At 38.6% G+C, this 144,179-nt stretch overlaps 1 protein-coding gene and 1 long non-coding RNA gene across 3 annotated transcripts; one reads left to right on the top strand and one right to left on the bottom strand.

The window, feature by feature from the left end:
- Positions 1 to 61,129: 61,129 nt before the first annotated feature.
- LOC150061395 (uncharacterized) lies at positions 61,130 to 107,737 on the bottom strand. 2 transcript variants are annotated; one of them, XR_016535815.1, is made up of 3 exons: positions 107,686 to 107,737; positions 63,111 to 63,287; positions 61,130 to 61,225 (listed from the first exon to the last, which is right to left on the bottom strand). It is a non-coding gene; the product is annotated as an uncharacterized LOC150061395 (long non-coding RNA). The 2 variants fall into 2 exon arrangements; XR_016535816.1 differs by lacking the exon at positions 107,686 to 107,737 and adding an exon at positions 65,736 to 66,215.
- A 127-nt stretch (positions 107,738 to 107,864) lies between these two features.
- Dph5 (diphthamide biosynthesis 5) lies at positions 107,865 to 143,877 on the top strand. The gene is made up of 8 exons (XM_090334280.1): positions 107,865 to 108,011; positions 108,204 to 108,371; positions 114,694 to 114,818; positions 124,419 to 124,527; positions 132,453 to 132,573; positions 138,875 to 138,914; positions 140,413 to 140,516; positions 142,471 to 143,877. The coding sequence occupies exons 2-8, from the start codon at positions 108,237 to 108,239 to the stop codon at positions 142,674 to 142,676; spliced, it is 840 nt and encodes a 279-aa protein (XP_090190406.1). The 5' UTR covers positions 107,865 to 108,011; positions 108,204 to 108,236; the 3' UTR covers positions 142,677 to 143,877.
- Positions 143,878 to 144,179: the final 302 nt, after the last annotated feature.

The following is a 144,179-nucleotide window of genomic DNA, read 5'->3' as shown; positions in this document are numbered from 1 at the left end:
ATCAATGAGTATCTTTATGTCATATTTCCGGAATTAGGGTACAAGTTGTGTAAATAATTATTACCACGAATTAATTGTAGGAAGCGATTTCATTGTGATATCTACATGTGTGCATACATTTGAGTGAATTTGATGAAGTACACCTCTCTTTTACTCTTTTATAATTTTTCTTTCTTCTCTCTTCCACCACATTTTTTTAACAGTTTTTGGTAGGTTTCATTATGCTCTGGAGTACAAACTTTAAGAACACAAGAGAATGAACAGGCCTGTAATCCTAGCTACTCAGGAGGCTGAGATCTGAAAATCTTGGTTCTAAGCAGCTTGGGCACTGCAAAGCCAAGAAATTCTTCTCTCCAATTAATCACTAGAAGATGGGAAGTGGGGCTGTGGCCCAAGGGTAGGGCAGTAGCCTTGAGCAGGAGAGAGCTCAGGGACAGCCGCCAGGCCCAGAATTCAAGCCCACTGATCTCCCCTCCCCAACCAAAACAACAAAAAAAATACAAGAGAACGATGTATTTCTTGCCCCCACAGAAATGAACACAAAATTCCCAAAGATATGACTCTTACAAAGTAATAATACATGCCAGAAAGTGGTGCTGTGGCTCAAATGGTAGAGCGCCAGCCTTGAGGAAAGCCCAAGGACAGTGCCCAGTCCCTGAGTTCAAGCCATAGGACTGGCAAAAATAAAACATAAAAGTGAACCAAAATGACAGTGATACTCACCAGACACTATGTTGGAAAGGAACTATACACCTTGGGAGGAAGGAGTTTGGCCCAGTGGTAGAGTGTTTGCTTAGCATGAACAAAGACCCGGGTTCGATTCCTTGGTACCACATACATAGAAAAAAGCCGAAAGTCATGCTGAGGCTCAAGTGGTAGAGCTCTAGCCTTGAGAAAGTCCAAGGACAGTGCTCAGGTCCTGAGCTCAAGCCCAGGACTGGCAAAAAAAAAAAAAAAAAGAATTTGGAACATCACACTGGATATTCTTTGTCTCCAATATTTCCGAATTGTCCTCACCATTGAGGTATTATACAATAAAATTGCTACTACTGTAAAATTGCAGAGACTTTAAGCTTAAGACACAAAGCACAAAATTAAAATATGAAGTCTTAGAATTGAATTTTAACTAAAAAGAAGTAACAGTAAATGAGGGAGCTTTGTTTCATGACCTGACAAAAACGGGGCAAGCATCAGGGAAACTGCCTCAGGAAGCCAGAACACAATGTAACTCAGTCAGACTTTCCACACCTTCCCAGGCACAGGAAATCTTAAAATATCAGTCCATTCTGCCTGCCTGTGAGTGCAGCAAAAGCCACTTTTCCAAAACCTGAAAAATACAGTGGAAGACAGGCACTATATGGTCTGTCAGATTAAAGAAAAAACTAGCATATGAGTCCTATTTACAAATGCCATTTCAAAGGAGAAGACCCTATAAATGACATTAAAAGTTTTACTAAACCTGAATGAGACAAACAAAACACCAGTGGTTCAAGCCTATAATTCTAGCTATGCAAGAGGCTTTAATATGAACACCTCAGATCAAAGCCAGTCCTGACAGAAAAAGCCCTTGAGAGTCTTATCTCTAATTAACCAGCAAAACCAGGAATGTGGCTCATATGGTTGAGCACCAAGCTTGAGCAAAAACAAAAACAAAAAACTAAGGGACAGATCCCCAACTGTGAGTTCAAGTCCTACTGCAGACAGACAGACAGACAGACAGACAGACACACACACACAGACACACACACACACACACATGCACACACACAAACATGAACACACAAATCGTAGCCAAGCCAAACAAAACTCTGAATGAAAGAAGGAAACTAGGAGAAATGGAAATGACTTAAAAAATAGATCATTTGTCAGTTTATCATAATTGTGTGTCATAAGGCCCTATGCTGTTGAAATGATAATTGCAGAATGGGAGTTACATCCAGGAATAAACTCACAAGTGCACAGCTGGAGCAGAAGCCAGTGGAGTCCTTGGCTGTTGGGAGAGAGGAAGAGGAAATTCCTGACCAGCCCCCAGCTGGGCTAACTGTCCAGTCCAGCAGCAGACATGGGAATACCATTTTCAGATAACCTAGCCTCACTATCATTTTTCTGCCACCATTTGAAGGACAAACAACTTCCCGAAAAATGAACTCTAACTAACAAATTACTGTTTTAAGCTAAGTTCTCTCATGATACTGCCTATCTTAAAAATTATATATCTGTGTCTACCTCCTGTATATTTCCTTACAAACATAAATGCTACTAAAATACTAGAAATAAAAATATAGGATCTTAGACCAAGAATGAGACAGAAATTTGCTTATATAGAAAAATTATGCCTAAAATTATATGACTATATCTATTTATATTCTCACATATATACTGCATGCGTGTTTCTATCTATCTAATTTAATCTAATCTTATTTATTTCTCCCTAGTGCAAAGAAATGGGAAATGAAAATGTGAAGCCATTTCTATTTCCATAGAAATATCACACACGGACGCTTATTAGGACTTCCGACTTGGTAGTGATGGGCAGGGGAGGCGACCAGGCAAAGGCCAGAACTCAGGAAAGGAGTAATAGAACATCAGTCAGACTGTCAAGAGTTTATGCTGCAGATGCCCCTTGGAACTGAAATGTCCACGAAGTGGATCTAACATTAGAATCCCACAATACCTAAACAGGGCAAATATTTAAGTACTTGCATTTAAGTCACCACTAAACCACTAAAAGTTTTTATTTGTTCGTTTTTTTCTTTTTGGTGGTTGTGGGGCTTAACCTAAGGGCCTGAGTGCTGTCTCTGAGCTCTTTTCATTCAAGGCTAGCACTCTACCACTTTGAGCCACAGCACTACTTCTGGTTTTCTGGTGGTTAATTGGAGATAAGAATCTCATGCACTTTTCTGCCAGGGCTAGCTGTGTACTGTGATGCTCAGATCTTTTCTGCCCAAGTAACTAGGATTACAGTTGTGAGCCATCATCTCCTGGCTAAAGTTTGTTTTGTTTAATTGTTTTAAATTGCTTTTTTTGTGATTTCACTTCTTTTTTCATATAATTTTTATTGTAGTTAATAGAAGGCTTACATTATATTCACCAGACAGAAGGTGCATTACTTCAAAAGCATTGATACACTTTCTCATGTTTTGGTCCCCATTTCTCTTTGTTTTCACTTCTTACTTTCACTTAATCAGTGAAAACTCAGAGGCGTTGAGATGTTTCAAATAGTATAGTATCTACCATAAGCGGGAAAATGTGAACAAAAGTTCAAAGTCCTTAGTTTGAGTCCCAGGGAAAAACTACAGTGAAACCTAATTCTGTTACGTTATCTCCATTGCTTCCTATCTCTAGGTCAGATGTTGGCTTCATTGAATATTTTGTTTACATGACGATTAAAAAATATCAGTTCACATAGAATGAATTTGCTTTTCCAAAGTTGAGAGAGAGCAAAGGAAAAGGTGACATGGTCCAAAAAGAAATATACCCAGGTTGGGCCCCAGTTGTTCATGCCTGTAATCCTACCTACTCAGGAGGCTGAGATCTGAGGATTGTGGTTAAAAGACAGCCTGGACATTGAAGTCTATGAGACTCCTATCTCCAATTAACTACCAGAAAATTGGAAGTGGCACTGTGACTCAAGTGGCAGCTAGCCTTGAGCTGAAGAGCTCAGGGGCAGTGGCCAGGCCTGGAGTTCAAGCCTCACAACCGACAAAAAAAATGTACTCTAACCTAATTTATGTAACAATAACTCCTCTGCACATCACCGTTAGAATAACAATAACAGAGAATTTGCCTTTCCTGAGTTAATGCTTACACATGTCACATGACATTCACTTCCTTTTTCATTCAGGGATTGGATTGCACATCTTGAAACAACCCTTATTTAAACCTCTACTTCCCTGCAAGGTAGGACTTAAAGATTAGGAAAACAGGGATCAGAGATGTGAGATGACTTTTCCATATAACCCTATTCATGGGAGCCTTAGTCAAATCTAGAATCTACATTCAAAATTAGAATCTGGATTTCCTATTCCTACATAGTGTACTGTACATTCCAGTACAGTGTATGATAGGAAATGCAGTCATTTATTCATAGAAATAAATATCTCAATGGCAGACACAGACATAGAGCAAACAAGAGTGAATAAATGAGACAATAATAGTATAATTTGTGGGCTGTATTCAAATGGGAAAGATAGAAAATAAACAAAAAACCCCAGCAAAACAAAAAACCCCAAAGCATAGCAAAGTACATTCTAAAAGTCTGATATGGTGATTTGAAAAGAAAAATGAAGTATATAGGTAGTCACTCAAGAGGCCAGGAAAACCCTCATTGGGGAGGTACCAATGGGGGAAAAAAACCAATAGGAGAATATATACGATGTTCATGGACAAACAAGTTGAGCAACATGGCAGAGCAGAGTAAACTAGGAGGAGAGTACAAGATTAGATGAGTTATAGAGGGCCTGTCTGAGTTCTACTCCAAATTAGGTAGGAAGCCTCTGGAGGCTATTGAGTAAAATGTAACAGGATCTCATATTAGAACTGAACCATGTTGCTGCTGTTTGAACATCATGTAAAAGTGCTTTAAGAATTGAAATGAATGGAAGAGCCAGCATAATGGAGTAGAGAAGGGTGATTCAGTGGATCAGTCCTCATTGGAGTTCAAAGGATGGGATAGCACGCTTTCTTTTTCACTTTATCAGAGTGATGTATAGAGGGGTTACAGTTACATTCATGAGTTAGTGAGTACATTACTTCTTGATCATTGTTACCCCTTCCCATGTTTTTCTCCCATTCTCCCTCTTCCCACCCCCTCCCAAGTTGTAGAGTGCATACCTAATATATTGTCTTGTGAATATTGCTGTGACACTTTTGTCTTTTGTCTCATCCTCTTGTTTGTTCCCTCCCCTTCCCTGGTTCAAATAAATAAGTGTTTACCAGGTCCCAGAGTCAAATACATCATCAACAGAAGATAAACACTAAGGGAAAGAAAAAAGTAAAAGAGAAAAAAAAAACAAGAGTAAAGAGGTAACTTCACACAGTACATTAAAAACAACAACCACAAGGATAAATCTCTTGTTTCCATATCCTGGAACTCATTTAGCTTAGTCTCTTCCGATATGGCCATAGCTTTTGAACGATTGCACTCCTCTGCTAGGAAAATCCTAAATGCGTACTAATTATTACAAGTGAGGGAAACCATGGAGCCTATGTTTCTTTGGGTGTGGCTTAATTCACTTAATATGATCCATTCATCTACTAAAGGACATCTGGGTTGGTTCCATATCTTAGCTATGGTGAATAATGCTGCAAGAAACATGGTTGGGCTGGTAGGCTTAGTGTGCCCTTGTTTCTGGACATTTGGGTAAATGCCAAGGAGTGGGATTGCTAGACCATAGGGAGCTCTGTGTTTAGTCTTTTGAGAAATGACCATACACTGCTTTCCAGAATGGTTGAACAGGTTTATATTCCCACCCTATAGTAGCGATTCCTTCTGGCCACATCCCCGCCAGCATCTGTTGTCATTAGATTTCTTGATCCTGGCCATTGTAACTGAGTGAGGTGGAATCTTAGAGTTGTATTGATTTGTATTTCTGCTATGGTCAGAGATGTGGAGCATTTCTCATTCTTACTTCCTCTTCAGAGAAGTCTCTAAGTCGTTAGCCCACCTTTTAATGGGATGGTTGTTTCTTTGAGGGTTTGTTTATGGAAGATTTAATTGCTTGAGCTGTAGTTATATATTAGATATAAGACCCTTGTCTGTTATGTGGCAAGTGAAGATCTTCCCCCACTCTCTTTCTATCTTGCTAGCTATGTCCTTTGCCATACAGAAGCTCTGCAGTTTAATGCAGTCCCATTTGTCCAACCTTTCTCTGATTTGTTGTGTTTTGGGCCTTTATTAAGAAAGTTTTGACCCATGCTGAGGAGCCCAATTGTATCTCCTATTCCTTCTTGTAAAGTTTTCAGTGTATCTGCTTTTACCTCTAGGTCTTTGATCCATTTGGAGTTAATCCTGGTGCAGGGTGACAAATAAGGGTCCAACTTTAGTTTTCTGCAGGTGCTTAACCAACTTTGCCAGCACCACTTGTTGAAGAGGCTGTCTTTCTTCCATGTTATTTTTTTTTGACTCCCTTATTGAATATTAGGTAGCCACAGTTCTGCGGGATGATTTCTGGGTCAGTCTTCAGTTCTATTCCATTGGTCCTCAGGCCTGTTCTTGTGCCCGTATCAAGCTGTTTCTATTATTATTATTATTATTATTATTATTATTATTATTATTATTATTATTACTGTGGCTTTGTAGTAGAGTTTGAAATTTGGTATTGATAGTCCTCCAGTTCTGTTCTTTCTGCTAAGGATTGTTTTTGCTATATGGGGTCTTTTATTATTCCATATGAATTTTTGGATTGCTTCCTCTATTCATAAAGAATGATGATGGGCATTGCATTGAATCACTAGATAGCCCTGGCAGGATTGCAATTTCACAATGTTAATTCTTCCAATCCAGAAGCATGGGAGGTTTTTCTACTTCCTTAGATATGCTTTAATTTCTTTCTTCAGGTTTTTGAAGTTTTCATCATAGAGTTCCTTTATTTCTTTGGTTAAATTAATTCCTAAGTATTTTTAGGCTATTGCAAAAGGAGTTGCTTTCCTGATTTCTTTTCGTTGTTGGCATACAAGAAAGCCATTGATTGTTTTGGGAGTTAATTTATACCCCACTACTTTGCCAAAGTTTTGTTATTAGCTCAAGTAACTTAGGAGTGGAGTTCATAGGGTTCTTTACATACAGAATCATGTTATCTGCAAAGAGGGAAACTTTTGCTTTTCTTTCCCTATTTGGATCCCCTTTATGGTTGCTTCTTGCCTTCTTGCTCTGGCTAGGAATACTAATACTATGTTAAAGAGGAGTGGAGAGAGCAGACATCCTTATCTTGTTCCTGATTTTAGGAGAAATGGCTTTAACTTTTCATAATTAAGTATAATACTAGCTGTAGGTTTGGCATATACAGCTTTTGTTATACAGAGGAATGTTCCATGTATTCCTAGTTTCTCTAGAGCTTTTATCATAAAGGGGTGTTTGATTTTTATCAAATGCTTTTTCTGCAACAATTGAGATGGCGATGAGATTCTTGTCCTTGCTCCTGTTGGTGTGATGAATTATATTAATTTACTTGCATATATTGAATCAGCTTTGCATCCCTGTGATGAATCCTGTTTGCTCATGGCTTTTTTGAAGAGTTGTTGAAGTTGATTGACAGCATAGTTTCTTGATGGTTTAGATAGACATGTTAGTCATCAAAGATGACTTCAGAGTTCCTAGCTGACCACTTTAAGGATGGAAAGATCCCTTACTGGGATGAAAAACACTGCTGGAGCCACAAGTTTATGAGAAGACCAAGGGGTTCCATTTATTCATGACATGCTGAGTTTGAGACTGTATGCATGACATTCAAGTAGAGATCAAAGCAGACCTGGGGCAGGGGAGGGAGGGGAGGCTGGTTGGCCATTTGGACTAGAAATATGTATTTTAAGAGTCTATAGCACAAATAGGATAGCAAAAAATCCAAGGCAGGATGAGGCCACCAAAGCTCTGATGATGGAGTGAGAAGAATCCAGAAGTCTGCATCCTACTGCATGCCAGTGTTTCAAGATAAGGAATGTGAGAAGGAGCAGGCAGCCAAATATAAGATAATTTCATCCACTGCTGATTGTGCCTTAGAACTGGGCCCTGAATGTGTCACTGTGAATGTCACTGGGACCTTGGCCTGTGTGTCAGGGGAACCATCTGAAAGGAGTGAGCTCGGGGGTGAAGTTTTGATGATGATTGCAAGTCAGTGGGATATCTGTGTTCACCAGCAGTTTCTTTTAGGCAGTTGTTACATATTTTTAAATGTTAATAGTAACTTTTCATTGAATGTTGCTTGTATGATTGATCCTGTGCCATGTAGTTGATAAACTATTCAGCCAGGTGTGATAGCACACAAATTATGTTCCCAGCACTCAAAAGGCTGAGACATAAGGATCACATGTTTGAGCCCAGTGTCAGCAACTTTGCTTTGAATTTTAAAAGGTATTTTGATATTTCTGGCTCAGGTCACGAATTTCCTAATCTTCTGATGGGTGCATTATGGGATAAGAAAAGGAAACATCGAACAGGAAATATACAGGCATCAGGACAAAGACAAGAGAGTCAGGATTGCTTCTGGTATAAAAGCTTAGAATTTTAATTCTGTTCCAGTGTGGTCCAATGTTCTGATAGAGCCTGATTTTCTTGTTATATCTAATGGAATTTGTGTTGTGTAAATTTTGTTTTTGATTCTTAAGTGTGTCATTCTTAGTGTAGTCTTGAAATTTTTTGTGAATACATAGATTGTTTCAATTTACAATGGAAACAAGCATCAAGGAACGAGAAGACAAACCAAACCCTACATCCTTGGATTGTGAAGTCACAGCTTGAGTCACAGGAGTATATTGCTTTATAATTCTCCCATTGTTCATTGCTTTATAGTGTTCCTGTTCACTTCTGCATTGAGTGCTCTTATTATTCAGGTATCCATGCATAACTAGACAAGAATTTTGCCATATTTCTTCATCAGAAAACTCCTTTCTGGATTTCTCTGTTAGAACTAACTTAATAGCTTGTCAAACCTCATTTTAAACAATAAGATTTGATCTGTTGTTGGAATAGGAATGGCAATTGGAAAGGAATCCTGAGAAACAAGGAACTGTCATATTTATATATTGTTGATTTTATAGTTGAAGGAGGGAAAAGGGGCAAAATACAATTCTTATGGCTGATTAAAACAACAGATTGCACAGAAGCATAACCCAGGCACTCCAGGAAAGTGTGCACAGAGCCCTCTGACATAGGACTTCCGTTCTGTTCTGTATTCACCTCCCCCTTCCTACCACAAGATTCCCACCAACCTTATTCATTTCTAAAATGGCAGCCCTTAAAAAAAGTTAAAGCCCACCTCGCCCAGAAAGCATCTTAACTATTAAAATGCGTAATAAACTTTCAACTATACATCTGCAATGAATGTAGAAAAAATCCAACATATACTTGTAGGTTGTTTGGGGCCAGGCAGACTAAACAATAGACTAATTAATTTTTTCCCTTTTCACCTGATTAATTTTGGTCATGGAAAGACATCAGCAAAACTTGGCTGGATACCAATCATTCACTCTAGGCACCACTTAAGAATTCACTCTGCACAGGATGAGCTAGAATTTCGGTAAATAAAATCAAATTGAGGTTAGACATACTATTTGTACTTTACTAGAAAAAAGAATTTCTGGGAGTATGTAAAACCAGAGTGAAATGGGGAAATTGGGAAATGGAACAAAAACAGTCTCTCAAACTTTCAGCATATACAATTTAAAAAAAAAATCAGGCAATCACTGGTGACTCATGCCTATAATCTTAAATACTCAGGAGGCTGAGATGTGAAGATTGTGGTTCAAAGCCAGCTCGGACAGGAAAGTTTGTGAGGCTCTTATCTCCAAGAAACTACTAAACAACAATAAAAAGAGTGGGGCTGTGACTCGGGTAGTAAAGCACTAGCCTTGAGCAAAAGAAGCTCAGGGACAGCACCCAGACCCCAAGTTCAAATCCCAGGACTGACTCCCATTTCTCAACAAAAGGATCATGTTCAAATGTAATACAAGGCTATGAAGTTACAGGAGGAGGAAGAGGAGGATAAGGAGGAGGAGGGGGATGAGGAAGAAGAGGAGGAGGAGGGGAGAGGGGGGGAAAGGACAAAGAAGAGAAAGAAGCATGGAGGAGAGGAGGGGAGGGAGGGAGGGAAAGGGAAAGGAGAGGTGGAGCTATGAAGCTACCTAGCTTAAATAAAAGATACTCATTCAGCCCTAAATTATACCTGAATATGTAGCTCTTTATGCTTATTGGATCACTATCCTGTTTACACATACTAAGAAACTAAATACATGGCTTCTTCTTTGCCCTGGCACACAGAAGAATAGGGTGGCTGAGGACTATGGCTGGGGTCAGCCCTGTTTCCTTTCTTTCCTGGAGCTCAGCTGGATACTCTTCACTTGCCAGGGAGGAAAAAGCCTCCAGTCTCTATGTGTTTTCTTCTTCAGCTCACTCCTAGCCCTGCTTTACACTTTCTCTCTCATCCCTTCAGTGATCACAGGGCAGCCATTCATTTCAATGTATTAGAATAGCCCTGAGAAGAATAGGAACAAAACAGAAAATGGACAATCGCTATGCTTCCAAGTACCACTGTGAGTACTGCAGGCAGACGTGCCAACACAAGTGTCACTGCTATGGTTTGCTGAGTGTACAGGGATCTTACAGAGTGCTACACACACACACACACACACATACACACACCCCTAGCAAATGAAACAGACTCCCCTCAAGCCCAATCACAACTCTACTCTGTCCATGTACTGTGTTGGAATCCTCCGACAGAGAGCTAAGAAGAAAGAGACTATGCCTAAAATGGTAAAGACATTTGATCCCAGAGTCTAAAGACTTTAAGGGGTGGGAGAAGAAATTCTTAAAATAATTACATCAGCATATGGACTCTGGAAATTTCTTCTGCGGTAATAAGGTCAGATGGACATTTCCTGTTTCACATTTCTAGTACACGTTGTCTTTTAGACAATAACAGTGTGAGACAATCATTTGGCAGGGGTTCAATGCACACTAAGAAATGTTCAGGGTCTTGAAGGTTGAAGTGAGTCACTCTCCAGTGACTGAGACTTCAGTGACCACAAGAAAGGCACAGACAAGTCTGGTGCACGGTGGTCCTGGAGATTATGGGGCAGGAAACAGACACATCCCTGTCTGCAGGCTCTCAATTAGACATTGAGAAATTTCTAATTTCTCAACCATTGATTGTCCACATATACACAGACATTTACACTTGGTGCCTGACAAAAGTGATATACAGAGGGGCACAGTTGCATAAGTCAGGTAATGAGTACCTTTCTTTTTGGACCCTTCCCTCGCTCTTTCCCAGTTTTTCCCTCTCATCCCCACCCACAAGTGGCATAGTTCATTCTCCACATAGTCTCCAGTGAGCAGCACAACTGCATTTGTTCACCCTTTATCCCTCAGTTTCTGTGCCCCTCTCACCCTCCCAAACACAGATAAACAGACAAGACAAAAAGAAAAGGAAACAACAGAGGAGGAAAATCCCTCTTGTTTCCATTTCCTGAAGTTCATTTTAATCAAGATTATTTTACAGGACCGTATGTATACATAGGCAGTGACCCTTGTGTTCCTCTCCTAAGAGTCTCCTTTGGTCTCACTGCATGTGAATGCCTAGAGTCCTGTATAATTTATCATGCCCTGGTGTATATTAGATGTAGCTTCCCCATATGAGAGAAAGTATGTGTTGTTCGTCTCTCTGAGTTTGGCTTATCTCACTTAACATGATTTGTTCTAGATCCATCCATTTCCCTGCAAATGACATAAATCTTCTCTCTAATGGATGAGTAAAATCCATTGTGTATTTGCACCTCGTTTTTGGATCCACTCGTCTAGTGTAGGGCATGTGGGCTGTTTCCATGACATGGCAGGGTGAATGATGCGGTAATGAACAAGGGTGTGCAAGTGGCTTTACGGTAGCTTGGTTTTTGTTGGTGGTGGTTTTTTATTTTTGAGGGTGATAACAACCTTCCCATCTTTTCTATCAGCCCCATGGGTCACAATGTTTTTCCAGTCTGCCTCTTGCTTTTCAAACTCAATGTTAGGGTATTTTTTGCTGAAACAAATCCAATTGAACTGTATCAATAATTTCCTTTTGCTTTTGCCCTTTTGCTGTAATGTCCTAACCTTCTGCCTATCTGTTACTAACTTAAATTGGGTTCTTTAAGATTTTTTTTTATGGAGATAACCCTAACAGTCTAGATTGGCTCCTTCTATCCCTCCCCCCAAACACACAGCCTTTAGTCTCTGCTTCCTGCATTTATAGTCCACACAGCAGACAGAATGTTTTATTTAAATGCATATCTAAAAGATACATAATGTATCTTCACATAGAAAAATCAAGTAAAACTGAAAACAATACCTGGCAAATATATAATTTCTGAAGCAGCACTATTAGGTGATTTGTGGATATTTTTGAAGAACAAAATGCATTATGTTAATAGAAATGCCAACATATTATGAGGCAAAATGTAAAATGACTAAAATTAAACTGAGAAGCCTCAAAAGACATATCTAGACATGAAATATTTTGATATTTCTGTTGGTTTTCTGTATCTGTGGGTTCTATATCCACAGACTCAACTGATCAGGCACCAAAAATTTTTAGAACACTATTGCTTCTATATAGAATATGTATATACATGAGTTTTGGTTATTATTCCCTAAGGTATACAGAACAGCAATTATTTGCATGACATCTGTACCATATTAAATATTCTAAGTCTTCTAGAGATAGTTTACTGTATTTAAGAGGTCACAGAGAGGTTATGCCATTTTATGTAAGGATCCTTCACACACCAAGGGAGCACTTTACTTGTTTGTCCATTTCTCACACTATTTAAGGAGCTCTTCAATGGTAAAAATTATCCTCGTTAACTTTAGGGCATTTTCTACCTGGAATAAAATAGATTTCATTAATGTCTGTTACATGGTGAATTATTTAAGCCAAGGGAAAAGTCAACTCTCCCAACAATGGCTATTTTATGCCCAGAACTAAAATTTTTAATAAGTACCAGAACTGTACATCACAAATAAGAATTTATACCTAGAGATATATATTCAAATCATGATCTGGGGGCAGTGGGTGAGCACATAATTTAGTAGTTCTAAAATGCAAACACCAAAGGTTCTTCTTCTTAATCTCCAGTGTTCCCTTTGCTTCATCTCCTTCTTACCTAATTTGCAAGCACACATGCATTTGTTCACTTCCTGAGGGAATATCTGACTTAATTAACAATAGTAGAATAAGTTTGAAAGAAAATTAGAGAATTAAGATTTGACATTCAGATCCAAATGCTGCCCAATAATCCCTCTATGATGGGCTTTGACCCCTCTCCGACTTGCCAAAGTGATTAGGAGTTGCTGTGTAATTGACAATGATGTACCCTGGCACATGTTATCAACTCCAGAAAGGGGCTTTGCCGGCATGATTTGCATTAGCACAAGTGGTAGTTAAGCTACACACCCACACCCACACACACATACATGGCACAATGTCATCTTTATGAAAAGGGAGGGAGCTTTCATTATGAGACATTGTTTAATTCCTGTATGTTCCAACATCCATGTAAACAGGGTCATTCAGTCTGTCACTTCTCTCCCTTGCACCAAGACCCACATAGACTGCCAATCCTGAGGGGAATAAGAGGAGTGATGTTGAGCTGGAAATTTGGAAGAAGGGAGGGAGCAAAGAAAGAAAAAGGCAGCAAATGAAATGTGACTAACCCCAAAATCAGTCATGACAGCCTTGCACAAACACACACACACACACACACACACACACACACCACAACATCCCTTCTATTAATTAATGCAGTTTTGCTTTCATCCACATATTAGGGAAACATTAATTAGAGATAAATCTTGTTAATCCCTTTCCCAGTTCATTAATTATGCATCCATGCCAACTTTTTGTTGGCCTGCTATAAGACAATTCCATTCTAATAAAGACCCAGTGTTACACACAGCACAATTCTTACGGGATTTCCCTGACTTTAGAGGGACGATGGTTCTTGTGCAACCTGTATTTGTGTGCAGTGGCAAGGATTCTGGGATTCTGAAATCTCCTTTGAGTTGGCTACAGTTGTTTCCTAGCTAATGCTGCTTCCATCTGGGTCACAGGCACTTTCTATTCAGCTAGAGTACTGAAACACTGAGACTCTACACAATACTAACTTATGAACTTAGAGGTGACTAAAATGGCAAAATTCATACGATATAGATTTATCATAGTAAAAAGAAAAGCCACCAAACTGCTTTTTAAAGCAGAGGAAACCATCCATACATCATAACAAAGTTAAATTAGTCACAACTGCTGGGTGCTGGTGGCTCACACTTACAATCCTAACTATGCACGAGGCTCGTGAAGATCATAGTTCAGAGCCAGCCCAGGCAAGATAGTCCATGAGATTTTTTTTTTGCCAGTCCTGGGCTTGGGCTCAGGGCCTGAGCACTGTCCTTGGACTTTCTCAAGGCTAGAGCTCTACCACTTGAGCCTCAGCACTACTCTGGCTTTTTTCTATGTATGTGGTACCCAGGAATGGAACCCGGGCCTTTGTGCATGCTAGGCAAGCACTCTACCAATAGGACAAACTCCCGGCCAGTCCATGAGGTTTTTATCTCCAGTTAACCAGCAAAAAGCCAGAAGTGGAGCTGTGGCTGAAATGGTATAGCACCAGCCTTGAGCAGAAGAAGCCAAGAGAGAATTCCAAACCTTGAGTTCAAATGCCAGCACTAGTACACAGACACAGACACAGACACACACACACACACACACACACACACACACACACACTTTCATAGGGACTATAAAAGTGAAAAAAAGGTTTAAAAGTGCTCAAATGGGCTCAAGAGATCTCAGGGTGTATTTTCTTTTGCTTAGAGAAAATATGTGATAAACATGGTATTTGCTAACTTATTTAAAAAGCCTCTTCCAAAAGTATTGACTTAGCCTCTAAACCATCTCTAGGTAATTCTTCCATAACCTGGAGCGTCCTGCCTATGACATCACCACTGCCTTGAAGTCAGCTTCCTGCAACCCAAGCATCCGGTCAAAAGATTCACTTGAGTTTGAATAGGAGGCAAATAAAACTTAGAATCTGCTTGCCTTGGGGGGTAAGGGCAGGTTTTCTCTGTTGTTTGGGTCTCCCTGTTGGTTAGAGGCAAGAGGCTCCTCATGCCTAACTCCACAATGATCTACTTGCCTCAGCACACAGTAAATGTCCATGGACTTGCATGGGCAAACTTTGCCCAACCTTTGCAGTCCTTTACTGACATCTTAAAAATCTTAACATGGAAATCTTAAAAGTGCAAATCTCAGGAAGTGGCGTTGTAGCTCAAGTGGTAGAGCGGTAGCCTTGAGCTGAAGAGCTCAGAGACAGTGCCCAGATTCAGAGTTCAAGCCCCATGACAAAAAGGAGAAGGAGAAGAAGGGGAAGGGGGAGGGGGAGGGGGAGGGGGAGGAGGAGGAGGAAGAGGAGGAGGAGGAGGAGGAGGAGGAGGAGGAGGAGGAGGAGGAGGAGGAGGAGGAGGAAAGGAAATCTCAGGAGGCTGAGATCTGAGGATCTGGTTTGAAGCCAGTCCAGGCAGAAAAGTCTGTGAGACTCTTCTCTCCAATAAACTACTCAGAAAAAGCCAAATGTGGAGCTATGGTTCAAGCAGAGTGCTAGCCTTGAGCACAAAGAGGCTCAGGGACAGCATCTAGGCCCTGAGTTCAAGTCCCAGGACCAGCAAAAGAGAAAAATGTAATTGATTGACCCTGAACTTAGAAGAATTTTCACTTAGGATTACCTAACTAAAATTACTTCAACAGTAGCATAGCATTGATATGAGACAAAATTCTGGTTTGTCAACTAAAATTAAATTGGAAATTAACCAAAAATAGTTAGAAAAATGTAGAGTAAAGGCCTTTAAAAAGAAAAGACATTTCTCTTGGTTTAATCTTTCTCCATGTAAATGTTGTTAATTGATATTCTATTGAAATCAAAATGAATCATTAATACATCAAGGGAAGGAATTTAAGTGATTTCTTATTTCAATCTCCTTGATTGAAAACACTAAATAACAACATGGGTGCCCTATGTTCCAACCCCAGCACCAGCATACACACACACACACACACACACACACACACACACCATAACCAAACAAAAACCTCATTTTGCCTCATGCCAGTAGCTCATACTTGTAAACCTAATAATTCAGAAGACTCAGATGTGAGCATTGTAGTTCCAAGCCTGTCCAAACTGGAAAGGTCTGTGAGACTCTTATCTCCAACTAACCACCAAAAGCCTACAAGTGGCTCTAAGTATGGCTCAAGTGATAGAGGGCCAGCCTTGAGTGAAAAAGCCTAGGGTCAATGCCCAAACTCAGTTCAGGCCTTAATACTGACACAAGCATGCATGTGCATGTTCACACACACACACACACACACACACACACACACACGCACACACATACACACACACACACGCACAGAATCCTGATCTAGATTTAAGTAGTAAATAAGCTGATTCTTATACTTTCTTCTTTCTTGTAGTTTCAACTGTCCGTATTTCTCCAGTTTCCATTTTTGCCTGAAACATGTGACACCCACAAGATAATGAAGAAAATGTTATGTAAGGGTGGAGGGCAACCCTCTTATAGGGGAGGAAAAAACACCCAAATTTGCCTTTGCCACTTACTCCCAACAGCGAGGGCCTTGTGACTCCTGTGGTACTCTTTTCAGAAACAAGTGCAGCAGAGAGCACATGATTATTTTTTGCATGTCTTCTTTTTTAATATCACCTTGGTGAGCAGACTGAAGGCATCTCATGAATGCTAGGAAAGATCATGTTCAAATGCCCCCAACATAAACCAACTAATATTGGGGGGGAGGAGGGGAGTGCGTGCGCACACGCCAGTACTGGGGCTTGAACTCAGTGCCTGGGTATTATCCTTGAGCCTTTTCCATCAAGTCTGGAGTTCTACCATTTGATCTACAACTCACTTTCAGCTTTTTGGTGATTAATCAGAGATAAGAGTCTCATGCACTTTTCTGCCCAGATGAGCTTTGAATCTCAGTTCTCTGATCTCAGCCTAATGAGTAGCAAGGATTATAGGCATGAGCCACTAGCTCATGGCTTTACCTGAATATTCTAAAGCTTCACACACAATATCTCAACAGACACTTGATTCAACACAGTGTAGGATAGGGTAATTGTATCCACACTGAGCAGAAAAAATTAGGGCCAAAGAGTATGATGCCACCATAGAAACAATACCTGGACTGGCCTTGTTCATTCAGAAGTAGCCATGGCTCCATCTTCATGGGGGATCACATCTTAAGCTGGGGGAGACCTGCCTGTGGGGGCCCTAAACTCAGAGGAGGATGAGATACAGGAGAGCTCCCTTGATGTTTTTGAGATGCTTCTCTCTGGAAATGTCCCAGAAGAACAACAGTAAGAAACCGTGGCTAAGTGTGACAAGCAATTAAGCTGTCACATCTCCAAGTACATGTCCAAGTTAGTTTTCACCAAAGCTTCCTGAGTAATTTGAAATATGGGAAGAAATACAAAGCATTTATAAGGCATTTTCATGGTAAAACAAAGCCGAAGGTTAACTCTGTGATACAGAGTACAAGTCTCTGGTTTTGATACCCAGAACCACAAGGAAGAAGAAGAGAGAGGAAGATGAAGAGAGAGAGGAAGAAGGAAGGAAGAAGAGAGGACCCTTTTCAGTACAGCTACATACATAGATGAACAAGATTTCTCAGGACATAAAACTGAAAACTGGGGCTGGGAATGGTGGTTCAAACTTGTGATCCTAGCACTCAGGTAGTGGAGGCAGGAGGATCAAAAGTTCAAAGCCAGCCTAAACTATATAGCACGAACTTGTCTCAAAAAACCCAAAACAAAGTATTGTACTGATGCCAAACCCATCTTATTCTATCAATAAGCGGTAACTATTTATGAATAGATATGCAAAATAATATAAAAGGGAAAAGGATACACTTTTAAAAAGCCCAACTCTCTTCATATTTATTTCCTTGAAAGATTCTTTCATAGACAAAATCACATTTGCTTATCACATTTGATGATTGGCAAGTCATATTTTTTCTTTTGGACCAACTCTAAAAATAATTGTTAATGGTGACTCGTTCCAGAAGTCTGGGTAACACGATTACCAAACATCTTAATTTTAATTTAGATAAATGTTTTTGTTAAAGTGAAACGCGTTAGGGTTGTGGATAGACTCGAGCATAAACCCAGAATAAAGTCTACACTAAAGTGAAGTGGAAACATGAATATAAGTGATGACATGGTCCTTGACTTCTGATATAACTCACCTGCATAGTAACAAGCACAGCTTGAGAAGATTTTGTGACTACATACGAAGTCACCTTCATAGAGTAGTTAAGTAAATGCTTAAAATTTTTTTAAAAAAGATTGACCTGGCAAACAACAGCAGCACACCAAATGGGAAATATCAGTCTCTCTGTCTCAGTTTATCTATGGGGAAAATAAACAATAAACCATCAAAATTAAAATGGAACTAAAGTTTAACTAAAAGTCAAGGGGAAAGAATTTAAAATAATCTTTCTGAATGAATTAGAATGTGGAGGTCTAGGTATATGTGGAGAAAGCTCTGCAATCTAAATACACTGCAACTCCCTAGTGTAAAACACTCTAAGCTAAACTATGGGAAAAGCCAAAGTCCTATCAGTCCCAAACAATCAACCTGTACCTGTATTGGAAAGAAACAAGTGGTATTCTGAGTCGCTTGCCAAGGTGAAGGAGAAGCAGAACACTTGCTACAGACACAATTGGTTGAGTAACAGAGGCCAGGAGGCATTTGTACTTGCAGCTTAAGTTTTGCAATAGGTCATCATCTTCAATAGAGACTAAATAGTGTCATGGTAGAGAAAGGAAGATAGGAAAGAAAAGAAAGATGAAAAAGGAAGAAAGGAAGGAAGGAAGCAAAAGAGGGAGGGAGGGAGGGAAGGACCCAATGGAGGAAAGAGGGGAGGGAAAGTAGGGAGGAAGAAAGGAGAAAGACGAGTAAATGTGCTTATCAGCACGTATGTATAAGTACATAAGTACTTCTACCTCTTTATTGATGAGCAGATGAAGAAAGGCATAACAGTATTAGAATTCTCAACCCGATTTTTTTCTCTATCCGCAAAGTGAGAGTTTCCCCCAGGGTGTGGAATAAAGAGATAACCCAGGCCTCTGCATGCTACAAGCTGTTACTCCCTCACAGCGATGTGGAGAGCTCTGGAGCCCTGACACTAACTGTGCATAAAGTCCACATCTGGGCCGGAGCTCTGCAGAGTACAGCTGGATAGCCACCAGGATAGGTAGCCACTGCCCTTAAGAAGCTGAAGGACAGATAAGAAAAGATGGTGTCCACCCACCAGGAAAAGCAACTGCCCCTATCCCCACCCCTGCAGCACATTACCTGTCAGGCCAGGCTTCTTTTCAGTATGAAATGTCTTTTGGTAGAAAGAGACAAAAAGGAAATGCATCTTCCTATGAGACTGGTTATGTCTTTGATTATTCTTGATTAGGTGAATTAAAAAAGAAATCCCAATGTCTTCTGCCCATCATGCTCATTAATGGTGATGGATTTGCATATTTAACTAAGAACTCTCTGAGTCTCTGGATAATAAACATCATTCAGAAAGTTTGTGGTTGGAAACCATTACTATGCATTTAATCACAGTCAGTTTTCAACCCTTAAATCTTTATTATTTGTAAGAGTACAGAACTATCTCCTTTAAATCATATTTGACACTACCTGTAGTTTCATGAACAAAAAATTACATTGAAAATATGTTTTATTAGAGAAAAAGCAATTATTTTTGCATGAAACTTTTTTCTAGTTTCATAGAATATTCTCTCCAATAATTATACATTTCTGGAAAGAAACAATATCATTTGAAAATTTCAATTCTAGCTTTTATTTCTGAACATTTCTATTTGGATTTAAACAAGCAAAATATAAGGCAATGAAATTTTATTTACATAGTGTGACTTTTTCTAAACCACAGATTAAACATGAAATAAGACAATCCAGTTATCCACCAGGGAAATTATTATCTGCTTCATATGTACCATATTAATTAGATTAAGCCCAAATCCTAGTAGTTTGCATAATTGTATTTAATTTGCCAGAAGGGGTCAAACTGTAGCATTGGGCCTCTACTGAGAGATAAGGCACATTGCAGTCAAAGAAAAGGGAAAAAGCTTCTCCCCCCCCCCCCCCCCCCCCGTCTCTCTCATGCTGATACTGGGGCTAGAACTTGGGCCCTTGGGGCAGGGGGTGGGGGGATATTATGCCTTAGCTTTTTCACTCCAGGCTAGCACTCTATCACTTGAGCCATGCCTCCACTTTTGGCTTTGAATATGTGTGTGTATGCATGCTTGGTTAAGTGGAGATAAGAGTCTCATTCCTGCCTAGGCTGGCTTTGAACTGTGGTTCTTATAGCTAATCACTTCACTCTTCCTAGACATGAGCCATGACACCCAGCTAGACATTGGTGATAGTAGAATAAAATGTAGAATTCTCTTCAGTGGCATAGGTTGTTTTAATTGAATACCAAAACCTTAAGAAATACTCCTGAATATTTGCCATCAAAACTATCATCATCAGTTTATCAACATTAGTTACAAGATTATCTGTTTTATCCCATTCCACCTTACAGTCATTTCCTGAAATATTAAGTTATTAAGTAACCTGGTGTTAAAATATAAAATTTCAGATGCTGAACCTTTACCTGCCATTTCTTGGGGTTAATATGCTCTCCTTATACTAAATAGAATGTTTTACTTCTTACCTCCTTCCCTCACAGACAAAATAATATATGAAAGAAAATTCACTTTTTATTTGGGGACACAGATAATTGCTTCTGGTTGATTATAGATTGTTCTGTTTTGGCAGGGCGGGGTTAGGGTAGGAGATGGGATGGTTTCTCATTCTGTAACCCAGGCTGGCCTAGAACTTATGATCCTCCTACCTGGATCTCCTAAATGCTGGGATTACAAGCATGTGCTACCACACCCACCTATATATATTCTGTTTGTGCTTACTCTTCTGAAATGTCTTCTCATAAATGTATGTAGTATGTGTACATGCACGTATACACATAGTTAACCCTTAGTAGACTATTTTATACCTACATTGTAGGCAATGTACTTTATGTGCATTCGTATAGTCCATTCCTTTTAATATAGTTCCACAATAGGCTAAGACTGAAGTACACAGTAGTTAAGAATTTTGCTCTGGGTCTCACAACAAATGAATAGGATCCTTTCCACACATGTGTACAATTTCCTCTTCATAATATGAACCCAGACCACGGGAAGAGTATTGTGCATGAATTACAGAATGGTACTTCTAAAGCTTGAAGGAGCCTTTTAGCAATCTTCAGTGCAACTCTCGTAATTTAACAGAAGCAAACATGACATGAGCAGGGCACTCCCCTTGCCAGGGTCTCCAGACTTCCAGTCTGGTCTTTCTCCACCACACTGTTTTTTCTAGGCACCAAGGGTCCAGGTTGGTGCTATAAGAATAGCACACCAGGTGCTTTGCAGTCCATTTTCTAATCAACTAGCACATCTTTGCATTTATTTATTTAGTTGATTTCCAAGTCTCTTTAGTATATTTTTGGTCAGTCATGGGGTTTGAACTCTGGGCCTGGCCACTCCCTGAGCTCTTCAGCTCAAGTGTAGTGTTCTACCACTTGAGCCACAGCACCTCCTCCTCTTTGGTATATTATTCTTCTAGATCCTTTTCCTCTTCCTCCTCCTCCTCCCTCTCTCCTCCTCCTCCTCCTCCTCTTCCTCCTCCTCCTCTTCCTCCTCCTCCTCCTCCTCCTCCTCCTCCTCCTCCTCTTTCCTATTCTTATTATATTTTATGTAGTCTAGGCTGGCTTCAAACTCCTCTTCCTACCTCAGCCTCCAGAGTGCCAGGATTATTGGCATGCATGAACCACCACTTTTGACTGTTTTTTTTTTAACAAGGAAGAACATTTAGGGGGGAAAAAAACAGAGTACAAGCCCCAAACTGACCAAAAACAAAACAAAACAAAAACCATCAGTATCATGGAAAGATAAACATTGGTTACAGGCTAGAGTAGGAATCCCAATTAGTCTAAAAGGGGCAAAATGAAATGTATATGATTATATAATGCCTGATACATAAATTCTGGTTAATTTAACTTTCTATTTATCAAAGTCATATCTATAGGGTCTTTATGCTAGTCTATGGGGTTTTCAAGTCCTTTCTGCCTAGCACAGAACCAAATATCAAAGTGTGCTCACTGAATTGCAAATGTGATTGTATACTACCATAGAATCTGTTTTGAGGTTAGAAATATGGGGCTGAGAGTTTGGCTTAGTGGTAGAGTGCTTGCCTTGCATGCACAAAGCCCAAAGTCCGATTCCTTGATACCACATATACAGAAAAAAAACAGAGGTGGTGCTATAGCTTGCCTTGAGAAATTTCAGGGACAGTGCTCAGGCCCTGAGTTCAAGCCCCAGGATTGTCAAAAAGAAGAAGAGAAAGAGGAAGAAGAAGGAGAAGGAGAAGAAGAAGGAGGAGGAGGAGGAGGAGGAGGAGGAGGAGGAGGGGGAGGAGGAGGAGGGGGAGGAGGAGGAGGAGGAGGAGGAGGAGGAGGAAGAGGAAGAAATATGATAGTTTTAGGTGCTAAGTTACATTTTAAACTGAACATTTTGTTCAGGGAGTCATGGTACTATGGATGCTTTGGCAAATAGATGTGGGTTTCTTTTTTGTTTATTTATTGGCTTCTTCTCTTTTGCTTTTGAGACACTATCTCACTAGATATTCCTTGCACCAGAAATCCTCCTGCCTCAGTCTCCCTAAGTTCCGGTATACATCATTGTAATTGTCTAATCTTTCTAGATTCTTAACACAAGGTGCTGGTGTAGACTTTGGCTTGGTGATTGGAATATTTAACCTTAAGTTTATATTATAGTTTTGTCACTTATTAGCTGTATGAACAGACCGATAGACTGCATTTCTCTCTTCAGATTAATGACCTAATAACAGCATTTGCACATATTAAGTTAACACACATAAGATATCTAGAAGACTAGCTGGTGCGTAACGTATGAGGTTTTCATTTATTCATTTATTTATTTTGTGGGTTATGGGGCTTGAACTCGGCCTGAGCGTTGTCCCTGAGCTCCTCAGCTCAAGGCTACCAACCTACCCTTGAGCCAAGTCCCACTTCTCATTTTCTAGAAGTTAATTGAAGATAAGAGTCTCAGGTCCTTTTGTGCCCAGGCTGGCTTTGAACCTTGATCCTCAGATCTCAGCCTCCTGAGTAACTAGGATTACAGGTTTGAGCCTACGTGCCCAGTTCCAGATGAATCCTAGGATTTGCTCCCAGTAATATTGGGTACAACAAAATCAGAACTGTAAGGTCTATTGAGCTTCTTAATCCTCAGTTTCTGAATACGATTCTGCCTGCTTTTCAATAAATATTCTATTATGCATTAGATCTCTGCTTAAGCTTATTATCTGATTCCTAGTTTCCATTATGCACAGTCCCACAGGACTGCTGTGCCATGCTTGCACTTGCTAGCTCTCAGTGAACAATGAGCAGGGCACTGTGTGTGCATGCTGTCTAATGGGAAAGGTCATTGCGCCCACATCCAGAAGGCTCTGCCTCCTTCCTAGGACCCGATACTTCCTAGTCCTCTAACTTTCTTTGCCCATCAAAACAGGAAGAGTTTGAAATTACCATGGGTTCCTAAACTGGGCTCACATATTTGTACTCTTAAGCTCCTTATCTCGAAATTATTGAATAAAAGTATTTCTTGACCAAGTGTTTTGTTGACAAAGTAGAGTTCGTGGGTAGGAGTGGTTAAATCCTAGCCTTGAGTACAAAACTATTTTAGTTATAGTACCTTGCTGTGTGGTGGGGATGGGAAAGTTGTCTTCCCTCATTGCCTTTGTCATAAAATCATTCAGAGACGTCAAAGTAAGAGCATTGGCATTATGGTAGGACTGGAATCCTGGATCCTCAGCTAGTAGACTGTGTGACCATCACTGAGTTTTTTTTAATTTAATTTAATTTTTTATTATCGGGGTAATGTGTAGAGGGGTTACAGTTACATTCGCCAGATAGTAGGTGCATTACTTCTCATACATTGATACTCCTTCTCATGTTTTTGTCCCCATTGCCCCCACCCCTTCCCAATCATCTTGTTTTCCTACCTTCAAATAAATAAATGTATATAAAATATACCAGGTAACAAAGTCAGATACAGTAACAACTGAGACTGACCAAAGGGCAACAAAAGAAAAGAGAAATAACATAGTACATTAAGAACAACTATCACACAAGAAAAAGCTCTTGTTTCCATATCCTAGAGATCCTTTCATTTAGCCTCCTCCTGTATGGCCTTATGTATCTAGGTTTTGCTCTATTGCAAATCTCTGCTAGGAGAGTACTAGCTGTGTACTAATTATTACAAATGAGAGAAACCATTGAGCCTATGTTTCTTTGGGTCTGGCTTACTTCACTTAATATGATTTTTTCTAAGTCTTTCCATTTCCTTACAAATGGGGCGATGTCATTCTTTCTGACAGCAGCATAGAATTAATTCCATTGTGAATAAATACCACATCTTGTTGATCCAATCATCTACTGAGGGGCATCTAGGTTGGTTCCATATCTTTGCTATGGTAAATAGTGCTGCAATGAACATCATTGTGCTAGTGGCTTTAGTATGTCCTTGTTTCTGGATGTTTTGGTAAATCCCAGTGAGTGGGATTGCTGGGTCAGAGGAGAGCTCTATGTTTACTCTTTTGAGGAACTGTCATACTGCTTTCCATAGTGGTTGAGTGAGTTTCACTCCCACCAACAGTGTAGTAGTGATCTTTCCTGGCCACATTCCCACCAACATCTTTTGTTGTTAGATTTCTTGATCATGAATGGCCCTTCTGACTGGAATGAGGTGGAATCTCAAGAGTTGCTTTGATTTGCATTTGTTTTATGGCCAGAGATGTCGAGCATTTCTTCATGTGTCTATAGGCCATTCTTATTTCTTCTTCAGAGAAGTCTCTCTTTAAGTCTTAAGCCCATCTTTTAATGGAATGGTTGTTTCTTTGAAGATTTGTTTTGGAGTGATTCAATTTTTTGAGCTGTAGATATATTTTAGATATGAGGACCTTCTCTGTTATATGGTTAATGAAGAGCTTCTCCCAGTCTGTGGACTTTCTATTTAACTTGCTAGCTATGTCCTTTGCCATACAGAAGCTCTGCAGTTTAATGCAGTTCCATTTTTCCAAACTTTCTTTAATTTGTTGTGTTTCTGGATCTTTATTAAGAAAGTTTCAGAAGCAAGATGGTGCCAAAACAATAGGGACCCAGCCTAGCTCTCTACCACAAAAAAGAAAGAATCAGGGAATCCTATGAGCCAACTATCTCAAGAAATCAACAACCACAAATTCAAAAGGCAATGGAGAAATATACAAACTGGAAAAGAAACACAGATAAAACTTACAAACCTACAACCAGTATTATACTAAATGGAGAAAGATTGGAACCATTTACCTTAAAATAGGAACTAGGCAGGGATGCCCACTCTCTCCACTTCTCTTCAATATAGTGCTGGAACCCTTAGACAGAGCAATAAGGCAAGAGAAGAACATCAAAGGGATCTGCATAGGGAAAGAAGAAATTAAACTATTCCTATTCGCAGATGACATGATCCTCTACCTGAGTGACCCAGTAAGCTCCACTCCCAAACTCCTAGCTAAGTGGCAGGATACAAAATTAACCTGCAAAAGTCAGTGGCCTTCTTATATGCCAACAATACACAAACAGAAGGCCAAATCAAGAAAATGATCCCATTTGTTATAGCCCTCCCCCAAAATCAAATACTTAGGAATTAACCAAAGATGTAAAGGAATTATTTAATGAAAACTATAAAAGCCTAATGAAAGAAATTAAAGAGTTCACCAGGAAATGGAAAGACATCCCATGCTCATGGCTAGGGAGAACCAATATAGTGAAAATGGCCAAAATTGATATAAAAATTCAATGCAATCCCCATCAAAATCCCAAAGACATTCTTTACTGAAATAGAAGATATAATCCAAAGGTTCATATGCAACAAGAAAAGACCTAGAATAGCCAAAACAATTCTAGGCAAAAAGAGCAATGCAGGTGGTATTACAATACTATAGAGCCATAATAACAAAAACATTATAGTATTGACACAAAAACAGACCAGAAGATCAATGGAACAGAATAGAAGATCCAGAAATAGAACCACATACCTATTGTCAACCTGTATTTGACAAAGGAGCCAAAGATATACAGTGGAACAAACACAGCCTATTCAATTATTAGTGCTGGCAAAACTGGGCAGCCACATACAGAAAACTAAAAATTGATCCTAGCCTTTCACCATGCACAAGCATTAACTCAAAATGGATCAAAGACCTCAATGTCAGACCAAAAACCTTGAAACTGCTACAGGATAGAGTTGGAGAGACACTGGAACTCATAGGCACTCATAGGCAAAAACTTCCTGAACAGAATCCCAGAGTCACAACAGATTGGAAAGAGACTCAATAAATGGGACTACCTAAAAATAAAAGGCACATGGTATCCTTAATATGTGGCTATTAGATCCAAACAGTACAAGAGAGAGGACTCAATCTTTACATACCCAATGCTATGGACATGATATTGGAAATATAAACATAACTACATAGACATAAAAACCTATAACTCTATAGACATAATGTTTTATTTCATAAATTAATATGTATCTATGATATACAAACCCTTAGCCTAATTTTGATTATGTTCTAAAAACTAAGTACCAGTGATTGTATATAGATTCCCTTCTTGAATACTTGTTTATTAAACATGTCATTTGAAATATGATGTAAAAATCATTGTTAATAAATTTTTTAATAAAAAATTCAAAAAAAGTCTCTGTACAGTAAAAGTATCGCTACTAAAGTAGAAAGACAGCCAACCAACTGGGAAAAGATATTTTCTAATAATACATCAGACAAATGCTTAATATCCAGTATCTACAGGGAACTCAAGAAACTAATCCCCCCAAACCCAACAAACCAATCAGTATATAGGCAAGGGAACTAAAGAGAGACTTATCAAAAGAAGAGGTTAAAATGGCAGAAAAGCATATGAGAAAACGCTCACCATCCATGGTCATAAAGGAAGTGCAAATAAAAGCAACCCCAAGATACCACCTTACCCCAACAAGAATGGCCAAAATTGTGAACTCAGACAATGATAGATGCTGGCGGGGTTGTAGAGAAAAAGGAACCCTGCTGCACTGCTGGTGGGATTGTAAGCAAGTTCAGCCACTCTGGAAAACAGTGTGGAGGTTTCTTAAAGAACTGAAAATTGACCTTTCCTACGATCCCACCATACTCCTGGGCATCCATCCTGAACATCGTAATCCAGGATATGATAAGGACACCTGCTCAGCTATGTTCATCTCTGCACTATTCACAATAGCCAGGCAATGGAAACAATCCAGATGCCCTACTGCAGATGAATGGATACAAAATAATGTGGTATATATATATACATATATACATATATATACGTATATATACATATATATGTATATATATGTATACACACACACATACACACACAATGGAATTCTACATATCCAACAGACAAGATAAAATAATGGCATTCACAGGGAAGTGGATAAATCTAGAGTGAATCATGTTGAATGAGACAAGTCAAGACCAAAAGAACAAAAGGCGCATGGTATCCTTAATATGTGGCTATTAGATCAAACAGTACAAGAGAGAGGACTCAATATTTGCATACCCAATGCTATGGACATGATATTGGAAATATAAGCACAACTACATAGACATAAAAATCTATGACACTATAGACATGATGTTTTATTACATAGATTAATATGTATCTACGACATACAAACCCTCAGCCTAATTTTAATTATGTTCTAAAATCTAAGTGCCAGTGATTGTATATAGAGATTCCCTTCTTGAATTCTTGTTTGTTAAATATGTCATTTGAAATATGATGTAAAAATCAATGTTAATAAATTCTTTAATAAAAAAGTTTCGATCAGTGCCAAGGAGGCCTATTGAATCTCCTATTCCTTCTTATTAAGTTTTCAGGGTATCTGCTTTTACCCCAAGGTCTTTGGTCCATTTGGAATTAATCCGGGTGCAGCGCGACATAGAAGAATCCAAGTTTAGTTTTCTGCAGGTGCTTAACCAGTTCTGCCAGCACCACTTGTTGAAGAGGCTGTCTTTCTTCCATTCTATTTTTTGGCTCCTTTATCAAAGATTAGGTGGCCATAGGTCTGTGGGTTGATTTCTGGATCTTCTATCACTGAGTTATTTAACTTTATCATACTTTAGTTTGCTCACATATAAAATTTTCTGGATGTCATAGGGAGTGCTTGTAATCTGGGAAGTTTAAAGGCTGAGGCAAGAGGATTAAGAGTTCAGAGCCAGCCTATGCTATAAAACAAGATCCTTTCTTGAGGAAAACAAACACCTACCAGAAAGAAAAGGCAAGCACTTAGTAAGTAGTTCATAGATATTAACCAGTCTTGACATTGCTTGAGATCCAGATAAATAAATCTTTCCTTCCTTGTTGAGATTTCCAAAGTACTACTGATAATTACTCTTCATAAGAAGCTGGTCAGGGGCTGAGAATGTGGCCTAGTGGTAGAGTGCTTGCCTAGCATGCCTTGGATTTGATTCCTTGGTATCACACACACACAGAAAAAAAGCCAGAAGTGGTATTGTGGCTCAAGTGGTAGAGCTGTAGCCTTGAGAAAGCCCAAGGACAGTGCTCGGGCCCTGTGCTCAAGCCCTGGGACTGACAAAAACAGAAGAAGGAAGCAGAAAAAAGAAAAAGAAGAAGAAGAAGAAGAAGAAGAAGAAGAAGAAGAAGAAGAAGAAGAAGAAGAAGAAGAAGAGGAGGAGGAGGAGGAGGAGGAGGAGGAGGAGGAGGAGGAGGAGGAGGAGGAGGAGGAGGAGGAGGAGGAGAGGTGGTCAATCCATTCCACGGAGTGGAGCTTCTTTGTCTACTGGTATTGGCCGCCTCCTTCATTGTAGGCAGAACCACAGCACATCTGAAGAGAACAGTGCCCCCTTCCTGACCCTCCAGCAGTAGCCATGTGGGATCTGACGTGATCTTGATTTCACAAGGATGAGAAGACCTTTTGGAAAGAGTGATCATCCCTTCTCTGCTCCCACATAAGACCGATTTAAAAGGAAAAGTTCTCCTTTAACTATGCGGTCATTATGTATGAACACAATGCAGCTGTGCATGGTTCTGAAGACAGAAAGATCAGATCATGACTGCCACCTCTCGCTCACTTCTCTAGAAGTAAGAAAACATCGAGGAAACCTGCCTGACACCTGATCACCAAAGGTTCATGCAGACACTCTAACCCTTGTTTTTACTTTCATGACCTTTAGTAATTCTCAGAGCAGACAGACCAACTTTGACTGCCTTTGGGTCCTGTGAAAAGCACACAGATAAGCAGTTTTGACATGGCCTGCTATATTTACTTTGGCACTTTACAGTGATCCCATATTTCCCTGATCAGAGCTCCCAAAGGCTTTGTTTTCATCCGCAGTTGCTTTTCTTTTATACAGATTTTGGATTGCTTCACAGCTACTTTGCAAATGCATGTCTTTTAAAGCTCCTTTGTAATTATTGTTGCTTACATAGAGTTCTATTGTTCTGCGGAGTGCATATGCTTGTATTTTCTTTCCTGGAAGTAGAAAAGGTTCTGTTCAAGCTAAGAAGCTCACCTTCTGCTGAGCATCTGGGGACATACAAATGAAGAGCAGGAAGGAGGGAGAGAGAAAGGGAGAAAGGAAGGGAGAAAAAAGGGAAGGAGGGAGGGAGCTTTGTAGTCACGGGGGGGGGGGGGGGAATCCAGTAGGTAGATTACCTGCAAATATATAGAGAGAGTCTCCATTTCCAAAAGGTGAAGAAACACAGCAATGGTGCCCATTAGACACTATGTTGAAAATGACCTAGACAGCTGTGGACGGGGATGGGAAAGAAAATCCTGAGAGGAAGGGGTGACATTATCCACAAAATGTGTACTCATTACCAGACTTACATAACTGTAATCCCTTTGTATATCATCTTTACAACAATAATAAAAAATTTTAATTTAAAGCTTCTCCATTTTTTCACCCAGATGTACCTTGATATTCCTTCATTGTAGACCTATAACATTTGTTCATGTCAGTTTACATCCCCATGTGTCATTATTACAATGTAAGTACTCAGAAACTCTACATCTAGTCCAATATTTTTAGTACGGTAATATATACAGCACAGAAATTGTCCTTTTGGTCACTTCATGTATAAATTTAGTGTCCTTAAGCACATTAGCATTGTTAAACAAATATCACCACTATACTCTGCAGAACTTCTTTATCATTTCAAGTCTCAACTTTAACAAATAAATCATGATTTCCTCTTATTCTTTTTCCCAGATCCTGGCAACTACCATTCTAAGTGTGTGACTGGTAGGAGAGTGGATCCTGGGATTTGAATTCAGAGACTGAGTGCTGCTCTTTAGCTGTTTTACTCAAGGCTAGCTGGAACTCTACCAGTTTATCCACATCTCTGCTTCTGGCTTTTTGCTAGTTAAATGGAGATAAGAATCTCACGGTCTTTCCTTCCTGCGCTGGCTTCTAACTGTAATCCTCAGATCTCAGCCTCCCAAATAGCTATAGATCGGAGGATTTTTTACTGACAGGTCTAGATTTTTGTTGTTGTTGTTTAAAGAAGAAATCTCACTTTGTAGCACATGTTGTCCTTGAACTCAAGGTTCTCCTGCTTAGCCTCCCTCCTACATGCTGAGATTTCAAGCAGAAATAGAGCTATGGTTCAAGTAATAAGAGTGTTAACCTTGAGCAAAAAAAAAGTCAGCCACAGCACCCAGGTACAAAGTTCAGTCCTCAGCACTGGAACCCAAAATAAGTAAATATGTAAGCAAGTGTGGAGGTGGCAGCTCCGGATAAGAATTATAACTTATGTCAAACACCACAGGGTGGATATGTTCATTATGCAACAAGCGGGGGAAAGCTGAGAAACACAAACACTGGTGATGCCATTGCCCTGGGGTCATCTTTGTGCTGCCTGGGAAGGGACCACCAAGGACAGATTACTGGAGGCCGGTGGTTGAGGGTAGACAGAGGAAATGTGAGAGGCACGATGATAGAAACTATGCTACAGGAATCTGGATTTTACAGGCCAATAGCATCAAAGCTGCAGATTGGATACATACATAGTAAGAAACGTCCACTGGATTTGCCTCGTAAGTAGCCATAGGTGATATCTCTGTAGTAATCTCAGCCAAGGGGTAGGGTCAGGAGCCTGTAGAAGGTAAGAAAGTAGAGAACGCAAGCAGAACAATCTTTTGAGAAGTTTATAAATGAGTAAAAACAAAATTTCTGTGTCCAAGTTTGAAAAATGCACTTAAAAAATGTCATGAGAAAGGGTATCAATGCTTGTGAAGTTATGCACCTTCTTTCTGGTGAATATAATGCAACCCTTCTATTAATCACAATAAAAAATTATAAAAAAAAAAAGGAGAGACTTGAGCTCATCTATAGGTCCAAGGGACAGAGCTAAAGGAGATTCAGAAGCTAAAGGCACAGGAAGGAAAAGTGACAGCTGGTAGATTTAGGTCCTGCATGAGGTGAGACGGAATGAGAACAGGAGCACAGATGTTATGTTGGCCTTGGCTTTCACATAGACAGGTGAAAACTCTTGCTCTGGTCCAGGGAAAGGAGGCAAGACTGCCTTTGTAGAAGTGTGTAAAGGGCAGGAAGTGAAGGACATTCATGTTTTGCTGCAGCCTTTGAGAAATAGGAAGCAAAGGCATCTGCTAAGGAAGACTGATTTTTTTAGAAAGTCAATGTGACAGAACTCAGCAATATACACTGAATGAGGCAAAGGAGAAAAGTAGGAAGAAATGATTATCCAGGCAGAACGTTATAGGAAACTTCATTAAGTTGGCAATATCATACTTTTATTTCCCCATCAAATTTTTTCTGAAAGCTAGAAGCCATACTTTTTCTGCTAATAGCCAAACCTCAACAGAAATATTGATATTAAGTAATACAACTACTACCTGACGAACGTAACTGTAACCCCTCTATACATTATCCCAAAAATAAAAAAGAGAAAAGAAATATTGATACCATGAGAGTGACCACAAGGAATCAATATTTTAAAGTATTTAGAGCTAGAACAAAGCATAATCGGAGAACTACGACTAGCTAAAGATATCCTAACTTGATCGAAAAAAACATAAAGAACAATACTGACTTACATACTTACTTCAATCTTTGTACTACCATAATACCCTCACACACATGAAGTTTTACATGTATACAAAACTGGAAATTATTTGGAAAGAAGGAGAAAAGCAAGGATACTTACCCAGAATCCTACATTAATGAGGAATATAGATCACAATTAGGAGAAATTGACTTCTTTAGAATTGTGTCTCAATATAATAAAAGAAAATAAACACATAAAGGAAAAATGTCGTATTTTATTTTTCTTAAAATTGGGTCTTGCTATATAGCTCCAGTGTGGCTTCGAACTCATTATGCAATCCAGGCTGGCCTTCAACTCTTGATTATTCTGTATCCCAAATTGATGCTGTGTATCCTCTGTACAATAACCCCTATTACATATAACTTTCCGTGTCAGTTACTTTTCACTATTGAGATAAAATACCTGGAATAAGAACTTAATGGAGCAGGGCTGGAGTTTGGCCTAGTGGTAGGGTGCTTGCCTCACATGCATGAAGACCCAGACTCAATCCCTCAGTATCACATACATAGAAAAGCCAGAAGTAGTGCTATGGCTCAAGTGGTAGAGCTATAGTCTTGAGGAAAGCCCAAGGATAGTGCTCAGGCCCTGAGTTCAGTCCCCAGGACTGGTTAAAAAAAAACTTTAGGAGGAAATATTTGTTTTGGCTCCTGTGTTTCAAAGGGTTCAGTCCATGTTGGTCTTTGTCCCAGGAGCCTGAATGTCATGTCACAGGTCACAGGAGCAGCTTCACCTAATGGAAGACAGGAAGCAGAGGGAGAAGAAGGGATTGCAGACGTGCCTTCAAAGGCACATCTTTAGTGACTTACTTTGTCCACCTCCCTCTATCTTCTGAAGAGTCCAGAACCTCTCCAAATAGCACCACCAGCTGGGGACCAGGAGTCTGTGGAACATTTCACATTCAAATCCCAGTCCGTGGCAACCACTGTTCCACTGTGTCTGTGAATGTGATTAGCAAGGATATTTTGTAAGTGGAATCTTTTTGTGTCTGCCAACTAACTTGGACTTTTTCACATCTTTCTTTTGTGCCAATGATGCATGATTGGCTGAGAGAACACACACACACACACACACACACACACACACACATCATCATCATCATCATCATCATCATCATCATCTAACTTGTTTCCATTGTGATGACTCTTGGAGAACAAAGAAGAAAACTTGGTAATCTTGGGCCCAGATTCTCATGTGTCAAAGAATGGCTAGAGCTAAGGAATAATTCTTGATTCTTACAAGTCTCCAGAGTCTCTGCTATTTTCTATCTATCTGTCTATAATTGATACTTTTTGTCAATTCAATTGGATTGAGTTCCCAAGATAGTTAAACCATGCAGGTTTTCATGTGTTTCAATCCATTGATTGATTCAAACTCTTAATAGACTGTGGGGAGGTGGAGAAATTGTGAGAAACATCATCCTAGTTTGGATGAAATTTATCACTGGGGCTGTGATTTTAAAAGTATGTCTTGGTCTAGATTCTTCTCTTTGTATCCTTGCAACCATGAGAACAGCTTTGCTTAGCCACATGGTTCTTATTTTTGTTTTTGTTTTGTTTTGTTTTGTCAGTCATGGGGCTTGAGTTTAGGGCTGGGTACCATCTCTGATTATTTTCCACTCAAGGTTAGTGTTCTACCACAGTACAGCGTCCAGTTTTCTAAATGTTAATTGGAGATAAGGGTCTCACAGACTTTCCTGCCCAGCCTGGCTGTGAACTTCAATCCTCAAATCTTAGCCCCCTGAGTAGCTAGGATTATAGGCATGAGCCACTGGCTTGCCATATGTAATTGTTAGCCCTGATATTTAGTCTTATGATAGACTAAACTGAGCACACGCTGAAACTATAAGTCAAAATAAATCTCTTGTCCTTTAAACTGCTTCCCCCAGGTATGTTTCACAACCATGTAAAGAACAGTGTTCATATATATGCATGCATGTGTGTTTGAACTGGATATTCAATTATCCATTCATTCATATTGCATATGTCAGACATGAGGAAGTCATCTAATTTAAAACACTGTACCTGCTTGTAGGCTTTTAGGGGAAGAAGAAAAGCACAATGTAGATCAGGATTACTCTGGTCAAGAAAGCTTCCTCACTTTAATCAGCTAAGCAACTCAGTACCTGGCTGAGGACTGGTCTTGATATAGGATATGAATGCCAAGAGCAGAAAGATCTACTGTTATGATTCCTGTAAAATCCCCATTTGGAATAGACTTCCTCGTAAACATATAAGGCAAGATATGACAAAAGGAGAGCTTACAGAAAAAGACCGTGGTGATTGTGGTTGCTGTGGTAGTAGGTCTAGAATCACTGACACATCGCTGTTTTTGGTCTGGAGTAAGCCAAGATGCCTAGCAGAGTTGAGCTTGCAAAATGATGACCTCCACTACAACTGAGCAATGGATAGAGCAGTTTTGTGTAAAGACTTCTGTGTATCCCAGAGACCCTTCCCTCTTCTCCTTCCCTGTTCTTACCATCTTAAGAAGACATGCAGGGCTGCTGTTTTAATCATATCTTTAAGGATAAAGACAGAGTTTCAGAAATGAAAATAGGATAAAAACCAAGACTTAAGCACCAAATAAAGTAATAAGCTACCCATATGAGGCTGAAAAAATTAGGGATGGGTTCTGCTTTCAACTAGCATAAAGTCTACTGTGAATGGGAACAGGGGAATTTTATTAGAATAAATGGATATTACTTCCATTAATGGGTTAGTGTTACAGAGAGTGGCAACATAAAGATAAGTGTAGCATCCATACAACAAACAAAGGCCTCATATCTAAAATACATCAACAGCTCAAAAAATTGAATCAATCCAAAACTAATCTTCAAAGCAACAACCATCCCATTAAAAGATGGGCCAAAGACTTAAACAGAGTCTTCTCTGAAGAAGAAATAAAAATGGCCTATAGATACATGAAAAAATGCTCAACATCTCGGATATATTTGTATTTGGTTATCCGAAATTGGATAGGGAACGGGGGAAAACAAGATGAGGGGTGGGGGTGGAAAAAAATAATAATGTAAGCCTTCTATTAATTACAATAAAAAATATATTAAAAATGCTCAACATCTCTGGTCATAAAAGAAATGCAAATCAAAATAACTCTAAGATTCCACCTCACTCCAGTTCGAATGGCCAGGATCAAGAAATCTAATAACAACAGATGCTGGAGGGGATGTGGCCAGGAGGGATCACTACTACACTGTTGGTGGGAGTGCAAACTCCTTCAACCACTATGGAAAGCAGTATGGTAGTGCCTCAAAAGACTAAACATAGAGCTCCCCTATGACCCAGCAATTCCACTACTTGGCATTTACCCAATCATCCAGAATCTAGGGCATACTAAATCCACTAGCACAATGATGTTCATTGCAGCACTATTTACCATAGCAAAGATATGGAACCAACCCAGATGTCCCTTAGTTGATGAGTGGATCAACAAGATGTGGTATTTGTACACAATGGAACTCTATGCATCTGTCAGAAAGAATGACATCACCCCATTTGTAAGGAAATGGAAAGACTCAGAAAAAATCATATTAAGTGAAGTAAGCCAGACTCAAAGGAACATAGGCTCAATGGTTTCCCTCATCAGTAGAAACCTTGGGCTCTCCTAGCAGAGATTTACAATAGAACAAAACCTAGATACATAAGCTAAATGAAAGGACCTCCGGGATATAGAAACAAAAGCCACATAATGAGTGATTGTTGTCCTTAATGTACTATGTTATCTCTCATCTCTTTTGCTGTCCCTTGGTTATCTCATATTGTTACAGTATCTCACTTTGTTATCTGATATATTGGATGTATTTGTATTTGGTTATTTGAAATTGGATAGGGAAGGGGGGAAAACAAGATGAGGGGTGGAGGTGGGGGGTAGGGAAATGGGGACCAAGACATGAGAAAGGGTATCAATGTATGTGAATTAATGCACCTTCTATCTCAAAAATATAATGTAACACTTCTATTAATTACAATAAAAATATATGAAGAAAGATAAGTGTAGCAACTTCTTTTAAGAGAAGTACAGGAGCACTCATAGAGAAGTGGATTTAAGTTGTTCTTGATGGATGTGGAGGAATTTGACAGATGAACTGAGGACATGGCAATCTAACAGTCGCTTGTGACAGAGCACCAAACCATGGAAATGCATTTCAGAATGGTGCACACCATTCCTTACTGCTGAAACATAAGAAAATAGGTGCTAGTCTATTTACCATAGCAAAGATATGGAACAAACCCAGCTGTCCCTTAGTTGATAAGTGGATCAACAAGATGTGGTATTTATACACAATGGAATTCTATGCTGCTGTCAGAAAGAATGGCATCACCCCATTTGTAAGGAAATGGAAAAACTCAGAAAAAATCATATTAAGTGAAGTAAGCCAGACTCAAAGGAACATAGGCTCAATAGTTTCCCTCATCAGTAGAAACCTTGGGCTCTCCTAGCAGAGATTTACAATAGAACAAAACCTAGATACATAAGCTAAATGAAAGGACCTCCGGGATATAGAAACAAAAGCCATATAATGAGTGATTGTTGTCCTTAATGTACTGTTATCTCTCATCTCTTTTGCTATCCCTTGGTTATTTCACATTATTACAGTATTTCACCTGGTTATCTGATATATTGTATATATGAGTATTTGGTTATTTGAAGTTGGGTAGGGAAGGGAGGAAAACAAGATGAGGGGCCAGGATGGGGGGAGGAAAATGGGGACCAAGACATGAAAAAGGGTAACAATGTATGTGAAGTAATGCACCTTCTATCTGCTGAATATAATGTATCTCTTCTATTAATTACAATAAAAATATATAATTACAATAAAAATATATGAAAAAAAGAAATAGGTGCCAGTGATTCTCACTTGTAACCCTAGCTACTCAAGTGACTGAGATCTGAAGATCACAGTTAAAAGCAGGTCTGTATAGACAATTCTGAGACTGTCTTTAACTAACCAGCAAAACACAAGAAATGGAGGTATAGCTCAAGTGTTAGACAGTCAGACTTGAATAGAAAATGCCAAGTGAGAGCATGAGGTCCTGAGTTCAAGCACCAAAACAGGTATAAAAAAAGAAAGGAGGAAGGAAAGAAGGAAGGAAGGAAGGAAGGAAGGAAGGAAGGAAGGAAGGAAGGAAGGAAGGAAGAAAGGAAGGAAGGAAGGAAAGAAGGAAGGAAAGAAGGAAGGAAGGAAAGAAGAAGAAGAGCAATGTCTACAGAGCTCCTATATGTTGAAGCCATGTAGCTTATTGTGACTGTATTATAAGGTACACAAGTAAAAGGAGTTTTGTTGAGATTGTAAATATACTGAGCAGTTAAAGACCAATATACCAGTGTGCATGTGTGTGTGTTATAGATTCATGGCTTTTCCCTATTTCTTTTTTCTTTCTTTCTTTCTTTTTTCTGGTAATGTGGCTTGAACTCTGGGCCTGGACTCTGTCCTTGAGCTCTTTAGCTCAAGGCTAGCACTCTACCACTTGAGCTGCAGTGCCACTTCCAATTTTCTGGTGGTTAATCAGAGGTTAGAGTCTGATTTTGGTGCCCAGGCTGGCTTTAAACATGATCCTCAGATCTCAGCCTCATGAGTAGCTAGGATTACAGGCATGGCCACTGCTGCCTAGCTTTTTTTGTATGTTTTTGGTACCAATACTAGGACTTGAACTCAGAGCCTCACATTCTAACTTAACTTTTTAGCACTCTGCTGATGGTCTACCACTTGAGCCGTATTTTCACTTACTGATTTTTACTGGTTAGTAAGAGATAACAGTCTCAGGTTTGCTTGCCTGGGCTGGCTGTGAACTAGGATCCTCAGATCTCAGCCTCCTGAGTAGTGAGGATTACAGACCTGAGGCGCTGGTTGCCTGGCATAGCTTTTAATTTTTAAAGAGGCACAGTCCTCTTAAGATTAGTTATTAGGGATCTCAAACATGCATATATTGCTCTCCCAGAGCTTCTCTGATTAAGAGCACTTGCTTTAGAGGAGGAGATTTGAAAGTTTTTAAAGTAGTGACATGACTTTTCAAAGGTGCTATTTGAATAGCACTCTGTGGTTACCAGAAGCTACTTGGGGTTAGAGGCAAACCAAACCAACAAAAACCCTTGGCGTAGTGGCTACTTTCTCCTACCTATCTAACTTAGAGTCGATAGTAAGTAAACATCTTGTCATACCTGGGGAGCGATAGATCATTAGAGGTTCCTAAGCAGAAAAGAATAATGGAGTTACCAGCGTCAGATTTTGAAGGATAATTTTGCCAGCCAAGTCAAGCCTAGTGGGAGGCACTCGATTTGAGAAGCTGCTTCTCGAAAGAGTATTGGGAAAACAGTTACACAGGCCTGCCATCTGTCATTGGGAGTGAGGAGAGAAAAACAGAAGATTCTTGCAATTTTAAAGAATATAATCGAGACAGCTGGTGCCAGTGATTATCTCAGAACTTTTGCATAGCAGATATTTAGAGGAATCCATTGGGTTAGACTAAAGGATGAGTCCACTCAGAGAACCATCAATTGTATTTATGTAAATCACTTCCTATAGCCTGTGTGCCATGGAACAACCTGATTGGTAGATGCAAAATAACTGCCAGAGTAATTTGCCTGGAATCTGCAGAGTTTAGAAACTCAAAATACAAGCATGGTTTTAACAAGAGCAGTTAAATCTTACTGCTTAGGCACTTAAAGTCTTCTTATAACTTAGATGATGATTTTTAACCTAAGTGAAAGTTGATTCCATTTGCGATAATATTGCTTTCAAAGTTGTCACAGATTTAGTAAAAAGTGCTACCAATAGAATTCCATTTGCGGCCTTTGAAGTGTTGTATATCCTCATAAACACTGGATGATGGATGAGTAGGTTTTTCTTTAACTTGTCTTCATCATCACATTGTAGTTTATCTCATCTAAAGGGTGTGGTTCACAATCCACAAAAACCACTAAGCTGCCTGAACAAGAACAACATAGTGAGTACAAGCCTTTTAAGTATATAGTAAAAAGTATACAGCCAACAGATTATATCCTGTCTCTTGTACTGGACACCTCGAGCATTAATAACTTCATTATAAGCATACACACCAAGTCTTTCTCCTGGCTTACGTTTTTATCCATCCACTTAGATCTGACATTGACACATTTCTTTCTGTTAGACAAAACTGCTGAGGGGATTTCCAGCCTCTCTCCTCCTTTATTCTTAAAAACACCATTTCTAGAGGTTGCTTTCTTCCCCTAAGCAATTAAGTGACTACTTTGAATTTTAAATAGATTATTGTTTTGATTCCGTTAGGAATCAACACGAGGTCAGATTTCCTCAAACTCTCTGGTTGTTGAGAACTGGAGAGACTCTCAAAGGGACAGAGGTCTGTTTAGGAAGGGAAGGTTGACCACAGTGGGTTATCAACTAGTGCTTTTCTGTTATCTGCTCCAGGCAGCTGCTACACGTTGCCTGCACAATTTATTTGAAAAATACAAACAATACATAGGAAGGTAAAAATGAATGCGGTCCACAAAGGAAAGAGATTTGATCCATTGTATACCCCACAAGGAGGGGAAAAATAGCAAGGTAGAAAAATGAATGGTTTATATGAGGTTCTGGCCTCACTTTATACCAAGAAAGAAGCCTAGGCCTCAAAGACTCTGAGGAAAGTGTCACTGGTTGAATTCTCTGGCAAAATCCACCCCTCCATGCTAAACACACACACATGCACAGAGATCCCTGACCAACAATGTCCTACCTACACAGGGCCTTTCCTCCTCTTTCAGAAGCTCTGCTTCTGCACTGATCTGCCTATAAATGCCTTCCAGAGAGTTCAAGAGCCAAAGAAGAGAGGACACCACAAACAAAAGGTGGTGGAACATTATATTCACCAGACAAGGCAGATTGCAGAACACCTGCGGTCATATTCCTTGGCCAAAAGGACTCCAAAACGTATAGAGTTAACAATGTCATTTGGACAGGATTTGTTATCACTCCCTCCCACCTAGTGCTGGGACTTTCCAAGTTTGTTGATAGTAGGATATAGCTAAAAAGAAACTTATTAAATGCATCCAAACTCCTAGTAGTTAAATAAACATTTAGGTCTCAGAAAGGACTTGATATACTTTCCATGTAGAATTTACTAGAAGCAGTAGGAGATTAAACACATTTCCAACAATGAATATATGATGAAGAAAAGCTATCCTGTATCACAAACCAATTATAATTTCACTCTAATGGGATCTCACACTTGGTTACTTCATTATTTTCTGGTTCTAGTTACAGCATGATTTAAAGGCAGATTAGACATCATAACCAGTCATATAAACAAACATCTGGGGTTTATTCAAAAGAGATAAGATATAATTCCCTTTAGTTATATATCTTTAAACTCCTCATATTGGAGGCTTACATATTAAAATATTAATGATAACATTCAAGCCTAGAAATATAGTGTTGGAATATATGAAATTCAAGTGGTGCCTTTCTTCAACTAGTAAAAATATACTCCAATGTTTCATCCAGAAAAAAATCAAGATATCCTACTTGTGGCTTGATATGTTAAGCGTGATGACAGTCTTTCATTTTTTAAAAAAAAAAATTGTGCCATTATTGAAGTTTGAACTCAGGGCCTTGTGCTCTTCCTTGTCATTTTCACTCAAAATTGCTGTGCTAGCACTTAAGCAATATCTTGACTTCTGGATTTTTGCCAATTAATTGGATATAAAAGTCTTGTGAACTTTTCTGTCCTGGCTGGCTGTCAACTTCAATCCTTAGATCTCAGCTTTCTTAGTAGCTACGGTTGCATGTGTGAGCTACCAGCAAACAGATGAATCTTGGTTAAAATTGTTATCTGTTAGGCAACTCTAACGTCACAATACACAATTGTGAAAAAAGTTGGCCACGAGCAGATCTGAAATATTAACGTCAATTGCAATAACTCTGATATTTAAGAAATCTTCAAATAACTCCCAAACTTTAATTTCAATGAACAAGGTCAGCCTTCTTTTTATTGGCCTTAAATTCATAGCTGAAAACAAACATAAACATATGTGCCAAACTTTGGTAGAAGATTTAGAAACTACAATCATACACAGATCTTACTTGTATAGTAAAATAGATGTTTTACTAATTTAAGATGGATCAGACAAGTTTGGTTTGTTTTGAATTGTGATGGAAATTCTTTTGAATTTGTAACGGAAAATTGAGCTAAAATGTATCATAAAATGTATTTTCTCTTACTTGGAAGAATACAGCAAGTGTAAGCAAATGATTACAGACCTTAGTATGCCAAATGCTTTGCTTTCCCATTTCATTCATTCTTTACGAAAATATTTACTGTGCACTTTGCTCCAGGCATCGTTCTGTACAAGCTCTATTTTATAATTACTACACCAGTCATACAGAGACTACCCACAATGGAGATCAAAGAATATAGATTCCAACTTATATCTTCAAAATACTTCTTACAAATTACTGTCAGATTTGTGTGTGGGGGGAATAGAGTTGGTTTACCTAAAATGTTATAATATCTTTTTGCTGTATGCTCTTAAACTCTGAGTAATTGACAATTCTGGTTAATCACAGTTTTCTCACAGCACAAAATAATTCCAAAAGGCAGTTACCACAACATCATTGGAACACAAGACTACTGAGTGTGTGTGGCTAGCATCCATCCACAATGTAATCAATAGAGTTCCTTCACCGATTATGGGGAAGGCCATCAGGAGTCAAACAGACCATTTGCTTGTGGTGGGAACTTCAAGCTAACTGAACTCATCATTCTTTTTTTTTAATATATTTTTATTGTAATTAATAGAAGGTTTACATGATATTTGCCAGATAAATGGTGCATTAATTCCCATACATTGATACCCTTTCACATGTCTTGTTCCCCATTTCCCTTCCTCCCTCCCCCGCCCCTCATCTTGTTTTCCCCCATTCCCTATCCAATTTCAGATAACCAAATACAAATATATCCGATATATCAGGTAACAAAGTGGGATAGTGTGAACTCATCATTCTTTTAATTTTTTTTGGTCAGTAGTGGGACTTGGGCCTGGGCGCTGTCCCTGAGCTCTTCAACTCAAGGCTACTGCCCTACCTCTTGAGCCACAGTGCCACTTCTGTTTTCTAGTGGTTAATTTGAGATGAATCTCATAGTCTTTAGTACCCAGGCTGGCTTTGAACAGCAATCCTCAGATCTCAGCCACCTGAGTAGCTAGCATTACAGATATGAGCTGAACATCATCATTCTTACCTGAAAGAGTGCAATGATGCCTCGTTGAATGCTGTCCTAAAGAACTGATAATGTTAGCTTTGGTGGTGTATGCCTATAACTCCTACGTTCAGGAGGCTCAAGCAGGAAGATTGTGAGTCCAAGACCCTGTCTCCAAAACAAACAAACAAAAAGAATCAACGAGATAACCTAAGTCACTCACTCAACAAATACAACATACATTATCCTAAAGACAAGGCAGGTCTTAAACAAAAGTAATCTATTAGAAATTTGGATCTGTTCTGGTGAGGGAATAAGAGATTAGACATAGGAAACCAGGTAGGAGCCTGATATGATTGTAAAATAAGTTCATTGTTCTTATAAGGAGAGGATAAAGAGAAGAAAAGGGTTTGAACATTAATAAGAAATGTTAAGAATGGTATGTAGTCCAGAGATGTGGTTTGCACCTGTAATCTTAGGTACTCAGGATGCTGAGATTTGAGAATCAAGGTTTGGAGCCAGCTGGGAAAGAAAGTCCAGGAGACTAATATCCAATTAACCAGCAACAAGCCAGAAGTGGAGCTATGGATCAAGTGGTAGAGTAAAAGAGCTAAGGGAGAGCATACATGCCCTGAGTTTAAGTCCAAATACACACACACACACACACACACACACACACACACACACACACACATGAGTTTCTATTATTTCAGGTGTCTACTATTCAGTAGATCAGTGCTATAAATCAAATGTGTTTTACCCCTACCAACATTGAGACTTAAATTCAAAATGCAGTGGTGTCAGCCAGTCTGCTTAGAATACACTCATCCTATGCTACTGAAGGGTCACTGAGCTTACCTTGGATTGTGTTTAATAAACATCATAAACATGATCCAAGGAGGGAGGTATGTCAGATTTGTATCTAAAGTCTCACATCAGAAGTGGAGGTATAGCAGGAAAATTGTGATTCTAAGACCCTGTCTCCAAAACACACAGAAAAACAGGATATAGCTGGCACCGTCATCAATTTCTACTCTGTTGGCCATTGTCAACAATTCTCTATGCAATGATTTACTAGCAGCAGTATATTTTATCAGAATTTGGTGTCGACTTGAGGCTGCCCATCGCACTACTACCAAGACTCAAAAGAGGAAAACATGAGGCCCCCATGAGGCTGCATACCTTAGTCCATTCCTTGACCACCTCTTTGGTTCCCCGCAAAAGTTATCCAATGGGTTTCAATGAAGTACAGTGGGCCTCTGAAGACGTCATGTATATAGCAGCCCGGGAAGCTGCCATATAGATTGACTCCACTTCCCTCTCCACTGTGTCATACCTCAGTGCTACATTTGTCTCAGATAGACCACATTTTAGCATCTGGTGCCTCTTCCTATGCCTCAGACAGTTGCTTGTATTTTCTTCTCTACTTCTTCTTTATCCACAGGGATTGGATCTAGCTAGACACCATACAGTGTCAGTTTCCAATATGCCTTTATCATACCCTCAGTTGAGGCATGTTTGCATGTCTAGAACATCATGGCTTAAGGTTTGTTGGAACAAATTGTAGGTCATAAGTGGCTAGTGTAAAGGGGAGGTATCTTTCCTCCTCCACCTACAGCATGGCTGCATTTAGGTAATTGGACATAAACAAACTGACACATTCAGACAACCAAGTGTTACTCAATGCTGGAAAACATCAACCACAAGCCAGTGAGCCATAAAAAGGCCTGGGGAAACTTAATTATATAGCATTCACCGAATTAATGTGGAAAGACCCCATCTGTCTTATTCCAGCTGTACAACATTCTAGAAAAGGGGAACTAAAGTAAGGGCAGTGGTGGCCGGGGGCGAACGGAGGTGGAAGATGAAAAGGCAGAGCCCCAAGGACTTTTTCATGGCAGAGAATCTATTCTGTATGAGATTGTCATGACAGACCCAGGTCACCATAACACTTGTCAAAACTGGCAGCCTCGGAAACTACAAGAACAAATCGTAAGTAAACCATGGACCCTGGGTGATGATATTGTGCCAGTGCAAGTTCAGTGATTTTTTTTTTAACAAATCTGTCATTGGTGAAAGATGTCAATAGTGTGTGTGTGTGTAAATGTATGTACAGGGTATCTATGGGATATCCCTGTATCTTTCCTCAATTTGTACTGGGGACCTAGAACTTCTTTTTTTTTTTAATGAAAGGACTATTAGCTGGGTGCCAGTAGCTCACTCCTGTAATTCCAGCTACTCAGGAAGCTGAGATCTGAGTATTGAAGTTGAAAGTCATTCCAGGCAGGAATGCCCATGCGATGCTTATCTTGAATTAACAACCAAAAAGCTGGAAGTGGACATGTGGCCCAAGTGGTAGAGAACCAGTTCTGAATGAAAAAGCTAACAGACGTTGCCAAGGCCCTGAGTTCAAGCCCAGTACTGGCACAAAATAAAGGAGCATGAATAAAAATTGTAATGTTTATTTTGTATCAATAAACATATGAGAATTTCCAGGAAAAAACTGATGAAGAAAAGTTCTAAAGGATAAAGATTCAAGTAGGAAAAGCAACAATAAAAAGTATCAAAGTCTAATGTAAAGCTCCAGGATGTAAAACTATATGGTGCTGAGACAGAGAGGCAGGTGGAATTTTCCAATGGAAACTCCCAAATTTACATTCAAATACAAACCCAAAACAGGTATTTCAAATCTATGAATAAAATAGACATATCCGTTAAATGGTGGATTGATTGGACAGCCTGTTAGCAAAAGAAGTGAAGTTCATTTTGAGAAAAGTTGTTATGCCAATTATAAATGATCAAGGGCTCTTGATGCATGATTATTGAACAAATATTAAATGAACCAGTTCTTGGGCTTGAATTCAGGGCCTAAACACTAGGCTAGCATCCTACCACTTGAGACACAGCACCACTTTGGGCTTTTTCTGTATATACGGTACCATGTAATTGAATCCAGGGCTATGTGCATGCTAGGCAAGCACTTTACTACTAGGCCACATTCCTGGTCCAGTTTTAAGTATACAGTTCTTGCAATTGTGTACTCATCATAACTAACCTAGTGATGGAAAGAAATTGCATATCCATTAAGGGCACGCTCCCTTCCAAGCAGTCCCTGGAAACCACCACCTGCTTCTGTGTCTATAGATTTGCCTAGTCTGGCAATGTTATGGACTCTGTGCCTCAACCAGGGACTATTATTACAATTATTATTGTTATTGCTGCCTAGGTCCTGTACCTTAGCTTTTTTGCTCAAGGCTGGCATTCTTCCACTTGAGCACAGCTCTACTTTTGGCTTTTTGATGGTTAGTTGGAGTTGAGTTTCAAAGACTTTCCTACCTGGGGTGGCTTCAAACTGCCATCCTCACATTTCAATATTTTGAGGAACTGGGACTAAGGTGTGAAACACCAGCACCCAGCTTCTCAGGCCTTTCTTTTAGCACAATGTTAAGTTAACCCTTCTTAAAGTATGAGTATCTCACCCTGTCTCATTCTTAGAATATTTCTGCATATGAATAGGCCACATTTTACTTACGGATTTTGCCAGTAAACAAAATTGTACCATTCATCAGTTCATTGGTTAAAGGGACATGAAAATAAGGGAAGGATACTGAATTTAAAACTAGGGCCCTGTGCTTGTAGCTCTTCTACCACTGGCATCATTCTCCAGTCACAATAATACATATGCAATTCTTATTTGTATTTGTAACCTATTTAAATTACCTAAATAGTTATACAAAGGGGTTTCGGGATCTGAGTACAATGCACCTTAATCAATGTCACATGAACATTTTTATTCTAAGTAGTAAGAAATTGAGTGTATCCAGATGAGGACTATTTAATTGTAATCAACTTAGAAACCCAATCTTTATTATACAGTTCTTCCATGGCTGACAAAGTTCGTATGAGTTTCAAGGCCACCCTTTGGAGTGACCTATCTCTAGACCAATTCATCTAGTAAAGATCTGGAAGCATCACACACACACACACACACACACACACACACGCACACGCACACGCACGCATGCACAATCACAACACCAGTTTTGTGTTACTAAATTCATTTTAAATGAATTACCCTGCATATAATAAAAAGACACAAAAATGCTTACTTCATTCCACCATAAGATTAATCCAGGTTTCATTACTGTGTAGCTCTAAACATTTACATAAATGACAAGCTTGTTATCACTATTACAGGATTCGGAAGATTATATGTGAAACGTGCAAGGACATGATTAACAATCTTTGATCTTTTAATCACAAGAGTAAGCAGTATTCATTCATTCAGCAAGTGTAATACAAACACTTCACTGGAATACTATTTTACATTTGAGATTACTCCAGTGAAATAATCGCTCTTTGTTAAATCAAGTCCTGTCACCGCATAATTGCACTGCAGCTCTAAGGCAATAAAATCCTTTCTTTGAAAATTAGTCAAATTCAGTATGAAGTTATCTTATGAAATAATCACTTGATTTATAAGTAAAGTAATGGTAGTATGGCATATGATTCAGTAAAGCTCAGGAAAAGAAATGTCACAGACAACCATGTAATTCAAATGCAATAGGAACATAATACTCATTTTTGTCAGGCCCAGGAAAGGAAAATATTCTCAGTTATTTCCCCACTTATTAATGGAGAAACATAAATGATTAGAATATATATCAGGATACACATTAGTGCTTTAACAGCAAAAAAAAATAGGTGACCAAAAATATATTACTAGAAAGGTTCTGGAAGACCTCATGACCTCATGAAAAAACCACAATTATAAGTAATCTTGGACAGATGAGCAGAAAGTAGAAATAGAAAGGAATAGACGCCTACAGATACACAGTTTTAACAACTACTGGTCTATATGATGAGTATTTATTGTGCAATAAATATAAAGCAATGGAGCTTTCATCAAAAGAGCAATGTATCACATGAAGATCCAGTTTGAGATATGCAGAACCAGAGACTCAGTGCTATACCCAAAGGCTCATTTCTAACATTTTTGTCTGGGGTTTAGGGGAAATGTTAGCAATAGCTCTTTTTTATTGTAATGTATAGAGGGGTTACAATTGCATTCGCCAGATACTAGGTGCATTACTTCTCACACATTGATACCCCTTCTCATGGTTTTGTCCCTGTTCCGCTCCCCCCACCCCCTCCCAAACATCTTGTTTCCCCCCCTTCCCTTTCCTATTTCAAATAATCAAATACAATATACCAGGTAACAAAGTCAGATGCAGTAACATTATGAGATTAACCAAAGGGCAAAAAAAGAGGAGAGAATTAACATAGTACATTAAGAAAAGCAATCACACAAGATAAAGCTCTTGTTTCCACATCCTAGAAATCCTTTCATTTAGCCTAATCCCATATGACTTTATGTTTCATAGCAAAGATCTGGAACCAACCCAGATGCCACTCATAAATGATTGGATAAAGAAGATGTGGTTCTTATACACAATGGAATTCTATGCTGCCATCAGAAAGAATGACATCACCACATTTGTAAGGAAATGGAAAGACTTGGAAAAAATCTTATTGAGTAAACCAGACCCAAAGGAACATAGGCTCAATGGTTTCCCTCATTTGTAATAATTAGTACACATCTAGGACTCTCCAAGCAGAGGATTACAATAACAGTAGTTCTTAATACCCATTTGTGAAAGATGGTGATGTTATTAACCCAGGTAGATAATGTGGTTTAGAAGCATACAAAAGAGTAGCACAAAGTGTGTAATTTGGAGTTTGCTGTTGAGTTTGATTGATTAATGAAGTAATTATGTGGAAATGGCCATAGAGATTGTAAAACTGTCAGGGGTGTAGTCCAGTGGTAGAGCACTTGCTTTGTCTGCCCAAAGTTCAATTTCTAACAAAAAAAGCCTCAAAATAAAAAAACTTTGAAAGCATGATACTTACAATATATATGGAGTCCTTCAAAAATTTAAATAGGTTCATATATATTGAGTAGGGAATATATCTGTGATTTGAAGTTAAAAAAACACAACTTGTAGAGTTAGTATGTATAATCCATCTTTGGTGATAAAATGTGTTTACTATTTCCATATATGGAATTACAAATATGTATCTAAACATATCACATAAATATATATATGTGTATATACACAAACCAGAAGAAAGGAAGGTGTCTGCTCTTTTTTTAAATAATTTTTTATTGTGGTTAATAGAAGAGTTACATTATATTTACCAGATAGAAGGTGCATAACTTCACAAACATTGATACCTTTTCTCATGACATGGTCTCCATTTCCCTCCCACTCTCGCCCCTCCCCCCTGGCTTATCTTGATTTCCCCCTTCCCTATTTAATTTCAAATAACCAATTAAGCACATATAAAATATATCAGATAACAAGGTGAAATATTGTAACAATATGAGATAACCAAAGGATGGCAAAAGAGATGAGAGATAACATAGTACATTAAGGACAACAGTCACTCATTATATGGCTTTTGTTTCCTTATCCTGGAGGTCCTTAATTTGACCTAATGTCTCTAGATTTTGTTCTATTGTAAATCTCTGCTAGGAAGAGCCCAAGGTTTCTACTGATTATGACAAATAAGGGAGACTATTGGGCCTATGTTCCTTTGAGTCTGGCTTACTTCACTTAATAAGGCATCTGCTCTTTTATTCAATAATATATTTTATTCTTTATGTTGTGTGTGTGTGTGTGTGTGTGTGTGTGTGTGTATGCCTGTGGTAGTGGTGGTGGTATTGGGACTTCAACTCAGGTCCTGGGGCTTGAGCTCAAGAATTGGGTGCCGTCCCTGAGCTTTTGTACTCAAAGCTAGCACTCTAATTGGGCCACAATTCCACTTCTGGCTTTTTTTTTTTTTTGGTGGTTTATCCGAGATAAGAGTCTCACCGACTTCCCTGCCTGGGTTGGCTATGGACCACAATCTTCAGCCCATTAAGTAGCTAGAATTAGAGGTGTGAACCACTAGTACCTGGCTTGCTCTTTCCTGAGGCTCTTCAGATCTCAGCTTCCTCAATATCTAGGATTATAGGTGATCCACCAATACCTGGCTTATTCTATCTTTCTTAGTAGGAGTCTTCATTACTTTTGTTCTTTGATATTTTTTAATATACATAAATAAAAAGCAGAAAAGAAACTGCCATGTGACTGTGGAGGAAAGAAGAGGGCCAAAGCTAGAAGGATCCAGTGCTCCAAAGACCAATATAATAGGTGACAGAAAAGGGGAGGGTTGCAATTCTAAGAGTTAACCACAGTTCAGAGACTGTTGATATTAAAGACAGAAACAAAACAGAATGGTGATCTGAAAGTGGCTGATAGAGCAGAGTAAAGGGCAAGGCTTTGACTAAATGCTGCTTCTGGATAGCAGTTAGATAGTACTTCTTGAGACTGAAATGAGGACACAGAGGGAGCAGGGGAGAGTTATCAAGTGTGTGAAGGAGAGGAAACTCTAGAACACTTGTAATCAAAACCTGGAGCCCCAGTGCCCCATAAAAGCAGGTAACACAAAGGGAAAGGGAATCTGTCTGTTTTGCAGACAGATCTGCATTTGTTTTTAACTGAAATTAGGACTCCATGCACTTTTAAATTTCATTGCAAAGCAAGGATGCATTGCACATTTGGTTATAAAAGATCATGCTTGGGGGATTTAACAACTCAGTTTGGACCCTCAGGCTGGGCCACTTTTCAGACAAAAACAGGAACTGCCAAGCAGAGGCTGTCTGCTGTGTGACGCAAGCTGCTGGCCCCTACAGCTGTAGTGGATGTTGCCTTGGTTCTCACAAAACTCACTCTTCTCACATTGGATCAAACAGTCTTGATAGTTCAAAGGGACCATAAGGGTGAGAATAAACCACAAGTTAATCTGTTGTTGGTATGGAACTCCACCCAAAGGTAAATTAACTGAACACTTCAATCATTTGTATCATTCATCTCTTCAGTATAGCATATTATTGTTGTACAAGTTTTTGAATATATATATATGAAAGAAGCATATGCCACTTAAATATATATATACATACTTGATATGTATGTATGAATGTTTGATTTACAATTAGGAGATATTGCAAGATATCTTTTAGTCTTTAAATGGCTTCCTTCCTCACTATTCATCAGAAACTGTCAACACACCAGTCACATGAAAATGCATAGCAAAGTGACATTAGAAAAAAAAAATCAACAGTGGATTATTTTTAGAGGAGGTGGTGGAGCATGAAATAACATCCCAAATGTAATTCTACATGATCTTAGATTATCTGCAAAACTAAATTGAGGTTGTCATTAGTGATTATACATAATGCTAGTAGGCTGGCTATATTTAGCACGAAGTTATGCTATCAAAGTTCCATCACAAAATAAATCAACCTTACTTCGTGCTTGAATTATGAAACTTGATAGATAACATACACGCTGTTATCAATACTCTGTTGGTATTTATTTAAACTGTAAGAAAATGTCAGTTAGGCAACAGTGCCTATAATCTTAGCTATTCTGGAGACTGAGAACTAAGGATTGGGGTCCAGAACCAGCTGGAGCTTTGGACCCAGTTAACCACTCTTCTCTCTAGTTAACCACTCTGGCCTCTAGTTAACCACTCTTATCTCTAGTTAACCATTTGGAAGCTGGAGATGAAGCTGTGGCACAAGTGGCTGAGAGTTAACCTTGAGCAAAAAAAAAAAAAAAAGGAACTAAGAGGAGGTGCCTAAGCCCTAAGGTCAAGCCCTAGTACTGGCACAGAAAGGAAAGAAAGAAGGGGAAAAGGAGGGGCGGGTGGGAAGGAGAGAAGGAAGAAAAGGGAGAAAAGAGTGTGTTGAAAGCAAAGACTGTCTAAATTCTGGTGTGTGTCTTCCATGGTTGGAGTTTCGAGTGTGTAATCAGATCGAGGAATACGGTTGAGAAAGAGAAGGATCTAATCCACTGCGTGGTCTTTGAGGCACATCCATCCTGGATTAGAAGTGGGAGCAGAAGGCAGAATTTGTATTCAAGGAAAATGCATGGAAGTAACATTGTGAAGAAGCGGAAAGAAGAGGATCCTTAACCAAGGTTATGATAACCCTTGCAGTTGGTGGGGTGCCCCTTCCTCAGCCATCCAGAGGTAAAGCACTATCTTTGTCAGACTTCTTGCTTTTTGGCTCTGGTGACCTTCTCTCTGTTTGTACGTAGATGCCTGGGTTTTGTCTTCGCTTTTTTGTTCAGTGCAAGCATTCTACCACTTAAGCCACAGCTCCACCACTTCCATCTGATGACCTTTAGACTCTGGTCCATTTCCAAACCCCGCATGCCCCTTTCCTGGGTCTTCTGCAGACCAGACTGACTTTCCACACATTTCTTTTTCTTCAATCAGCCAATTGGCTTCTGTCTCTTTTGATAAGAAACCTGGCAGAATGTCAGGATAAATTAAGTTATTCAGTCAGCAAGAAAACACTGAATACTTATCTACTACAGCCACTGAATGTAGCAGAGAAGACTTCAACCATGACTTCTTTCAAAAAGAACTGAATTAGCTTATCTTTAATTCACACAGCTAGACATATTTCTTCCTGTCTGCTCCAATCACTTTATACCAAGTCAAGCATAGGTAGAGTGCTTCATATAAAACCTGTGTAGTTGATTGATGAGTACTTTTAATAATGACTTAATTTTATTTGAGACAGAGTCTTGTGCCTTGTTTGAGGCCGGCCTCAAACTTGCAATTCTCCTGTCACAGCTTTTTGTGTGTTGGGATTACAAGAATGCACTACCATAACTGGCTTACACTTGTTTTCAATGATGGAAGATTTATTTTTAAACAGGTGAATATCTGTAGAAGAAGGTGCATATAATTCATCAGACATTTATTGAGTGGTTATTAAGTGCCAGTGTGCTACCTATTGAGAAGGTGGTCTCTCTACTCTTTATGTATTTTAAAGTCTTGAACATGTTCAGTTAGTTTGAATATTAAGTTCTCATCCTAATGCAGTTTACATTGTAATTGGAAGAGGTGGAGAAGAGGGAGATAAAAGGAAGACCAGTACAGCGGGTGTGCAGCATGGAATATGAGCAGAAGAAACACTAACTTATAACACCACTCATCATTCCAAAAGAAGAGGCAGCCTACGCAAGAGCCTGAGACACGAAAGAGTCTTCAACATATTAATAAAAGTGTGGTTATGGTAGAGCAGGCAAAGAAACAGATGCTTCCACGTGAGCTGGAAATACAGCATCACATTGAGCATGGATTCATGGTTCCTAGTAGACTTTGGTGCCTTTGTTATTTGTTAAATGCAAGAATGTAAGCAGGAGATTGATGTTATTGGATTTATGTGTTAGGGTCGCTCATCAGCTTTGGGGAGACAGCATCACAGAGAAGAGAGGAGGATGTTGCACATTGTACAAGGGGACAGATAATGGAAACTTGGCCCACATTGAATAAAAGGGGATGGGAAGGGAGGGGGAAAGAAAGGGAGGGAATGGAGAAAAGGAGAAGGAAGGAAATGGGAAGGGATAGAGGGGATGTGGGGTAAAGAAGTGGGGGTGAAGGGAGGGATTTCAGGATATGTTTGTGAGTTAGTTGAGCTGAGGGAAGTGGGAAAGCTGAAGGAAGGCTTTGTTCAGCATGTCCACTCCCTAAGACGGCTTAATGGATGAGGGCAAGTTGGAGCAAAACGCCAGCTCGTACTTGACTTGGTGAGGCATGACACGGTGAGGGTCACATCCACACTCAAGAGTTGAATCTGTACCAAGGCAGGACCTACGCTAGAGGCAAATCACCTTAAGTTCTGGCTTGGGCAATTAGGTAAATGGCATAGCAATGACAGAAATGGAGACTCTGGGACAAATGAGGGATGAGTTTAGGGGAGATGGGACCTTTCTAAGTTTGAAAGGACTGTGAGATACCTTAGCAGTGACTTCAGATTGTTATTTGGTGCTTTAATTTATCCATTTTGTTAATTCTAATGATTTTTCTATAGATTATTTTGGAACTGGAAATTAGACTCACACTTACTAGGCACTTGTTCTGCTACTGGAGCCACATCTTTGAACATTATGATTTTTGAAAATAACATCTGTGATTCTTTCCTAGGTGGGCATCAAATTGAGAGCTTCCTGCACCTGTTTCTTGAGTAGCTCAAATTATAGGTGTGCATAACCACATCTGGTTCTATGGATGCTTTGGAGTCATATTTATAAAATGGTGATTTACAGATTCTTTAACAATCTGCATACCTTGCTCACTTGCTGTGCTTACTCAGGCATAAGGACCAAGGAATGAGATTGAATCTAAGTGGTGACAGTGATCATGCTTTCCTTCAGCGTGCAGGGATAACACCTCGAAAATATCTTCATTAGGTATATCTGCCAATTGCTTCTTTTTAGAGGTCATTATCTATTTCTTTCTATTTCTAGTGAGGCGAGATGTGTCTTTATCTACAACAACAACAACAAGATCTTCTTTGAAGCTAGTGACTGATAGCTGTAATCATAGATACTTGGGGAGCTGTGATTAGGAGATCCAGGTCAGACCACACAGAAAAGACTCCATCTCCACAGAGAAATGAGTGAGGTGGCTCATGCCTCGAACACACCATTCTCCGATGAGCTTTCCCAAATCCCAGGCATCATAGTCCTTTGCCTTCAGTTTGTTTCTCAGAGGGTCTGTCTTGATTTTTGCCTATGTTAATCTTGGATCAATAACCTCTGACTGCCAAACATCAGTTGCTCACACCTGTAATCCTAGCTGCTTGGGAGACCGAGGTCTGAGGATTGCAGCTCAAAGCTTGCTAGGGCAGGAAAGTCTGGGAGACTTGCATCACAGAAGCAAATAGTGGAACTGTGGGTCCAGTGGTAGAGCACTAGTCTTGAGCAAAAAGAGTTCAGTGACAGTGCCCAGGCCCTGAGTTCAAGCCCAAGGACAAGAAAGAAGAAAGAAGGAGAGGAAGAGAGAGAGAGAGAGAGAGAGAGAGAGAGAGAGAGAGAGAGAGAGAGAGAGAGAGAGAGAGAGAGAGAAGGAGGGAAGGAAGGAGAAAGGGAGGGAAAGAGGGCAGATGGAGTGGGGAAGGGAAGGAAGGAAGAAAAGAAGGAAAAAAATGAAATTTTTAAAAATTCTCCTATATTGGGACCGGGAGTTTGGCCTAGTGGTAGAGTGCTTGCCTAGCATGCACGAAGACCCGGGTTCAATTCCTTGGAACCACATACTTAGAAAAAGCCAAAAGTGGTGCTGAGGCTCAAGTGGTAGAGCTCTAGCCTTGAGAAAAATCCAGGGACAGTGCTCAGGCCCTGAGCTCAAGCCCAGGACTGGCAAAAAAAAAATCCTCCTATTCTTGCCCTTCAAATAGCTGGAATTATGTGCACCAACATACCTAGTATTGTGCTGTCAATTGAACCAAGGGCCTTGTATATGCTAAGCATGAATTCATTTTCTGTATTCTAATACAATCACGTTTCATCCTTTACTAACCTATGCTTTCCTAGAAATGTGTCTACTCTACTAATAACTTCAAATGTATTGACAAAGTTATCATAATAATATAATGCCCTTATTATTGCTTGAAATCTGAATTTATTTTTCTTTTCTTTTTTGTTTTTCTTGGCCAGTCTAATCAGAGGTTTATTCATTTTACAACCAACCAAATTAGGGGACTGGCTGCTCACAGTATTTGGTTTCTTTCTTAAGGTTATGGAAAATGTTTTAAGTTAAATAATGATGTGCATACAACTCTATGAGTATATGTTTTGTAAAAACTACTAAAATATCCTTCTAAAAAGATGAATTTATCTATGTGGATTATCTCAATAAAGTTCTCATATGTATAAAAATATATATGTATAACATATAGGTATTTGTGTATACTGTATATGTGAAAATATATGAAATCACAAGCAAGTAGCATAGCCAGTATTGCCTGCAGAGATAGCAGTGAAGTTGAAAACACTTGCCTACATCAAGTCTTCCAGTAATACTGCTTGCATTAGTCTTTTTTTTACATAAGTGTCATTTATATCACATAGTGTTATGAGAATTGCATGTGTTGGAAGTTCAATTCCAAAATTTTCATGTTATTGGTTTTTGGAGACGGAAGATTATGAAGGTCATGATAATGACATGAGCTCTTGAGGATGGGATGTATGGGGAAACCAGCGGTTTGCCCACACAATGCCCTTGGACTTAGTTCTGAAATATGAGCTAAATAAACTTCTGTTTTCCCCAAACTATCCAGTATCAGGCATCTTGTTACAGAAATAGAAAATACACCAAGACATCTAGCTTTACAAAAGCTACATTATTAATAGCATTGCCGAAGAGGTTAAAGTCATTAATGTATGACTGCTTTAAGGTGCTACATGTTAAAGGGCAACTGGAAATCCTCTCCACAGAATATTGGTTCCTGTTCTGTCCATAGAAACCAAACCCATCTGAGGAAAGTAGGTCACAGAACGCAATCCAATTCAAACTTGGCATCAGATTACCCGCTGTTTCTTTCTGCACATAATCATGATGTTCTAATCAGTCTGAGATTCTGACCTTTTAGGCAGTGGGTAGTCTATTATTACTTGGTGGCTGCTGAGTCCAGAGTCAACATTTTGAAAACAGAAGCATGCCCATCTTCTTTCAAAATCTTGGCTTTCTAAAAGCTGAGCCCAGCTAAAAGCTCTTGCCAACATTTAGTTACTTTGTGCATGGGAATTAAACCACAAATAATATATAATTAGCAAAGGATGAAGAAAGTTGATGATATATCTGTGTCCTAAAATGCCAGCCATATTAAAATGCATTGTATTTATTAAAACACATATGTATATTAAATTTATAAAACATATATTTTAAATTTATAAACTATATTTTTTGTGTGCTGGTCTTTGGGCTTGAACTCAGAGTCTAAAGCTTTTGTGCCAAAGGCTAGCACTTTGCCACTTGAGCCACAGCTCTTACTTCCAGGTGTATGTGTGTGTGTGTGTGTGTGTGTGTGTGTGTGTGTGTGTGTGTGTATGTGTGTTTCATTGGGAAATAAGAGTCTTAAAGACCTTCTTCAACTGGCTGACTTCAAACTGTAATCCTCAAATCTCAGATTCCTAAGTAGCTAGGATTACAAGTGTGAGCCACAGGCACCTGACTTAAAACATATTTTAAAAGGTAGAGGAATTAGAGGCCAGCTAGGCAATATAGACAACACAACAGGTAAATTAATGCTATGAGCACTTTGAATGCCTCACAAAAGCTAAGAAAGAGCTTGAAGCCCTGAGTTCAGGCCTCTTCATTTGCACATACACATACATACATACACACACACATGCACACACGCACACACGCACGCACATGCGCACGCACAAAGCATATAATATCCTTGATAGCATTTTTTACTTTGAGGCATTCCTTTACAAGGAATCAGGAGCTCCTATAACACTATCCATTTACTATTGTATAAATTGCTTTCATGGAATACAGCTCTAGCATCTCCTGAAGAACTGCAAGTTTGTTGGGATTGTAGCACACTGTCTGTGGAATGAAGGGGCAGAGGGTTACATAGGCAGGTGCGTAGGCACACATGGAAATCAGAAGTAAAAGTACTGTGTTTGATTCAGCCATCCATGTTATTCAAATAATCTTTGCTGTGTGAGGTTTAAATGCTGTGAGAAAATACAAGTGTGAAGTGTGAAACATGGTTTATGGTTTATTGAATAATCATTTTTTTGTCAGTCATGGGGCTCAAACACTGGGCCTGGTAGCTGTCCCTGAGCTATTCAGCTCAAGGCTAGAGCTCTACCATTTGAGCCACTGCACCACTTCCGTTTTTCTGGTGGTTAACTGGAGATAAGAGTCTCACAGACTTTTTGTGCCTGGGCTGGCTTTGACCCTGGATCCACAGATCTCAGCCTCCTGAATAGCTAGGATTACAGGCACCTAGCTTGAGCAGCCAGCACCCAGCTTGAATATATCATTCTTGAGCCTCAAGGCACTGATGCCTGAGAAAATCTTGAAACTGTCCTGGGGACAAAATATCCTTTGGGCTCAAAATAAAGGATGCAGATACATATTATAGAAAGAGATCTCATAAATTGATAGGCAAGTGTGTCTGGAGGATAAAGGGGCAAATTCAAAGAAGTACAAACATAATAAACACGTGACCATGCTGAAATCTATAAGCTAGCAATAAAAATATATATGGTTTTGAATAACTGTAACCCCTCTATTAATTACAATAAAATATATGAAAAATATATGTAGTTTTGAATCAAGATAAACATTAAAAATATTGATAAAACAATAGATGGATAGATACTGAGAAGTGAGCTATTACAATATTACATGATAAATGGGTACAAACTTTTAAAGGTTGATTTTTTTCCATATTAAATATTAAAAGCACAGCTAGGCATGGGAGCCTTACATCTGTAATCTTGGCTATAGAGGATCGAGGATGGTAGCCAGACTGGTTAGAAAAGTCTGAAAGATTCCATCTCTAACCAGCAAAAAGCCAGGCTGGAGTCACGGCTCAGGTGGTAGATGTCCAGCTATGTAAGCTGAACAAGTACACAGCCCCAACTCCAACTGGCAAAAAAAAACAAACAAAATGCACAAACAAAAAACAGCAACAACTGAAAGTAAAAGAGATGATATTACATGTCTGTGTATCAGTCAAGGGATACTCATATGATATTCTAAAAGAAAAATACCATAGATAACTATTATAAATATTGTAAATTCAATTTGGTGAGAAAAGAGCTTGGGTATGCACTCATATAGCCACATTTATTTGCAACATATAAAACAGTAGGAATGTGTGTGTGTCATTGAAGAGACTATAATTTTGTACATTTCATTTTATTTTGGAGGGGTGCCAGTCTTGGGGTTTGAATTCAGGGCCTAAGTACTGTCATTGATCTTTTTTGCTCAAAGCTAGTGCTCTGTCACTTGAACCACAGTTCTATTTCTGTCTTTTTTGGTGGTAAACTGTAGATAAGCTCACAGACTCTCCTGTCTTTCCTCAGATCTCAGCCTCCTGAATAGCCAGGATTATAGGTGTGAGTCACTGGTGCCCAGCAACTTTTACAAAACATATTTTTAATTTCAATAGATAGATAGATAGATAGACTGATTGACAGATAGATAAATAGATATTGATATCTGTTTTAGTTTATGTTTCTTTTCTGTTTTTCATATATATATATATATATATATATATAAGATTTTTTTCTACCTGAGGGGGGGTGTCTTGATATATGACCAGGCTGACACTGAGCTCAATATTCTCCCACTTCAGTCTTCTTGAGTTTTAGGATAATAATTGGCTATGTAGTTTTTAATTAATCAAAAAACAAAACAAAACAAAAATTTTCCCAGGATATTCAAGTAAACAACACAAATTTACAGACAGTAAATCATATTTGAACATGTTCCACTGAGTATCCAGCCATAGAAATAAATCATGTACTTAGTTGACAGCAGGCATGTATTTATTGAACACTTAATAAATATAATAAACAAGATAATTATTCCATATTAAATAAAAGAATTGTCCCATTTGCTTGGTGAATGATAGTGTGTAGGGGAGCATACGGCACTGGCTATTCCTATGTTTCTTGCACTGATTGTATTTAGAGACTATACTTTTTTAATTATAGCTTAGCTGTTTTATATAAAATTTAAGGTAGGAAGTCTGAATTTAATTCGAAATCATAAAACATTTATTTTATTTCCCTAAGTAATGTCCATTAGACAAAAAAAAAAGGAACCAGTCGCAGTGGTAGTTCCTGCCTGCAAATCTGATACTCCTGATGCTGAGACAGACTGATTTGGAATTCAAGACTAGCCTATGGAATAGAGTGAGACACTGTCTCACACATACAAACCAACGTGCAATATGATAATCACAATTCTAAGTTCTTTGTGTATATTCATTTTCAAACTCAGGCACACTGATTCTAATATTTCCATCATTTCATGCTGTCTCAAATACAAAATGTCAAATCAATCCTAACAGTCATCAAGAAATGATGTTACAAACATTAGAGTCATGCATCTACTTTGAAAAGGCTCATTCAAAAGCATTTCAGACAAACATGTAGAATATTATCAAATGCAGATGAGCTTGATTATGAAACTTATTTCCTTCCTCCCCATAACACAGAGACTTTGCTTTGACAGTACAGTGAATTATACTGAATGTCATGTTTATCAAGAAAAAGTTATGGTTTTGAAAAGCTGACTAGAACAAACTTCTTGTTTACTTCAAGAGCTTAATATAAAAACTCCCTTTCCTTTTTATGTTTATACATTCAGACTTGAGGAATCAGTGAAAATTAAGTCACGAATAACTTAAGATTTCTTTTGCAATAGTAGATGAGACTTTGGAGAGTTAAGGCAACTGAGGAGCTTTTTAGGTTTTGTTCTGTTATTTTTTAACCACAAATAAAACTTCAATATTTTATTATTTCCCAAGAACAAGACCCATACTATGCACAGGAACTGAATGAATGCCATGAGATATAAGAGATATAATAGTTCACCCAGGTACTCAAGGGGCTGAGATGTGAGGATCATGGTTCAAAGCCAGCCTGGGAACTTAAGATCATGAGACTTTTATCTCCAATTAATCACTAGAATATGGGAAGTGGGGCTGTGGTTCTAGGGATAGGGAGGTAGCCTTGAGCTGAAGACTCAGGGACAGGGCCCAGGCCCAGAGTTCAAGCCTCATGACCCACAAAAATAAAACAAAACAAAAAAAGATAATAGTTCAGAAGAGGGAGGTTTTGTCTAATATGGAAATCAAACTGGACCTATGATGGAGGAAAAGAATCCTGGAGTCACAAAAGGGGTCTTGGTTTTTAAACAACACTATGATAATGTTTTACTACATATTTAGAGTCATGGAAGAGTTATTATTACTGTAGAACTACAGTTTTGTTGTTGTTGTTGTTGTTGTTGTTTTTGCCAGTCCTGGGCTTGAGCTCAGGGCCTGAGCACTGTCCTTGGACTTTCTCAAGGCTAGAGCTCTACCACTTGAGCCTCAGCACCACTTCCGGCTCTTTTCTATGTATGTGGTGCCAAGGGATTGAACCCGGGTCTTCATGCATGCTAGGCAAGCACTTTAACCACTAGGCCAAACTCCCGGCCCGGAACTACAGTTTTAAAAAGTATGTTACATTGCTCTTCAGGAAAGTCTTTAAGGTAATGATGGTATTTGGAAACAAACCCTATCTAATTTAATACAGAGATGGCAAGGAGGAATAAGAGACACAGAGAGATCACATAACTTGACAAAGCTCACCCAGCTTATAAATTAGGGACCAGGTCCAAATCCTGATTCTGATAAACTGAAAAATCTTAGTTCCTTAATCCCACCTAATGAAGTGAAGAGAGTCTCTTCCTTTGCAAATTAATGGAGCCTGACCTACAGTATCAGAAATTGACAATAACTAAGTAAATAAATGGTTGAAGTCTGAGCCTAGACACAGATCCTGAGCTTCTTTGCACAAGGTTCACACTCTACCACTTGAACCACAGCTCCACTTGCAGCTTTTTTAGTAGTTTTTACTGGAGATTACAGTTGCATAGACTGTCCTGTTGGTTCTGTTGGGGCTGATTTTGGACTATGATCTTTAGATCTCGGCTTTCAAGAAGATGGGATTACAGGCCTGAGTCATCAGCACCTAGCTACAGTTACTTTTCTGCATCAATCACGCACCACCATTTCTCTTACCTTACCCTACTGTGCCTAACAGATGCGCGAATCTGTTGATTTGAAAAGGTGTATACATGTCTCCCACTAAGAAATGGAGACATGCTCTCTGCCTGACCACCGCAGCCACCATTGTGGACATGAGTCGTGCGCAGCCCATCAAGCTGGCTAGGGCCATCAAAGCTCTGGGCAGGACCGCTCTCCGGGATAGTGCATGCAGGTACGTGTAGAATTTATGGACGATACCAACCACTCCATCATCCTTCATGTGAAAGGCCCCAAGTGCCACGGCAAGCTTGAAGTCGGGATGAGAAGCTTGGATGTTGCATTGAAATTTGGTGCTGGGTCTTGTATTGTAAAAAAAAAATAAATAAAATAAAGTGGAGACATTACTGACTGGTCAAATGTATATAGTAACATTCAAGATCTCAAATATGCATTTAATACAATGATTACCAGCTAGCTGAAACATGTTTTGTCAGGGGCACAGAGGTCAAAGGGCTGGAGGCTGACAGACAAATGGAAACAGGAAGGCTGAGCAAACACAGTCATAATAGTCAGGGTACATATGTGAAAATGGAAGCGGGTCACTGGAGGGGATGGGTGGGGTCAGCAGGAGAGGAGAAACAAGGAAGGCTGACACTGATCAAGACATATTGTGCTGGTAAACTGCTTTGTTATAAGACAACTCCTTTGTTGTCATTTAAAGATAACAATTTAAAAATCATAAATAAAAACACTACATTGTACTCACAAGCTGACATGTTGAATTGAAAGCCCTCTGTACAACAACTTACCAGTAAAAAGTAAATAAATGAAAAGTTTCACTAAAGCAGGTAGTTGTGGGAAAAGGAAGGTGCAAACAGGACCTAGTAGTTGGGATGGAGGGAAGAGCAAGGCCTATTGGAAGCTGCCTGCTCTCCTAGCTCCTCAAAATGCAATTACCCATATAGTAAAACACTTGCTAAGTCAAATGAATAGAGGAACTTGGGCAAAAAGAAACTTTGCTTTGTAGTTATTATTGATTTCTAGTTTATTTTTAGTTTGTTTCTTAGCTTTATCATCTCCAAGTGGAGACAAATACAAGTATGAAAGAGTAATTTTTTTTTTTTTGCCATTCCTGGGCTTGAGCTCAAGGCCTGAGCACTGTCCTTGGACTTTCTCAAGGCTAGCACTCTACCACTTGAGCCTCAGCACCACTTCCAGCTTTTTGCTATGTATGTGGGGTACCAAGGAATCGAACCCGGGTCTTTGTGCATGCTAGGCAAGCACTCTACCACTAGGCCAAACTCCTGGCCCTGAAAGAGTAATTTTTTTTTAAAAAATAGCAAAGCATAGAATTAGAGCTGTGGCTCAATTGATAGAGCGCCAACTCTGAGAGAGGCAGAAAAACTGTGCCCAGGCCTTGCCCTCAAACTCTAATACAAGAACATATAGGTGTATATTTACATATGTATATATGTATGTGTGTATGTATACACACATATATACATATGTATACAAATATATGCATATGTATACATATATATATATATATGCCTCATTTTCTTTGTTGATCATCAGTGTCTCACACCTGTAATTCAAGCAAGGCAGAAGGCTGAGATCCATGGATCGAGGTTCATTGCCAGCTGAGGCAGACAAGTCTATGAAATGAACAGGTGCCTGTCTCACAGAAAAGAGTTAGGCAGTAGGCAGAAGTTGGTATGAAGAAATGAAGAATTTGTCCCAAAATAAAACATCTGGGAGAAAAGTCAAACTTTCATTCCTGACCATTCAGTCATTTTGCTGTACAAGCAAAAAAGGAACATAGTAAGAAAAGCAGACAAGTTAAAAACAAATCTATCAGAGACATTCTCTTCCCCTCCCCCTCCAAAAGTTTCTCTTCAGAGTTGGTTAGGGAAGCAGTCAGCACACAGATCAGCCTTCTCATGCAAGGAGGCCGCAATAAAACCAACATAGAGCACTAACTGGCAATGTTCACATAGGAAGTGGAGGAAAATGCTGTTTATTTCTTTTGTTCATATTTGGGTTCCTCAGGAAACTGAATAATAGTGAAATCTGAGTGTGTTCGGGCGTGAACCCAAAATGCAAAGTGTCACTGAAACTTGAGCTTGAACTTATAAAGACACTCAAGTCAACCACAGATCTTTCTGAATTTGGTTTTCCCCAACAACCTCCATTGTTTCCCACCATGAAGGGATTGCTGGGTTACTTGAGAGCCGGAAATCATACCTCATCATCCATCAGTTAGCTCTGCCAATCATATAGGTAACAACACAGTGCTTCTCTTGAACGCAGAGAGTGTATTAAAGCAGATAGAACCCCTTCTTTCCAGAACTTCCTTCCTCCTACAGGCAGAGAGTACCCAATGACATCTCTTTCATCCTCTTCATTCCTGCCCAGGTGTGCCTAGAAAGGTGTGAGAATGACATCTGAGAGTCTACAAATAGAGATGTGAAAATTTCGTTAACGCTTAAAGAATAAACCATGAAAAAAATGTATGTGGTGAGGAGGATTTAAAAGATTGGTGACCAATATAATCATAAGCATAAAGAGCTGGGCACTGATGGCTCCACCCTGTAATCCTAACTGTTCAGAAGGCTGAGATCTGAGGTTCGAGGTTCAAAGCCAGCCAGGGAATGAAAAGCCCATGCAACTTTTATCTCCAATTAACCACCAGAAAATTGGAAATGGCGCTGTGTCTCAAGTGGTAGAGGGGTAGCCTTGAGCTGAAGAGCTCAGGGACAGTGCCCAGACCTAGAGTTCAAGTCCCACAATTGACAATTGTGGGTCATGGGGCTTGAGCTCTTCAGATCAAGGCTACCGGCCTACCCTTGAGCCAAGCCCCACTTTCCGTTTTCTAGAGGTTCGTTGGAGATAGGAGTCTCAGGTCCTTTTCTTCCCGGGCAGGCTTTGAACCTTGATCTTCAGATCTCAGTCTCCTGAGTAGCTGGGATTATAGGCATGAGTCGACCAACATGCTTTCTTTTCATATACAGACATTAGATCTAAAATGCACTAGGAGATAATAAATCACACAGGTTTCTAGACATTAAGACACTGTAAGACCAAAGGAGGATAGTCTTAGGAGAGGAACTTAAACACACAATGCCTCTGTGCATCTTATCATATAAAATAAGATTAATCGAAATGAAATCCAGGAAATGAAAACAAGAAGTCTTTTCTTTTTTGCTGCTTGTGTTTTCTTTTCTTCTTGTTCTGTTTATTCATTTATATGTAAGTGAAAGCAGAGAAAACAGAGGGACAAGGTGTGAACAAATGCAGCAGTGGTACTCATTGGACATCATGTGGAAAATGAACTATATGTCTTGTGAGTGGGGGATGGGGATGTGGACTAATAATAGAATGTTTGCCTAGCCTGCATGAAGCCTTGGGTCCAATTCCTTGGTACCACATACAGAGAAAATGCTAGGAAGTGATGCTGTGGCTCAAGTGGTAGATTGCTAGCCTTGAGAAAGGTCAAAGACAGTGTCCAGGCCCTGAGTTCAAGCCCCAGGACTAGGCAAAAAAAAAATCTTGTGGGATGGTGATGGGAAGGAAGAGGGAAAACATGAGAGATTGAGGAAAGGAGTGACATTATCCATTGCCTTGAGCTGAGAGTATGGAATAGTGGTAGAGTGCTTGCCTAGCATACTATAAAGCCCTGGGCTCAATTCCTCAGTGCCACATGCAAAGAAAAGCCAGAAGTGACACTGTGGCTCAGGTGATAGAGCACAAACCTTGAGAAATCTCAAGCACATTGCCCAGGTGCTGAATTCAAGCCCAGGGAGTGGCAAGAAAAAAGAAAAAAAGAAATATAGGGGCTGGGAGTTTGGCATCGTGATTGAGTGCTTGCCTAGCTTGCACAAAGACCCAGGTTCAATTCCTCAGTACCATACATAGAAAAAGCCAAAAGTGGTGCTGAGGCTCAAGTGGTAGAGTGCTAGTCTTGAGAAAGCCCAAAGACAGTGCTTTGACCCTGAGTTCAAGCTCCAGGACTAGCAAAAAAAATAGAAATGTACTCTTTATCTGACTTAGGTAACTTTGACGCCTCTGTACATCACCTTTATAATAACAATAAAAAATAAACTTAAAATTAAATGCTATTTATTGAAATGAATTCCAGGAAATGAAAAAAATGAAACAGAAAAGTAAGTCCACAAATAAACACACATAGATTGTCATTTTATTTTTGGCAAAGGCCTAGATATAACTCAGTATATCACTATACATCCTAGAGATTTTTTTAATGGTAAACTAAAATTTATACAATGTATAAATATATATGGTTGGCAATATATTTGACTGGTAATCTCCTAGAAAATTATGATTCAGCAAAATGATAAAATATAAATTTAAATTTTGTTAGTTTCACATTTTCTTTTAGTTTCACATTTTAAAAGATAATACATCCTTTATGGAAAAACCTTCCTATAACATAATTTTCAAGGCCAAATAGCATCCTAAATGATTTCTTTAAATATCTATGTTGTACAAAGTCCTCAAAAAATGGAGAAAAAAAAGACAGAGAACACTCATTTTAAGAGCTTAGAGTAATGTGAAAACAAATGCATGGTAACAATAATAAAAGAAAATTACTGCTCAATCTCACATAATCAGAGATACCATATACCAAATAAAATATTTGAAAATTAACAAATTAAATATCATAATAGGTAGAAAGGGACATATCTAATAACATAATCGAATTTGTGTAAGGAATATGGTTTTACATTTTAAACAAAATAAGCAATTCACTACATAAAATGCCTTTAAACATAATGGCAATTTTTATTATCACAATGAGTACATCATATTTGACATAATTTAAATTGCAAACTAGTAGTAGAAGCAAACCTGTACAGGCTGAAATCAAGATACCAGATTGCTGCCACAAACACACACCACGTGCTGCAATAGGCATATAGATTTTTTAAAAAGCTAGCTTAGGCAAGATACCAGAAAAAGTACAGAGATAAATTAGGAAGCAAATTATTACAGTCATAAGGAACTTGGTGCAGGAAAAAACCCCTCTGCACAGCATTTTGCTGTTGTTGTTTATTGGTATTTTTTTTTATTTTTATTTTTTAATACTGTGGTGGCTCCTTTTCCACATGCATTCTAATGAAATATCCACAGCAAAAAGTGCTTATAGAACTTTCCATCAGACTCACCTGAGGACAACTCCATGAGCCTAACTCCACAGTATACCCCCAAAATGTAGCCCTGCATGCCCAGGTGCCCCCGGAAACCCACACAGGTACAGCCCTGGTCAACAACTGCCAGCGCAGAACAGTGTACCCAGCAAAAGCTATGACAGAGAACAGAAGGATCAATTAAAAAAAAATCATTCCATGAGCCAGTGCTGGTGGTTCACATCTATAATACTATTATTCAGGAGACTGAAATATGAGGATCATGGTTCAAAGCAAGCCAGGACAGGAAAATCTATGAAATTCTTATCTCCAATAAACCACCAAAAAAGCCAAGAATAGAGCTGTGATTAGAGAGCATTAGCCTTAAGCAACGAAGTTCAGGGATAGTGCCCAGGCCTTGAAGCCCTGAAACACACACTCTCTCTCTCTCTCTCTCTCTCTCTCTCTCTCTCTCTCTCTCTCTCTCTCTCTCTCTCTCTCTCTCTCTCTCTCTCTCTCACACACACACACACACACACACACACACACACACTCCATGGTATTAAAAAAAAATAATTATCTCACTACTAAGATATTTAAATACATGCTGAACACAGAAGAGGAAGATCAGGGGCCCCGAGTGAGGCCGAGTAGTAAAGTGTTTGCCTAACATGCGTGTAGCCCTGGAGCCCTGGGTTTGATTCCTCAGTATCACATAAACAGCAAAGGCCAGAAGTGGCTCTGTGGCTCACATGGTAGAGTGACAGCCTTGAGCAAAAGAAGCTCAGAGACAATGCCTAGGCCCTAAGTTCAAGCCTCAGGACCAACACAAAAGAAAAAGGAAAGATTAGGTCTAACAACAAATGACAGAAACAAACAAGAGCTTAATGAAATATGTTTATTCTTGCTCATAGAAATGTGTAACTGGCAAGGCAACTCAATGTTTTCAGGGACCCAGACACTATGCACCTTCACATCCTATCCTCTAAGGCCAAAATGTTATAGACCAAAGATGACAGCATTGTATCTCAGAGAAGAGGATCACTTGTCAATCTCTCCTGAGGAAGGTTCATCAAAAACTGCCACATGACAATTCCACTTCACTGCTATTGGCTGAGCTCGGCTCCAAGTTGGAAATGGCCCAATAGCAGATCAGTAGGAATGTCTACTGTACATCTGTAGATCTGAGGCTGGGAGCCCTGGGTAATAGCTATTGGTGGGCAATTAGCAGCTTCTGCCACTTGACAGTTAATTGAATTATTTGCAGTTAGGAACACTTTAATTGTCCTTCAATAGGTAGGAGAAATATATTAGAAAAGTCAAATAATTCAGTTTTGTGAATTTTGATCACTACCTCTATTTTTCTTTATCTTTTTAAAATTATGCTAGAGATTAAACCCGGTCTTATACTCCTTAGGCAAGCACTATTATCACTGAGCTACATTCCCAGGCCTATTTCTACCTCTTAATTTTAAAAATTAGTAAACTGAATGAGTTTAATTCAAGACTTCCAATTTCTAGTTTTTCATGTAAGGAGCTTACATGTGCTTGGAATGTCAGTAGCACATGTAGACTAGTAGGAATCCAAGGTGGGTGGCATTCAGTGCCAGAATTTGTAGACTGAGAGTTATTCCAGGTCTCATACTGGCAATCACACATTCACCCTTCTATTAAAATGAAAGAAAGTTCCAGGGAGAAGAGTGAAAGACAGGTTCAATGACTTAGCTCAACACTGAAGTTACTTTGCTTTGTAGCAAGTTGTAGTTGCTGGTACTTTCCTTCGTACTTGCTAGTATCACACATCTTATGACATTCAGTATTACCCCCCCCCTAAAATGAATAAGATAAAACTGGAAATAAAACGCAAAGAAATGACGGGTTAGATGCTCATACCGGTAATTCTAGCTCAAGACATTAAAGTCAGGAGGAGGATCAAGATAGGAGGCCAGCCCAAACAAAAAGTTCACAGGGCTCCATTTCATCCAATGAAGTGGGGTGCTGTGGCTCATCCCTGTCATCCCAGCTGCATGAGAAGCATAAACAGGAAGATCATAACTCCGGCTTGTCTGAGAATAAACATGAACACCTAATGCCATCAAAAGTTCCAGTACTGGCATGTGCATGTACACACACACACACACACACACACACACACACACACACCTCACTGAGATACCACTGGGAAGTCACATAAACATGTATGCGTCATGTCTTCAACACCCTGCATCCTTCACTGACCTCCCAAAAGGAACACAGAACTCAATTCATGATTTTCCTAACGAAATGGAGGTTTTGAATTCTCATCAGATTTTACAACACTGTAAGGAAAAAATGCAAAGACTTTTCCTTAAAGCCTCAGGGTACATATTAAGTATATATTTTTTTAAACTTCAGTAACCATAAGAAACAAATGACTTTTAGGCATTCCATTTTTAAAATGTTGCACCATGCATGAAATGTGCTATTACAGTATCATTGAACTACTCTGTATAATCACTTAGAAAGTGTACTTTCTTAAATATACAAATACTACTAATGAATACAAAATTATATAACCACTAGGAGAAAGTATTAGAGTTTTCATAATGATCTCTTGGCTTTTCCTCAACAGATACCGGCGCCAAAGAAATTAGGTTGTAAGTATTGTTTCTCTTTGTGGCTAAAGAGACATTTCCAAATACCGAATGAATGGAGTTCATTCAGAGGCCTTGCAAGTGGGCTGTAGGCCCTTTTAGGCATAATAAGCCCAGCAAGGATATTCAGGACAAACTCAACTTTTAGTTTTTAACTGGTTGACAAGGCCTTCACATTTTAATGGAGCTCCTTTAAAATGCTGGACTTGCTTAGGTTTATCTGTTCTTTGCAACATAATTTATATAGACGATTAAGAATGCCAAACCATTCTCTATCAGGGAAAACAGCTAGATTAAAAAAATAAGTAACAGTTAATCATAGGTTGCTTAAAACCTAAATTACAGAGAACATAGGAATTTTCAATAGACTAAACTTGACACAGTGAGATAAACCAATAATAACACATGAAAAGAAAGACAGCTTTGTGGAGAGAGACTCATCCTGAGAAAGGGGAAAAGGTATATAAGCCATGCCTAAGTTTTGTTGGTAGAGTTGTACTTTAGTATATCAGGACTTAAGATGTATTTATTTATTATTTTACTTAATTATTAAATATTAATTATGCCAGTTCTAGGCTTGAACTTGGTCTAGTTTCTGTCCTTTAGCTTTTTTCACTCAAGGCTAGTTGGCACTCTACCATTTGAACCATACCTCCATTTCCAGCTTTTTGGTAGTTACCCAAAGATAAGAGTCTCTTGGACTTCGCTCCCTGTGCTGGCTTCAAACTGTCATTCTCAGATCTCATCCTTCGAGTATTTAGAATTACAGTCATGATACCAGGCTTTAATGAACTTTTTAATCTGATGTCTTAAAAAATGTTATTGTAAGGTAATGTATGGAGGGATTACAGTTACATAAGTACATTTCTTTTCTTCCTTCTTTTTTTGGCGGGACATGGTGAGGAGGAGTTGGTTGTAGGGCTTGAACTCAGGACCTGGGCACTGTCCCTGAGCTCTTTTGCTCAAGGGAAACACTCTTGAGCCATTTTGGATTATTGAGTAGTTAACTGGAGATAAGAGCCTCACAGGGACTTTTCTTCCCTGGATGACTTCAAACCTCAGACCTCAGCCTCCTAGCTGGCTAGGATTATAGGTGTGAGCCACTGGAACTCAGCTCGAGGGCATTTCTTTTTTTTTTTTTTTTTTTTTGCCAGTCCTGGGCTTGAGCTCAGGGCCTGAGCACTGTCCTTGGACTTTCTCAAGGCTAGAGCTCTACCACTTGAGCCTCAGCACCACTTCTGGCTTTTTCTATATATGTGGTACCAAGGAATCGAACCCGGGTCTTCGTGCATGCTAGGCAAGCACTATAACCACTGGGCCAAACTCCCGGCCATCCAGGGCATTTCTTTTTGAACAGTGTCACCTCTTCCCTCATTTTCTCTCAGATTTTCCCTTCTGTCTTCCACCACACACAAGTGGTATAGTTCGTTTCCCAAATAGTGTCTAGTGAGTATCACTGCCGCATTTGTTCAGCGTTTGCCCTCCATATCTGTGCTCCTCCTAACCCTCTCGAAACAGATAAACTTCCATACAAGACAAAAGATACAGAAACCAAAAACAGTGACAAAGGAGGCGGGGGAAGGCAAAACAACAACAACAACAACAACAAAAACCCATCTTCCCATTTCTTGGAATTTATTTCGATAATTTGATTTTTTAAAGGCAAAACATTACAATAGTTGGAAGAACAAGAAATTGTAACCCATTTTTTGCACATACTTTTGATATTTAACATTGATAATCTATATTGTCTTTGTATTATGCCATACCTTCTCATTATGCCTGTATTTGAGAATTGAATAACTGTCAACAATGTATTATCAAAATGAAGGTTCCAGATGAGATTTTTTTTTTAAATTAAAGGTTACCATTTTGTCAACTTGTATTTTTTTTAAACCAAAGATCAATTCTTTCTTTCTTTCTCTCCCTTCCTTCCTTCCTTTCTTCCTTCCACCCCTTTTTTGCCAGTCCTAGGACTTGAACTCAGGGCCTGGGTACTGGCCCTGAGCACTCTATCACTTGAGCCACAGCGCTACTTCGAGCTTTTTCTGTTTATGTGGTACTGAGGAATTGAACCCAGGGCTTCATGTATACTAGGCATGCACTCTACCGCTAAGCCACATGCCCAGCCCTAGGATAATCTTTGAATGGAGTCACATTCACAGCTGATAGAATAACAGAGAAAGAAACTTATTTGATCTGGTAGGTAGTTTCAGAATGACATAGCAGAAGATTGTAATGTAAATAGAGAATTTCCAATTGTTTGGCTGAAATTCAATTTAAAGACTCACTAGTTGTTTGTTGCTGTTTTGGGGTGTCTTCTTCCTTGCCCCCCACAACTCCCTTCCTGCCCAAATTTTAGCAAATCACCAAATATATTCCCAGATTGGTTCAGGGAACAGGTTGGGTGACAAAGGAGACACAGGAACCTAGAAAGAAGTGAATGAGGAGTAGGAGACAGTCCTGGGCATCCTCCAAGCTCCAGCCTGTAATTCTTTCTGCCCACACTGAAGGCAGCTTCCCCTTGGCTGAGGAGCTTTCCATCCCCTCTCTTCACCCACAGCAGGGGATCGTTAATGCTACTTCACGCTGTGTACTTTGGAAGCACTTGATGGAAACTCTTCAGTGGAGATACTAAGGATTAAAGAACAGTTTTGAGACAGACTCATTGTGAGAGTGGAAGGATTGAATTGCTAAATCACATGGAACCATCTCTGACAGTTGTGCTAAAAGAGGACAGTGCCTTTTTTTCCCCAAATGCTTCTCAAAGACTAAAGAACTAGAAACACAACTGCTAAGTAATTCATGTTTTCATTAAGCAAATCATTGTTGAACTTGGCATAAACCTGCAGCTGTATTTTTGTTTATTTAACTACTGCATAGTTACTGTGCATGTATTCTAAACATCTTTTTTTCCAGTCCTGGGGCTTGAACTCGGGGCACTGAGTCCTGGGCACTGTACTTGGGCTTCTCAAGGCTAGCCACAACACCACCTTTGGCTTTTTCTGTGTATGTGGTACCAAAGAATCGAACCCAGGGCTTCATGCATGCTAAACAAGCACCCTCCCATTAGGCCAAATTCCTGGCCATATTCTAAGCTTTTTAACATATGACAGTAGAGAATGACAGTGGGAATGAATCTATTATCTGCCTCGTGTGGTTGTGGAAAATGACTACACCAGGGAAGCTGAGTTCAGAAATAGCAGTTCTCGGACATTGCAATTGCTTTTGTCTTGACTCTTCTAGAAACTGTATAATATTTTATTTCTTGTTCTAGATAAAACGTCTCTTAATTGTAATACCATGCTAACTTTACAATTAGAATAGAATCTGGAAGAGAAAGTAGTAGTAGATCCAGAGGAATTTATAAAACTTTTGAACCACCTTCACATTTAGATTTCTTAAAACAAAAACCAATAAAACCTTACATTTACATTTCTTGTAAGTTCCTCAATTTGTAAAGTTCATGAAGAAAATTGCACTTTCAAGAAGTTATATTTGATGTGAATTATAGATTTGAATCTTGACCCCATGCTTTACTCTCTATATGCATTAGTTCTGTTCTGTATAAAAGAGAACTACCCATTCTTGGGGAGAGGGTGAAAATGAAATGAAACAATATGTGTAAATACTTAAAACGGTGTTTGATACTTAGTAAATGCTAAATATCTTAAATTGCTGCAATTGTCATCATCACCAAATTGCTGAACTGACAAATGGTATTTGTGTTGTTTTGTTTAAGGTTATCCAATTTTCTTTACTCTGGTGTCTAAGGCCATTTTAACTCTATTTTGTAACTGAATATTCCAAGGCATGAATCAAATGCTAATTTTCATTTTTTTAAATTAAAGGGATCTCCTCAGACATGACAGTTACAAGAAAATTATAGTCATTCACCAAATCTGTTGGTCAACAACAAGTTGCTTGTATGACAGTAGTTGCATATGATTCTAAAGTGCCCTGTTGATGACTTAGTGCATGGCGATTGTAACTTCATATTTCAATGAATGTATTACTCATGTAGTTGTGCAATACTCCCCTGTTATTGTGCTGTCAGGCAAGTAAACGTACAGTGCATGTAACTGTGAGCTTGGTAATCATTATTTTAAGCTTTCTACTCTAGTAGCAGGCTTGTGAGTCCCATGTTTACTAGGATTGTGTCAAGAGGCCAAGCAAGCTTGGCATTGGTGGGTAATCCTAGCTACTTAGGAGGTTGAGATCTAAGGATTGAGGTTCAAAGCCAGGCCAGATAGGAAAATCCACAAGGCTAATCTCCAATTATCCAACAAACCAGAAGTGGTTTGAAGTGGTAGAGCACTAGATGTGAGCACAAAAGCCAGTGTGAGGTATGACGGTGAATCAAATATTTTCAGACTACCAAAAAAAAACTACAAAGGAAAAGCCTCTAGGAAATGACGTTATCATGTTGGTCCTGTAGGGATTTATGACAACCCTTGAGCTCTCATCTTTGTGTCTCTCTGTCGACATGGTTTTCTTGGCTTCCCCCATTGTCCTCTCTCAGTCGGTGTGTCTTCCAAGCCCCAAATCATTCATACTGTTTGTTTGTTCATTTGTTTGTTTGGTTTGGGGACTCTAAATTCACACTCTTGGGAGAGAAACTGGTGGCTTAGTTTGCCTTCAAATTACCATGGTAACATTTGTCTTAGTTTGTCCATTTCCTCTTTTCTAAATTCTCTTAACTCTAACTTCTGATAAAAGGAGAAAGAAGGAAGAAGAAAAAGAATGAAGGAGGAGGAGGAGGATTCAGGAAGGAAGGGAGGGAAGGAGGGAGGGAAGGAGGAAGAGAAAGAGGGAGAGAGGGAGGGAGGGAGGGAGGGAGGGAGGGAGGGAGGGAGGGAGGGAGAGAAATCCATTTCCTTATCACAGGCTTTGACTCTTGAATCAGCTTGGCTGAAACCAATTCTTAGTCATGTGAATCTTGAGTGGATATGCACGAAGCTGTCCGAGGGAACAGCATTTATGGGTTTTCATTGCTCAAGTCCTCAGAAATGTCCCAGTTCCTTATCTAAGCTTGCTTGGTTGGGGATACCTTCAATTCTGCAAATATCTCTAACTAGAGTCATTTTGTATAAAGAATAAAGACGATTGCCTAAGGAAAAAAAAAGAAAGAAGGAAAGAAAGAAAGAAAGAGAGAAAGAGAGAAAGAGAGAGAAAGGAGGAAAGAAAGAAAGAAAGAAAGAAAGAAAGAAAGAAAGAAAGAAAGAAAGAAAGAAAGAAAGAAAAAAGGCACATTAGGTCTCAAGGACTCCTTCATAATGCAGGGCACATCACTCTACTAAAGGTGACATGAGACTTTCAGGGTGTGCTCTGGCCAGCAAGGTGAAAGCAAATGACTCCCCTGGAAAACTTAGTAACTTCTTAACAAGGGCACAGATGGGTTTCAGAGTACTGGAGAGAAGGTGTGATGCTAAGGAAAATGCATTTTTTCACTTTTAGCTTAATGTCGGGGATGAGGAAACTTTTACACTCATTCATCCCACCATAGGCACCTAGAGCCTGGATAGAACAAAGATGTGGTTTGGAAAGGCATTTTAAACTGACAGGCCATCTTATGTTCCCAATGTGGTATAGGTCCAAACTAGTCACATCCTGGGTGCTTGACCAATGTGAAGCTTCTTACTACATTCACAATTTCATGGGAACCATTCCCCGCCACCACCCAGCTGAGACATTAAAGCTTGTGAGGAAGTAAGGAATAGTGAGTATCCAGACTGCAGCTGGAGTTCTAGACCAAACTCCCCCAACTCTCAGCTGTACTACTGTAGGAGAGTTGTCTAGCTCTCCTACACTTTGTTTTCCTCCTCTGTAAAATGTAACAGTATACTACTATCATTAGCGCCCATTTCTCCCCTAAGTTTCTTAATTAACTCACTACCTAGATTTTAAATCTGAATGTTTAGAAATCTATTTTCATCATCCTGGGGATGGAACTCGGCTTGGGTGCTGTCCTTGAGACTTTTTTTTTTCTCAAGGCTATCAATCATCTTTTGAACCACAGCTCCACTTCTGGCTATTTGTGGTTAATCAGAGAGAAGAGTTTTACAGGCTTTTCTGTCTACACTGGCTTTGAACTGTGTTTCTTACACCTCAGCATCCTGATTAGCTAAGATTACAGGTGGGAGCCTCAGGTGCCCAGCTCATATATTAAATGTTTTACAGAATATGATTTATCTCTCTTTTAACACTCCCCTGTTCTTTCTTTCTCACATCCACATGCATTTACATAATTAGCTCTAAAAAGCCCAGCATTACAATATAAATTATGTTTTATCAACCACTAATTAAAGCACAAAAAATACATCAAGACATATTTCATTGTAAAAGTATGTTTTAAAATCCTTCCCTTTGCAATTTTTCTATTAAATCTAATTTAACCACATAGCTTATCTAACTTAGAATAACAAAACCGAAGCAAATTATCTTGAACCATTTAAAGTATGGTTATTTCAAAATCATTATATGCTTGTCCTATAAGCTGTGCTATATTGTGTTCACATTAATCTGTCTTTCAATCTAGTTTAGAAAGGTCAGGTAGATTGAAGCAAAGAAGAAATCTCTTAACAAAGTCTGGTAACAGTAAGTTTGTTTCTGTTTTGCTCTTGTTATCACAATAGAGGAAAAAAGACCATTAGTATCTATTTCAAACAAATCAAACCTATTCTAATGTGTGTAGATGCACAAATCAAAGCTGTCTAAATTGTTATCTCCAAGTACCAGCTAGCTTAGATAACAAATGCTACTGCACAACGGAGCCACAACAATGGACCACATGCTAGATTGGCCAAGAGCAAGAATACTGGTGCAAAGCAGTGGATTGCATTCAGATCCTGGATTCAGATCCAGGTTGAGGGACTCACTATGGATCTCTTAATGAGTTCCTTAAACTACATACATGTCTGTAAGGGCATAGCATAACTCCTGGCATTAGTAATCTCTTAATTAATAGCAACTAAAAATAAAATGATATACACAAACCTGGAGCAGAGAATTAAAAAAGCTCATAAAATAAACCTTAGCTATAAGGAGATGGGGGGGCGGGGCTTCAGACTTAAACTCAGAGCCTGGACACTATCCCTGAGCTTTTTTGCTCAAGACTAGTGCTCTACTTTTGAACCATAGCTCCATTTCCTACTCTTCAGTGATTAATTAGAGATAATAGTCTCACAGCCTTTCATGTCTGGGCTGGATTCAATTTGTGATCCTCAGATCCCAACTGCCTGAGTAGCTAGGATTACTTGAGTTTACATTAATCACAATGCTTAGCAACAGTATTTAGAATCATTAATTTTAGTTATTTAAAGGTTTTTACATAGTTGATAGCAGTAAGTTGAACACATAGGTTAGCTTTAATTTCGTAACTGTAAGATCTTTGTGCTTTTACAAATGTTCAGTGTATGGACAGCTGTCCAAACAATAAAACTTTGTGTGAACAGACAGGTGCTGCTTATGTCCTGTCTCCTAAATCCACAGCACAAGTGTTGGTTTCTCAAAGAAAGGGGAAAAAGCCAAAACATAAAATTAAATAAGTTCCCATAAGTAAAACAACTCAACAAATGTAAATCCATTCCTTATGTAACAATCCACCTTTCAATGAAGTCTAAAGAAAATTATGAAGAATTTCCAATGCTTGTCCATATTTTGACAGCCCATAATGATTTGGACTTTTACCTTAACAAAGCTCAAGGTCCCACTTTAAAGAACTGTGTAACATTATCCAAAGCAGTAGAACTTACTTTGTCAATTGTTAGACTGCAAGTTACAATAGAGCATGGATCAGCTTTACCTCTCATGGTTCCACTGTTACCTTAGACAACTTATGTACTCATACATGAAAACTCATGGTAGATGAAAGACTATGCCACACCTGAAGAAGAAAAACCACACCTGAGTCACACTGCATGGTCTCATCACGTTAACATGATGGCCTCATGGAAATGATTCTACCAATCAAGAGATATTTGGCAATGTCTAGGGCTTCTTCTGATTGTCACAAGTGCAAGAGGTTTGCAAAAAGCAAGTGCATTCACTACCAGCTACTGTCAAATGGCCTGTATCACCAAGCACAATCCTCTGGTGATTGCTATCCTGTTCTAAACACCAAATGTCTATGGGTAAGAAATCCTGACCTACAAGCAAACTAAATATTTAGGATGGTTGCTAAGTCATCCCCAGAAGAACTTATTAAACCATACAGTGTTAAATAGAACTTTCAAGAAGAAGAAAAAGAAGGCGCAGGGAGGGACAAAGAAGAAGATATTCACTTCATTGATTTGTCTGTTTGTTTGTTTGTTTATTGTTCTGGTACTGGGGCTTGAACTCAGCGACAGGCTTTTTCATTCAAAGCTGGTGTTTTGTTTTGTTTTAATCACTTGAGCCACAGCTCTACTTTCATCCTTTTGTTGGTTAATTACAGGTAAAAGTCTCTTGGACTTTCTTGCCCAGGATGGATTTGTACAGTGATCCCCAGATCTCAACCTCCCTAGTAGCTAGGATTACAGGCAGTGCTGGGTCCTCATCTTCCAGAAAGAAAAAGAATGAACAGAAAAGCTGCTGAAATGGAAAGGTTGGGATCAATTGAAAAGCCCTCCAACTTTCAGCTAATAGAGAAATTTTTATTCAGCTTTTTGTTTATCCCATATGCGACACTAGAAAATACAAAAGAATATCAGTGGCATTGACTTGCTAACCCAAAACATGCCTCATTGAACTGAAAATACAGACTTATGTTCTTCAGTAAGACGTTGAAAAGGGTCCAGTATGGGAAGATTGGACATGTAGTCTAGCATGAGAAGACTGAAACAGGAATAGTAAAGTGGATATTGGTAAAGAAGGTAGGATCTTAAAGAGAATTTTAGCCAGGTACAAGTACAAGTCCGGGCACTAAAGTCCATGAAACTTAACTCTACTTACCTATTGGAAAACCAGAAGTGGTGCTGTGGCTCAAGTGGTAGAGAACACTAGCCTTGAGCTGAAGAGATCAGGAACAACACTCAAACCCACGGTTCAAGCCCCACAACCAGCAACAACAACAAAAAGTCTTTTATTAGTGTGTATTAATTTTAGAAAACAATGGGTTTTGTTGTGACAATTTTAGATATGCACATAATGGACTTTTACCTTATTCACCCCTGATGGCTCTCTTACCTTCAATCTGTTAAAAACCCTGGTACATGCTAAGCACCTTACAAGCATTGTCATTTAGTGACAAGTTCTATAGGTTTAGAAAATGCTCCAATAGACATGTTATTAACATTTTTTAGAATACGGTACCATGGTTTTGTGTTTACATGTCCCTTCCCCACCAGACGGGGACTTTCATGAAGACAATGACTTGCCTTCAACATCACATCTTCCCACTCTACTCCCATTCAGTAGAAGTTTGAAACAGGGAGCAGTGTACAGAAATTTAGGGGAACCAAAATCTTCTAAGTTCTGAGAAGCTGTCATTAGACTGGTCTGTAGGCCTTCTATGAATAAGATGTCTCTCCTTAATCCTTATCTGACACCAAGTCCAAGATACTAAGTGACAGGGTTCATCCAGTGTGATCTACACAAATCTTGACATGTTTCTCTGCCTTTCACCTGCTCAGCTCTGAGCACAGGCCCTCACAAGATTCCTCCCTCTGTCTGTCCTCTTCTTCACCCATAAAGCTAAGAATTGCAACTCTTTCTCCTTTGAGCTACTCAAAACAGATCTCATTAAATCTCAAAAATTAAGTGAATTGGCATAATAAAACAATGGTACAGTATTTTGTTGCTCTTATTTTGGTTTAGAAAAGATATTCACTCCCTTCATGGGTAACATTTTTGAAGTACTCACCTGTACTTACATACCTGTGATTTATGACTCTGGAAAACTTGAAGGCCTTTTTCCCTCTGGTTAAGGATGGAATAGAAAAGGTCATATTTACATAATTAAAAATATTCTATAATTATTATTGCAATATGAAATAGTGATGATAGCATATATCTGACCAAACTAAATGTACATCCTCAAATTATAAAGTGGATTGAGTAAATATGAATTATTACCTCCTCACTTTTCTCAACACAACAGATCTTAAATTTGTTGATCCTAAAATGGCAGTAGAGGGGTAGGGAATCTCTTGGATAACCACAAGTCACTTAGGGTCAGTCAGCAGATCCCTTCTTAGCGCATGCGTTAGTGGAAGAGCAGACTCCAAAGTGGACATCCCCAGAGCAGTAGCACATGGCGAGCACTTGCAACCCTTCTTTCCTTGTTTTCATTGGCAGATTTTTTTTCCCTGCCCAAAGCAGAGCTGCAACTGAAAGCAGCTGTCCAGAGTGGAGCAAGTTCAAAGACCAGAGAAGAGAAAGAAAGGAGGAGAGGGTCAAATGAGGAAAAGCAACTGAGGACAGCAAGAAGACTCTTGGCAACTCTGCCTTGCACAAAAGTTTAAAGCAGGAAGCAGACTCGGAGACAGATGGGTGGATGACAGCTATGGACAAAAGGATGTCTCACCAGGCTTCCAAGTGACAAAGCAACTGAGTATTACATTTTTACATGTACTTGAAACTGCCTGTCCTTTGAAGGCAAGAAGTAGTCTTAAGTATTTTTCTCTGGGACTTGCAGTGGTCCACTTTGTTTTTTCTTTTCTTATGTATTTATTCATGTTTCTACGCAATGGTAGAGATGAAAATCTACTTGAATTATTAAATGATGTCTCTTTAGTTACTTAGAAGTAGTCAAGAAAATAAGGCTATAGCTATTCCGGAATCTTCCTTCTATAGACACATTTTTATGAATTAGTATACATCTAATATTGTTTTTAAGCCATAAGACTTAGAACTTCATGATGTATTAAAAGTAATCTTGAAATTATTATTAGAGGATTCCAGTTGAAGGACTGCAGTTAATTACTTTCTTCTGGGGAAGAGCTTAAAAAAAGTAAATAAATATAATTTCAGAACATAGTATTTTGACAACAGATTTACCAAACACCTGCTGGGCTGCTTTTGAGGATTTTTAAATAAATTTTATGCAGAATGATTTATTTATTATTCAATACTAATATATAAATTCTAGAACATCAGAATTCCAAAACAGATTGAAGAACTCAAGGGAGTAGACAGATTCTGGGATGCAACTTGTCTGAATATATTTTAAGCTCAACTCTACATTTTTAACACAAACACTTTTCTCCTGCTACAGCTTCCTAAAAACATATATACTTACAAGCAGAATGACTGTGAAATAGAACTTAAAAATGTTTACTCTATGTAGAAATTTTATAAACGTAACTGTAAAACAGTAAACACTTTTACAGACTGACTGCCAAATCTGGAAGGCTTTTCTCTCTGTCGACATTTTCCCACCGTGAGAACCATTTCTCATTAACAACCAAATTGTTTTCAGATGCTGTGCTATAAGGGGTTTCCTTAGAAACCATTTGGTAAAAGACTGTGGCTTTCTTCCATAGAAATCTCAAGCAGTGAAAAGGCAGATTTTCTGGCATAAATCAAACCCAATTTCTAGGGTTCACTAAATCCTTTCTCCTCAAAATAGTGTTTTGTGACTTGATTTTAGCAGCTAATAGTACACGCAGGAGAGCTGGTGTGAACCAGTTTTAAATGAATTTTATTCCATTTCTTATGTCATCCTATTGAAATCATTCCCAGAGCTTGTCCTACCTTGATGAAGATTTAACTGCTTGAGGAATGGAAACCATCTTACCTTTCACTGCAAGGCAAAACCTCTAATTTTTTTTTTCTCTCACCAGAGGTACTCAAGTGAATTAATCTTTGTAATGTGAGGACAATGCTACCTATTCTGGTTGCAGAGTGGTTCTTGCTTGTAAATGTACTATTTAAAAGGAGCTGATAAAACAAAAAAAAATCTGTGCTAGAAATGAAGATATTTCAACTGGCTCAGATATACAAATATATGCAAATATAATAGGAAAGTTATAGATGCCCAATGATAAAAAACACACCAAAAAGCATATGTACCAATAATAGGGTCAGTAGTGTGAACTTCACAGGGTGCCTCTGAGGGTGGGAGGCAAGGCTCTCAATCTCATTTCTTTTTTGTTGTTGTTTTTCAAGCATGGTGCTCTACCACTTGAGCCACACATCCACTTCTGACATTTTACTGATTAATTCAAAAGAAAAACCTAGAATGTGTTTGCCAGGGCTAACTTCAAATGGGGAATCCTCAAATCTCAGTCTCCTGAGTAGCTAGGATTGCTTTAAATGGAAATTTAAAATAATTAGTAGGATTGAATGATGCATATTTATATCACCATAGCTTTTGAGCATGTGGTTCTCTTTGACAACAATAATTTTATCCCACCCTCAGACTCCATTCAGCCATTTCTATATTTACCCAACCCTACAGGAAACATCTCCTGACTCTCAATCGTCTGCCATATTCTGTGCAAATGCTGCAGTAAGCACAACAGTGTCCCCTTCTCATGGAGCTTATCTGCCATTGTGAATCTTGCTTCAATTTTGACTTCCTCAGTACTAGAATCATTTATCCATTCAGCAAATATCTAATGAGCATCTAGTACACACTTCCTTTTCATAAGGTAAACAGCAAGGTTATTTGACAGCAAAAAGAAAGTCATGAAAGGAAAATATGGAGACACTTCATTCTGAGAGGGGCCTCAAATAGGAATGCCCCAGTTCTTTCTTTCTAAGTCAGTTTGACAGTGAATTCTTTGAAGAAACTCTTCATTTTTTAAACATTTCCCAGTACTTTGCATGATTCCTAGAATATGGTAGGTATAAGTAAATCCTTTTGAGATGCATTGTGCTCATAAATTGTCATACTGAATTGAAGCCACTTTGCACAACTTTACTTACTTAAACTTAACTAAAAAGGTAAAATAAAACAAAGCCAAAGTGATTATTGAATAAATGATTGAAGGAAATAAAAATCTTCTAGCTAATTGAATAGACTTTCTGCTATTTGAAAACTATCAATATGTATGGGTTTGCAAAACTATCAGTGCTCCTTTGTTGAAAGTATATACCAAAAGTTTTAAAGATGAGAAAGGTGGACGAATGGTCAAGCTGTTCTAAGAAGTTAGGATTCTAGAGCCTTTACTGTATTACTGAGGAAGTCTTTTACAAGATTGAGTTGATATAATATAGAAAGATCCATGTTTTGGGGCCAAGAGCATGGACTAGTGATAGAATGCTTGCCTAGCATGCATGAAGCTCTGGGTTTGATTCCTGGGTACCATATCCACAGAAAAAGCCAGAAATGGTGCTGTGCTCAAGCGCTAGAGCCTTGAGAAAGCCCAAGGACAGTGCCCAGGCCCTGAGTTCAAGCCCTAGGACTGGCAAAAAAAAAAGAGAATGATCCATGTTTTAAAAATTCAAAACAGAAGTTGATCTCCTTATTTGGCTACAGTAGTATTATGGCTATGTGCTAGGAGCTCACACCTACAATCCCAGCTATTTAGGAGGCTGAGATCTGAGGATCAAGTTTCAACGCCAACAATTAACCAACAAAAAAGCTAGGATTGGAGTTGTGGCTCCAGAGTTAGACTGCTAGCCTTGAGAGAAAACTCAAGAGTTCAAGGCCCTGAGTTCAGTACTGGTACCAGCACATAGGAGGTAGGGAAGGGGGTTAATTATGGAAGCTCAGTTTGAGACTATTTGGATTTTAAAAGGCCATTCTGCATCCAACCATACCTCATAGGAAGTGAATGCCCCAAATATCTACTATAACCTGCCTCTTTGCCCCATTAGCCATATCTCTCTCATCTCTCTCCTCATCTCACCTACTCTCTGCTCCAAACATACTCCTAGCAACCTTGATATTACTCAGATTTGTCCAACAATTCTGCCTCAGGACCTTGGCACGTAGTGGTGCTTCTGCCTGGACACCTCTTCCCTTGATTCCTTTTAAGGTTCATCTCCTCACTTCCAGATTCCTGTCCAAATGCCACTTTTTGTTTGTAGATCTCAGTGAAGTCACCTAGATACCATCTATCAAACAACAGGTGATTGCCACCTATACTTTGGATACTTTTTGAATGTTACTTAACCTGCCTTCATTTCCTATGACCTTTCTCACCACCAGTTTTACAACATACTCACGTGGGGAGGGAGACACTGACTGCTCTAGAATCTAAAGTCCGTAAGGCGAGGCATTTTGCAAATTCTACAAGCTAGGTATTCTGAAAACTCTACAATGCTAGTATTTTAGAAATATAGTATGCATAGTGATCAGAAATGTACCCCCCATGTAAAAGATGCCCTAAAACTATTTGTTGAAATAATAGGTTTGATCTATTTTGTTTCATCTCTTTTGTTGACTCTCTGTACTCTATGATGCTAATAATTGTGGGCTACAAATATGGTAAGAGAACCCGAACCTCCTGAATGTGTGCAATTTGACTATATAATTTAGAAGTCCAAACCTACCTAGTGATGTTGTACTTTGAATTTTTTTATCTGTCCAAATTGTTGCTGTGTGCGTGTGTGTATGCTCTAGAATCATTCTGCTAAAAGAGGATTCTGTAGGAGCCCTGGCCAATTTCTAAGCTTGTAACAGTGTAGATGAAAAGGGGGTACAAGAAGGAAGATGTCCTCTCCCATAAGAGCAGAGCATTTCATGCCATTATGGGGACCTCAAAGTGAAAGTTCCATTTCCTCTATAGAGAAATTCCTCTGAGAAAGTTTCAAGCATAGCTAATTATTTCTAAATGGGAATAAAAGAACATTTCAACAGAAAACATTTCCTTGACTATTAATAATTTATAAAACAATCTAGTAAGTCATCAAATGCTAATAAAGACCAATTGCCATTAGGTTACCAAGAAAGTGAATAGCAAAGTTTTCTTAGACCTTTAAGATTCATTTAAAAATACCAGCTTCAGTCAGGCATGATGATTCATGCCTGTAATCCTAGCTACTCAGGAGGCTGAGTTGTGAGGATCGAGGTTCAAAGCCAACCCATGCACTAAAGTCCATGAGACCCTTACCTCCAATTAACCACTAGAAAACTGGAAGTGGCACTGTTGCTCAAGGGGTAGGGCAGTAGCCTTGAGCTGAAGAGCTCAGGGACAGTGCTCAGGCCCAGAGTTCAAGCCCCACAACTGACAAAAAAAAAAAAAACAACCCAACCACAAAAAAAAAAACCAGCTTCACAAAATGTCCTATATTAAAATGCTGTCACCTTATTTCTTCCTCCTTTTTGATGATCATCCAGTGCATCTCAAAATACCTTTAAAATACTGGTGTGCTAAATTAGAATTAAGTATGCTGTAGCTCAAACCTGTAATTCTAGTCACTCAAGAGGCTGAGATCTGAGGACCAGGGTTGGAAACCTGCCTGGACAGTAAAGTGTGTGAGATTCTTATCTCCAATTAACAACTAAAAAGCCAGAAGTAGATCTCTGGCACATGTAGTTGAATACTTGCCTTGAGCAATAAAGCTTGGGATCAGGCCCTGGATTCAAGCCCTGGGACCAGCACAGAGGAGAGAGCAAAATAAGCAATTGTCTCATTTGTTTTGTTTTTTTTGTTTTGTTTTTTACAGTGAAAAGGATACTTTATTGGGATTTTAACATATACAGGATACCTGTGGACAAAGGTGAACTAGACATTGATGGTTGTTTTTTTTTTTCATTTTGTAGCGAAATGTTTTAAGCCTCACAAAATTGCAAAGAATCACAATGGAAAAAAAGGTAGATTGCATTTGAGGAACAGATGTGGCTAATGCTCGAACTGTGGTTGGCCCTCAACATTTGCTATCTTAATCCTTTTCATAATGATCTCTGGTATTCTAATGGGAGAGAAACAGGTCTGAGGTGACAGATCGGAAATCCTGACCTCACCATGTGTCTCCTTTGGGTTACTAGGGAGAAAAGGATGAGAGGTTGCACAGAGTAGCCCCTATGAGGCATGCTGTCTGGCCTTCATCTCCAGCCATGAGTGAGCGCAATCCCATCTGTGCTCCTGACAGATACCTGGTGGTATCCTCCCAACCAGCCCTGCTCCTCACTTCTATTAGTTAGCTTACCTATAGTCACCAGTAGATTAAGCAAAGGCAGGTGCCACAGTCTTATTTACCAGTTTCCTGTACCAAAGCTCAAGACTTGTGCTGAGGGGTCATGTTGCAATAGTTACACCACTGCTGGTAATGAAGCCCCTCCCGCTGCCTGTGCCTAAAGGTACATACTTAATGGCAGCAAGGAACACACACACTAACAAGGGAATATTAAAAATCCCAAATTCGCAGCGTAGCAAGATTGCACACAGTGGGAGAATACATGCAAGACACTTCAAGTCTGGAAGATCCAGACAACAAGGACAATGTGGGGACCGCTTGGCTGCCTGGGAGACTGGCCAAACGAATTTCCTATCAATGAACTTCATTTATTTGTCTGTAGTCCTGGGAATAGAACCCAGGGCACTGAGCATCCCTGGTAAGTAAGTGATCTGCCACTGAGCTCACATCCCCATTCCTTGATAAATTTTAAAATTAAGGCCCAATGCTTTTCTGTAGGCTGCCTCGTTCCATGAGCTATGACCGATTCTCATCCCCTACAAGAAGCTAAGTATGTATTGCTATAGAGTAAGGGTAGGGCACAATGGATTTGGTTTAGCTTCGTAGGGAACAAAAAGGCAAAGATAAAACAAAAAACCATCACATAGGTACACTGTTGACAAAACTATTACATGAACTTCAAAAAGGGGGCATTTTAAAACAAAGTTTGTTTATACAATGATGAAGTAGGCAATTTATAAATACATAAATATCCATGCCGCACCCCAGAAACAAGCTCCTCCACTGCGGCAGCTGCCTCGCCGCCCACCATGGCTCTTGCCGCGGCCGCCAAAGTACAATTGTCTCCTTTGATTTATTATCATATACTAGGTTTTCATTCAGATGAAATAAAACCATCTAGGGCATATTTAAACTTATAATTCAATGTGAATTTAAGAATTATCTAAATTACTAATTTTCCTAGTTATGAAAACATCTCTTCACTGATATTAGTTATTGTAAGTTTTGATTAATTCAAACCTTTCTGATAGTATTTAACCATCCCATATATAAACATATGTGTGCAAACACTCATGAAAAACAGATCTTGTCCAAACCTACTTTTCCATTTTACCCACGATACCACATGATATCCTATTATTGTTTGGTTATGATGTGTGTCTCCCTTTCTCACCCCCCCCACCTAAAAAGACTCTTATGTTCAAAGGTTAGTCCACATCTGGTGGAGCTATGGGGAACTGATTTGATGAATTCACTGGTGGGGTCACAATGTGATAGCGTTAGGTCAGCAAAGGACCCCACGCTCTGAGGTCACTTCCTCATCTGCTGAAGTCACATCCTGCCACCCTGGTTAAACCTTCCTCAGCTCTGAGATCACTTCCACATCCACGGTGGTCCTGCTTCCCACTCTCCCCTCTATAATCCAGCTCCACAGAAGTCACCTCCTCTTCCTCTCTCTTTCTCTTTTCTTTCCTCTCTGTCTCTGTACATCTCTATCTGTTGGGGGCCTACACTTTGCTCTCCCCACAATAAACTCCTTTCTGGCTGAACCATTATGTTCCTTTCCTTCCAGTGAACTTTACAGGTAGCACTCTGGAGAGACTGGTGGAGTATGAGGAGGCAGAGAAGCAGTCATGCTTCTGAAAGGTTCTTGTTCCCAGTCCTTTCTTCTGTTTCCTGGCTGCCTGAGGTGAGCTGTTTTCCTTTACTGCGCCCTTCCACCAGGACACTTCTGACTAACACAGGCCTCAAAGCAATAAAGAAAGCCAGATGGTGAACTCACACCTCTGAAACCCGGGAGTCTTCTTAAATTTTTTTTATCTCAGGTACTTTGTCATAGCAAATAAACAACAAAAAAGACTAATACACCTGCAATGTGGCTTCTTTTTCTGATTCTTGAACATTTTCTTAAACTGGAAAATGTTTTAATTTGCAACCTGGTATTTTTTTAATTCCCTTTGCTTTGTTTTTTTTTTTTAGTTTATTATTGTTTTTGACTGTACTTGGTCAAAATTACATGCACGAAATTCATGAATGAAGCAGGCTTCCTGCAGAGTAAATAAATCTAGAACCAGGTAAATGATCCTCTTATTTTGCTTGAGAATTTTTCAGTTTTTGCATTAAAATTCCAAGAGCTAATGTATCTCCTGGGTCCTGGGGAAGAAGAGATGGTTGGTTATCTAATGGTAAATGATGACAGAAACTGCAGTGGCAGAAGCTTGATCTGTCTGTGTACTGATACTAGGACTTGAATTCAGGGCCTTGGGTGCTCTACCACTTGAGTCATGACTCCAGCTTGGTATTCTACTTTTCTGGTTTATTGGAGACACTATCTTGTATACTTTTCTACCCAGGTTGACTTGTTTAGTTTTGATCCTCAGATCTTATCCCTTGAGTAGCTAGGATTACAGACATGACACAGCAGTACTTGGCTGGAGCCCAGTCTTTTAGGGTAGGCCATTTCTCTACTTGCAAAGAAATGTGAAGTGTGGATAGATGTGATTCTGAGCAGAGTCAGAGACTGTGAGGTAGGAGAGCAGTGCCTGAAGGCAGACATCAAATAGTAAAGCTCTATGTCTAGTCTGCCACGTTGGATATACCCACCTCAGTAATTCTTTACACCTCCACATGAATGAACATTAACTTATAAAACGTAGATTATCATATGTAACATGTATTATTTGGGTAAATTTTTATATAAATCTATTTAAATAAAGTCTAACAATCGAAAACAGACCTTTCTCAGTGGCTAAGAAAATGTTTTATTTCATCTGAGTCATTTTGAAGAGTTGATTAAACCTGTAAGAGAAAAAAAGCTAGAAGTAAAAATTGTGTGTATTAATATATAACCTGAATATATTTAGTTGGCTCTTGTTTGTATTCTTGCTTCTGCAAAAATAAAATTAAATCAGAATCTCGAGAAACAAAGCTGCACTTCATCGTGAGGAAAGTTTGCTTACTAAGCTCTCTTCTGTCTCATGAAATTCCCACAATGGATGATGTCATACTGAATCAAACCATGCTAAAGACAAACATGAAATTTCATGTCAACAGTGTCAAAGCTTTGCAATGTCCACATCACCACAGACATACACATTTCGCTTTTGGCTGGGATCCAACCACATAAGTACTTTTATGAAAAGGATTATTTTTTTTAGAATGTGTACACTGAAGCAATATGAAACTACAGGTTCTAGCTACTCTAGACTAAGTTCCTCAGTGTATCTAAAATGATTATTTTCTGTGGGAAAATTATAAAGCACAATTTGAATTCCGACATGTTGGTTACAGTAATTTTAAGTAATTCTTTCAGGATTTTCCTTGAGGAGAAAAAGTATCACTTTGAGAAATATGTAACTGGTAGCTACAATATAAAATCAGAGGAAACACTAAGACAGATAATATTTTAAAGAATTTCAGTTTCCTTCCTCCTTCTTTCTTTTCTTTCCTTTCTTTCCCTTTTTCTCTTTCTTTCTTTCTTTCTTTCTTCCTTCCCTCCCTACCTTCTCTCTCTCTCTCTCTCTCTCTCTCTCTCTCTCTCTCTCTCTCTCTCTCTCTCTCTCTCTCTCTCTCTCTCTCTCTCTGTTTCCTTCATTCTTTCTTTCATTCGCCTGTACTAGACTTGAACTCAGGGCCTCACACTCTTACTTGGCTTTTCTGATGAACTTTGGTGTTCTACCACTTGACCCATATCTCCACTTCCACCTTTTGCGGGTTAATTGGAGATAAGAGTCTCCCTGGTATGTTTGCTCAGGTTAGTTTGAACCTTACGCCTCAGATTTCAGCCCCCTGAATAGCTAGGATTACAGCCATGAGCCCCCAGCACCTAGCCTCATTTGTGTTTTGGGCTGTTATTGGAACTGCAAAATGTGTTTTGTCCTCATCACAGAACTGACTGGGATGTTCTGTCTCCTTTTCATGTCACCCTATCACTGTACTTGATAACTCTCTTCTATCACCCCTGTTTTTGCCAACAAATATAACTATATCAATAGCAATAGATACACCTCAATCTCCATTTCTTAGTCTATATAATTTCTTATCATAACTACCTTTTTTGTTGTGGCTTTTGCATCTAACTACAACCCTACTTTTCTTCTAACAATCATTCAGAAAATAGTTACTTTTACTTTAAGTGCTCACTCTCTTTAGTGCTTTACAGCACACCTTCCTACCACCTGGCCACTCCTAAGTCAGTACTGGATTGAAGAATGTCATACAAAAATTCTTGTGTGAATGTAACCTTATTTGGAAATAAGGAGTTGGTAGATAAAAATCAAGTTAAGATGAGATCATACTGGATCACTGTAGGCACTAAATCTAATAACTGGTATCTTTGTAAGAAGAGGATAATGCAGACATTGAGACATAGATAGAAAGATGCAGAGGGCTAGGGGCATGACTCAAGTGGAGTGTCTGCTTAGCAAGTACAAGACCCTGGGTTCAGAGGAGGCAGAAATGGACTGGAGTGATATCAGCATAAGCAAAATGGTAAGGCTGAGGGCTAAGATGGAGGAACTAAAACTGCAAGTAACCACTAGAAAGCAGAAGACACAAGAAGGGATTCTCCCTCAGGGGATTCTGAGAACTTGATTTCAGACTCCTGACCTTCATAGCTGAGAATGTATAAATGTCCCTTGCTTAAAGATACTCTGTTTATAGTGATTTATAGGAATCCCATCTGTGTTTCTAATCACAAACTTCTGCGTTGGTTAAAGGAAAGCTTAATCTTAACTCCTTAAAATTTCTGAATTGGAATTTAAGTGTTTAGCTAGCTTCTTTATGGCTCCTCTCCCTGGTCTTTCACCTTTCTGCTGATTTAATCCAAAGCTTTTGCCCTGTCTTTGTTCTTACCAACAAATAATTCCCATTCTGTGATCATTCCCATGCTGTGATTTCAATGATTGCTTCAACACTTAAGCTGGCTTCAGTCTAAACCTCTTCTTTACAACACTTCAACTTTGCATTTTAAGTAATGATAACTTTAAAACTCATGTTCAGTTTTTAATCTGTGTGTCTGCATGTGCTGGGACTGAGATTTGAACTCAGGGCCTGGGGGTTGCCCTTTAGCTGTTTTAGTCAAGGATGGTGCTCTACCACTTGAGCCATAGCTCCCTCTTTGACTTTTTGCTGGCTAACTAGAAGTAAGAATATCTCAGATTTGTCTGCCCAGGCTGACATTGATCCTCAGATCTTAGCCTTCTGAGTGGCTGGGATTATAGGACGAACCACCAGTACCTGGCTTGTTTTTATTATTTTATCTAGCCAGTTGCACATAACCCCTCAGTTCCACATAGTCAACTCCACAAGGAGTTGACACACATGACTATGAGGGCTGGAATCCTGAAACTCGGGAAGTCAAAGTGTGAATTTTTTTGGATGGGTAGGTTACCAAGACAGAAACTTAAATAGGAGTTGATACCACAGTACTGGCAACACAATTTCATTTTCTCAAAAAAAGCAGTTTTACCTTTCTGATTACATGTACCCCACCACACTATCTTCCTTAGCCCTACAAAATAATTCAAACAGTAGCAACAGGTTAGAATGGAAGCATCTGGAACCTTACTTACAGCAAAGTATCACGTAGAACTAACCATCATGGGAGGAAGGACAGAATACAACAGGCAATGCGGAAATAAAAGCTGCAAATATTGAGAAGTAGCTAGAAAATTAGAGAATTTACAGAAAAATAAAGCAAATAAATAAGAAAAAAAACCCAAACAGCAACAAAAAACCCTACAGATCAAGTATCAAGCACTATGAAGGGTCACATAAGAGCTTAAATCTGTTCATAAATTTTGGTATTTTGTAGCAAGTTGTGACCCAGCAAGATCCAATTCAGTGGAGCTCATGGAAAAGAGTTTGCAGTGGTTTGAAAAATGCAGGTAAGATGATGAAGAAAAGGCATCACTGCAATATGCGTGCAGAAATGATAAATGAAATATTCTAGTAAAACATTTTCCCCTTTTTCTGCTGGGCTTTCCCCACTACCAAATTTTTGGGGCTTCCCCAGGCTCAAGCTACACGCCAAGGGGCTAGCCCAGTGACAGGTGCAGAAATGGCTGTTCAGATGCAAGTATCATGGAAAGTAGTTTTGTGGCCTATCTGAAAACAATGGGATACTTCACTAGAAATACTGGCCATATGTTGAAGAGATATGAGTCTCTAGAAAAATTCTTGTTTTTTTATAGAAAGAAATGCTTATGTATAATCATCGTCATCATCATCATCATCATTTTTAGGCAGTCCTAGGGCTTAAACTCGGGGCTTTGAGCTTTTTTATTCAAAGCTAGGGCTCTACCACATTGAGTTACAGCTCTACTTCCATGTATTCATTTGTGGGGGGGGGAGTGACAGGGGGGCCAGTCCTCAGGGCCTGAGCACTGTCCTTGGATTTTCTCAAGGTTAGAGCTCTACACTTGAACCACAGCACCACTTCTGGCTTTTTTCTATGTATGTGGTACCGAAGAATCGAACCTGGGTCTTCATGCATGCTAGGCAAGCACTCTGTCACTAGTCCAAACTCCCGGCCCCCATGTACTCATTTTTAAATAATGTTGTTTTTAAAATGTCACTTGTAATCTATGTTCTTTATTGATGTCAGAAAAAAAGGGTCAAACTATGATTTTCAGACTGCTAAAGTTTGGTTAACCAAGGACAAGCAACAGTTATATTACACTGAGAACAAGTGAAGCCACAGGATTATTCCTTGTGATAACTAAATAGAATTTAAATTGGTTGTTCATAAGGATAAATATTAGTTTGTCTTCTTATAAAGTCAAAGAGGATTATTACTTGGAATAAATATACCATCTAAAGTACATGAATTTCACAATTGGTAGAAATTTGTTTGATATATAATCTTAATATATTTTCAATGAAATAATCTGAAGTGTGTTTCTTTTTTAAGTAAAAACATGCTCATAAATTATTTGGATTTTTTTTTACCACAAAGAGGTTTCTTTCACAGCCAAGAAAAAGGGCACAAAATTTATTAAATGAAACTTGGCAAAATATTTATTTTTAACTCTAGTACTGTTAGAGTACCTTGTTAATTAATAAGCTAGTTATGAGCACAGTTTTATTATAGATGAACAATGTGGCATAAATATTTCTGAAAACCCCATTAGTATACTTTGACAAATGAGCTTTTTATTATTTTTATTTCTTATTTCAAAATAAATGATAACAGTACTTGAGAAAAGAAAGAAAACTATTTTTTTCAAGGAATAGTAAAGAACACTGCTCAGAAGTATAATCAAGGATAAAGAAATGTCTCTGTATGAAAAGCAAATGAACAAGTGGAAAGTTGGAGGGATAACACAGGAAAGGCTTTCCTTCTTTCTTCCTTCCTTTTTCTTTTCTTCATTCTTCTATCTCCCTTTCTCCCTCTTTCCCTCCCTCCTTCCCTTCCTTCTTTCCTTTCTCTTTCTTTCTTCCTTTCTTTTTTCCTTCCTCTCCCCCTCCTTATCCCTCTCTCTCTTTCATTTTTTCATAGTACTGATTCTACCACTTAAGCTATGTCTCCATTTCCAATCCCAACTTGGCAGGTATATTTCTTTTTTTCTTTTTCCATTCCAAAGGCTTGAAGTCAGGGCTTGGGCACTATCCTGGAGCTTTACCAGTTGAGCCACAGCACCACTTTTCTGTGTATCATACTGAGGAATCAAACCCAGGGCTCCCTTCATGCTAGGCAAACATTCTAGGCCACACCCCCAGCCCTCAAGCATATTTCTTTAAACAGCTTTTAATAACTTTATTAAGTATAATTCACATGTCATGCATTTCCCTCATTCAACTAAATAATTCAATAATAGTTAATAAGGTCAGAAGTATGCAACAATCACCAAATATATTCTAAATGTAGCATAACTTCATAAACCCCCAAAATGAAACTCTATACCCTCTGGTTATTTTCCCATTTCTTTCCCATCCAGAAAGGAAGTAGAAATTTATTTTCTATCTCTTTAGATTTCAGTGCACTTTGTATAAAGACTTGATCTAGGCTGAGCTGGTGGCCTAAATGAGCAAGAAACTGGAATGAGAGCATAAGACCCTAAAGCCAAGTCAGAAAGATGGGGGGGGCCAATGGGGAGAGAAAAGGAGAAAGACTGAAAGAGGGAAAGAGGGAGAGGGTGGGTGGGGAGTGAGAGAGAGAATTTTTTAGCCTTTCCTATATGTAGTCAGCTAAAATTTACTGAGTATGTGTAGTGTGTAAAAAATGGTGGCGAGAGGGTAGAGAAAATGGTGACTACCAGAGTGTAGTGATTAAACGTATTTCTTAAGAAGATAATTCACTTGGTTTTTTACATTTGAATTGGACCAGGCCAGACATTTGCTTGCCAACAGAGGTAAAGTAAAAAATAAGATCCTAATCAAGTTCTCTGACATTTAAGGATTGGTATTTAACTGTGCTCTTATTTCCTGGTCAAAATGTTAAAACATAGGAGTTAACTCACAATAACAATTAGATGAGAAAACTTTAAATGATCTCTTGTGAATTACAGCATATGGAAGACCATAAATGAAGAATAGTCTAAACTTAATAACATAATACTGAGACTTGAAAAGAGTCTATGGCAGGTTAGGACTCAAATCTAGAATGCTTTACCTGGGGGTGGAATGGGGAGGACAAGTTTTACCTTAACAACAAAAAATTTCCAAATAGTGTGTTAATGTGGTTTTCATATACTTCACAATAGTCTAAGCATTCAAAAAATGTAGCTAGCTGACCCTGCTTTTCCTAAAATGAAAACAGTCAGTTTTCTCTCTTTTTAAAATTTTATTTTTTATTGTCTAGATAATGTATAGTGGGGTTACAGTTACATTACCAGGTAGTAGGTGCATTACTTCTCACACATTGATTCCCCTTCTCATGTTTTGTCCCCATTTCTCTCCCCACTCCCTTTCACTATTTCAAATAAACATATATACAATATACTAGGTAACAAAGTCAGATACAGGAATATGAGATTAACCAAAGGGCAAAAGAGAAGAGAAATAACATAGTACATTAAAGAACAACAATCACACAAGATAAAGCTCTTGTTTCCATATCCTAAAGATCCTTTCATTTATTCTCATCCTATATGACCTATGTACCTAGGTTTTGAGCTATTGTAATCCTCTCCTAGGAGAGTCCAAGATGTGTACTAAGTATTACAAATGAGGGAAACCATTGAGTTATGTTCCCTTGGGTCTGGCTTACTTCACTTAATATGATTTTTTTCCAAGTCTTTCCATTTCCTTACAAATGGGGCAATGCTATTCTTTCTGAGGGCAGCATAGAATTCCATTGCATATAAGTACCACATCTTCTTGATCCAAACATCTACTGAGGTGCATCTGGGTTGATTCCATATCTTTGCTAAATAATGCTGCAATAAACATTGTTGTGCTAGTGGATTTATTATGTCCTTGTTTCTGGACGATTGGGTAAATGCCAAGTAGTAGAATTGCTGGGTCATAGGGGAGCTCTATGTTTAGTCTTTTAAGGAACTGCCATACTGCTTTCCATAGTGGTTGAAAGAGTTTGCACTCCCACAATTTTTTTTTTTCCTGTCCTGGGGCTTGAACTCAATCTACGCACTGTTCCTTGGACACTTTTTGCTCAAGGCTAGCACTCTGCTACTTCAGCCATAGCACCACTTCTTTTTTTCTGTGTATGTGGTACTGAGGAATTGAACACAGGACTTCATGCACTGCTAGGCGAGCACTCTTCCACTAGGCTACATTCCTGGCCCCCTCTCTTTTTTAAGGATCTGCACAAATTACCATTATTCTATCTCAAAGTCAGTACCTATTATTCTTTTTGCTTTCAACCAGATTATAGGGTTTTTGTTGTTCTTTTTCCCCTTCTCCTCCTCTTCCTTCTTCTTTGCTTATTTTGCTAGTCCTGGGGCTTGAACTCAGGGCCTGAGCACCATCCTTGGGCTTTCTCAAGGCTGGATCTCTACCACTTGAGCCACAACACCATTTCCAGCTTTTTCTATGTATGTGGTACCGAGGAATTGAACCCAGGGCTTCGAGCATGCTAGGCAAGCACTCTACCACTAAACTCCTGGCCCTAGGTTTTTTGTTGTTGTTGTTGTTTAATAGAAAAACATGCCTGTTTCAGTGTGCTCCAATTGCTTTTGAGTTACTCTTTGTTTCCTCTTTCCTTTTTCTCCTCTTTATTGTGATATAGTGAGCCAGTTCACATCCCTGCATTTGAAGTATTGTGCTGACTTATCTTCATTGTTCCACTTGGCTCACTTCCATTTTTCAGTTGTTGATAGATGCTATTGATAGAACTGTACCTGAACTATTATCAATCAGTGGGTTGGTTAACCTCTTGACTTTCACAGTACTCAAAGGAAACAGGTGAAGTAGAGAGAATTGGAGGCCTTGATGGAAAGTGGAAGAGATATCTGAAGGGGCAGCCAGGCAGTGAAAACTTTAAACCTCACTGGAGTAATCAGTGTATTTTCCTCCATTGCATTCCAGCCTATAACTCCTGAGCAGCTTTTCCATCCATTCCTTACTTATCTCTGAAACAGAGGATGGTGGGAAGAGCTTAAAATTTGGAGTAAAAAGACAACTAGATTTCTTTTTCACCTATTAGCTTTTTAGTTTTAAGTTTACTTTTCAAAACCTCCATATACTAATCTATAAAATGGCACTAAAACCTGTTTCCCATGATTGCGATTATAGCAAAACTTCATTGAAATATTAACACAGGGTCATAGGGATCCTGATTTGAACTTGATAGTATTTTATGCTTTACTTTATTATTACTTATTCAACCATAGGCAGTTACTTTATGATAAAGTAATCAGAGATAATGATGCTTTTACTTTTAGGCAAGAAGATTTCCATTTAGAAAATAATTTTTTTTACATTCTAACAACATTATTTTGGGAAAATGTCATATACATATTGAGATGCAGAGGCACTTGTAATTAAAATGTTAAGCAAAAGATTTGTTCTGCCCTAGGAATGTTTTGTAAGATTTTGTGTGTACTGGGTTTTGTTTTGTTACACTGACAGTGAAATTTGTACACTGGAAGTATAAGGTTGGATAGGCTTTGACAGTGCACACACACTCCTGTAACCACCAAGATGATCACTCTCCACAGTTTCCTAGAACACCTTCCCCATCAAATGGCAGGTCTCACAAGCAGCCAACTCCCCAATCATCTTTTGTTCACATTATCTTTTGTTTAATTCAATTGCTATTATTGTTCAATGTTTCTGCTAGTTACTAGTCTTTCTATGTGTATTAGTAGTTCATTTTCAAATGCTCATAGTATTCTACTGTGAGTGTAGCACATGGTGAATTTCAATTTTTTTTCCATTCTCTTTTGGATAGTCCTAAATAAAAAAAAAACATAGGAGGCTATTACTCATTCGTTCATTCATTCATTCATTCATTACCAATATCCTGCACCAACAGACTCCAAAATAGAATCACCCATATAAAATTCACCAAACCCAAACTACATTGTTCTCTGACCGGATGAGAATTCAGGAGACAGAAAAATCAATCAAATTTCTCAAATAGTCCTGTTTCAATTGACCCGATAATAAAGTTCCCTCTGCTTTAATATTTACCAAAAATTAAAAAGGTAATTTGAAATAATCTAATGTTAACCAACTATTTTTCTATTGCCATCATATCTGTCTCCATTTTATAAGGAAAATAACTCTGAAGTAACCAATTCTGTTTTTGTTCTTGGTTTATGTTTGTCTCTCTATAAAGTCAACTCTTTGCTAGCTAGTTTAAACATTTATTCTATTTTATTGGGATGTTGCATCATGTTGGAACCACACATAAACCAGTTAAGATCTGTAACTTAGTTCTTTGATAATAGACATATAGATTTCTTCCAATTTAGGGTATTAATAAAACTACTACAATCCTACTGTTAGAGCAAATCTATTTGTGAACATATGCATGTTGTTTTTCTGTTTTTGTTTTGCTTTATTTGTTTGTTTGTTTATTTATTTATTTATTTATTTATGGTAGATAGTGGGACTTGACCTCTGGGCCCGAGCCCTGTCCCTAAGTCCTTCAGCTCAAGGCTAGGGCTCTACCAACTTGAACAACAGCACCACTTCTAGTTTTCTGGTGGTTAATTGGTGATAAGAATCTCATACACTTTTGTGCCCAGGCTGACTTTGAACCATGATCCCTCAGATCTCAGCCTCTTGAATAGCAAAGATTACAGGTCTGAGGCACCAGCGCCTTGCTCATATGCATGTATTTCTCTGAATAAATAATTGGGATCCAAATGGTTTAGATCACAGGGTATATTTTATTATTAATCAGGTTTCCAAAGTCCTTTTAACATTTCACACTATACTATTCTTGGATAAGAGTTCCAGGTGCTCTCTGTCCTTCCCAATACAGTCGTAGGGTCCTTCTCAGAAGTCTGGGAGTGGGGGGGTGAAGTGGCAACAGAGCCAACAAATAATCCCGGGAACACAGACTCCAGAGACCAGACTCCAGGTGCAGGTCTAACTTTATTTTAAAAAACGTGCTTGCTTAAATACAGATTAAGCAATGGCTGCCACCTCATACCAGCAGCAAATAGGGACCCTTCTGATGCGGCCTTCAGCCAATGGTGTCCTGAGACACACCCCACTTGCTGGGAGTTTCTGGGAGCTCCTGCTCTAGGCAGAAGCAGCCAGGGCCCTCCGGTTCCAGACTGCCCACATCCCTGGGTGTGCCCAGGAGTGTACATGCCTTTCGGCACAGAGTTGTGGAAGTACAGATAGCAACCTGGGCCTTCTACACCACCAGCTAAGAGGCCCCACAGATGATGTCAGTATTTTCAATGTTAACCATTTTGAATGTAGAGTAGTATTGTACGGTCACATTCACTATCATTTTTCTAATGACTAATGATGCTAAATACATTTTCCCATGCTTGCTAGCCATAAACAAATTTCTGGTGGAGTGTCAGTTTTACAAATGGGGGATTCTTCTTTCTCAATAGGGTAAGGGTGGCCTCAAAGAGTAAGCCCAAATGGGTTATCTACCTTTTAATTATTTGTAATGATCTGAAATCAACTGCAATTAGTTCTCTGTAAAGTCATCTGGGTCCAATGCTTTTCCTAAAGGTAGTTTAAACTAATGTGATACCTCAGAATGGAGGCTTGATATGCCAGAAAATCTATGAATCTGGCAGAGTGCTATGATTTTAAGCTCTGTGCCTTCAGTCTAACCACCATGGAGACTGAAATAAACTGTGTAGTCAATGATCCAATCAATCACACCTATGTAATAATATATTCCCACAAAACCTGATTATCTTAATTTTATATGTTGCTGATTATTACTTTGGAAGTAAATCAAACACCAGACGTATTTCATCCAATAAACTTTTATTATGTTCTACAGACACATTGTAGTTGTCAAGATAAAACACAATTTCTGTTGTCAGGGATCTTACAATACTGAACAGACCTGGGCAAAACAGAAGAGAATTAATTAGTTCTGAGGACAGCAATGTCAGAGGAATGGGTGGAGAAGAAAAACACAGGTGTGCAAGTATGACATCAGGATGAAAGTATGAGAACTGAGTAGGGGAATAATGTGGAGGAAGAAATAAGAAGTGGAAAAGAGGGTGGCATGGAAAGCAGAGAATGAAAGACTCCCTAACACCTGCTCCCAAGATCAATCAGTAGCTGGGGGAGACTACAGCTATGACTAGAGAAGAATGCTGAAGCCAGATCATAAAGTGACTTTTTAAACAGTATCATACAGTTCATACATTTAATCTCTAATACAGGAGAGAAGCAGTAAAGGAATTCAAACAAGGGAAGGAAAAAAAAGATGTGTTTCAGAAAACAAACATTTTGGGAGCAGGGATGAAGAGATTTAATGTCAGATAAGCAGATTAGTCTTAAGTGACAAAGCAATTCTGGAAAAACAAAACAAAATAGATACCTTGAAATGAGGGCAAAAAAAAAAAACCTAACTGGAATCAAGAGACAGTACAAAGGTAAAACTGGACTGGATTTCATGAGTTTGAGAGGTAAGGATGTGGGAGGGAGTCAATACTGCTTGAAATGGTGCTTCTCTTTATGATAGGGAAGTCAGGAAAGATATCTAGTAGAAAATTGCTATAGAACATCCAAGTCCAGAGGACACACACAAGCACACAGTCTGGCAGCTCAGAGAAGAACTCCCACATGAAAATTCATTTAGGGTTATACTAAGATAGGAAGGCTGGGTAGGAGAATGCTTTATAGTATAGCCGAGAAAGGCCAAGGCCAAAATTATACCTTGAGTATTAGAATGATTGAAAGTGTTAGAACAATTCAAGAAGTATTTAAGATAAAAAAAATGATAAAATATGGCAATAATGAGCAGGGGGTGAGGAAGAATACTTTCAGAGTGACTCTTACGATCTAAGTAGAGATTATTAAGTGGAAAGGCTATTGTTATATCAGTACCACTAGAATATCAGCCAACAAACTAATTTGCAATAAATTTTTTGAGTGGGGACTATGTAATAGCTGGAATGCTACTGAATTATTATTAGTAAAACTTGTTACTCAGAAATATCAGGAAAGAGTAAATAAGACCTTTTAAGTATTAAAATTTAAATGCAGATTTCAAAGAAAGGATGAGCCTGGAGCTGAAAGATGGCCAAATATATCCACATATAATACAATGAGGCTGAATTCTTCTGGCTCCTCAGGAACACCAATTATACACTATAGCTTAAGCAGCATTGCTAACAAATAGAAGAAATATGAAAAAGCCAGAACAAAAAGTTGGGTTCACAAAAGGAACATGTTGATATGAGGCTCAAAAGAATCCCATTAACTAGAATGTCATGAAAAGAAAAGTATTTCCTTATGCCTTCCTTATCCATCTATTGATTTGAAATAAATCAGCTAATTTTCAAAATGGTATCTGAAAAAGGGAAGTCCTTATTAGGAATACACATTATTCACTTCTCCCTAAATCCCAATGGATATAGAAAACATGGCCCTTAGATTGCTATATTCTAGGAAAAAAAAAAACAACAGCATTATTCTACTAAGAAACAAGTATTGCCAGGCACTGGTGGCTCACCCTTGTAATCCTAGCTACTCAGGAGGCTGAGATCTGAGGATCATGATTTGGTGCCAGACTTTGGGCACCAATTAACCACCAGAAAACTACATGTGGCACTGTGGCTCCAAATGGTACAGCACTAGCCTTGAGCTGAAGAGCCCAGGCCCAGGGTTCAAGCCTCAGGACCAATAAAAAAACGAACAAAAAAGCAAAGAAGAAACAGGTATTCCAGGCATCCTGAAATATCTAGATAACATGTATGTTTGAAGGCCATCTGCAATGATGTCCCATCTGCAACAAGTTTAGCTCTTTAAACAATATCCTACTGACACAGTCCATCCTATCCAAGACATAAACCAACTCAGGTTATTTGGTACCCAGGCTTCTAAACCAAGGATCTGGAAAGACCTCCAATGTGGGACCAAGATCCTATACAGAATACTAGATCTGCCTAATAGAGCAGTATTCAATTTAATTACCATCATCCACTTCAGTTCTCCTAGTTTATTGTAAGGCTCTATATGGTAGTATATATAATTGCAAATATTTTATTATCCCTATGGAGCACAACCTTTTATGTTGTCTTCTTCACTGGAATATAATTTCTAAATGGTTCAACTAGTAACTTATACATCTCTTTATTCCATACAGTACAAAGTGCACGGCCTTAAATGTGAAGGACAACAAATACCCACTGGGTGGACCAAGGCCAGCCAGATATCAGAGAGCTTCAAATGAGTTGTAGAATTTAAATCTCTGCATGTAATGGAACCCATGCTAGTGCAAAATCTGTCAAAACTGTAATCCACCAAAAACAAGTAGTTTCTGGCTTCTTGGCAGGATCTAGAAAAGGATGCTAATTATTTGCAGTAATGTGCAAATTTTTTATTTTTTTAGTAATTTTTATTGTGATTAATAAAAGGGTTACATTATATTCACCAGATAGAAGGTGTATAACTTCACAAACATTGATACCCTTTCTCATGACATGGTCCCCATTTCCCTCCCCCCCCACTCATCTTGATTTCCCTCCTTCCCTATCCAATTTCAAATAACCAATTAAGCACATATAAAATATATCAGATAACAAGGTGAAATATTGTAACAATATGAGATAACCAAGAGATGGCAAAAGAGATGAGCGATAACGTAGTACATTAAGGACAACAGTCACTCATTATATGGCTTTTGTTTCCTTATCCTGGAGGTTCTTACATTGAGTGTCGTACTATTTGGCTTAATGTCTCTAGATTTTGTTCTATTGTAAATCTCTGCTAAGAGAGCCCAAGGTTTCTACTGATTAGGACAAATGAGGGAGACTATTGGGCCTATGTTCCTTTGAGTCTGGCTTACTTCACTTAATATGATTTTTTTCTAAGTCTTTCCATTTCCTTACAAATGGGGCGATATCGTTCTTTCTGACAGCAGCATAGAATTCCACTGTGTATAAATATCACATCTTGTTGATCCACTCATCAACTGAGGGACATCTGGCATTTACCCAACCGTCCAGAAACAAAGGAATACTAAATCCACTAGCACAATGATGTTCATTGCAGTACTATTTACCATAGCAAAGATATCAGTTGTATTCTTAACACTCTGTCTTATTTTGCACCGAGCTGATTATAAAAGGGAAGAAAAAAATCCCACAGCTCACTCCAGTTTGCTTGAAACTTCACCAAGAAACTAGCTTATAGTAATCAAATATATACTAGATTGAGAAAGGCTAAGGGAGTTTTCAGTATTATTAAATTGAATGCAGTGATGGTGTTTTGGCATCTGACATAAACTTCTGAGTGGGAAGTAGGTTTGAGTTTGGGTAGTCATCAGGTTTCAATCAACACCTACCCTTTCCTACCTAATTTCACATGTCCATCCTCACTCACACTGATTTAGACAAAGTATCTCAACTTATTTAACCATTAAGTACACTCAGACTGATTACTGTTTCCAGTACTGTCACTTTCCTATGTCTGGCCTCTGTTCGGTGGTCCATTAGCATATTTTTACTTACTTGGCCCCTGTCATAGTAGCAAGCAATTTGGTCAAGATAGTCTACAGATAAATCATTTAATAGGAGCACAGTTAATCTATAGATAATACATTTAATATGACAGACAGTTTAGGTGTTACCAAGAAACAGTGACTTTGCCCTTAAAGTGTATATAGTCCAACGAGAAAAATAACATGAACTAGCAAACAAATAAGCAAATAAAAATAAATAATAAAAATCAAAAGGAAGGAAAGAAAGTGCAGCTTAAGTGAGGTGAAAAAATATAATGAATAAAAGGCTTCTGAACTAATTGACAAGAGAAGATTCCTAAGAGATGAATAAGGAGCATACCAGGAATAAGCAAAGATTGGTGATCAGTAATAGAAATAGGTAACAACAAAGAGGTGAAACAAACTGAATCAAGTTACAAAGCAGATTCCATGATTTAAAATAATCTAAGACTACAAATTCTCAGACATGTTATCTATGAAGGCCACCATGCAGGAACACAATAGATGACAGTTTATGAAATAATTAAGCAAAGCCAGGCGCTGGTAAAAAGCCAGCGCCTCTTCTGATTTTCTGGTAGTTATTTGGAGATGAGTCTCACAGACTTTCATGCCCTGGCTGGCTTTGAAATGTGATCCTCAGATCTCAGACTCCTGAGTAGTTAGGATTACAGGGGTGCACACCTGGCAAGTTTGTGAGACTCTTATCTCCAATTATTTTCCAGAAAACTGAAAGTGGAGCTGTGGCTCACAGTGGTAGAGTGCTAGCCTTGAGCATAAGAGTTCAGGGACAGTGCCCAGGCCCCAAGTTTAAGACCCCTGACAAACAAAACAAACAAACGAATGAAATAGTGGTCACCAGGCTACCTGTACCATAGCAATGTGTGGAGACTATGTAACTCTATGTAACTCTTCAGTTGCTCAAGGAGTCATTTCATCATAAAATTTCCACACATGTACACAATGTACTCCAGCAACCTCATTCCCTCTATACCCTTCCTTACCCAACTTTTCCCTTCTTAAAACAATGGGAAAAGGTTTTACTGTTTTATTTGCATACGCATCAGATAAACTATTTCTCATCTACATGCATCCCATTCAGCCTCTTCCTTAGCCTTCCACCCTGTCATTGGTATTCCCTTTTTAGTGTATATTAATTTTACCAAGAGGTTTCACCATGGTATTTTGTACATACATTACACTTTGATCAGAGTAAACTTTTCTAGTGTTTTCTTGTCCCCTGATTCCTTAGTCTCCTATTGATCAATGGCTTTCACCGAGGTTCCTCAACTGTTTTCAGTTTCCCTGTACTTGGAAATTAGTCATCTGTCATCTTTCTCTTTTTCTCTTACCTTCCCTTCACTGAATGGCATCTCTTGAGATGGTGCCCATAATTTATTTAATATCCTTACATGAGCCCTCGCCTCTAATAGCACCTAACTTTGCAAAAAGCTCAGTCATGGGAGGTGGGCTAAGGACAAAAACTCAACTCTCAAGACAGAAATTAGTCTTAAGTTTCAATCGTGTGTGTGTGTGTGTGTGTGTGTGTGTGTGTGTGTGTGTGTTGGTAAGGGGGCTTGAACTTAGGGCTTCAGCAATATACCCCTTAGCTTTTCTGCTCAAGGTTGGCATGCTACAACTTGAGCCACTGCTCTACTTCTGGATTTTTACTAGATAAAATGTCTCATGGACTTTTCTATCCAGGTTGGCTTTGATCCATGATTCCCAGAACTCAGCCTCTTGCACAGCTAAGATTACTGGTGTGAGGCACTGAAATCTGGCCTAGCATTAATCTCTTGAATATTTTTTAGCAACAAACTTTAAAGAGCTGCAAAATATAAAAATGCCTCACAAATAAACAACAAAAAGCACTTGAAACACAGGCACATAAGACAACACTGAAGGGAGCCACTTTACACAAAAATATAGACTTTAGTTGACTTCTTTTAAGTAAGGATTAATGAGAAATATGAAATATTCCATAATTTTCAGTGAAACAGATTTTAATTTGTGATAATTTTTTAAAATTATTTATCTAGTTTATATCACCATACAAAGTAAATGCAAAGATGAACACTAAATAAAGTGATTATTTTCCTAAGTAAATCAATGCACAAAAAGTAACTTGAAATCTTTTAACATAGGTAAATATAGTTCCATGTAAAGCAGCACTATTTTTAATGATCACTTATTTGTTAGAAAATAATGGCTATCAATCAATTCAAGGTTTCTAGACTCTATGAATATTAATCAAGATTTCTTCTAACAAAGGGAACATGTAGGTTAAAAGGCCAGCTTCAGAGTAAAATAATATTCTCTATTCATAATAAGGTCAGATAGAGTTTAGTCAGTCCCCCTGATGCCTTCTTTTCAATAGACAAACAACAAGCTTAAACAGGAAAACTGAAGGATGACATCTTTTAGATGTATAATAATTAAAATTTTCCCATAATGTAATGCAGTATCCGAACCATGTTATTAGTTTAAAATAGGAGTAACATAAATGACAATGGAATGGAAAACTCATCAGTATTAATTTCTTGTAACTATGAACATTTCACTCACATTTTACAATCACTGCCTGAAGATCTTAGATATAAAAATTTCCCATAATGAGGGTTCCAAAAAGAAAAAAAAGAACAATTCTTCAGGCATGATTCATCCTGTTATTCTTTAAGTTAAAAAAAGAGCTTTTATTGTAACCATTATTTTCTTCTTTTTGACCTGGAGTCACTATTCTCCACAATCATTCCTCTCCTCTGTTATACATGCGACTTGAAAAATAATCTGTATTCTGACTGCTTTTGTTATCATTAACACAGTTTTATGTGTTAAAAAATCTAGTCAAACTCCATTAAAGTAAAATTACCAATGTTCAGCTTAAATTAAGTGAAGAAATGATATAATCTAACATACACTTAGGTTATTTGGTGAATCTGTTACTAGAAGGGAGCTTATTTTTCAAACAAAATGCATTTTAAAAAGGCAGGTTGATATCTATCCGGGCAGACTGATAAATGATCACTCAGCTGAATAACTTGGGGGTGGCTATACAGACACTTATTATAAAATTGCTTCAATTTTCCTGTTTCAAAGTTTGCTCAATAAATCGTTTGGGGAAACACAATCATATTTGAAACCCATTTTAAATATCAAAAGGGAAATGGCCATATCCCACTAAACAGTTCTGCAGAAAGAGACTTGGCAAAATTTGGCTGATTTGTTGAGTTAGGGAAGATAAAAACACTGATTTTCATAACCATTCTATTTATCCATCTCTGAGAAAAATTTACATTCCTATTGAGGAATGAAGGCAGGTAAAAGGTAGGTTTGTTACAAATTCAAAAACAAAAGCTCTCTTCTGGCTAAGTTTTGATAAGTAACTAAAATGTCTGGCATACAGAGAACAACTTCATTTTCATTAGAAATTTTTCTAAAGAGAAATGAAGCATATTTATGGCTTATCCTTTTTGACATCTTTATACTGTAAATCTATCTGAAATTTTTCAGAGAAAATCTGAACACATATACACACAAACACATAACCAGTACCTAAGAACTTTGCTCATGGACTTAGCAGTGCACTGAAGTATTCATGATGTGTCACAGGTCTTTCAACACAAATGACCTCCTAAAGTGAAAGGAGGAAAGCATTTGTGCATGCTTATTATCAGTGATGTTTTAGAAGTCATTTAAAATATCACCTCTGCATTTCTTCAGAAATGCTTAGCCATATGTAGATAAATAACCCACAGGCAAACATTTATTCAATATCTACCGTGTGCCAAGCACCATGCTAAGCCTTACAGAAGAGGCAGAGATGATACAGTCCTTGATTTTGTAAAACTGGTGGTTTAATCACAAAATAGACTCATTTACCAGCACAAAAAATCTGTTATACACAGGCAGAAAATAGAGGAGACACTTCAGTTTAGGGTGTTCAAGAACTCTGGGAAGATTTCCTGGGCTTAATTTGAATCGATGAGTAGTTTGTTAGGCAGGAGAGCATGGGAGACAGGATTCCAGAGGGTAGAAGAGAAGCACAAAATATGCTGTAGTCACAGAACTACAGGCAAAGGAAAAATTCATGGTGTGGAAGGAGATGAGCCTAGACAAGTAAGCAGTGACCACACCACAGATGATCTGGTGGGAGGTGTTAAGAGCCTTGGCCTCCCAAATGAAGATTTTAGAATGGAAGTAATATTTTCAGACTGTAGCTTTATTAGAACTTGCTGGTCCCTTAAAGAAAGATGTGAGGGAGACACGAAGACCTGCTGAAGAAGTGACAAAATGAGGACCTGAACCAAGACAGGTTAGCTACATCTCCTACCGAGGAAAACAAGCACACACTATTGTATGCAGGAGTGACTCTCAAGTACATGGTTGGGTGAATTATGGATGGAAATTGTGTACTCTCACCTGAACTACAGCAGGTAGCAAAGACAGAAATGCCAACCTGGAAGAGAACTTAATGGCATTAGCTGTGGAGTCACTGAATGTGTTATGCATCTGGTATATCTAAGTGGAGATTTCCTGAAAAAAAAAAATAATACACAGGCTAAGAGGCCTGGATGAGAGGATGAAATTTGAGCTAGCAAAATATTAGGAACTGGACTTGTGTAAGTGGACAGCTAATATTTCTGTTTCTTTTTTCATTTTAGCCATTCTAATAGGTGTGCAGAAGGATTTTTTTTGGCTTAAATTTTCTATTTATCTAATGTCTCATGATATTTAGTATCTTTTAAAATGCTTATCTGTTTTACACATATCTTCTTTGATGCTGGTTGAAATCTTTTGCTCATTTTTTTTATTGATCTCTTCTTATTGCGCTTAGAATGTTCTTTATGCAAGTCTTGTATTGCAAATATGGCTCAGTGGTACTTTCTGAACAGCATAATTTTTTTCATATATTTCTTATGAACAGCATAAAATTTTAAGTCCACCTTAGTTATGCATTATGTTTTTGATGTCATACTTAAGAAATCTATGCTTAAATAAGATTATCTTTCTTCTGATATACGTTTAGGTCTTTCCAGATATCTATATTTTAATACATTTTGAGATTTTGTTTTCTACCACATGAGGAATAAGTTAATTTAAGGAGGGTAGAAGTTAGTATCCAATGAGATGTACAAACGATAGACAGAAGCAATGTGAGGAAAAGGAAAAGAAAAAAAAAAAGCCAAGGCTTAGCAACGAGTACTGGACCAGGTGCTAGTGGCTCAGGCCTAGAGTTACTCAGGAGGCTAAGATCTGAGGACTGAGGTTCGAAGCCAGCCTGAGCAGACTTACTTCCAATTAACTGGCAAAAAGCCATCAGCGGAGAGTGTGTGGCTCAAGTGGTAGAGCACCAGCCTTGAGCAAAAAAAGCCACAGTATTAGCGCAGATACACACACACACACACAAGAGAGGGGAGGAGGATCAAAAAAGAAATGGAGTTTGGGCAAGAAGATACTGAAAAGTCTGAATAATCGGTAGCGTGTACTGAGATAAACAATGAAAAGTGTGTTTTGAACTCGGATGGAGACTCTGTCAACACAAAGGTGGCCCGAGGTGGAAGGACGCTGCCCTCGGTACGGGCGGATCCGGGAGTGAGGACGCTGCGGAGGCCCAGGGCAGGCAGGGCATGGGGGCGATCCGGCCGGCCGAAGATCACCGGGGCAGAACCGGGAAAGGGTGTGGGGAGACCCTCCGGGGAAATCGGGGCCACGCCTCGCCGGGTCTGCCTACTCGATACCTCACCCCGGAGACAGGGCTGGGTGGCGGTGGGCCCCGGGGCCGAGCCCGCGTCCGCCGCCGCCGCCCGATCCCGACCTGCCCTTCCCGGGCTCAGAGTGACCGCGCTCACCCGGGACCAAACGAGGATGCAGAAACCCCGTTCAAGCCAAGGGAACATGGGAGGACTAAGTTCGTTCCCCGCAGGGCCAGGGCGGGCGCGAAGAGGACTCCACCGACTGCCTGACCCACTGACCTTTCACCTTCGGACCCCGGAGGTCGGCAGGTCACCGTGGTCGACAGGTCACCACGAGCACAGCCAGTCAGAGCTTCGAGCGTCTAGGAGGTAGCTGGCCCCGCCCCTCCGGAGAGTCGTAAAGTGCCGCAACAGCGCCGCAAATGCCGTAAGGACGCCGCGCTTCCGTTGCGCCTTACGGCAGCGGATTCCCAGGCGCCGGCGGCCCTCGAGTCCTTTCGGCTTTGACTGTTATTTTTTTGTGTGTGTGGAAACCCAGCAGTTCGGATTTTGTGGGGTCTGGCGAGCTAGCTGCGATCTTTTCCTCGAGTAGTTGGACCAAATTGGTGCGGCTTTTTTTTTAAACACTTATTTCAGCCCTTCAGCATGACACATGGGGCTCCAGCCCCAGGCCGCTGCTCTGGAGCCACTTTGGTTTTTTTTTTTTTTTTTTTATGTCAGACTTGTGGTGGTGGTGGTAGGGGCAGGGGGTTCTCGGTGTAGCTGACATGGTCTTTCTTGTTCACTCCATCCTGCAGTCCCCAACCTTTCCCCCCATCCCGGAGCTGGAAATGCTTTACCTCGTCGGCTTGGGCCTGGGAGATGCCAAAGACATCACCGTCAAGGGTCTGGAAGTTGTGAGAAGCTGCAGTCGGGCCTACCTAGAGGCCTACACCTCAGTCCTGACTGTGGGGAAGGAAGCCCTGGTAGGTCATGGGGTGGGGTGGGGTTCCCCCAGCCTCCTGGGAAAACAACAGCTTAGCATCTGATTAGCATCCACTAAGCTGAGTGGCTGGTTCCACTATCTGCTGGTTAGATTCTTTTAAAAAACACAAACCCTGGGGCCGGGAGTTTGGCCTAGTGGTTAAAGTGCTTGCCTAGCATGCACGAAGACCCGGGTTCCATTACTCGCTACCCCATACATAGAAAAAAGTCAGAAGTGGTACTGAGGCTCGAGTGGTAGAGCTCTGGCCTGGAGAAAGTCCAAGGACAGTGCTCAGGCCCTGAGCTCAAGCCCAGGACTGGTAAAACACACACACACACACACCCTTGGCCCTTCAATGATTCCTCTGAGAAGTATAAAACAAGAAAAATGAAAGGCCTATGTGTTCTACTTGGCCTGTTGATTGAATGCTGAGTCTCTCTCCAATAAACAAAGGATAACAAAAGAAAAGGGAAAGTTTTATATTCCTGTGGATTGTTATCACAATCCTTTATTTCATGAGATAGCCAAGACATCCTTGTGTTGAATGCTAATGAGGTACTGAAGTGGCCTTAATGAGCTGGTTATCTATTCAGTAGCTCAGCTGAAAGCTTACCCCTTTGAAGTATTTCCATAGGGAATGGCTATCCGCCTCTTTTTGTCTTCGGCCTAACCAGAGAGATAGGATCTTTAAGTAGACATTTCCTAGCAAGGATCACATTCCCACGTGTATATGTAGCATAAGCCTGTAGACTACGGGAAGCAAGAGGATTTGTTAGTGTATTTTACATTTAGCTGGCCCTTATTGAGGACTTGGTAAATTTTAGATGAAAGGTCAATTTTAAGTGTATTGTCAAACTCCAAGTGGAATATAAATGATTAAGAAATGAACTTTTGACTTTCTTCTGGGAAGAGGGAATACATTTTTAGACTCTGTCATGTCTTCCAAACAAAAAAAAAGTTCCTGCAGAATTTCATATCTCTGCTCTGAGATTAACAACCCAGAGAAGTTACTTTAAAAATGTAAAAAAGAAATTATGTTCTTTGTGTTGGTCATGCATTAGAACAAAAGTTGTTGGCTTTTACTCTTAGGATAGAGTCAAACTATCCTCAGCATGATGGAAATATCTCTAATCAGTGGTCAAGGAAAACTACAGTGAATTTAAACTTTTAGCAGAATAAACAAAGATAACAAGCAGTTTAATAGAATAAGGTGTTATTAGTATTACAATACACTGAATAGAAGATCCTAATGTCTAGGAGTGCAACAGTACACATTTGTGTCTGTGTGTCCAGGCACCCCAGGTCTTAAAATCTGGGCTTAGTCTCTGTCTCTGAGCTTTTTTGCTCAAGACTTGAGTCACAGTTCCACTTGCAGTTTTTTGGTGGATAGTTGCAGGTAAGAGAACAATCTTGTAGACTTTCTTGCCCAGGTTAGCTTCAAACTGATCCTTTCAGAAGCTAGCCACCAATGCCCAGCTAAGTTTTTTTTTTTTAATAGACCTTTTATATTAATCCTCTGTCAGATGAGTAGCTGTCAACTTTCCTTTGTGTTGAGAAGTTTTAAAATTTCATTCAATCATACTTGTAATTCTTGCTATTGTTTTCCCCAGCTATTCAGAATGTCATTGCCTGTGCCTATATATTGAAATTTCTTCCTTATATTTTCCTCCAGTACTTTTGAGAGTTTGAGGATCTTAAAGTCTTAAATCTCTTCTGAATTGATTTTGTACTAGGTGAGAGAGGGATCTAGTCTTTTGTATGTGGGTATCTGCTTTCCCAGAACCATTTGTTCAAGTTGATATCTTTCCCCCTCCTCCATGAGCTTTTGTCATCTTCATTGAAATTCAAATGGCTAGAGCTATATAGGATTTTTTTTTTCTGGTTCATCTATTCCAATGATAGCTAATATGTCTTTGTGCCAGGATGGTACTGGCTTTTGTTGTTGTTGTTCTGCTTTGTTTCATTTTTGTGTCAGTCCTACCTAGGGCTCAAATTCAGGGCCTATGTGCTGTCCCAGAGCTTTTATGCTCAACACTAGCACTTACCCCTTGAGCCACAGTTCTACTTCCTGCTTTTTGAGGATAGTCAATGTGAGATAAGAGTTTCATGGACTTTCCTGTATAGACTGGCTTCAAACCTCTGTTCTCAAATCTCAGCCTCCTGAGTGACTAGAATTATAAGCATGAGCTACCCACACCTGACATGAAACTGTTTTTGGTAACTGTGGTTTTGTAGTATAATTTAATGTCAGGTATTGTGATACCTTCAGCATTACTCTTTTTGCTCAGTATTTCTTTGGCTATTTGGGTTTTTTTGGGCTTCCATGTGAATTTTAGAATCAATTTTTCTAGTTTTATGAACAATGTTACTGAAATTTGGATGGGAATTACATTGAAAATGTACATTGTTTTTGATAATTCAGCCATCACAATATTAATTCTGCCCTGTCTGTGAATACAAGAAGCCTTTCCATCTTCTTTCTAGTGTCTTATTTAATTTTATCCTTCAGTGTTCCGTGGTTCTGATATTAGAAGTCTTTTACCCAGTAAAGTTTATCCTTAGATATTTATTTAGAGGCTGTTTTCTTGATTTCTCTCTCTGATTTATACATATTGATTTTGTATCCTGCTACTTTGCTGAAAATGAGTCTTTAGTGTCTTTTAAGTATAGGACCATATCATCTGCAAACAGGGATAATTTTACTTCTTTCTTATTGCATGTCTTTTATTTATTTAATTAATTTTTGTTGTTGTTGTTGCTCTCGCCAATAATTCAGACAGTATGTTAAATAAGAGTGGTGAGAACGACATCATTGTCTCATTCCTGATTTACAGAAAAGCTTTTTAAAAAGCTTTTTTCCCATGTGGAATAATAACGACAGCAGGCTTGTAAAATAAAGCCAGTACATTTTGAGATAGATTGATTCCTAGTTCCTTCAGGACTTTTGTCAGGAGATAATGTTGAATTTTGTCAAAGGTTTCTTATGTGTCTATTGAGATGATCATCTAACTGCTTTCCTCTTCATTATATTTATGTGTTCTATTATGTTTATTGGCGTGCATAGATTGAATTGTAACTAAATTATCATGGTATATGATCTTTTAATGTGTTGTTGAATTTGATTAGCAAGTATTTGTTGACAATTTTTACATCTATTTTCATCTGAAAAACTGGTTTATGGTGTATGTGTGTATGTGTGTGTGTGTATGTATGTATGTATGTATGTATGTGCGTATGTTCGATCCCTATGTCTGGTATTGATATTTGAGTAATGCTACCTTCTTTGGGATACTTTCAAAGCATTTTTTCCCTTTCCATTTTATGTTTGAAAAGCATTAGTGTTCTTTAATGCACAGGTAGAGCTTAGCAGTTGCAGTTGTTGTCACTGCTCATTATAGATCTATCTAGATTGATTATATCCTCTTGGTTTAATTTTGGTAAGCCATTTATTTCTTCTAAATCTTCCAATTTGTTAGAAAAATATTCTCTTCAGATCATTGGAATTTTAGAGGTATCTACTTTAATATCTTTAATATACCTTTTTTTTTTTGGCCAGTCCTAGGCTTGAGCTCAGGGCCTGAGCGCTGTCCTTGGGCTTTCTCAAGACTAGAGCTCTACTACTTGAGCCTCAATACCACTTCTGGCTTTTTTCTATGTATGTGGTACTGAGGAATTGAACCCTGGTCTTTGTGCATGCTAGGCAAGCACTCTACCACTAGGCCAAACTCCCAGCCCTTGTCATTGCTTTTATTAATTTAGATCTTTTCTCACATTTGGTTAGTTTTTGTAAGAGTTTGTCATTTTTGTTTATGTTTCCAAAGAAACAACTCTTCCATTAAACTTTTGTATTCTCCATTTCATTGATTTGTGCCATAGTTATTATTTCTGTCTGCTACTAATTTGGGATTTTGTTTATTTTTATTCTCTCAAACTTTGAGTCACATCATGAGGCTGTTTATTTGAGAGCTGCCTTTTTGTCTTTTTTTTTTTTTTTTTTTTTTTGTCAGTCTTGTGGCTTGAACTGTGGTCCTGAGCGCTGTCTTTGAGCTCTTCAGCTCAAGGCTAGTGCTCTCCCCTGGGGGCCTGGGCGTTGTCCCTGAGCTCTTCAGCTCAAGGCTACCACCCTACCCCTTGAGCCAAGTGCCACTTTCTGTTTTCTAGAGGTTAATTGGAGATAAGAGTCTCACAGTCTTTAGTGCATAGGCTGGGTTTGAACCTCTATCCTCAGATCTCAGCCTTCTGAGTAGCTAGGATTACAGGTTTGAGCCACCCTGTCTGGCATGTCTCACTTTTTTCTTGGGGGGGGGGCAGTCCTGGGGCTTGAACTCAAGGCCTGAACACTGTTCTTGGGTTTTCTCGAGGCTAGTGCTCTATCACTTGAGCCACAGCATCACTTCTGGCTTTTTCTATATATGTGGTACTGAGGAATTGTACTTGGGTCTTGATGCATTCTAGGCAAGCACTCCTACCACTAGACCAAACTAGATAGCTATAAGCTACCTCTTCAAACTGCTTTTCTGTGAACTGCCTTTCAAGCCGGTGCCAGTGGCTCCCACGTGCAACTCTAGCTACTGAGGAGGCTGAGATCTGAGGATCCTTTGATCCTCAGCCAGCCTGGGCAGGAAAGTCCATGAAATTTTTATCTCCAATAAACTATTCAGAAAAGGCTGGAAGTCTGACTATGGCTGAAGTGGTAGAGTGCTAGCCTTGTGCACAGAGAGGCTCAGGGATAGAGCCCTAGGCACTCAGTTCAAGCTGTAGGACTGACCAAAACCAAGAAAACAAAACAAACCAAAAATTGCCTATTTATCAAAGGCTCTGGTAAGGCATATTTTCATTTTCATTTAGTTCAAGAAATGTCTTAATTCTCTCCTGACTTATTTAATGTCTTGTTCATTATTCAAAAGCATATTTTTAATTTTAAATTATTTATTTTTGCCAGTCCTGGCCTTGGGCTCAGGGCCTAAGCACTGTCCTTGGACTTGCTCAAGGCTAGAGCTCTACCGCTTGAGCCACACCACCATTCTTGGCTTTTTTCTATGTATGTGGTACCAAAGAATCGAACCTGGGTCTTTGTGCATGCTAGGCAAGCACTCTACCACTAGGCCAAACTCCTGGCCTCCTTGATCTTTATTTTTAAGAAAATGTTAGTTCAATAAAAGCCGTGATTCTTTTTCTTTTTCTGTTTTCTGTAATCATGAATGTGGGTCTTCTTAGATTTGCAAACAATTCTCTTGACCGTTCAGTTTTCTGATTTATAAAGTCAAAGTAAAACATGAAAATCAAAGTGGAAATAATGAGAACATTTTTTTGTCTATAAAAATATTTTCATTGAGAACTTATGGGAGATTACTCCTGAATGGGATCCTTTTCACATTGAAGGAGTTAAGTATTAGGAAATAATTGAGAGTTGGAACCTATAGCATTGATCTTGGGATGCTTAATCATTTGTTTATTAGCTCATTTGTTTGACAATTACTGTTGAGTGCCAGATGCTCCTCCACTACAGCAACCTTTATAACTTTTTATAACTCAGCTTCTCAATATGTAACAAGCAGTATTATTTATCTATGCATCTTTTACTTCATTAGAGATGCATGCTATCCTATGCATCTGTAAGGTTCTTGTTTTGGCACAATAGCTTTACCAGTACCACATAAATACTGGTTCACTGGCTTACTCTCCTGAATATGTTCTCTACACTTGAACTTCAAAAGATTAATTCACAAAGTAGTTTGTTTCAAAAGTCCTTTTTCCTGCAGCCCTCTACCTTCTTAGCAGGAAAAGGGAATACAATTTTAACTTTGTCTTTAAAATGTTGTAAGGATGTTTGCTGATTTTGTAAACAGCCAAATTGGCATTTCCTATTTTGTCTTATTGATGCTGGCTTTTGTTTTATCTAGGGTGATTTTATCAGAGAAAATTTAATAAAAGCTGAACCACCCTGCATGTTTTACCATTAGTGTTTAATATATTCTCTATTATCATGTTTCTAAACAGGAGCTCATGCATACATATTCTCTGTTCATTCTCTCATGTTCTGCCCGGTCTATTAGAGCCAAATTTAGAGGCCTCAGATGTTAAGAGGTCGGCCTCCTCTTGGGATATTATGATAGCCCCAAAGACAAAGTTTAATTGCAGCATGAGATAGAGTACTGGCTCACTGATGAGTTGCATTAAATGATCTGTATTTGGATGGTTGCCAAGATTTGCACAGCTCTAGACAAAGATTGTTTTGTGCTGCATGTGCACGCGCGCGCGCGCGCGTGTGTGTGTATTGTTACCTGTTGTTTCTTATTTTGATATTGAACTTGAATCTGTAGGAAGAGTTTTATGGGAGAAAATTAATACTTGCTGATAGAGAAGAAGTGGAACAAGAAGCAGATAATATTTTAAAGGATGCTGATGTCAGTGATATTGCGTTCCTTGTAGTTGGAGACCCATTTGGGTAAGTCAAAGCAGACATTTTGAATTTTCAAAAAAATTAATTTAGTTTACTGTTATTGTAAAGATGATGTATAGAGGGATTATATTTTGAATTCTATGTTTGTGTATATGTATCTATATGCACGTACATATATATTTATTTAAACATTAAAATAGACTAATATGTAAATGTAGTACATTTTGATCAATGATACCCCTCCCATCATTTGTCTTTATCTTTCCCAGTTCTACTCCTACCCTCAATTTACATGGCTCCTTTTCACATATGTGCATTGAATATGTACTATTATTTACCCACCATTCCTATCTCCATTATTTATATTTTATATGTTTTTATTAATCAGCAGAAACTATTCTGTTGCATTCAGACTTCTTCCCCAGGTCCTGATTACGCAAGCCCTATTTAAATTTCATAGTTAATGTTACATACCTATAATCCCAGCATGTGGGAGTCTGAGGCTAGAAGATCATAGATTCAGTCAGCATGTATTGCATGTTGCATTTATAATCCCAGCTAGGTTTCTTAGCAACATCAGATCAAAATTCTAAAAGAATAAATAACATTTCACGCATAGACGTCCATTATCTTTGAGATTAATGAAGAAAATCTACTTGATAAAGATGTGCTGCTCCATTATGAAGTGTTAACCCTAAAGTGTGTTTGATTCTGTTTTATGTCATGTAGGATGTGAAATGCTTTAACCAAGTATATCATCAAATAAGCTATCCCATAGTCATCTAATATTTTGCAACACTGCTGTCAGTTTATTTGCCTCGAATTTATCATTTATCAAGTCCTGGATTTCAATTCCTTATATCCATTGGGAGCTCTGTTCATTCTCATTATCAAGAAGATGGGCTTCCACTTGTCTAGTCAAGCGTCATCAATCTCTAATGTCAAGCCAAACAGCAGAGTTCTTCGTCCACAGCTGATCACTCAGGATTTATGTTGCAGATTTAAGGAACATAAGGACAATTAAATCACTCTGAGCCCACCATCAGGAATGTTTCTCAAAACAGTGTACTTACATGCACATATGCCTATCAAAAAAAAGTAATTTATATCAGGAATTGCCAAAGAGTCTGTATCATAATTATACGTGATTGCAAGTAACTGGTCAATCACACATTTACAATTTTAGCCTCTGATCTTGTTTTATGTAAATCTGACTGTTTCTGAAAATTAGTAGTACCTATCTTTCTTCTTCTTTTTTTTTTGTTTTTTTTTGCAGTGGGGGCAGTAAAATAAATTTTAGAAATCCTAGCTTTAAGAGATTTACAATAGAGCAAAACCTAGATACATAAGGCCATACAGTGTGACACTAAATGAAAGGACCTCTAGGATATAAAAACAAAAGCCATATAATGAGTGATTGTTGTCCTTAATGTACTATGTCATCTCTCATCTCTTTCGCTGTCCCTTGGTTATCTCATATTGTTACAGTATTTCACTTTGTTATCTGACATATTGGATAAATGCGTATTTGGTTATTTGAAATTGGATAGGGAAGGGGGAAAAACAAGCTCAGGGGTGGAGGTGGGGGGGGGGGAATGGGGACCAAGACATGAGAAAGGGTATCAATGTATGTGAAGTAATGTACCTTCTATCTGGTGAATATAATGTAACCCTTAATTACAATAAAAATATATATATACAAATAAATATTTAAAAAATCCTAGCTTTAAATATATTCTAACTCTCATAAACTTTCTCATTTATCAAAGTGACTTCTTCATAACACCTGTGTTTTCCATGCGGGACTCTTCCACAAGTCTCAAGTCACTTTTTACTTTCCTGCACTTCAGTCACTCATCATGTCTGTTTCACAATACAGATATTAATCAGAGTGATATTTACACACTAGATGATACCAACACACACAGACTTACTTTGATGATATACGTATAGAAATTGAGAGCAAGCATTTTAGAAATCTTTGTAGCCATTTTAGAAAGTAAATTTTGTCTGGATCTCATATAACAATCGTGGAGTTTAAACAATTGCTCACACTTGTAATTCTAGCTACTTGGGAGGCTGAGATCTAAGGATCACAGTTTGAAGTTCAGAGCCAGCCCCAGCAAGAAAATCCATCTCCATCTCCTATCTCCAATTAGCCACAAAAAGCCAGAGTGGAACTGTGACCCAAGTGGTGGAGTGCTACTCTTGAGTTAAAAAAAGCTCAGTGTCATTTCCCAGGTCCTTAGTTCAAGACCCAGGACTGGTGCGTGTGCACACACACACTTGTGGGGCTTATATTTTGTATTACCCTGTTTTATGTTTTGCTTTCTGACTGATTATTCATTCATTTATTGAAGGGGCTTGGACTCCAGGCCTCAAGCTCTTTCTTGGATTTTTCCTCCCAAGACTGGTGTTTTACTACTTGAGCCACCACCTCCACTTCCAGCTTTTTTCTGGTTAATGGAATATAAATGGAATATAAAAGTCTTGGGGACTTTTCTACCCAGGCTTGCATTGAAACAGGATCTTCAGATCTAAGCCTCCTAGATAGCCAGGAATGTAAGTGAGCCATCCTTGGCTTATAAAACTATTATTCTGGGACTGGGAATTTGACTTAGTGTTAGAGTGTTTGCCTAGCATACAGGAAACCCTGGGTTCATTTCCTCAGTACCACCTAAACAGAAAAAGCTAGAAGTGGCGCTGTGGCTCAAATGGTAGAGTGCTAGCCTTCAGCAAAAAAGGTCAAGGATAGTGCCCAAGCCCTGAGTTCAAGCCCTAGGATTGGCAAAACAAACAAATATTTCTTGGCATTAGCTTTTCCCTCGGGTCTGAGAAACCCTACTACTTATTGGCTTTTGCTTTATCCAATTTTTCATGTCATTTCATTCCTTTTCATTGCAGCTTCCACTTCTACCTAGTCTGGCTTTCTATACTCTATACCTTTTTTCTGGTCCATGCACTTTTAAGTAATGGCCATAGTGTGTTCAGATTCCTATTTGTAAAGATATACTTTGGGAATCTTACCTGGGCTCACAGATGAGCTCCATCATTAGCAGATATTAAAAATATTGTTTTGTCTGTCTTCTGCCACTTTTGTATTAGTGCCCATATTCATACCAACCAACCAACTCATGTCATGATCCTTCTCACCTTTACATTTTAAGCCTCCTCCTCCACCTTCACTACGCCATCACCTATCTCAAAACATAGCTCTTCTTGCATTTGACCTTTGTTATGTTTTCTGGTGGTTAATTGGTGATAAAAGTCTCACAGACTTTAGTGCCTGGGCTGGCTTTGAACCTCGATCCTCAAATCTCAGGCGTGAGCCACCAGTATCTGGTCTCAAACTCATGATCCTCCTGCTTCATCTTCCTTGTTGATCACTGGTGTGCACCTCCATGGCTGACTGATTTATACTTTTTAAGATGAGTCTCATCATGTACCCCATACTTGCCTAGCACCTCCTGTGTAGCTCAAGCTAGCCTTGAATCTGTGATCCTCTTGTCTCAGCTTCCCAAGTTGGGATTACAGGCATGTGGTGTCATACTTTAAGTGTTAGTTGCTTTTACATATGTGAACAAAATACCTGAAAGTACTTATTTTGCTTTATAGGTGCACAGAGTTCAACTTATTGTTGCTAGGTTCCCTGTGCTTGGGCAGAACATCATGGTAGTAAGATGGTAGGTAAGGAGTTTCTTTACTATGGCAGGCAGGAAGCAGAGAAAGATAGAGAACGATAGTAAAGAACCAGGGACAAGACCCTCAGAAGACCTGCCCTCTGTCACCTGCTTCTTCCAGCTAGGTCTCACCTAAAGTTTTCAGAACCTCCTCAGGTAGCACAACCAGTGCTGACCATGCACCCAACCCAAGCGTTGTGGGGTTTTTTGTTTGTTTGTTTGTTTGCTAGTCCTGGGCTTGAACTCAGGGCCTGAGCACTGTCCTTGGACTTTCTCAAGGCTTAGCACTCTACCACTTGAGCCTCAGCACCACTTCCAGCTTTTTTTCAGTGTATGTGGTACCAAGGAATAGAACCTGGGTCTCCGTGCATGCTAGGCAAGCAGTCTACCACTAGGCCAAACTCCTGGCCCATTTTTTTTGTTTTTTGATGGGGACCCTTGTACCTAACTCATAACAATACTAGCTTTCATATAATACTTTTCAGCATTTCATTAATATACCTGTACATTGATAGCCTATCTGCTACATTTTTGTCTCCCTATCACACAATGCTTATCATATACTTGGTATGAATTAATACTTGAAGATTTTGAGAGTATTTCCTAGTCAACAATGTCTTCTATTGACATTTATCTATTCAATTAAATACTTTTATCCACATATTTGTGACAGGATTTCCTGCATATATGTTTACCATTAGTGGGGAAAGTCACTAATAATCAAAGAAAAAGCAATAAAATATTAAAGGGGAGGGAAAGACATATTAAAAAGGACTAGTCTATGCAGGATTTTATAGAAAAGCTTTTCTATGAAGATGATCCTTAAGAAAGTGCCAGAAGACTGAAAAGGAAGAGGAAAAGGTCAGGACAGGAAGGCAGGGCTGGGGAAGCAGGAAACTGCAGGTGGTAGACATAGACTTAGAAACTTGTCTGAAATACAGTGGAATGAATACCTTTGGAGGATTTTAGGTTGGAACATCACAATCTGATTTACATCATTAATTATCACAGGAATGAATGTATTTCACGGAGGCAAGAATTTCTATGGAGGAAGACAAGAAAGGACAGTCTAGGACAGTTTACACTTTTTTTCCTAGTTTCTAGTTAGTAGGTAGGCTCTTAAGAAGGATTATGTGTAGATACTTAGACGTGTTTTCTTTCATTAAGTGCTTAAAAAAAAATTTGATGGCATTTAATCTGTCCTATGTCTGTGATTAACCATGCAATTAGATTAAAGTAAGATTTACTACAGGATTTTTTTTTTCTCATGTGATCACTGGATTGATATTGAAATGTAGTATTTGAAATGTGGTGGGTGAAAAATAGATCATTTATTTCATTTGACTTATTGAGGTACTGGAGTTTGAACATAGGGCTTTTTGCTTATTTGGTGAGCTTGCTTGTTTAGTATTCTGCCACTTGAATCACACCTGCAGACCTGCTTTTGGCTAGTTATTTTGAAAACAGAGTCTCTAGGACTTTTTTTTTTTTTTGACCAGGCTGGCTTTGAGCCATGATCCTCCAGATCTCAGCTTCTTTAGGAATATAGACATGATCCACGAGTTCCCAGCTATTTATTGTTCTTTTTTTTTTTTTTTAAAGATGATATGCTTAGGCTGGTTTAAAATTCCTGGGCTCAAGTGATCTTCTTACATAAACTCCCCTAGTAATTGAGACTGTAACACATCACCATACCCAGAATATGCAATTTAATTGGTCCTTAAAGAATTAGACTTTTGTTTGCCCCAGGAAAAAAATATAATATGATAAAACACTGAATTCATAAAAGTATATGAGTTTTTTAAAAAAATCTCTGGTTAATTCTAACCTCCTTTTTTAAAAAGCTTATTCCAATAAAATACACAAAAAGCATGATTGCTGAGGATGCTTGATCTTAAATTCTTTTTAAAAATGTTTCAAACATATCAGTATGATAAAATACATTTTCAGTTGTGGAAAAATACACATGCTAAAAGATTTACCATTTTAACTATCTTTAATTGTACAACTCATTGGCATTAAGTACATTCACAACATTAAGTTACTGAAAAAGATCATTAAAATTTATGGACTTCAGCTGGGAGCGTAGCCTAATGGTAGAGTGCTGGCCTAGCATGCACAAAGCCATAGGTTCAATTCCTTGGTCCCACATATTCAGAAAAAGCCGGAAGTGGTGCTGTGGCTCAAGTGGTAGAGTGCTAGTGAGCAAAAAAGTATCCAAGGACAGTGACCAGGTCCTGAGTTCAAGCTCCAAGACTAGCAAAAAAAAAATTGTGGACTTGAGGGTCTGGTTCAAATGATAGACTACCTGCTAGCAAGCCTGAGGCCTGAGTTAGCCCCAGTACAAATAAATAAATAAATAAATAAATAAATATGGTGCAGTTTTCATCTATATTTTATTTATTTAGCTTATTGAAAGAATGTAGGAATTTAATAAGTACCCTTGACTTAATCATATGAAAGCTGGGAGTCTCAGGTATTTTGTCTCTGAATTTCCATATAAGAAATACTTGAATGGGTTTTCATTAGGAAAAGTTATTAATCATGGTTTGGTTTTGTTGTTCTATACTGAATCTTAGCATGCTCTGTAATTGTGTGTCTGTATATGTATGTGTGCATGCTTTATATCAGTACACTTATCAATATGCATGAATATAAAATTATGTGTAATTCTGTAACATACTACATAATATAATAAATATATGTTATATATAATTTTTTATAATTGAGTATAGTTTTTTTAATTTTTTATTGTATTTAATAAAAGGGTAACATGATACTTGCCAGATAGAAGGTGCATTAATTCACATACATTGATACCCTTCCACATGTCTTGGTCCCATTACCCTCTCCCCCACCCCCCTCTTGGTTTTCTCCCCCTTCCCTGTCCAATTTCAAGTAACCAAATACAAATGTATCCAATATATCAGATAACAAAGTGAGATATTGTGTCAATATGAGATAACAAAGGAACAGCAAAAGAGATGAGATAACATAGCACATTAAGGACAGCAATCATTCATTATATGGCTTTTGTTTCAATTATTATTCTTATGTTGTATGCCTTTTCCTTAGTGGCATATATATGTACATCATTCGTTGACAGTGTACCCTAATATAGGCCATTTTTCAGCTTGCATTTCATGAAATGCATTTGAACAATAACTGTTGAGTGAATGTCAGCATTATTAGTCCATTTTTTTTCTCCAGTATAAAATTGTGGTTCTATAAATTAATCTGTATGATTCCGTCCCTCTTCCCTTTTCTACATTTTTTATTATTTCTAATAGGTTTTCAAATAACAATCAAATATCATTAACAGACATTTTTGGCATATAAAAGCATACTATCTGGGGGTTGGGGCTTGGAAAATGGGGACCAAGACATAAGAAAGGGTATCAATGTATGTGAATTAATGCACCTTCTATCTGGCAAATATAATGTAACCCTTCTATTAATTACAATAAAAATATATGAAAAAAAGCATACTGTCAAATTATTTTTCAGAACACTGTTAACCAATTTATATTCCTTCTAGCTCTTCATGAGAATATAATTTTCACTGTTACTGGAAATGTTGGTTTATTTCTAGACCACATCTGTGTCAAATGTATTAATACTTTACCTATGATAAAGTAAAATTTAAAAGTCATATCAAGTCTTGTTAATTTAATCTAGTCACGTTTATGTATATAATTTTATTGATTTTATTCCTTAAGCCATTTGCCTCTAGTTTTTTGAATTTGCTTTATAACAATAGGAACAATTTAAAAAACAAAATGATAGGAAATCACAAGTATATTACTAAGAAAATTTTCCTTGACTATTTCTCATCCTGTTAATCCACATAACCAGAAATATTGAATTTGTATGCATATGACTCTCATCATTTTAAATGAATTTGTGATAAATCATTTTAAGACAATTTTTCTTTTCACTTTCTGTATTTAATAGTAATGGGATTACTTATTTTTACAAAGAACAACAAATAATGAACTCACTTTTCTTTGTTCCTAGTATTAGTGTGATCCTGTTCCAAGTGATATTAAAACTATTCTTTACAACTGGCATGGTGCTTTTTTTCTCTTAAAGCCTACTCCAAATGAATGATTATTTTTCATACTCATTTTTATTTTGTCTATGTGATTAAAAGCAGGCTTCCCTGGTGGATACTGTTTAATCTGTATCCTGCTACCTCTTGGGGTCAGCCCTTGATCTTTCTATTTGGTATGCATTGACCAGTTGACAGGTTCTGCTTGTTTGTAAGCAGTTTCTGAAACATGCTAATGTCTCTTGCCCCAGTAGGGCTTGGCATTTTTATCAAGAGGGGGGAAAAAGCCTTTGGTAATGCAGTTCTAAATTGGGGTTAGTTTTCACAGCATTCAATGTATTTATTTCCATATATTCTGTAGTGATAGAAGAATATAACTAAGCCTACCTAATTATAGTCATGAGACTTACCTCACAAAAAAGGAAAGACATCAGGCAGAACATGCGTCTGTACTCACACACACATACACTAATTGTACATATACAAGTTTTATACAGTAAGAAGACTATAAACAGTTCCAGAATAACTGCTAAACAGAAACTTCAAACAGGATTCTGTTAGAATTCTAACAAAGACTGATAAGCTAACAATCTGTGTATTCTTTTTTTTTTTTTTGCCAGTCCTGGGCTTGAGCTCAGGGCCTGAGCCCTGTCCTTGGTAGAGCTCTACCACTTGAGCCTCAGCACCACTTCCGGCTTTTTTTCTATGTATGTGGTACCAAGGAATCGAACCCGGGTCTTCATGCATGCTAGGCAAGCACTTTAACCACGAGGCCAAACTCCTAGCCCTCTTTTTTTTTTTTTTTTATTGTAATTAGTAAAAGGGTTACATGATATTTGCCAGATAGAAGGTGCATTAATTCACATACATTGATACCCTTTCACATGTCTTGGTACCCGTTTCCCTCCCCCCCCACACCCCCCACCCGTCTTGGTTTTCTCCCCTTCCCTATCAAATTTCAAATATCCAAATACAAATAAATTCAATATATCAGATAACAAAGTGAGATACTATACCAATATGAGATAACCAAGGGACAGCAAAGGAGATGAGAGACAACATAGTACATTAAGGACAACAATCATTCATTATATGGCTTTTGTTTCACTATCCTGGAGGTCCTTTCAATTAGCTTCACATTATATGTCCTTATGTATCAAGATTTTGCTCTATTGCAAATCTCTGCTAGTAGAGCCCAAGGTTTCTACTGATTATGACGAATGAGGGAAACCATTGAGCCTAAGTTCCTTTGAGTCTGGCTTACTTCACTTAATATGATTTTTTCTAAGTCTTTTCTGCCTCATATTTCAAAGTACAGAAACAAAACTTTCAAAATTGAATAGAAAAATAAAGAATTAGGCATAATTTTGCCATAATTCATAACTCAAAAGCAGTAATGTGAAGAATTTAAAAGATCTCACTTAATATGTGAATGCTAAAAGTTGTTCTCCAAGAAGTAGACATTATATTGATGGCTGTCAGAGCCCAGGAAGTGCATGGGGAAGGGCTGTTCAAGTGCGTTTTCCATCTCTCCTCATAAAGAATTGACAAGTGTCTGATGTGAGGTGGATTAAGTTAATCTGATCATCACATAGCATGTACACATCCATAAATGTGTACAATGAAAAAGTATTAAAATAAATTTTAAAGAGGCCCTAAGACAAAGTGTTTTAAGTATAACTCAAGAAGGAAATTACTTAGCTTATATCCCCCAGATGTCTTTTGTAGATGTCCAGAGAACAAGCAAATAAATTTGTTCTTTGTTCAGTAGCCACCAGTACTAGAGTTACAATTCCACATTGTAAAGGACATGGATAGGACGTAGATAAAACCCTTAAGCGGAAATGGAGGGAAAACAATTCTGATTAAACTGCTGAAAACTGTTTTAAAGCTGAGGCTGATTTCTCACTGCAGGGCTACAACACACAGTGATCTTATTCTGAGAGCAACAAAGTTGGGAATCCCTTATCGAGTGATTCACAATGCGTCCATCATGAATGCTGTAGGCTGCTGCGGTTTACAGGTAATGATGCAAAGAGAACGTTTCATTTTTCTTTTTCTATAAGTTATAAGGAGATTTTATTGAATTTCATGAATTTAAAATATTATTTGATAGTGTACTGCTTAGTATATACTGCTTTTCTTTAGAGCAAGTTTCTCTGAAACTTTGATTTTTATTATGTTTCTTGGAATAGAGACTTAGATTTAGCTAGTGGAGTATTTTGATTTTATATCTTCCTTGTAGCTGCAGAAAAATGAGAAATATATATAATCAAATTTGACAGTATTTTTTATATTCTATCTATATTCTTCCAAATGATTTATTCAGCATTGCTCAGAACCGTGTTTTTCCATACAGTGTTATTTTTGATCACCAATTGTATAAATAATGATGATGATTTCTTCTTCCTCCTCCTCTCTTCCCCTTTTCCCCTACCTTCTCCCTTTCTTTCTCCTTTCTCCTCCCTTCTCTCTCTTTGCCTTCCTTCTCCCTTCTCTTCCCTTCACTCTCCCCTCCCTCCCGCCCCTCCCGTCCCTCCTTCCCTCCTTTCCTCCCTGCTTTTCTCCCTTCTTTCCTCCTCTGCTGCTGCCTCCTCCTCTACCTCCACAGCCACCACCTCCTCCCCCCCGCACTGTTCCTCTTCCCCCTCCTCCTCCCCTCCTCTACTCCTCTGGCTTGAACTCAGGGTTTTTAAGCTCTTGCTTATTTTTTTACTCAAGGTAAATAAGGTGTTCTCCCTATAGAACCACACCTCTACTTTTTGCTCTTTTGTAGTTAATTGGAGATAAGAGTCTCTTGGATTTGTCTGCCCAGGATGGCACCAAATAGAGTTCCTCAGATATAAGCCTCCTGAATATCTAGGATTTTTAGAGGAAAAAAAATCTTTTGCTTTAATATTCTTTTACTATGTATATAGTGAACCTGACTGAGTGTTTTTCAGATTTCAGTACTGATCAGAATCATCTAGAGGTCTTATAGGAATTATTACTGTCTTATCCTCTGACTTTCACAGTAGATCTGGGATGGGGTCTGAAAATTTATATTTTTCACTAATGCCTAGATGCTGTTGAAGCTGTTGGTACAGGTACTGTGCTACAAGAACCACCAACTTACACAACTCTTAGAAAGAAATCTTAGAAGGAACTGTTAACTCTCGTTTAGTTTCCAGTAAAGCACTTGTAAAATATAGAATGCCAACAGCTTAATTTGTCATGCTATTACGTAAGTTTTCAAAAAGGAAGTAGACACCATTTTCAAAAGGCATTCTGTCATCTCTGTGAAAGAACTTGCCCATAATTTCAAAAACAGCCATCCAGTTGATTTTGATCAGAGAGGTACAACTTTTGAGGGCTGTGATAGAAATTAGTACGTATATGTTGAGTGAAATAAACCAGACAGAAAATTATATTGTGTAATTCTGTTTATAGAAAGTGTTTCCAAAAGTCAGATTTACAGACAGAACATTCTTGGTGGACATGACAGGGGTTAACTAACTGTAACATAAGAGATTTTTGTGGGGTTAGAAAACTGTTCTAAAGCTGGGTATTGTGTTAGCTGGCACAGCTCTTAATTTTACTAAAGCAGTGAATTGTATGGCTGGGAGTTTGGCCTAGTGGTAGAGTTCCTGCCTAGCATGCACAAAGACCCGGGTTCAATTCCTTGGTACCACATACATAAAAAAAGCCGGAAGTGGTGCTGAGGCTCAAGTGGTAGAGCTCTGGCCTTGAGAAAGTCCAAGGACAGTGCTTAGGCCCTGAGCTCAAGCCCAGGACTGGCAAAAAAAAAAAAAAAAAAAACTTGAAACAGGCAGATATTCTGATATCTAAATTGTAACTGAGTTAAGTGGTTAAAAAATGAATTACAAGAAGTTTGCTAGATAGTAAGGGATTAAGACATTTCCTCCTAAAATGAGGAAAGCAGTTAAAGGAGAGAATCTTGGAAATCCTTGTAGATTTGTGACTAAGAAAGCTGACCTGTCTCCAACTTTGGCAAAAGTTGCCTTGACCAAAATAGGCTAAGCATTCAGATTTTTTTGAGTAAGGATTTTTCAAGACTTAAAATATTAGTTGTTCTAGAACAAGCTGTTTTAAGTATTAGAACCCCCTCCAAGATGCCATGAGACCAAAGAAAAAAGGCAGACAATCCAGGAGTGCACTCAGTGCTGTTTACTGAGGATTTACTGACAGCAGCTTATCTTAGGCACCCTTAAAACAGGTGGAGTCCTTCAAAGTGAATCACATGGTCTGGGCTTATTAAAGGTGGTCAAGACAAAAGTAGAATGTATTTTATCTTTGGCAAACTTTAAAGACTTAGGCAGATTCTTAGCAGCAGGAGGTAGTCATAGAAACACACACACACACACACACACACACACACACACACACACACACACACACACACACACACACACACACACACACACACACACACACACACACACACACACACACACACACACACACACACACACACACACACACACACACACACACACACACACACACACACACACACACACCCCTCCCTATTGGTTTTATCTATTTATAATGTGCTAGGAACGTTTGCAGGGAAAAAAAATCAACCAGCATCCCTCATAGACAGTGTTTCTGATCAAGATGGCTACAGTTGTGTCAAGCTGAATCTGTACATCAGCACTAAGCATATATCTTTTAAAATCCTTGAAATTTGAAATCCTGAGTAACAGTATTACTGTTTTATATTTTCAGATTTTTCTATTGAAATAAAAATTTGTCTCAAGATAAATAAAAATTTGTCTCAAGCTAGATAAGTTAGTTGATGTTTCAGTTCACAACTAGAATAATAAAGTTCTTTTTTTCTTGGGTTTTTCTCCTACTCTTCCCCTCCCCTGTCTTCTCTTCCCCTCTCCTTTCTTTTCTTGCTAGGGATTGAAATCTGAAACGCACACATTCTAGGCAGATACTATACTACTGAACTATACTCTAGCTTTTCTGACAGCTTGGAGATGAACATTCTGCAGAAGCATTTACCAGTTTAGTCATACAGAATTAGAAATGTTCATGTTTTAGATTGCTTCTGCCTTATTGTTTGAGAAATAACTTTGATAATAAGTGGATGACTCATGGAAAATTAGGAAAATACAATGAGTATAATGGAAAAAAAATCCATGGTTTTTTTTAGCCTGGAGGCATCCATACTTATTTTGGTATATTTTCTTTCAGTCTTCAACAGTTAACATGGCTTTTTAGGCAAAACAATGGAAAGCATTGCACATTCTGAGACATTTCTGTTTTATGTTATTTTCTTATTTATTTCTTGCCAGTCCTGGGCCTTGAACTCAGGACCTGACCACTATTATTGGACTTTCTCAAAGCTAGAGCTCTACCATTTTTGGCTTTTTCTATGTGTGTGGTACCAAGGACTCAAACCTAGGTCTTCGTGCATGCTAAGCAAGCACTCTACCACTAGGCCAAATTCCCAGCCCCACATTTCTGTTTTTTAACATTTTCCTTTTTTTTTTTTTTTTGTATATGTGAAGGAGTTCTGAGGATTGAACTCAGGCTCGTGCATACTAAGCAAATGCTCTGCTGGTGCGTTTCCTATAAGGCCCCTTGTTACTATCATCTTTATCAGTTATTTGTATGACAGAGTATATTCACTCTTTCACAAAAATTTAGTGACCAAAATTGTTTTGAAACATTTCAGAGGCAAAATAAATTAGGCCATTTTATGAAAATAGGAAGCAATGATTTCTGGGTAAAAACTTTCATCAGCTAAAGCTGACAATCCGTAAACAGAGGATTGTATACTTTTCTCATTGTGAAGTGTTTCTACTTTCTCTTGCTATTCCATGAGTGACCTTGAGTATTGCCATATGTTCTATTGTTTATATAATACATATCTGTTCTAGAAAGTGTGTATTTATTTCAAAAAGTAACAACTCATTTCCTTCTTTTTTTCTCCTCATGTCTCCACACTCACAATGATCATTGTTGGCCTTGTTAGTTCTTCCTGTTTTCGAAAGCCTTATTAGTGTTCTTGTCAATGGACTAATGTTGAAATGAGGAAATCTAGTCAAGTACAAAGAACACTAAACTAGTAATCAAGGATATGGGAGCTCTGCAACCTTAGACGAACTCATTCAAACTTTATTTTCCTTTAGTTTACAATAACAACTTTTGACTGTATGCTAAATCAGCCTATTAGTTGTTTTTCCTTTTCTTTCCATTTCTACTTACTACTCTTTCTAAGTATTACTTATTCATTTTTATTTTCTGAAACAGGTTAGCTCAGGCCTTGAACTCCTAATCCTTTTGCATGGACTACAGTTCAACTCATATTTGAGTTTAACTGCTTATTATTCCCTACATTAGATCTTGCTTTTGGAATTAATTGAATTTTAAATTGTAGTTTATGAGTGTGTTTTCTCGTTTATATCTAGGCATATAAATTTTGTATCTGTTCTTTGTATTCAGTCATAGTCAACTTTAAGTTGGTCCTTATACTTTGTATGTGGCCATGCCCATAATCTTTTTTTCTTAGTTTCAGCAAAACTAAGTGTTATGCAATGTGGAGAGAAAACAGTACGGCAGCAATAAGACAACTGTAGCAACAGTATCCTGTCTAGAAAAGTACTCATTCTCGATTATATGATCCAAACAGACGTGTGTGTGTGTGTGCGTGTGTGTGTGCGTGTGTGTGTGCGTGTGTGTGTGCGTGTGTTGACTAGTCTGCTTCTCGCTTTCCTCACTCTTCACAGATTAACTGACTTATTACAGTAGATATAATACATGATGTGGAGCCATATTTCTTTTTGCCAGTCTTGGCGTTAGGACTCAGGCCTGTGCAATGCCTGGCTTTCTCAATGGTAGTGCTCTGCCACTTGAGCCACAGCACCACTTTTGGCTTTTTCTGTGTATGTGGTACCAAGGAATAAAACCCAGAGCTTTGTGCATGCTAGACCAACACCACATTTCTCTTAGCAAGTTAAAATTTCTAATTGTTCACATCCTCAATATTTATTAATTTTAAGTAGGCACAGAAAATGTTTATGAGTAATACAAAATAATAAAATATATTAATGACTGGTCATAAGTGAAGTTTTACAAAGCATCTACATTTGTGAAAATTAAGAAACAATGGAGCAGAGAGAAGTGGTAAGGCTCTGGCCAGGTCCCTTAAGCTAAGCAAGGTGAAAGGGAAGGAAACAGTCAGCTATACAGCTCGAATGGATGAGAATTGGCGCTTGGGACCATGACAGGAATCTAAGATACTGCTTAGAGGAAGTCAGGTGTATTAACGGTGTCTGCATAAGGCCTAATGCTGTTCTGTTCAGCTCACCCTCCTATTCTCCTCCAAGTTGACTCTACACTAGTTCTTATGTATCCTTTAAGTCCCAGCACATATCCAGTCTTCTTTAGAAGTTGCCTTAATGTGTTGTTTGGGGACAGGGGAAGGTGTTGCTGGACTCTCAAAATATATTTGGTGACTATTTTTTGTCTCTTGTTTCATCTTCTCACTCTAGGTAGTACCTTACACATGATGACTAGATGGTTTGAACTGAAAGTGTTTTTGTTGTCCTTTTTTTTTCTTTTTTTAAAGTGGTTTGTATTTTTTCTAATACATAAGGCACATTTTAATCTAAAGTTAGGTCCACTGCTTTCTCTGAGTTACTCTAGGTTAAAATTACAAAGGTCTGTGTTTTCTTAGAAAACAGCAGGTTTTGTTCATTATAAACCATAATGGGAACAGTGCTGAGAAAATCAAGACTTATCAAGAAGTATCAAGACTCCCATTAGGAGACAACTCAGTATGTGGCCTTCTGCAACCTCCGTTCTTGTCCTGTGTTACTCGCTCTAGTTTCTGTCTGTAGCTTGCTGGTAAATGCTCTGGTTGTGAAACACTGAGGATCAGTCCTTCTGTTCTTTAAGGTACTGACATGTGAATGGTGAAACTCTTTGTACAGTGTTCCAGGATTCATTGAAGAAGTTTGTCCTGTAGTCACAAAGGGGCTTCCAGTTATAAATTAGGGTCCTAGAGGCAGTGCTTATGTGGAGCTTTCTTTAGTCCCATGAATGGACAACTCAAAGATACTTTTACACAGAGTACTTCAGTTAGTGTTTTTATGTGACTAGCATTTTATCTTAACTCTCTTTCAGAGGGACATTTCTTTAGAATGGAGAATTTACTTATTTCCATAGCTATGTTTCTATGTTCCTTAAAGTATTTAAGACCTGCATAAAGTACTTATATATAATTGTATTCCATTTATATATGTTATTCCTTAATAGTTTTCCCATGAACATTTTTCAAGGAAATAATACGAATATTTCAAATTTGACCAGAGAGTAAGTAATCCAGTCTTAGAATATTTGTACTTGAGCTTGTCAGAATTGGATTATACCTATAGCTTCAGGCATTTGGTAATTTTGCCATCATTGTAGAAGGGAAGCAGTTAGATTCTGTCAATCTTAGAATATTTTCACATTATCATTATAAACATTATCTTTGTTCTTAGCTGTAAAGGGCACTACTGGATATATAACATGCCCTTGGTTATTTAACTACTGCACTAGTAGGGTTATAGTTACTGTACTCACCAATGTGTGTGTGTGTGTGTGTGTGTGTGTGTGTGTGTGTATGTCTACGTCTACATACTTGTGCATGTATGCTTGATGGTTCTTGTTGAACTCAGGCCTTGTGCTTTTGCTTACATGCTTACAGCTGGTGCTCTACCACTGTAGCCACACCTCCCAGAGTTTTTATGACCTTGAAAATGTAAGATGGGAGAGAGGTTGAGGTTTGTTGAAGAAGGGATTAATGTGCCTGCATGTCTCACCTGTTCTTGTTTCCTCCTCACTTCTTCCAGCACCTCTGAAACTGAAGCAAGATGCTTAGATTACTGGAAGCAGAATCAGACCAATGTTTTCAAATTAAGAGAAAAGGCTTTAGAAATGTGAATGACTTCCTCAAATCACATAGTATTTCAGTACACAGTTATTTGTGACAGAGGATTAGAATGCTTTCTAAGCCTGTCATAAATTGTTTAAAACACTGTTGGGCTTGAAAGAATTAAATTTTTATATAACTTATTAGTCTTGTGTTTTGCCATATATTATCTTTGAAAATATATCTCCTTTGCCCAGTGCTTGAATAAAAGCTAGTATTAACATACTCACTTTGCCATTGAATACATTTTTATGTTTGGACTTCATACCCCTAAGGCTAACAAAGACAGCATTTCTCACTATTCCTGTATTAGAGATACAGACTTAGAGTGATGATACACAACTAACAAATTGTAGGACTAGAGCTGGAAACTAAATTTTCTTAGCATACCATCCAGAACTGTATACATTTAAGTGAACAGGTATAGTCAGCTTGATTCAGAGAAGCCACCTTTTTGGTTGCAGTGATGTTATGTGAGTGGGCTACTTGAGCCTAAAGGAGAAAACTTGGGAATAGCCTCTTAACACTGGACTTTAGGAGCAAATAGAATCTTGCTCAATAAAGGGAGTATAGATTTTGAGAGTGGTTGGAATGCTTGTGTGCCTTGTGGACTTTACTGAAATAGAATGATGGACAGGAGCACTTCCTTGTTATTGTTTGGAGTATTTCTTCTTTGTTATTACCTAGCTGGGTGACTTTAGCTAAGTCAGTTGCCTCTCCTGAGCCTCATCTCTAAAATAAATCCTAAATTATGAAATCTGCTCGGAGTATTGGGAGACCTTTTTAGTTTCTGGGTTCTTATATTTTTTGGTATTTTTAGCTGCTATAAATTTATAAATTGCTATACTGAGCTACTAAAGGCTACCTACTCATAAGAGTCTTCAGAAAAACACCTTTGTTATAGCTTTCATTAGTAACTTGTCTGCTTCTCACTTTTTGTTTTGGTTGTAAAGGAATAAAATTCTTTCTGAAAGAATTAGTAGTGAATTGCTCCATCATTGATTAATATTCTTTTCCAGCTGTATAAGTTTGGAGAGACAGTGTCTATTGTGTTTTGGACTGACACTTGGAGACCAGAAAGCTTCTTTGACAAAGTGAAGAAAAACAGACAGAATGGCATGCACACATTATGCTTACTAGGTGAGAGTTTGGGGTGTTTTGTAAAGTAATTTTGATGTTGTGTGGGCAGCTAGTAAGGGGGTGGACCAGCCATTTCATGCATCCCTGTTCTCCATACTCTCAGCACCATTTGATGTTCTGTGTGCATGCTACAGTTTATGCTGCCCCACCTACACCTATAGACCTTCTCGGACATTCCACATCCTACACATTTTTCACTCTGGCCCCTTCTGCACCGGCTACAGCAGGGACTTGCACTAAGCACTTATTACCACCTGGTCTCCCTTGACTTTTCTTCATCTTCCCAGAATGTCTCTGAATGCTGCAGTATCACTGCTGCCAGAATCAGCAGGGTAGTACATCTGAAAGAGACTGTGGAGATCCTCTCACTGCAACTTGTGTTACAGATGAAGTCAAGACCCATTGCCCCACTCCATTCAGCTACTGGTGGCAGAACTATTATTCATTCCTATTTTCCCTGCACTGTCTGCTCAAATTTATTTCTTGTTTACTGTGGAAAGTGCAAGGCCAGCTTATCTCACACTTGTGAGTCTTAGAAGGATATGGGCTTCACTTTTTTAGCAGAGGCCCTGAAAGCCTTATATTTAGTAGACTGTATTCTAATAGCGTATGTTGTAAAAGAAAATACTAGTGTGATGCCCAACAAATGTTTATAAATTCTTTTTTTTTTTTTTTTTTTTTGCCAGTCCTGGGCTTGAGCTCAGGGACTGAGCCCTGTCCTTGGACTTTCTCAAGGCTAGAGCTCTACCACTTGAGCCTCAGCACCACTTCCAGCTTTTTTCTATGCATGTGATACCAAGGAATCGAACCCGGGTCTTCGTGCATGCTAGGCAAGCACTCTACCACTAGGCCAAACTCCCGGCCCAGTGTTTATAAATTATTATTCTCACATATGTAGTTTATAATTTACTGGTAGCAAAAAGCTCACATATTGGCTTGATCTTGAAACCATACTTGAATCGGACTTTTAGTGATATAGTATGTGAAGTCACCACTCAGGGAAGGGATGAACCTGTAATGTTAGCCTCTACAGTAATACAGATATTCAGAGCATTAGGAAAGATTTCTATTTAAAGGTATCATTATTTTGTACAATACCATCAGTATGTCTTAATGGAAAGGAATAGTGTTTACTTTTACTAATGGCTGGCTTTCTCTACACAATGTGGTCCATATAGTACAGAAACTAGAAATTAATATCCAGAGCAGGGATTAGTAAACTAGTGCTTAGGTATCAGTTCTGGCCTGATAACTGTTTGATCAAGAAAGATGTAGCCCAGCTGAGCGCCAATGGCTCATGCCTATAATCCTAGCCCCTCAGGAGGCTGAGATCTGAAGATCACTGTTGGAAGCCAGATTGGGCAGGAAGGTCAATGGATTCTTCTTCTCCCCCCCCCCCCCTTGCTAGTCGCGGGTCTTGAACTTAGGGCTCTGGGCACTATCGTTGAACACTTTACTCAAGGCTAGTGCTCTGCTACTTGAGCCACAGTGCCATTTCCACCTGTGTATGTGGTGCCAAGGCTTGAACCCCAGGGCTTTGTGCATGTGAGGCGAGCACTCTACCACTAGGCTATGCTCCTGGCTGGTCATTGAGATTCTTATTTCCAGTTAACCACCAAAAAGCTTGAAGTGGAGCTGGGACTCAAGTGGAGCCATGCTAACTAGCCTTGAGCAAAAAAGCTCAGAGATAGTGCCCAGGCCCTGAAGTCAAGCCCCATACCAGAAAAAACAAAGAGGTTGTACCATGACATGGCCCTTGGGTTCATTTATGTATTATCTATATAGAGTAACTGTAGTGTTGCAAGGGCAGGAATAACTTGTAACAGACTTTATGATGCTCTGAATAAAAAAAAAAATATATATATATATATATGTATTTGTCATCTGGCCCTTTATACAAGTTTGCCACCTCCCGGGGCAGAGTGAAATTTCCTACAGTCTCATCTGCTGTCCCCTGTATCCCCTCAATGACTTTTTCCTTTACCTTATTTGTGAATAGTCTCTCCATCTGTTAGAATCACCTTATGAACCTCATTTATTTTTCCTTGTCTCTGAAGAACAAGGACTTATTCATTTCTATCTCCCAAATGCCTAGACATCTAGCACAGTATAGCTCCTGAACAAATATTTGTGGAAGGTAGTTGGTTTTGTACATTTATTTGATCAGTTTATTGACACAGAAAATCTTAACTCTAGCTGGGTGCCAGTGGCTCAAGTCTGTAATCCTAGGTACTCAGGAGGCGGGGATCTGAAGATCACAGTTCAGAGCCAGCCTCAGCAGGAAAGTTTCATGAAAGACTCTTATCTCCAATTAACTATCAGAAAACCAGAAATGGTGCTGTGGCTCAAGTGATAGAGTACCAGCCTTGAGCTGAAGAGCTCAAAGGACAGTGAGTGCCCAGGCCCACAGTTTAAGTCCCACAACCGACACGAAAAAAAAAAAAAGAAAAAGAAAAAGAAAATATTAATTCTTGGGTCACTCAATCCTAGCCAGAATACATTTCTTTTATTCTATTTACATTGACACATTGTTTCTGCATCTTGTTCAACCTATGAAGCCTTCTAAATTTTCTTTTTTGTCTTATGTCTATATTCCACATTTTGCTTGTTTGATATGTTATCTTACATTATTGCCAGAAGGAATTAGTGCTTCATTAGAAATTAAGTTAGTGTTATAGTTGACCCTAGGATTTTTCATGTGGAAAGAGTCTCACTTTTTTGTTGTCATTACTAGCAAGAGCACTGTAAAGCACTTACTAAATGGGTGACAGATTTGTTAGTCCATGCTTAGGTCTCTTTAACACTAGTGATGAGTTGAAGCTCAAAGTGGTATGATGAGGGAAAAAAGCCTCCTTCTAAAAGAACTTTTGTTGGCTGGGAGTTTGGCCTAGTGGTAGAGTGCTTTCCTAGCATGCACGAAGACCCAGCCAGGTTCAATTCCTCTGTACCACATACATAGAAAAAGCCAGAAATGGTGCTGTGGCTCAAGTGGTAGAGCTCTAGCTTTGAGAAAGCACAAGGACAGTGCTCAGGCCCTGAGTTTAAGCCTCAGGACTGGCAGAAAGAAAAAAAAAAAAAAAAAAAAAAAAAAAAAAAACTTGTTAAAGGAAGAAGTAGAAGTATATTTAACTGAAGGATAGTAGTGGGGATTCAGATGATAGAATGGGTGTATATTTTACAAGAACACTGACAAATTTAAAAACAGAAGGAAGAGTCTAAGCTAAAAGGTGCCCGGAAACTTCCCCATATATCCATGAACACTGAGGATAGCAATAGCATTAATATTTAGAAAGCTTTGAGAAAGCAGGTCAAAAGATGTTTTATAGGCCAGGGATGTGGCCTAGTGGTAGAGTGCTTGCCTAGCATGCACAAAGACCCACCCAGGTTCAATTCCTCTGTACCACCATACAGAAAAAGCCCAAAATGTGGTGCTGTGACTCAAGTGGTAGGGTGCTAGCCTTGAGAAAGCCCAATGACAGTGCTCAGGTCCTAAATTCAAGCCCAAGGATTGGCAAAAAAACAATGTTTTATAGAAATTTATTGAGTACTTGCCCTGTGTAGTTTGATTCATTTGATATACTAAGGAATTACTAGGCATTGGACCTGCAATCCGAATTTTGAACTTTAGCTTGGAACTAAATCATATGTTGTAAATTTAAGGCACATTTGAGTTCTGTGTTTGGAGAGATAGGAAGGATGAATCACTTTGGCTCTGAATTTGCTTGCTAAGAGCTGTCTCTTAGCTTTCTCAGGGAAATACAAACAGGTAAATAATATATCTTCCTTGCTCTGATGACCAAAGCAAGAACAGGAATGTGCAGCATGGAGTCCTGGCACTAAAGTCCCTGAAACTCTTATCTCCAATTAACCTCTAGAAAACCAGAAGTAGTGCTGTGGCTCAAGGGGTAGGGCGGTAGCCTTGAGCTAAAGAGTGCAGGCCCAGAGTTCCAGCCCCCCCCCCACCAAAAAAAAAGATCTCCACATTTTTTCTCATTTTAAGAATCAAGTCTCTTGTCGAACATATTATTAAAAATAAAGTTTTAACAAAATGGAAAAGCTGACACTCCCAGATTAAAATGATGTTACAGGCTCATTCCTGTACTCCTAGATACTCAGGAGGCTGAAATCCAAAGGATCATGTTCAAAGCCAGCCTATGCAGAAAAGTTGGCTGTTGCTGCATCTCCAAAATAACTAGCTTAAAGCATGGCTGTAAGCATGGTTCAGATGGTAGAGGGCCAGTCAAGAAAGGATGCCCAGGAAATGTGAGCCCCTGAGTTCAAATCTCAGTACTAACAAAAATAAATGAATTGTAATAATTTTTTTTTTTTTTGCCAGTCCTGGGCTTGAGCTCAGGGCCTGAGCACTGTCCTTGGACTTTCTCAAGGCTAGAGCTCTACCACTTGAGCCTCAGCACCACTTCCGGCTTTTTTCTATGTATGTGGTACCAAGGAATCGAACCCGGGTCTTCCTGCATGCTAGGCAAGCACTTTAACCAGTAGGCCAAACTCCCAGCCCTGTAATAAAATTTTTAAGGTGAGTGTGGTGATACAGTCCCAAGCACATAGTGGATGGGAGGCAAGAGGATCACAGGTTTGACTATATAGCTACAGCAGGTCTCTATAAATAAATAAATAAAAAATAACAATAGCCTTCCAGAAGTTCAAGATAAATAATAAAGATGTTGGACTTTTAGAAATCTTATAAATATAATGAAAAGGAAATCTAAAATTTGACTTAAGCCATTAATTTTTTTTCATATATTTTTATTGTTATTAATAGAAGGGTTACATTATATTCACCAGATAGAAGGTGCATTACTTCACATACATTGATACCCTTTCTCATGTCTTGGTCCCTATTTCCCTCTCCCCACCCCCACCCCTCATCTTGTTTTCACTCCTTCCCTACCTGATTTCAAATAACCAAATATGCATATATACAATATATCAGATAACAAGGTGAAATAATGTAACATTATGAGATAACCAAGGGACAGCAAAAGAGATGAGAGATAACAGGACAACAATCACTCATTATATGGCTTTTGTTTCCATATCCTGGAGGTCCTTTCATTTAGCATCATACTATATGGTATGCCATTAATTTTACTGGAGGTCATACTTTCCATTATAGGCATTCATTTTTTTCCCTACATTTTCTAGACAAGTGGAAATATTAAAGATGGTCAAACCTGAAAAATACTTTAATGCTGGTTCCAAGAACACCAAAAAACTGACCAATCTTTGCAGTACTTTTAAGCAAATTCTTCAATATTCTTCACACAGAAAAGTTCACTAAGAAAGTTGTAGAAGTTTATCAGTAGCTCCTCAGTTGCACCATATTAACTCTTCAGAAGCAAACTTTGGCTGACCCATTTGTTTCAGCATGTAAAACAGGAAGCAGCTGCTGTTCATGCTGCTGTGCATGGAGTTCCTGTAAGGACGAAAAGCAGTTCTGCTCTCTCATTTTGTCCCCACATAGTTCAGTAGAGAGAGCATCACTGTGAGAGATCAGATGTTTACAATGAAGTGGACTGTCAGATCCCAGGAGATCCAGAATTCTGCTCAGGGAGGTCCCTGTGGTACCTATTCCCTGACATAGTATCACCTACAGCCAGCGCTTTCAAGTATGAGTATAGCCAGGTGCCAGTGACTCACACCTGTCATCCTCACCACTCAGGAGACAGAGATCTGAAGATCATAGTTTGAAGCCAGTCCAAGCAGAATAGTCCCTGTGAGACTCAACTACTTTGAAACACCAGAAGTGGTGCTGTGGTAGAGTACTAGAGGCCCAGGACCCAGGCCCTGAGTTCAAGCCCCATGATTGGCCAAAAAAAAAAAAAAAAAGTATCAGTACTTGATGTCAGAGTATTCATAATTAGGACATAATCTTACCATTCATAAGAATGCCAAAATAGAATGAGTCTGTTTCTGAATAGGCCCACTACCAGACTTCTCATTGAACCTGTATGATCACCAGCTAGAGAAATGAAAATAAAAGATTTTGATAGCTGTTAGATAATGTCTATACCAGTGTTTTATCTATTTTCTTTTGTCTTCTTTTCCAACAGGAAATGAGATCCCTGCATGTTGGGCTCAGAGCCAAACCCATACTTGTTTTCTAAATGGTGTCCTTTACACTGGCTTCCACTCTTCTGTAACTTCCCAAATGTGAGGGAGATAAGCTTCTTGCAACTTGGGGAAAATGTTTTCTAAAAATGGAGATGGACTCTTCATTGCAGTTTAAGGGTTTTAGATAAATTACCTCATTTTAAATTAAATTATTTTTCGCTTCCTACAGACATCAAAGTAAAGGAGCAATCTCTGGAAAATCTAATCAAGTAAGTCCTATTCCTTGGGGATTGAATGTGGGGCCTTTCATCCCAGCCTTTCTATAGGCCCCCCATTCTGAGAATATATACATCTTCTTAAATGCCTTAAGCCAGTCTACTTATGAGTTCAGTCTTTACAGCTCTCATTAATAGTTAAACATTAAACACTTTCCTTTTGTTGATTGATACGAGTGTCATAGAGCAGAAATAAGTACAGGTTGCATAGATCCACTGCTGACAGCAGTGGTGGGTATTTTTCAAGTCAAAGAACTAGAGTTGGAGTGGTCTAGTGGATGGTCTCGGCAGTTCCCTTCTGCCTGACATTGAACTCTCCATGTGTATGAAGACAGCCGTCCCTTTCATTTGTTTAGAAAGGCAGTATCCAGTGCAGTTGCTCCATCCTACACATGACTACAGAGCACTTGAAAGGTGGCTCGTGTGATGGACAAAATGAGGTTCTTGTTGAATTTCAATTACTTTAAATTACTCCAACAACTTGTATTTAGAATAAATCTAATATATAAGTCTATTTTTATGACCATAAACTTTGTGAAACACAAACTTTATGAATATTTCCAATGACAGTTTGGCAAGTAGATTAAGATATCTTTCAAATATAGTATAAAATTTAGTATAAAAGTCTCAAAAATGTAGTACAAAGTAGTCACATATATATATATATATATATATATTTTTTTTTTTTTTTTTTTTTTTTGTCAGTCATGGGGCTCTGTGTCTGAGTGCTATCCCTGAGCTCTTCAGCTCAAGGCTACTGCCCTACCCCTTTAGTCACAGGGCCACTTCCAGTTTTCTAGTGATTAATTGGAGATAAGAGTCTCACATTCTTTAGTGCCCAGGCTGGCTTTGATCCTCAGATCTTAGCATCCTGAGTAGCTAGGATTATAGGCGTTAGTAACCATGCCCACTGCTCTTTAATAATTTTTATGTGAATCAAATGAGAATACCTAAAAGTAGATTAAATGAGAAATATTACTAATACTGAATTTGCTTTTAAAACTTGTTAATGTGGATACTGGAACATATTGAGATTGTATTGTGGCTTTCATTATATTTCTATTGGCTAGAACTTAGAGAACCTTTGTGGTTCACTGTGAACCATTTTGTAGATTCTGAAGCTCACATTTTATTACTGTCAACATCGGGTAAACCTTAGGAAGGCCTGGAGGGGTGTGTGTGTGTGTGTGTGTGTGTGTGTGTGTGACCATCTAAGATTTTCAATATTTACTTTTCACAGAAACTGCTTAGTTTAAACAGATAAGGAAAAAGGAGTCCAGCATGCTCAGCCCTAAGGTCTTAGAAGAACACTTACAAACCTGGTGAAGCTGGAATATAGACCAAATTGAAATTTGTTGGGTTTCTGTGACATAGAAGGGCAGTTACCATGTGAAAAAGCTTCATACCTGCAATCTTAGTACAGCCTTGGTGTATACTTAAAGTGGGCGCATTATAGTGCACGCCATAATTCCTGCGGTTTTTGTATTCACAGGGGAAGGAAGATCTATGAACCTCCTCGGTATATGAGTGTAAACCAGGCAGCCCAGCAGCTTCTGGAAATAGTTCAAAATCAGAGAATACGAGGAGAAGAACCAGGTACCAACGCTTTGGAAGGGCTCTTCCACTTTCCTTTACTATGTGGGCTATAGGAGTGCAGAGAGACAGATAACTGAGTGCTTTATCATCAGACTAAAGCAATTCCAGAAAGGAAGGATGTCTCACCAATAACCGATAGAGTTGATATAAAGAGATAATGTATTCTGAGAAAGTAGGGATCTTCCAGATTAGCCACTATTAATGGTGAGATCCATGCCAAAAATATATTTTTAGTCTGTTTCTACTCAACACTTGAGACTAGAAACCATTTTCTTCCGGGTAAAAAGATATTTTGAAACTGCGAGGTATATAATATGCACTGTCAGTCTTTATTGTGATGTTCTTAAATGTCCCTGTCATACCAGTGAGTCTGCAGAGCCGCTCTTCTGTACTTAGGGGTGCCCTGATTACTGGAAGATCTACTTTGCTATGAGAATGAGAGAGTATGGGTGACCATAGTGGTGTGGCTCAGTCCCTCTTGGGGAACACAGAGCAGCCTCCCTGTCCTCTTCTCCCCCCCCCCCCTGCCAGCTTGTGTGAACCCACTGTCACAGTCCATCTACTAGCAGATACTATCACAGTCCATTTATTTATACCCCCAGGAGCCTCTTTTCTTCTACCTGCCACCCCTCATGTAGCTGCTCTGTCCTGGTCCCAGACTCTAGATGCCAGGTTCTGAGACATAGCAGACTATGGCCAGTTTAACACCATGGAGCAGCTGCTCAGACACAATAGACAGTAGCTGATGATGGGAGGTGATGGGCTGGTGTGTTAGGGCCAGTGTCTCTCAACGAGGAGGCCAGACAGAGATAAAGGCCAGATTCTTCTCTTTTGGGGAAGACAGTGCTGGTCTCAATCCCCTCATTGCCAGACTCTTTCCTTGGATGTGACTATCTGCAGTGGGCAACTCCCTACTGTAAAACATTCTCTTATCAGACAACAACAAGAAAAGGTTAAATGTACCTTCCCTGGTGTTAGAAGGTACGGACTGCCTTTGAGCATCTATCCTATAGTAGAAGATGTATATTAAGAAAGTGTTGAGGGAACGTCACATATTTATTAATAACTCTTAGTACATTTGTGAAAATGTTTGCAAGGATGACTTGTATCCATGACTTTGACCAAGTTTCTTGCTGCCTGCTCGCTCTTCCTGGTTAAATTGTCCCATTTTGATCACTTCATCCAGGATGGCTTTCTCCATGAAACACTAAAACCAGCTTAAGATCAGCCATTCAGCTTTCAAACCATTCAGCTTTCAAACAGAGGGTATGACCCTGCAGAAGCCACTAAAATTAATTATTCTCAACCTAAAAACATAAGTAACATCACAATGATTATTATTTGTTAAGGACTCTATAGTTTACTAAATATTTTATGTCCTTTCTCTTAACTCTCACCACAACTACATATAATAGTATTAGTTTTAAAAATGAGAAAACTGGTTGGACATCCGTGGCACATGCCTATAATCCCAGCCACTCAGGAAACTGAGATCTGACTATTGAGATCCAAAGCCAGCTGGAGCAGACTCCTCCAATTAATCAGCAAAATGTAAAAGGAGAAAGAGATACAGAGAGGATGGGGGAGAGAGGGGTGTGTGTGGCTCATTTGTCATGTATCTCAGTAGATAGACAAGTATCTGTCATTATGAACTGATCTCAAAACTTTTAAAAAATATTTCTGGCAGTCTTATTCATTTAGAATCTGCTTTACAACAAATGCAATGCAAATATAAGGAGTATCAATAGTTATTTATCATGTTCTAAGATTTATCCACTCGCTGTAGACAGCTTAGTATTAGTCTATATTTGAGGCTTCCTTGAATGTACTTGTACTAATATTTTAGTATTATATAAGATGGTACATTGCTGAAATAACTGAATGGCATTCTCCCTGGCTCTCTCCCTCCCTCCTTCCCTTCCCTCCCTGCCTCCTTTTCTCTCTTTCTCAATAGTGATTACCGAGGACACACTCTGTGTTGGCTTAGCCAGGGTTGGAGCTGAGGACCAGAAAATTGCATCCGGCACTTTACAGCAGATGTGCACAGTGGACTTGGGGGAGCCCCTGCATTCCCTGATCATCACCGGAGGCAACATGCATCCACTGGAGATGGACATGCTAAACCTATTTGCCATACAAGAAAACAGCTCAGAATCCTGAGTATTGACAGACATGTCTGTGGTATCATGTTAGATATGGGTGTTACATGCTTGTTGACATCACAGATTAAGCAGTTTTTTTAATTTATCTAGTATGCATAAAATAAGTGACCAAAAAATAATAATTTTCCAGGCACTGGTGGCTCACACCTGTAATCTTAGCTCTTCAAGAGGCTGAGATTTGAGAATCACAGTTCAAAGCCAGCCCGAATACCTTATGTTCCAAATTAACTACTATTAAGAATAGAAGCTGGAAGTGATAGAGTTCTAGCCTTGAGCACAAAAACTCAGAGATGGCACCCAAGCACTGAATTCCAGACCCAAAACTGGCACATCTATGCACGCATATGCACAAACATAATATAATGTAATAATTTGACTCAACAGTGTTTGGTTTCCAACAGCAGGGATTTATCTGATGATATCCTCACTTGGAACTTGGAGCTTTTCAAAATCTGTGCAAGTAGAGCAGACCAACGTGGGGAAATTGTGGCTAGGTATGAACAGGCAGAATCATTTAAATGCAGTTTTTACTTATGAAATTAGTTAACAGAAAGTGGCCTTTTGACCCTACTTGGCAATGTTTAAAAAATGGGGGAAGAAAAATAAATAAAAGACCAATTAACTGTTCACATACTATTTTTATAATTTTCTTCCATTATAAAAAGTCTACATCCTGACCCTAAGATGACAACAACTGGCACCAAGACTTCTGAAAAGAAGTTGGAAGTGGCCATCTTCACCCAGAAGCCCTACCCAGCCACAAAATGACACTCTTCTGGGCAGATGTCCCAACTTTGTGACTTGTATTCTGCCAGTCTGGAGGAGTTTTATTTTCCAATAATTTTTCTCTCCATTTAAAAAAAATTAGCTTTTAAGTCACTGTACAAAGGGATTTCTGTTCAATGTGTCAGTTTATGAATACAGCACATCTTGATCAGTGTGACAGCCTTCATTTTTCTCTCCCATCTCTCCTGACCCCACCCTTCCTGGTATAAAATATTCATTTGTTATTTATTATAATCATATAGTTCTGTACATTCTGTTCATTCAAAATAGAAATATCTTTGTTATAGGCTAATTCAGTTCTTTGTGTGTATATTTCCATGGCCTGATCAGTTTGACCTCTTGAATTTATTAGGAACCAAAGAAAAATTTCCCTCTTTCTCATATTATGAATAGAAATTATTTTAGATATTTCATTTGGAATAAAAAGTTTTAATATGTTTGAAACCTTTCATCCATCTATTGGACACAAAAAGGGAGTCATTTCTGTGTTATTTTCTTTTAAAGTATTTAAACATTTAAGAATTTTTTTTTTTTTTTTTTTTTTTTTTTTTTTTTTTTTTTTTTTTGCCAGCCCTGGGCTTGAGCTCAGGGCCTGAGCACTGTCCTTGGGCTTTCTCAAGGCTAGAGCTCTAACACTTGAGCCTCAGCACCACTTCCGGCTTTTTTCTATGTATGTGGTACGGAGGAATCGAACCCGGGTCTTCATGCATGCTAG

Source organism: Megascapheus bottae, chromosome 6 (assembly GCF_031878675.1).
Source record: "Megascapheus bottae isolate mThoBot1 chromosome 6, mThoBot2.hap1, whole genome shotgun sequence".
NCBI classification, from domain to species: Eukaryota; Metazoa; Chordata; class Mammalia; order Rodentia; family Geomyidae; genus Megascapheus; species Megascapheus bottae.
Note: the sequence above shows the minus strand (reverse complement) of the source record. Positions and strands in the feature narration are given on the sequence as shown.

What these genes read in the sequence shown, in the direction of transcription:
- Dph5 (XM_090334280.1), top strand. Translation starts at nt 108,237, where the DNA reads ATGCTTTACCTCGTCGGCTTGGGCCTGGGAGATGCCAAAGACATCACC. An exon ending in GTAGTTGGAGACCCATTTGG is followed by an intron (nt 114,819 to 124,418) that starts GTAAGTCAAAGC and finishes TTCTCACTGCAG; the next exon opens with GGCTACAACACACAGTGATC. An exon ending in AATACGAGGAGAAGAACCAG is followed by an intron (nt 140,517 to 142,470) that starts GTACCAACGCTT and finishes CTTTCTCAATAG; the next exon opens with TGATTACCGAGGACACACTC.